The sequence below is a fragment of the Lethenteron reissneri genome, chromosome 23 (genome assembly GCF_015708825.2).
Source record: "Lethenteron reissneri isolate LAM-NWPU_2019-01 chromosome 23, ASM1570882v1, whole genome shotgun sequence".
In the NCBI taxonomy this organism is placed as follows: domain Eukaryota; kingdom Metazoa; phylum Chordata; class Hyperoartia; order Petromyzontiformes; family Petromyzontidae; genus Lethenteron; species Lethenteron reissneri.
This window is the reverse complement of record NC_083801.1, coordinates 16278325-16410378: the sequence shown is the minus strand read 5'-3', so window position 1 is coordinate 16410378 and position 132054 is coordinate 16278325. Positions and strand designations below refer to the sequence as shown.

General features: G+C 44.2%; 4 protein-coding genes across 10 annotated transcripts; all 4 read left to right on the top strand.

The window, feature by feature from the left end:
* The first annotated feature begins 42964 nt into the window (after positions 1-42964).
* On the top strand, positions 42965-52187 carry LOC133346106 (von Willebrand factor C domain-containing protein 2-like). The gene is made up of 3 exons (XM_061557510.1): positions 42965-43733; positions 48712-48841; positions 51778-52187. The coding sequence occupies exons 1-3, from the start codon at positions 43239-43241 to the stop codon at positions 51915-51917; spliced, it is 765 nt and encodes a 254-aa protein (XP_061413494.1). The 5' UTR covers positions 42965-43238; the 3' UTR covers positions 51918-52187.
* Positions 52188-66660: 14473 nt separating this feature from the next.
* On the top strand, positions 66661-71573 carry LOC133346107 (myosin light chain 3, skeletal muscle isoform-like). Its single transcript, XM_061557511.1, has 7 exons — positions 66661-66889; positions 67502-67529; positions 67956-68099; positions 70162-70335; positions 70507-70584; positions 71004-71045; positions 71399-71573. Exons 1-6 carry the CDS (start codon positions 66785-66787, stop codon positions 71030-71032), a joined length of 558 nt encoding a protein of 185 aa, XP_061413495.1. The 5' UTR covers positions 66661-66784; the 3' UTR covers positions 71033-71045; positions 71399-71573.
* Positions 71574-81895: 10322 nt separating this feature from the next.
* LOC133346103 (microtubule-associated protein tau-like) lies at positions 81896-107085 on the top strand. 7 transcript variants are annotated; one of them, XM_061557493.1, is made up of 14 exons: positions 81896-81990; positions 89120-89453; positions 92512-92592; positions 95054-95221; positions 95826-95905; positions 96414-97145; positions 97597-97753; positions 98935-98997; positions 99330-99658; positions 100640-100732; positions 102137-102218; positions 102980-103092; positions 103508-103601; positions 104442-104614. In XM_061557493.1, exons 2-13 carry the CDS (start codon positions 89147-89149, stop codon positions 103598-103600), a joined length of 2298 nt encoding a protein of 765 aa, XP_061413477.1. In that variant the 5' UTR covers positions 81896-81990; positions 89120-89146; the 3' UTR covers position 103601; positions 104442-104614. The 7 variants fall into 7 exon arrangements, with proteins under 7 accessions (XP_061413477.1, XP_061413475.1, XP_061413478.1 ...); XM_061557491.1 differs by lacking the exon at positions 103508-103601 and having other exon boundaries at positions 104442-107085; XM_061557494.1 differs by lacking the exons at positions 95054-95221; positions 103508-103601 and having other exon boundaries at positions 104442-107085.
* Positions 107086-115018: 7933 nt separating this feature from the next.
* SMARCC2 (SWI/SNF related, matrix associated, actin dependent regulator of chromatin subfamily c member 2) lies at positions 115019-129881 on the top strand. The gene is made up of 27 exons (XM_061557490.1): positions 115019-115471; positions 116970-117089; positions 117569-117654; positions 117801-117882; positions 117985-118077; positions 118243-118312; positions 118748-118817; positions 119593-119685; positions 119767-119899; positions 120090-120202; positions 120732-120853; positions 120991-121028; positions 121191-121318; positions 121480-121551; positions 121699-121812; positions 121962-122115; positions 122704-122823; positions 123068-123130; positions 123294-123561; positions 124346-124507; positions 124719-124780; positions 125813-125933; positions 126042-126199; positions 126310-126444; positions 127589-127973; positions 128376-128528; positions 129226-129881. The coding sequence occupies exons 1-27, from the start codon at positions 115325-115327 to the stop codon at positions 129300-129302; spliced, it is 3339 nt and encodes a 1112-aa protein (XP_061413474.1). The 5' UTR covers positions 115019-115324; the 3' UTR covers positions 129303-129881.
* Positions 129882-132054: the final 2173 nt, after the last annotated feature.

Below are 132054 nucleotides of genomic sequence, written 5' to 3'. Positions count from 1 at the left end.
ACGAGGACAATCACAACACACCTTTACCTTGACATTCCACGGTAAGTCGAATACACCTGAGCCTTATCAGCGAATTCAGACAGGCACTAGCAAATAACGTTGTATTGTCTGTGTACATATGTATTTTTATAGTAAAGGTGGAATGATTCACCCCCACTTACGCTCCTGCCCGTAATGCATTTTCACTATTCCATACTACGATTCAAGTAAAAATAAATATTTTTTTTCCATTGCGGTAAATTGTAGCACCTTCAGTGGTTACGGGAGCCATTTGATGCCAATATTAAAATGGATACAAAAATTAGCAAGACAAATTAATGCACAAGCGTGAATTCTTTAACGTATTTCCCCTAATAAGTGTAATAAAAGGACTCAGACACTTCTCGCTGACTCCGTGTCCTTTATTTGGGGTTCGCGTTCTCCTTCCCACACGGCACTCCTCCTGAGACTCTCTCCCTGGCAGCCCCACATCTGCCTTCGCTCCCGTAGCCTTCCACGCTCCTGCAGCTCCGCTGCAGGCTCTTGGTACAGCCCTCTGGCTGCTCCCCCAGCAGCTCCATCGCTGCTCCCTGTTCCTCCGTGCGTGGCGATCTCGCCACCTCCCAATGTCAGCCCCTTCGTGGCCTCTATGGCTATCTCGCCATTTCCTACCTCAGCCCTTCGTGGCCTCTGTGGCTATCTCGCCACTTCCTACCTCAGCCCTTCGTGGCCTCTGTGGCTATCTCGCCATCTCCAACCTCAATCCTCCACTCTCTCTTCCACCCCGCTGGCTGGCGCCGTCATGAGCCCCTCAGCCACCAGGCTGAGGCACGGCGACCACCCAACGTGTTCACCACCCTTCACTCCCCCGACTGACCCAGATAGCTTCCTGTCTCCCCGCTATAACTTCTCCCCCCCGTCACCCTGACTCCTCCCTCTCGGATCGTCATATCCGCCCCGCCCATTTACGCCCGCATTACACTACCCTCCCCCGTAGAGAAAATCCCAGCCGTCCTCGGCTGAAACAGAACAAAATAATGCGGGCGAAGGCATCACAATCAGGAGTCCCCCAGACACAACGGAGATTATAACAACAACAACACAAGCAACGAAAGGGGAGGTATCAGGAACTGGAACAGAACACCGGCCTGTCCTCCGCGCAACAACAACAAGAATAAGAATGGCACAATGAACAACAACGGCAACTGACACGCAAGAACGGCCAACGCGCACAACCCAGAAATGTGATGTTTTAGTGCGTGTCCATGTTGCAGTTCCATCCGCTCGGCTCAAGTCCAACGTCAAAGAGCAAATGGTAGAGCAGGAATGACGAACGGGCGCTCAATCGCTCCTTCAAGTCCTCGTCCAGTTAGCACACCAGGTAATACCCAGTGTGGCAGGCACTGAAGATCTGTGACGAGAAGGAGAATCCAATCCCCTGAGGCACAGCACAACAACGCACATCCACATGTCGTACACGACAGCCACCCGGCCCCAGGGTAGTGGAGATGATGTAATCCGGCCCGCTTAAAAAAAAAAACTCCCCATAATTACCCAAAATAACGCAATGGATGCCCCAGTATTTACATTTTAACAACAATATTATTTACACGTGACAACAACAACAACAAAATTTCCTGCTCTTGCCCACCAGCAGTCCTCCCTTGAGGACCAGCACAGACATCGCACGTACACAGCATGTACCCACAGTCACTGTCAGCAACCCAACAAAACGCCTAATCGCACACCCTCACGTGGAGAGAGCCACGCTCCCCAGCGGTAACGTTTAACTCGCCCTAACCCCCACCGTGGTCGTCAACCCACAGCAACATCCACTGACCATACTCTCAGCTAGTGCAATTTCGGGGATGAGCAGCAACTCGGCCATGCTCCTCCCTTACTATCCCATCAGAGATGGACACACACCAGCCTCGTATAGTCCGATGCTTTATAGCCCAGGGATGGTTCATCCCCCAGCAATGCCAGACCCCATGTACTCCCCCCACGGGGCAATGTTCTCTTATAGAGACAATAACACCCTAACCCAGATCCCGTGAGCCCCCGGCACACCAGGTTCAGTCTGCCACCGCACAACTGAACCATGACTCCCCGAGCCATATGAGCACATGGCCCATTAGTTTAAGACATACCATGGAGGTTTCGCCTCCGGGCTGTCAGGTCAGCCATCAGCCATAGGCCGATGTGACCACAACTCGTGCATCACCCAATCAACAATGGCAGGCATAACAGATGGAATATTTGCCCCACCCCGGTTTTTCCCGCGCGCTCAAAATGGCGTCCCCCTTCGCCCAGCGCGTTCGCGCAATATCTCGCGCGCACTCAAAATGGCGGCCCTTTCCGCAAAGCGCATCGTCGCCATACCCCGCGTGCGCGCAAAATGGCGGCCCAACGTGCGAACACGTGGCCAGTTTTCTCCATTCGTGCACCCCAGCTTCCCTATGCTGGGGGTCACAAAATGCATCCCCCGTCTTATTGTAACAACCCCAACAACGATAGACGCACAGCCCCAGCTTGCTGCGCGCAGCAGTCATATCGGGGAATTTTAACCAATATTTTACCAACCACATTAGTTACACAACCCAACTCGCCAAGCAACTCGTGGCTGCATGCGATCAACCGAATACGCGACGCCACTTGGCGCCAATTTACGGTCCCATTAGCATTAACCTTTGAGACACCCACAACGGCGTCATCACGCACCCTCAAAGCGCGCTCTCTCTCTCAAAAAGCGCAATTACCCATAATATACACGAAATCTCGTGTGCACAACACCCATACAACCAAATTTTTGGGTCCCCCTCTATAATATACACGCAATCTCGTGTGCACAACACCCATACAACCAAATTTTTGGGTCCCCCTCTATAATATACACGCAATCTCGTGTGCACAACAACCATACAACCAAATATTTGGGTCCCCCTCGAATTTGTTACCAATTTCCAACAGGTACGCACAATATAATAACAATCTCAATTCCAATAGTCAACCACTGCATCGCACCCCATAACCATACAGAACGGTATAACAGCACATGCAATCAGCATATCGCGATCACATGCGTACATTTAAGCACAATAGCAAGCAGATCTGCAGGCAACCAACACACCATTAATCCTGTCGTAACTTTGCAGCAACAACACAATTATTCTCTCTCTTGCAAAAATCGCATCGCACACAGCACCTCGCAGCACAATACACCAAAAATATATATATATTTTTTTCCAATTAAGCCCATCGCACAAGGTAACCCACAAATAATACAGCGCAAGATACCCGACGCTCCCAAGTTAATAATTAACTTCACCATCAAGGTAACAACTCCACGCAGCAGCGCACACACACAATTTGACACTCAGCAAATACAGCAGACTCTCCTTCCATTCTCAACACACGCACACACTTACATTGACACCAAGCAACAAGCAGATAGCGCGTTCATCGTTATTACACACATACACACAGTCCGAACCGCGCTCCGCACAATCGAGTCATAAGAGAAAACCAAAATAGCCCCCCGGCCCTCGAAAGATGAGTGAGGTGTGTGTTAAGGCCGGGTGCGTATCGTTATGACTCGCCCGGGGCTGCAGCAAGAAGAGGACGGCAGGGTGGCAACTTGAGACGCCTCGCAGAACTCGTTCGGCGACTTGACGGCTCCGTTGTCACGCACCCGAGCCAGGACGGGAAGCTCCCGCCCCAGCAGCTGCAGCATCGGCGTCTTCTCCTCGCAGCACCCCCTCGAAAAACAGCAGCTCACAGCAGGCTGCTCACCCCGCGGCACCTCCAGATGGCAGCGCAAGGCTGCCTCTCCGCCGCGATGTTGAAGATGGCGGCGTCCTCCCGCCGCGGTGAAGACAAGATGGCGGCTTCCCGCCGTTTCTCCCCTGCCACGCCCAAGATGGCGTCTTCGTGCCACGTGGCAATGGCGCTGGCAGCGCAGGAAAGGCAGAGGCCTGCGGATCACCACCGGGCCTCCCCGACGTCGTCCTCGGCGTGGTGAACTCACACAGTTGCGCCAGCACGATTTTCAAGGTCCCCATCTGCATCGCCATCTGTCTCCATCGTAAGTTGGCGTCCTCCGGCACAGACAGGTCCACCGACGCGGCGACACCTTGCTCACCCGGACCCGTACTCGTTCCAGAACGGATCTCCTCTCCCATCGCAGGCAGGTCCACCGTCTGAGGAAGGTCGTCGTCGTCGGATGATGTAGCAGATGATGGCGCAGGAATATTCTTTTTTCTTTCTCTCAGTTGTTTTGAGATGCCGTTTCACTTCTGACACCAGTGTAATAAAAGGACTCAGACACTTCTCGCTGACTCCGTGTCCTATATTTGGGGTTCGCGTTCTCCTTCCCACACGGCACTCCTCCTGAGACTCTCTCCCTGGCAGCCCCACATCTGCCTTCGCTCCCGTAGCCTTCCACGCTCCTGCAGCTCCGCTGCAGGCTCTTGGTACAGCCCTCTGGCTGCTCCCCCAGCAGCTCCATCGCTGCTCCCTGTTCCTCCGTGCGTGGCGATCTCGCCACCTCCCAATGTCAGCCCCTTCGTGGCCTCTATGGCTATCTCGCCATTTCCTACCTCAGCCCTTCGTGGCCTCTGTGGCTATCTCGCCACTTCCTACCTCAGCCCTTCGTGGCCTCTGTGGCTATCTCGCCATCTCCAACCTCAATCCTCCACTCTCTCTTCCACCCCGCTGGCTGGCGCCGTCATGAGCCCCTCAGCCACCAGGCTGAGGCACGGCGACCACCCAACGTGTTCACCACCCTTCACTCCCCCGACTGACCCAGATAGCTTCCTGTCTCCCCGCTATAACTTCTCCCCCCCGTCACCCTGACTCCTCCCTCTCGGATCGTCATATCCGCCCCGCCCATTTACGCCCGCATTACACAAGTACTAATCGGCTATAACAGTAGTAGCCAGGAAACGGTAGATTTATATTTTTGGTTCTTTCGGTAAAGTCATGTAGAAGGGAAATAATAAAATAATAAAAATGTCACTATCAAATAGTGAGAATTTTATTGTTTTATTTTTAGTTTTTTATTATTTCCCTTCTACGTGACTTTACCGAAAGAACCAAGAATATGAATCCCTGCAGTCACGAAAGCTTTAAATCGAAAAAGGAAACGGTACGTTCATAAGCCATGATGAGACCGGAGGGCTTGGTTCGAGACCGCAGGGCTTGCTTGTCTCTACTGGAGAGGGTGCCACACACATTGGCTGGCAGGGCTGTGATATCGAGGCAACTGATTTGTGTGTTCAGTATTCTGGATCATCTTCATCAGCGGTATCATGCCCGATACGGACAGATGGACAGAGGTTAATGCATATTGTCCTTCTTGTTTACCTAGGGAAGCCTCATTGAGTCTCGTGCCACCTTTTGAGGGGGAGCCTGCCAAGCTTTCACGGCAGGGGATGATGATTGCTATGTAAATGCCAATTTAATAATTTGCGAGTAATTTTGGAATTTGGCAGTTTTGGACCCTGATACCAGGAAACAATGACCCACAACTGCGAAATAATTTCAACCTTTGATAACCATTAACACTCGCTTCGTGCTTGTGGGCTTCAGAATCTAAATTAAGAAATGAAACATTGCATTGCTCATCCCCTTTATTATAACATACAACACACTGATTGAATCCAAAACTTAAACGTACTGTAAAGAAATGCCGTCTGTGTCTGGAATAATGTCCAATGTTTAACCTTTAAATGTGTACATACTGTATTATTCAATTATGTTTCTGCACAAATCCTGCCATGAGATGGCTTCCATAAGGGATTGTCAAAGCGAGATTTCTCTGGCGTTTCGTCACTTTCATTTAGGATGGGGATAACAGACGAGTCCGTGTATGTCTGCCGCTTAATAAACAAACAGCTCTAACGGGGCATAACGTTTCATTAGTATCAGAAAAGTAAGCGTCGTGAGTTTTACGCCCTCGAAGCATGCAGTGTGTCATTTTATGTGCTGGTGTCTCTGTCACTGTGTGCTCATGTTTCAGTTGAAAACCTTTACTGCCAGAACTTTAGCTGCATGCGCATTGATTGTAAGTGTTTAATCGCATGTTGGTCAAAACCAATCAAGTTTATCAGACCGCGTTGACAGCAAGATGTTAAAATCTACAGCACCGACATAAAATTCCGATTATTTTGGAGCCCCAACCATAACACATCAATTATGTTATCTTATAATAAATTAACTGGTGTCGAATTCTGATCCTCAAGGAATTTTATTAAAAAAATGGTTTAATACCAATTTATGATGTATCGACATTGATTATAATGATTTATTTTGGGGTGGTGCAGTGCTGTCATGGTTAGATCATTGTGCCATGAACCCGGCGATCTGGGTTCAATTCCCAGCCATGGCTGACATCAGTGGCAAGCATTGTCTGAACCAGTCCTAGCCTCCTCTTCACTGACCCATACAGACCAGTGTGGTGATGTACAGTCTCAAAAGCCCCATAACCAACACGCACGGTGGGAAGTCGTTCTTACAGCAGTGGATTGACAAGGAGCTGTTTGTTTATTTATTGAGGGTACAAGGCCAAAAATGCCATCAAAATGGACATTCGAGGCATTTATTTAATTTGCAGTTTATGCTTAATAGAAACAAACGTTAAATAAAAATGAGAAATATTCCACCTAATCACAGCTAACATCCAGTAAGGATACATCATGGGACTTCCTTTGCCAGTACCAAAATATGAGAATAGGTTTTCCCCTTTTTGCTGGCAACAAAACAAGTGTTAAGATGTTAAAATCCAAACTGAAACCTTTTACAAGGAATTATGTCTGCATTAACCACAAAACTTGTGGTCAGAATGCAAACAAAAAACGTACTCTGACAATATATGCATTGTCTTTGAAACGGATTAGCCTACACCAGAGAGAGCTTTCTTTTGAGCCTCGTCTCAAAACGGTGTTAGACCAGTGGACCAATCAGTTTCAAAGACAATGCATATATTATCAAAGTATGTTTTTTGTTTGCATTCTGACCACAAGTATTGTGGTTAATGCAGACATGATTCCTTGTAAAAGGTTTAATTTTGGATTTTAACATCTTAACACTTGTTTTGTTGCCAGACAAAACGGGAAAACCTATTCTCATGCAGTAAGGGCATTTGGTTGCATACTGCCAGACCTCTGTTTGCGAATTTGTTCTGCTCAGATCTGATGTTTCAATTGTTGTTTCATGTCATTTCAGGTCATTTTATGGAGATAAAAAACCTCCCTCTCTTTACCCTTTGCTGTTCCAACCTCTCCCACGCATTTCTATGGCTTAACACATTATTGCTTTGTTACACTCACAGAATGACAATTGTCTGTGCGAGCTATGATGGCGGTTTGTGGTTTCCAAGCTCAGTGATGTCATTCGTAGCCCTTGCAATAACTAAACTGGAAGACAGCAGAAATATATATACACATAAATACACACACACACACCAAAATCACACCCTATCACAGGTTCTCATTGTAATCCTGCCAACACCTAGGTGATGAAAGCCATACTTTTTCTTTTTAGTGTATTTAGTGAAATTTCATCTACGCATTCACCGAATAGATGAAGTGGCGTAATCAGCTGATTTTTGGGGAGGGAATTGTATTTTGCAATCGTGAGACCACAGAGCAATGGCGACAGTGTGGAGCAGACTTCGTCCAGCAATAAATTGATAGTTGCTGTTGCTGATTAAGTGTTTTCAGATTGTAAAGCTCAGCTTAAAAAATATTGCCAACATGTGAAAGTGTCTTTGCAAATACGTTTATTCCTAGAAGCCAATTACACTATATGCAATTTACACTTAAGGGTGTGTTTATTGTTACTATATTACATTATATTTCGGTCTTCAGCATCATCAGCATCAGCCTTGGTCAACCCAACACTGAATTAAGGCTTCGATAAGCCACCGTCATCTTCCACAATCCTGCCGTGCAACACTCCGACTGTCACATGTACACGAACCGATTTTCGCCGCTCCATCTCCATGAAATGTTCATGTAAAAAAAAAATGTAAGTCCAAAACTCTCAGTTAACATGATGCTCTGGCCACTAATGCCCGTTTCTGGTTTTACTCCATTGCTCCCAACCTTGGACATATCACAGTGTAAATAAATAACGAAGCACACATCAACAAAATGCTCAGAATGATGGTCCATGTTTATGGTTTGCTTTAATTGACTCCCCCTGCCAAAGGACCTTCGTGTGTTCCCCGCATAATGCGTTGCCAGTACCCTAAATGATGCCAGGGCACACTGCGTTTCATCCCCTCTGCATGCGGTTGTACGGGCTAATGGGGCAAGGCCGTAGTTATAATATATATTGCGGGGGACACATCCCCCCCCTCCAATATTCAAATATGCTCAAAATGCCCCCCCCCCCAATATATTGCTATAAAATAGATTTCTGTTTATATGATTGTGGTTATGGTTGTACTTTATTAATCCCTAATCTCTGCCATTACATACAATGAAACAGGAAAAGGTAAAAATGAAAAAACAGAGCAATGTAATACAATACACTATTAGACATTCTTGTAAAAAAAAAGTCCATCCTATGTGTTAGTGAATTTTTTAATATTTTAGGCAGGAAATTTCAGGAAATTAGTTTAAATTTTTTTATTTTTTTCTGGGGGGGGGGACCCCAGACCCCCTGGAAGATTTGGTCCCCCCAATATTGACTCCATGGCTACGGCCTTGTAAGGGGCACACATGCCTGGCTACCTCAACCATGTTTGCATAACTAAGCGAAGCTTTTAAGTTGTTCCATGTTATTTTTTTAAAGCACGATGCTTGAATGCATAGGACAAGGTTAGTAAGGCAGCTCTTAATTTCAATCGGGCTTGTCCGTGTCGGCGATCCGCAAAATATATTTCCGCACTTGGTACGCCACATTCAGTATACCTTTCACTATGGCTGTGACTATCAGTCAGTGAGTACACAGACTTCAAAACGTGTTCGGACAATAAGATGTTCGTCTCTACTGTAAACTATATGATGCAATACAATCTCCACCAGACTTTAAGCAATGCCGGATTAGAGATGGCATTGTGCGTCATCATGCAGCTACGCGTTTTTTTAAAATCCTTTATATTAAGTTCACTTGCTTGCTTGCTTAGGACCGTGCAAATCTTTCGGTCGTTTTTTAACCCACTTCCCGTGATCCAATCGAGCTGACATTTTCCACACAGACTCGTTGTGCGTGACAATTAATGTTCAAAAATATTATATTTAATTACCAATTGCTTAATGCTGCCATGCAATCATCTGACCCATAGGTGGCAGCCATCTCAAGCCAAAGGACGAGAGGACTCTAGCCGCCACGCATATAAAGGATTTATAGTGAAAAACTTTGTTTTTACGGGTTATACTTGTTACTGTTTCTGGTCTTTGTTTTGGGAACACGTTTATTTAAATGTTCTCACACTTTCATTGGTGTCGCGTGAAACGTTATCTGACATTTTTATGTAAGTAGAGCGATAATCACGGAGCTGATGCAGTGTTTGAAATTCACAAATGACAATTTTCCAAGCAGAATTACCGGTCGTGGTTTCCACTATGAGCATGTCCTCCCATGGACATTTTTATTTGAGTTTAGAATTCTTATTTATCCAGTTTTGCTGTTATCCTATAGCTGAACCCTTGATCATAACCTGTGACCTAGTCAACCTTCATTTGAGGAATCCATATTGAGTTCCTATATGCCGGATTGTGCACAAATCCAGCAAAATTGTCTTCTCGACCAAGCGGCCGCATGGAATATTTTCATAAGTTCACAAGGCTTGCTCAGGAAGCTGGCTTTTTGCAGCTTGTTATTATTTGTATTTAGGAAATTGCCGGGAATCCAAGCTTGTTGTGCAATGCAAGCAATGCTGATATTAAAGAAAAATTAATTGAGAGCTGTTTGAAATGCCTCCAGTGCAAGAATCATGGCGATGTTTTGTATTAGCAGGTCAGTGTCATTTGGAGCATCAGATGTGGATTGAACCCTTAAATTACCTGTCAGTTGTGGATTCTCCAGTCGCACGGGTGACGGTAGAGGTAAGCATTGGCGTAGCTCACACTTTAGACACTGAATCCATTTGAATCCTTTTTCATGGCCGAGCGGTAGCATGTTTGCCGCATGTTGCAGAGGTTATCAGTTCAACCCCTGGTTAATACCACGGGTGTGTCGACCATTAATACGTGTCGTCTACTCCACAGAGGATCGTAAAGATCCTGCGACGTTTTTTTCTCCTAAGAGAATAGGCCATGTGTGCTGGTGTCTTAGTCCATATTAATTTGTCAAATGTTATTAATAACTCACACGTTTACGCCATTGTTAAACAAACGCAGAGCAACATTTGTCCCTACTTTCCGACATGCACATATGTAGCATGGTGCTGCATACATTTTGTGTAGTACAGAGAAAGCTGTCATTTGGGGTCCCCTTGGCGAGACTGCCGCAGTGCATTGTAATGGTTGATACGAGATGCGAAGAATTGCTGAGGCATTTAAGTGCACTGTAAATGGAAATCCTTAACCTTACCGATTGCAAGGGGAAGAGTGGGCAAAGCTGTCCCCATTCCTGATGCACTCATATCTCGTCTATAATGAAGAATAAATTATCTACATCATCATCATCATTAATATCATGCACAACTCATCTCAGAGCACGTTCAAATGATTAATATTGTTATCACGCGGCAGTTGATGCAAAATCTGGGAACGCTTTGCAATTTCCTGAAAGAAAGAAAAACATTACAGCTGTTATTTATTTTCGCAACAGACGATTCCAACACTTCACATGAATCGCCAGCTTCATTCCAACTGTCAGGAATGATCCATTATAGATAAACGTCTGGAGTTTAACTATACCACGTGAAGTGGAAATGTTTCGTGACCATACCCTTACAACCCTTTGATGCGTGAAAGCTAAATATTTTAATGTTTTTTTTATTGAAATTATGCACTATAATAAAATAATAAACAAGGGCACTTTTCACTTTGGACAAATAAAAAAACACGTTTTTGTCCATCAACCCATAGGGGCCGTCCATAAATTACGTCACGCGATTTTGGACGATTTTTGACCCTCCCCCCTTTCGTCACACGGCGTCACAAAAAGTCAGACCCCCCCCCTCAAATATGACGTCACAAAGCTCTGCCCCCTCTCCCCCCAAAAAAAACATGCTTCAAATCGCTTTAAACTATTGTCATTGTAGTGCGTATTCAATGTGCCGCTGCACTCTGATGTTGTAAGAGAAAATATTGATTAAAAAGTATATTTATTTGGTAGAACGTGTTGTCTATATTTATTTAAGTTGCGCATTTTGATGTGACGTCACATTTCTCAACCCCCCCCCCCCACCGTCACACATCGTCACAAATGTCTGACCCCCCCCCCCCTAGGTGCGTGACGTTATTTATGGACGGCCCCATAGGGTTCTTCTGGACCAACGTTTTCCTGCAGCACAGACTGGTTTTGACTTTCTGAGTCTCATCAGCAGAGTCTGACCTATTGAACAAATGCTGCTTAGGTCAACATCAAGATGTCATCATGGCCAAAGCCGTCGATGCCACCACACTTCATCTACCCTCCTCAAGTTCCCACAGCTGCCCCGTAGTAGAGATGCAACATCCAAGATGTGGACTAACAGTTTCCCACCGTCTGCTCTTAGGTCTTCCCCGTTGTTTGCCAGACTCATGGAGACCATCCAGTCATCCACACCTCCGATCAGCACGGTTGGCTACGTACGGTGCGAAAGAAATTCAACACACACGTACATACATGCATCCAAGTGCCAATTTCCATAACCAGTCATCCCCCATCCTGAAAACACGTCCTACCCAACTCAGTAGTTTTTGTCTAATCGTTTCCGCGAAGGTGAATGATGTTGTTGGCAGGTGCACTCTTAGGACATCGTCGGGCCCATTTATCGCAGTGCACAAACCCTGCAGCAAAGTGGCTTTGCATTGTGGTGGCTTGTGGGTAAAGAGGCTTCCAAACTCTTGTCTGTAATATGAGAACATCCGGCTGCATTTAATAGCCTACACTCTGCTGACGAGACTCGTAACGTTGAGACCAGTCAAGTTTGAACCAAGGCTTTTGGAAAACATTGGACCAATGCGATCGGCTCAAACTTAGCATTGCGATTGATTATGGGGTTGTAGAACAGTAAGGGGTAGCGACGACATTGGGGGTGAGGCTTCATCCAGCAGTGGACAACGGCTAATAACAATCATAAAGGTTATTTACAATGACGGTGAATTAGATGGTATCTAATTTGAATGTAAAATGCCAAATCATATCGTCCTTACTCACAACATGCTTTGTTTCACCCCTTCCCCTCGATGGGTTATTTGCATTAATACCGCAACTGGGGACATTTCAGAGCAATGTCCTTGCTGCCGGTGATATCCCTGCTATGGTCCAAACGTTTCACTTACAGGGCAGGTGCGCCTCAGCGTTTTCGTGAGCATTCATAATCCTCTACCTCCCGACCACCCATTGTGTATTCACCATACACGTTCTACGTCACGCCATCCGGGATGTAATTCTGCAAATGGAAGGGACTGTATTCTTCACGTGCCCATTTTGCCACACACTCCAAGTCGCCTGGAATCCCACCGCTAAGTGCCCCGCAAACTGCCGAGTACACAGAATTGCTGCATGTCATAATCAACGTATAGTGTCCAAAATACATGGTGAAGGCACAGCCCTGTAATCGCTTGCTCACGCAACAGCCGGCGGACGGGCCTCCACTGGACCGAACGCTCAGCAGGTATTTGGCCTACTCTTTCACGCATGGGTGGAAAAACCCCGATTTTTCCAGCGGCAGGCATCGGGTTTTTTCTTTAATATAATTAAACCTGTTTAACACGTAGGCTTTCGCGACCAATGTTATTCATAATCAACGATTTTTGGGTTTAGATCGCGTTTATTTATAAATGTGTCGTAACCCTCCACCACCCGACACGGCCAATCAGTAAAAATGTGTCACGTTGACAAAGACAAATAGTTCACTGCTTTAGCCCACCGGTGTGTTGAAGCAACAACATTTACAATTTGAGTACGACGTTTCGCTGGTAATTGCAACCAGCATCATCGGGCAATTCGCCAGAATCATCGGGCAATTCGCCAGAATTGCCCGATGATGCTGGTTGCAATTACCAGCGAAACGTCGTACTCAAATTGTAAATGTTGTTGCTTCAACACACCGGTGGGCTAAAGCAGTGAACTATTTGTCTTTGTCAACGTGACACATTTTTACTGATTGGCCGTGTCGGGTGGTGGAGGGTTACGACACATTTATAAATAAACGCGATCTAAACCCAAAAATCGTTGATTATGAATAATTAAACCTGATTTCGGGGAATTAAAACCTGGTTTAATGAATACGAAAGTCTGATAGGCTTAGGCTGCTTCCTCGTCTGTGCTGCTATCGTACTCGGGGGGGGCCGTCGGGCACGGGGTAGTCGTAGAATGCGGCGGGCAGGTTGGTCTTGATGAACACGAGCTTCTTCTCCACAATCGTGGGCGCCAGTGAGTTCCTTAGCTTGGAATGGATGAAGCCCATCGTTGAAAAGTTGGCGAAGTACGGTTCTGCAATTAGAACCAATTAAACCGGATTTCTCCCAATCTCAGATGATCGGGTTTAATATAAAAAGACAATTAAACCCGATTTTAAAAACCCGACTGTGCCACCCTTGCTTTCGCGTTGACCAGATGTGTGGTGGAGAGGTGGACGCACCCACACATTAGGCCACCACACGTGACCTGCCGGGTGACTTTCTGTGGCGTACCCATATCTACTGCTGGACTGCTCGGTGGACAGAGGTGGTGCGGGGGATTTGAGAAAGTTTCCCTCGCGGGAAGATAGAATCGAGCCTGCGACCTCTGGTTTGCAAGTGCAGTGGACTAACCATTAACCAACTGCAGCTCCTCACAGCATCATAGCCGCCCCCCCCAGCCACATCCCTCATGAAACACTTTGACATTGCCGAGCCGTAGGACGATTACCGCCCGTCGCAGTTGTTGCAGAGGCTTGCGGGTTTGAGCCCGGCAGGTGCTATTAATATAAAATACGTGGCGTCTGATTTACAGTGGAGGTTAAAGATCCCGTGACGCAATTCGAAAGAGAGTGGGATCCTGTGTGACTGTAATCACCGTCCAAATGTGACCGATTTAAAATGTACCTGCTTATTACCTAATGGGTGAAATCGCATAGCAGCGACGCCCCTGACTGGCAGACCATACCCGTCTGTGCAACATCGCATCTTCGTGATAGCCTTGCGCTATAAGAAGGGCGCAATTACCGAATGTACGAAATTATTACAATTATTAAAGGTACGGTAACCTGGTAACGGAATGAGCAAACACAGTAATTACAGGACTGGTTGCTATAACAACTAACCAGTGGGAATTCACATTTCCCTAATAGCCCAATACCTGCTGTGTATTATCTGCCAACGATCAGACGTCTAAAATTATACATCTGATAAATGGCTTAGCTCTGTGGGTTGGGAGGACCTTTTTAGAAATGGAATTTCACTTAAAAATTCTGAAGTCAACCGGATCTATTCTTACGAGCAGCGAGAAGGTGTCCTAACTGCATCGGTTTTCGCGGTTGAGCTGTATAGCTCTGTGATGTGTTTTTGGGCTGTACTCTGAGTTGTTCGATATGTCTCTCCACGTGCTCGAGGAGAGCTTCTTTAGGGAACAAGGAGTGTTTCTCGAGGAGAGCTTCTTTAGTGAACAAGGAGTGTTGTCGTCACCAGCGGCAGTTACGGCTGACCCCGGTGAAAATCGGTGGGTTGCAAATTAAAATTCTGTTTGGGGTTTCGTTATTTTCATCATCCTCTCCGGGTCGATAAAATTGGTGTATCACTTTGTGGTGATGTCAACAGTGGTTGTCCTGTTTATATTCCCATCCCGACCAGAGGAATTAGGAATTTTCCTTCACTGGCTCAGGGCTGCAAATAGAAGATGAGCACGGCCTCTTCAATGCTCATTTGAGCAATAAATCAATTTGACTTTTGCGTCTTTACATTCCTTATCTTCGCGAAGACGACCATAAATTCAGCAATGGTGACGAATGGTGTTTAGCTGGGCTGCTTCACCTCTCCTGATACTTCTGCTCAGATCCTTACAGAGGCAGCCCAGGGTCTCTTTGCACAAGCGACAGTTATCACATTGGATGCACCAATCTCTACCAGTGACATGGGTACAGCAGCGCAAATACACCCACCCACCGTTTGGTTCCATGTTTCACGAAAAAAAAGTATATAATACTCATACTCTTTGTTTTTTTCGGTAAAGTCACGTAGGTAAAAAATGTAAAATAAATTAATTCACGACGTTTCGGGCGTAACACAAGCGTCCTTCTTGAGGTGGGGACAACTTAGCGAAAGCACAACTGCTCAAGTTGTCCCCACCTGAAGAAGGACGCTTGTGTTGCGCCCGAAACGTCGTGATTTAATTTATTTTAAAAAATGTACCTACGTGAATTTACCGAAAAAAACAAAGAGTATGAATCCTTGCAGTCACGAAAACTTCACATCCCAAAGTTAGGACGTTGATCTTATTTTAAAGCGAATCATTGCAAAATGATGGATTAACAACCTTTGTGAATTTATGGCAGAGGTAGTTGATGAAAGAGGCCCGCGATTTGCTTCAATTGTGTTGCATTCTATACTATATCCCGTATGTACTGTATAGGAATTGGCTGATTGGACAAATACTCTGGGTCAGTAAGAACTTGATTGAGGTCACTTGGGGTATAACCCCGAGGCCACTGGTCGTTCTGCCTTCACGTAGCGATACACGCAAGCACACATTGCTTTCGCGAAGGTTAATTACGGAGTGTGTCCTACAGAGAATCATATAAAAGCAATCACAGTGATTTTAAAATAATGCATATGCACTGAAATACATTTTCCCCCTGGCCTAATATGAATCAGCGGTGCAGAGAGGGGCACTTTTTAGCCGACAGGCCTGACAGATTGCTCAATTTCACATACTGTATTACACACTCTACAGACAGTGGGTGAATGTCATTAGTTTAAAGTATTGCGTTTAGAACAGCGCGTGAGAAAAAGCGTGCGTGACAGTCGCTTGTCAGATTGAAAAGCCCCCTTCTGGTAAAAGACTCTAATTAAACAGAAACTTTTTAAAAGGCCCGTTCTGAATTGTTCACTTCTCTGCTGCAATTATTTTTTGTGAAAATTCTAAACAGGTGCGACGTCGCTTCGTGTTTTGACCGTGAAGGGTTTTTTTCTTACTTTTTAAAAGATATTTGCAGAGAAACGCACGCATTTTACCGAGGAGTGGGAGGGGGGGCCACTTTAAATTGCCCGTGCTCCCGTTTATATAATTGCGAAGCACTTGAGGATTAAAGGGGTTGGCGCCGGCAGGGGACATCTAAAAGCTCCGCTATAACAAAAAAATAAAGGCACACCTTTCTTTTTTATATATACAAGGTGGCTAAAACACGTCGCTCTATCGTGTTATAGCAGCCCTTCTGGGAACAATCAGTGAGTTACTGTACTTCACAGCACTGACCCAAACCCATGCGGCTAATAAACCACCTTTATACCCAGAGTGAGATTGGAAGCAGAAGCATAACTAATGACGGGGCAGAGGGGACGCGGTCTTACCGCAGGTGCGAGTCACTGTGGCAACGTCAATTAAAACTAGAGGGGGGTGGGAGGAGGAGGAGGAGGAAAAAGCGTGGTGTGATGAGGTGAGGGGGTGAGACGCGGGGAAGGTCCATTCAAAGGAGTGGCTCAGATGGGCTATTGTGAGGCACGCCATTGGAAGTCGGAGGACGTTTGAAATGGAGCGATTGGAAGGGACAGATCGGTCGGGAAGTGGGGAAAGTGCCTTTGACAAAAAAAAAATATGCCATTATTGCTGATGTTAGCTTCAATTGTGAGGTCTCTGCGCACTGCTTAGCTCCGGGCAGATGTTGCTCTTTATATCACCGTTAGGGACAATGTCACCAAGAGGATGCCTCTGCTGATGGTCAAGCAAAATGCAAAAGGCCACATCTGCATGCGTGTGTGTGCGTGTGCGGAGCGGTAGTTCGATTCCCGCTCACGGCCAACATCAGTGACGATTATTTGAACCGGTCCTGAGCCTCCCCTAGGTCGACTCAGCCTCAAATGAGTACCTGGTGTGGTGCCTGAAAACATCGTCACTAGGGAGACAAAGGCGGCTGGGCGTAGTGCTGGCCACCCGTCCTTCGTGTGCCGTTCTGACCTTCATTGGTGCTCGATAACAGTACTTGCCCCAACAGTCTGGTAAAGACTCTAGGGGGATATTTGTCTTTTTGTTGTGTGTGGAACGTGACCGTGTGGAGCTGCACTCCATCACAGGAGCGGGTGGAGGAGTATTGGCCCTGATGCTCATTGTGGCTGTCACGGGTTACATTGTAATTGTGTGCTTTAGAGGAGCCAAACATATGTACATTATTAACAAAACCCCTTCAGCATGTCTTTTTTGTTGCTGTGAATAACGGTTGCAGAGCACAGACCCAGAGACCCAATTTGCATATTTAGCGAAAGGATCAGTCTGCTAGACCGAGTCCATGGCATAGGTGGGGGACTCGAGGTCACATATGAAGTGACGTTTTATTTATTTATTTTGTGAGAACAAGTGTCTCTGCTGCACATTGCACACAACTAAGGCAACGTTTTATAAACAACTGCATTGCCTTAGGATACTAATAATCATTTTATAATGCTCGCTTTTTTTTTTCTTCAAAAATAATTAACAGTTGCTAAATTGACATGAAAATGCCATTCCTGTTAGATAAATTTTCTTTTCATAGAAATGATTTGCCTTTTATTTAATCAGGTAAACCTTTCATGAGATTCAATCTTTTATAAGCAAGGCCTGGATGACTAAATGCCACCGCAGTGATAACAAATAATGTAATGACAGCTTTATTTATCATCGCTTTTAGACGCTTCTAGATTGCTATAATTTATTGAAAAGGTGGTAACTTGTAAATATATATGTCATTGCTCAAGGTGTTTATTCTTCAGTTCATTTCCTAAAGCTATGCATCATGTTTGCATTAATGTGGAGCGCTATATGGCAGGCATTGCCTACCAGAGATTTAGATTGTATTTAAGTAATTCTATCAATGTTTTTACGTCCGGGTTAGCGTCTCTTCGTTTCTGTATTGGTTACCCCTCGGTTTGACTTGCAGACCAGTTATTATATCCATTTCAGTTGATTAACGTGAAATATTTGACTTGATTGCCTTGCTTTTATTTATTTATCGACTGACTGATCTAATCGATTGATGGGAGCTCGCATTTATTAGAATGCAATCGTTTTGTCTCTGAAAATATCCACAAACCGCGTTCTCCTCCCAGACGTTTAACCAGAGAACACACACACACACACACATCTGCTTATGAAGAGGTGTAATGCTCGATCATCCGACATCAGTGCATGTTAAAACAAAATGTAGATGTGGCAAGACCCTTCGTCTTCTTAAAAGGCAAAAAGTTACATTTCACGTGGTTTAATTTCCTTTTTTCTGTTTACTTCTACCATGTGCCTCTTCTCTAGTCACATTCACTATCCTCGTGTCTTGTTTCACCACATCCTTCCATTTCCCCCTCGATGTCTCTCTCTCTCTCACCCTTCTGCCCTATGCCCATGGCTTTTCCATAGCCCTTCTATTTCAATCGTTTTGTCTCTTTTAAATACACACCTCAACTATCTCAGTCTCGCCTACCTTACCTTCTTCAGACTCTCTATCAGAATATGTATTTATACTGGAGGAATCCAATGAGCTATAAACTTTTGTTTCACAGATGTCCAGTCGTTTTCACAGACGTCACATCTGATAAGACTAACGTTTTCATTCTGCATGTGGTCATAATTGAACCTTATGGTGGGACCCCGGGGTCCCATAAGCCCCAGGCTCTCGCATAAACATTATATTATAATGTAAAAAACAAAAACTTTGCTCTTTTTCACCAATGGGTTTGAAGGATGGTGGCAAGTGTTGTCTTGTTAAACTATGCCTTTAAAACTGAAAACTACTTACCTGCAGTACCTCTATTTAAATACACTATCGAACAAAAATATTTTACACCCCTCTGTCAATCACCGTGTATCGCAGTGTGGATTTGTGAACACGCTTTGTAAACAGTACATAAAATAAGTAATATTTGAAAAAACTTTTTTTAAACACGCTTTAATGAAATGTACCGTACTAGTAATGGAAGAACTCCACGACTCCAGGAAGTGGCCCCGAAGCTTGCCATAACGTAAGGCACCGTGGTCAATTACAGCCAACGTCAGTTTACCGTGGACAATTAGACCCAAGCCGAAACATAACATGTAAAAAATAATGTTAAAATATATATTATGATAGAATATAGTATTGTCATCAGTACGACATAAGTATACCAAGTTTGCAGTCGATACCATATTGGGAAGTGGGTTAAAATTTGAGTTACAAGATTTGAGGATACAACAACGACAACAACAGACAGAGTGAGTTAAATGAAAGCGTGTAATAATAGTACGCGTTGTCAATGCGCTGTTCATATTGTAACAAGCGTTTATACCAATGTTACTCTACATAGTAGTGGGTCTCCGCTCCTCTTATCCGCATTGATACGAGTGGTATGTGGGGACTAACCGCAAAAAAACCTATCTGCACAGTTGCATACGGACAAGAGAAGTATTATAATCAAACAGGAGGTATTAACGGTGCAACGCATCTCATCTGTCAAACATCGGCAGGGAATGGGATTGTCATCGATTTATCCTGGCTGCAAACATTGGTGGGGCACAAATAATAATGAAGACAAGAGAGCAGTTTCACTGTATTATGCATCCCGTGATGACAAATAAAAGACTTAAGTCTAGTAGGCAGTTTGAGCAGCTTTGGATAAGACTTATGATCCTGCCCATACCCGAGCATGGAGTGCAGCATTCGCTTGTTCAGCTCTTCTACGCATTCGTCCTCGCTGCTGCGCTTGGACACGACATGACAACAGAATGATCCGCGCCAGGCGGGTCGCGGCGTTTATGTGCGCGCTGGGACGGAGTCGCCAAAAATACATGAATTAATTACGATTTTGACTTCCGTTGATTCGGGACCCCCGGGTTCCGCCATAAGGTTCATATTATATCCACATAAAGTAAAACATTACAAATAAAAGAGAACAGTTTTCCTTTTCGGGAATGGCACTTAAATGTTTAATTATCTCTGGTTTCAAGAGTATTATGAATAATGATCATCCTCAGTAAGAGAATCACGTTATCCTATTTGTATCCTGATTTCTATCCAGACAAATGGACAGTAGAAAGCATGATGGATGATGGTTTTAAAAGACAAATGTTTGAATTCAGCCTGGCTATGGCAACACGCAGGATCACAGTGAGAATTTAGAATGTGTACACCGGCCTGACGTCACGTGATCATGTAGTGACCCACAAACCATTAATTTGATTCTCATGCATTTCATTAATATGGCAATTATTGCCACGCGTTTTTTTTCTTTTTAACACATGTCTAAATGTGCCACACCTCCAGCATGAACCCCATTAGAGTAACGCTGCACTCCTGTAATTGCTTGCTTGATGTTTGGCCAGTGGGGAGTTCACCAAGTCATGCTGAATCAGAACGTTGTCGGAGTGATGTGGCCGCACCATATTTCAGCCTTGGTCACAGGGGGCGGTATTAAACCGGAGGCGTTTCGCACCTCATTCCGCTCCGCCTTCGGGATAGGAATCTGCGGGTGAACAAGATGAGTAGTCTTCTGTGGAGTGGTCATTGATTATGCAAAGGACAGGCAGATCATCCGTTACACCTGTACCTGATTTAGGGTTCCACAGTGGCTGGGGTTTGCGATCTGGTGAGCATTCAGTAGTCGCAGTAAATGATCCGATTGCTCAGCAAATAACACACTTCCCGTGCTGTGAAAGATGCGGCGATGAGGTTCTATTCCAAGCCTGCACTTGTCTGATGAATAATGAATGTATTTAATTTATTAATGTCACTCGCTTAGTGGAGATTTTATTCTGGATGCTAACAAATCTTCTGAATGTCATGACAAGTCTTAAGAGATGAGCTAATACTTCAAATGTACATTATCTCCCGCCATAATTTGTTGTAAGAAATATACTTCCATTTACATTTACATATGTATATTGCATCCCAAGGTCTACTTACTATTCGCCTTGTCTTTGCAAGCCATGAAATGGATAATTCACTTCAGCATATTCTCTGATACATTTTTAGTGTCCACTGGTCGTTGAAAACCATTCGTCTTTCATATTCCCCACGTGTGCAAGGCATTGCTCACACGGAATCCGAGCTCCCTCCTTTTGCAAGCCAGAGCACATGAAGGCCACGCTTCATTGACTCATCGGTTAAACAAAAAGCTGGTGCATTCATAGCTCCTTTCACCAGCGCATTACATTAATTCCGATTAAATCCCTTGGTTTTTTTTGCGTTCATGGACAACGCGAACTCCGGTGAATATGCGAAGAAAAAAAAACGTTTCTTACCATGTTATAATATCGTACTTTCTGCTCAGACATTACAATCTCTGCTCCGACATTTTTTTTCCTATTCATGTTATTTGTATTCCACGTAATCAACCGTGCACACACGCACATCGACAAGGCATTTAATGTGTAGAGGCCTATTATTTTTGTCATAACAAACTCAATCTTACGATTTTGCTGCGAGGTATCTAAAAAAATAAAACAACAACTGTTTATCTGCCATGAACACGGCGCTTCAGTGTTTGTCCCGAGTCCGGGTCACCTGGGCAAGGGCACGGGTTCCCATGGGCGATTATCAGTGCCGCGGTTGTCCGTCCGGCCGGCTTGTCATAGCCGTCGCACGAGATAATGCTGCCCGTTTCCCCAGAGCCGCTCGTCACGAACGCGTCACTCACTCTGCTCCGACACGCTCCGAACCACGTCGAATGCAGCACCATCTGAGATACAAACGCGTGCCCATCCTTTTTTTTTGGGGGGTGGTGGGGTGCAAGTGCTACCTAAGATGTCGTTAAAATCCAAATTAAAGTGGCTTCCTGAACGCATTGATGCGGCGCATTTAAGTTATTAGCTGCCCGTGAACGCTACTACGGTGCGACATGACGAGCAACCGGTGGCTCGCACGGCGGTGAATGTTTCGTGCTCCATCAATGCAACGGTGAGCATGACATCGCTGGGTAGTTTACCGATGCACTCTTAATTACCTTTATTGGCGCGCTTTGTTGGAATGTAAATAAATGTCTCGCAACTGTCTTGCCACGAGAGATTTGATCGCAATTTGCACAGTCTAGCTCTGAACGCTCCGCCAACGTTACTGGTATTGTATTTGTATTGTGTACGCACGTGAGAAATGTGCACAAGGCATTTTTAATTTACGCCCTGTAATTGTGGGATGTGAGGACATATTTTATTTACATGAGAGATGTTCAGGTTTAGTGTTAGAATGTCATAGAGTTCACGATGTCTTTGCCGATGGCAGCTTATGTAAAGTTCTTATCTGTGCTTCTGCTGTGAAGATGTTAGTATTATTATTGTGAGAGAAAAAAAAAACACACACAGGGGTTCAATTCACAATGACGATGACCTCCAGGGTCAGCATCCACACCGTGACTTCAAAAAGAAACGCGAACATAAATCAATGCGGCGCTTTCTGATTAGTATTTTTTAACAAGATGCGCAGTATTTAAATAAATGTATGCAAATCACACAGCGCACGGTACCATGTTACAATGAAACAAAAATCACGCAAGGCTCCACAACAGCAACAACATTCACGGAATTAAACGGGCCATTCTGCGGCGTGACCGTAACAGGCTCCAACATAAAGTGAATGCATTCTAGATTTGAAGCTTTCGTGACTGCAAGGATTCATACTCTTAGTTCTTTCGGTAAAGTCACGTAGGTAAAAAAATGAAATTAAAATTAATAATAAAAATAAAACAATAAAATCACGACGTTTCGGAGGCAACACAAGTCTTGATGCAGCAAATCTGGCTGTGACGGTCCCACCTGATGACGGAGACTTGTGTTGCCTCCGAAACGTCGTGATTTTATTTATTTTTTTATTAATTTTTATTTCATTGTTTACCTACGTGACTTTACCGAAAGAACTAAAAGTGAATGCAGTTGTCTGTAGCGTTACACTCCTCCACCCCAGGCCCCCAACCCGCAGTTATCATTGCCCCATCCACTTACCCTGTGAATCCTGAGTCTGACAAGTTAAGCTGGAATGAGGACACGTCAGACATGACACCAAAGAATGATGAAAAGAACCCGGGGACATTTCCGCTCACATTTCCCTCCCTGCACGCGCTCACCTATTAAATCGTATCACGCGCCGTGAAAATGACACATCGCTAATCTCGCTCGCTGATGGAGATGTTAGCCTGCCAGATGCTTTGCGTGACACTAGAATTGTTTGCTTTTAGAGTCAGATAGACATCGTTCAAATGTGCGTGTTATAAAGCAACATTTTCATGAGGCAAATCATGGCAAGGAAGGTTACAGAGTCACCAAATGTTCTGTGGCGTTGTCAGTCGAAATGTTGATTGCCTTTTTTCCTTCGGTCCGTATAAATGTGAAATTGTTCATGTAGAGAATACCAACTTCGCTATCGCTGTGAATATTATCTGCTTGTTTTTGTGCCGTTTATCAGCCTTACTGTAACTTCCCACTGCCTAAATTTCGATTTAAAGCTTTCGTGACTGCAGGGATTCATCTTATTGGTTCTTTCGGTAAAGTCACGTAGAAGGGAAGTAATAAAATAATAAAAATAAAACATTATGTTTTATTTTTATTATTTTATTACTTCCCACTGCCTGGCCCATTTTTTCCCATTCCTTTCTTTCGTTGGCTGCTCCTGTCCAGTAGTGACCTCTGAACTCTGTGACGTTGTTTCGCTGCTGCTATCTCTTCCACTGTCTTGTGCTGCTTCTTTTGCGTATGCATGTTGAACTTCTTTCGCACCATACGTAACTAACCGTGCTAATGAGAGCTGCGGGGGAAAGCCAACAAACTCCACACAAATAGCATTTCTAAAGAAATGAGTTTTCAATCTAGATTTAAAAGTGCATAGACTTATCTGCCTCCACTCAAAAGCTGATGTTTCCTCTCTCATATCTCGTTAGCTGTTCTCACGACGTGTGTCCTCCCCAATTGCTTTGCTTTAACCCCTGGTTCTCTGCCTATTTCTTTATTATTAGCGTGCCCCACTGCTCCACCCCAGTTTTGCATTGTACATATATACATATGTCTACATGTGACATCATCACCAATGTGCTTGAAGAAGAACGTTCATAATCACTCTCTAGGCCTCCATCCGACAGTGAATCGATCATGGCTTATGCTGCTTTGATGATGATGATGATTGACGACATCTCCAGTCGACACTGCTTCTGATGCACTGCTAAACGTGAGAATTTATGCCGCCGCTGTTTGTGACCGCGCAGGCAGCGATGGAGGCCGCGATGTGATCTTCGTGTCTGGCGCGCCGTTGAATAAAGCAGCCGTCGCGGGTAACGAACGGGACGAGGATGGGAGACTGTCCGTGAACGAAGCGGTGCCTGTGAGTGACAGCTGAGGAATCCATTCTCCGCCGCTCCTTTGCCCGATGGCCTCAATCAGTCTCAACACGCAGGCTCGCTCCCTCGCTCACGGCAGCCCACAATGCCCCCTGCGTGCCTGTTTACACATCGCGCGTCACGGGATTTTGGTCTCCGTGTCTTTCGTTCGCTAATGTTGAGACGACACGACCGGGTTGAATTCGAGCAAACGCCAGTGTCCCCGTGCTCAAGCGAGAGTCGAATACTTATTGGTGCTCCTCTCTCTCTTAGTGACGCTGTGTCGATGATCGAACGTCCACGTTTTGGTGGCAGTGACCACTTCTCTCCATAGGACAAAACACTGTTGACCTTTGCACAAAGCAGCACTCATTTCAGCAACCCTAGAGGCACAAGCAGTAGGTTGAATCCTGACGTTCAAACTCACAAGACCTTTAATGTTGCTAGTTAAGCACGCTGCTGCAACACCATTCGACCACATGATAATCTCAACGTGGGCTATTAATGAAGACACAATGCTGAAATCGAGAGCGTGGTTTTGTTTATCCCTTATTTCCTTTACAACCCGCCTTTGGGTGCCACGGTGGCGAGATGTTAACTACCTCGCCTGGTCCACAGGATGTCGTGGGTTTTATCCCGACCCTGATACCTGTATATTGGGAATTTCCATGCCCTCCAGGTCTTACGGTTTAGTCCGCATGATAAGCGACTTTGATGAGCTATAATTTGTGGCCAGGTCGCTTCTGAAAAAGAGCTATGTAGGTCAGTGGGGCCTTCCCTTGTAAAATAAAAAATATATATTCATAATTTAGTTTATAGTTTATAATGTGTAAATGTAAATGCAATAATAGATATAAATATTATAAAATTGTCTCATTTTTTTAACAAGACACCAAATACATATCAGATGATTAAAGGCTTTGAGGATGAAGGATGTCGTTTTCCCGCCGCTTTCAACCCGTGTCTTTTTTTTTCAAGCGACACCATCTCCCGCGTGTGGCTGCTGTTTGGTTAAATTAATGATTTAAATTATCCTCGCTCGTAAGGCAATTCCTTCATCCAAGAATCCCGCGTGACACGACCGGTGCTGTAATACGGTGCAGAGACCTGGGCACACTAAGGAAGCGAGAAGAAAGAAAGGCACTTGCAAAGTCAGAGATGATCATGCTACAATGATGTTGGGAAAATCTCGGGAGGAAACGAGATGGAATTAAGAAGTGAGAGCCTCGGCAGTGGTTAATACTATTCTTGAGAAGGTAAGGGACGAGGAGATAATTCGATGGTTGGGGTGTGCGTTGAGAAGAGACAAAGACGACAATTAAAGGCCGACGGAGATGTCACTGGTGCAGATCAGCACGAGACGAGACTGAGGGTGCGATGGGAGGAAGCGGCGGAACGAGCTATGAGGCTAGTGGATGTGATTAAAGAAGAAGGCACATAAAACGCAGATGACAAATACCAGAGCAGCCGAGCCCGACTTAGAAGTAGAACGGCGCGAATACCATCTCCTGGGAAGTCATCAGAGCTAGAGTGTCCTGCATAGGTAAAACATAAAACAACGACCATGGATACGACGAACAGTGGCAGTGGAAGGAAATAAAAAAATTTTAGAGTGCCATGGCCTTAGCCAATGCCCCGCTGTGGACCGCAGTGAAGGTGCTCAGTGGTTGTTTTCAAACTTGCTGTGAGTCTCTCATCGGCGGCGGTGATAACGCCTCGTGACGCGAACAATGAGCGAACGAGCACCTGCACCCACGTGGTCCGTGGTTGCAGGTGCTCGTTTACTTGCAGGTGCTTCTTCTTGGATCTTTCGGTAAAGTCACGTAGAAGGGAAATAATAAAATAATAAAAATATTACATAATAAAATACAATTCTCACGACGTTTCGGCCACAACGCAAGCAGCCGTCCTCAGGTGAAGAACAGGTCTGTCGGAAAGACAAGCACATGCAATTTCGATTTAAAGCTTTCGTGACTGCAGGGATTCATCGAAGGGAAATAATAAAAAGATGCTGTATTTCCAACAGACCTGTTCTTCACCTGCAGACGGCTGCTTGCGTTGTGGCCGAAACGTCGTGATAATTGTATTTTATTATATTTAACTTTTATTATTTTATTATTTCCCTTCTACGTGACTTTACCGAAAAAACCCAGAATATGAATCCCTGCAGTCACGAAAGCTTTACATCGAAATTGCAGGTGCTTGTTTATTTGAGACATTTTGCATTCCACGCGGAATCAATTAGTTGAAAAATGATTTCGCAATAATTTAACCTGATGACAGTTTAGCAGGCAAACCAAGACTCTGGGGGTCAACAGGCGCCGTTTGTACCTACCCGCACGCTTACTCTTGGTAATTAAGCCTTACTTGGTGACCTTTAAAAAAAAAAGCACTTGCCGTGTGAAGGCTGTGATTCGCTTTGTTAAAATGCTGCCCTTGAGGTTTTGACAGGGCTAAAAATCGAGAGCTGTGTGTCTCATTATAAGTTTTACAGTCCTCTGCGCAAAAACATGTTACTCCTCGACAGCCTTTCGCGTGGTGAAGCGATGCCAGGCATCATGACTTCAATGGTCCCTGTCACTTGCATTCTGCCTCACACATCACCGGCGCTGCTCATTTCTTCTTGAGTTCCAATGGCGAATTTACCTGAGTATCACACGTATAACAATTGCACGTGTGTCAAAAACATTCTCAAACGACGAGAGTTGATGTCTTAGATACAATACACAAAGTCGACAGTCCACGATTTGCCCCTTTCAGTCTGCTGGGGTTCTATTTTGTTCCGTGCAGTAGTTCAGCGAGCCGTAGCTCCAGTGGTACGGATGGGAGAGCCTCAGGCCCTGGAGAAAGCGGTTGCCAAGGCACTCGGTCAGCATGAACGCCAGGAACGTCAGCGAAAGTGACGGATGAGGTAGAAGGAGAGCACGGCTCTCCGCTGTAGCTCCAACGAGTGCAGGGTCCTGCTGCAGGAAGCTGTGATGATGGCGGAGAAACTCGTGTCACTGCAGAAGCGCGTCGCTTTATCCAGGGCCATAATAAGTGATATTTTTTTTTACTTTTTTTTAAACACGCTTTTATGAAATGTACTAGTAATGGTAGAACTCCACGACTCCAGGAAGTGGCCCCGAAGCTTGCCATAACGTAAGGGACCGTGGCCAATTACAGGCAACGTGAGTTGAGCGTGGACAATTAGACCCAAGCCGAAACATAACATTAAAAAGATTGTTTAAAAATATGTATTTTTTATGATAGAATATAGTATTGTCATCAGTATGACATAAGTATACCAAGTTTGCAGTCGATACCACATTGGGAATTGAGTTAAAATTGAGTTACAAGATTTGAGGATACAACGACAACAGACAGTGAGTTAAAGAAAGCGTGTAAAAACGGGGAACAAGTGGCAGCACCCACTGTGGGTTTAAGACAACGAAAACAGTTGATGCACACCCTTTGGTTATCTCGGTAAAGTCACGTAGGTAGAAATAAAATAAAACAAATCACGACGTTTCGATCGCAACACAAGCAATCTTCGTCAGGCGGAACAACCACAGCAAAAAAATGGTGAAGTAGGCGAGAGAGCTGCCGTGGCAAGAGGTTATATAGGTAAGAAAGGGGGGAGGGGCAAGGGGGGATAGAGAGAGGGGGGTGTGGGGTAGGGGGGGCTGCGTGAGCGCTCGGGGATGCACGTCAGAGGAGAGTTTATGGGCTTGAAACCTGGAGTCATCCGATGAGCGCCAAATCTTCACGAAGGGGATTTGGATCGAGGGCATGTAAAGTTATTCCCGTTTAACATGGCGATGTTTAATATCACATCGTTGTACTTTTTTGTGGTTCAGATATGTATGTGCAGCATAACTCATAATTTTTCATCGGTGTCAGTGTAAACAATCTATGCCCGAGATATATACGGAAATGAGTATATGTTAGGAGTAAGTCCAAGAGACACGTTATCGAATTAAATTAATAAATGCGGAAACGAACAGGTGACCACCGATGCTTATTGTTAAAGGACACTAAAGGAAGTGGAAATTGAACAAGATCAATTATTCGATCAACGAGACCGAGAAAAGGGGAAACAAAGGCACAGGAAGACAGTGGAAGAGGTGACAACTGCGATGCGAATTCACAGAGTTCGGATGCCACTGCTAAGCAGGAGCAATTAATAAATAAGTATAACCCGTAAAAACAAAGTTTTTCACTATAAATCCTTTATATGCGTGGCGGCTAGAGTCCTCTCGTCCTCTGGCTTGAGATGGCTGCCACCTATGGGTCAGATGATTGCATTGCACCATTAAGCAATTGGTAATTAAATATAATATTTTTGTCCTAAAATTAGTAAAATTTTGGGAAAATTTTTTCACGAACATTAATTGTCACGCACAACGAGTCTGTGTGGAAAATGTCAGCTCGATTGGATCACGGGAAGTGGGTTAAAAAACGACCGAAAGATTTGCACGGTCCTAAGCAAGCAAGCGAACTTAATATAAAGGATTTAAAAATAAGGAATGGAAGAATATCAAGAGGCCTTTGCCGGCAGTGTGAGGTTATAGGCTGTCAACAACAGAATAATAATCCGCAGTGCATCACGTGACGACATTGGCTCTGTGTGTTTGGCCGGGGCTGCCAGATTTGGTGATTCTGTTGCACAACTCAGTATTATGAAGGTTTAGTAAAAAAATGCGATGAAGAAAAAAAATCAGGTTTAAAAAAAATGTGATCTTTTTTTGTGGCTCCACTCTAAACAAAATTGGATGCATTTTGGCTGTCCTTGCCAGAGGTTCAGTTGTTACATGGCCGCCTAAAAATCTGGCAGCCTTTGTGATCGGGAACTACTGACTGGGTGAGTGCACATTGACCTTCTAGAACAACCCTGATGATAGCTGCGAAGACACAACTTAGTGTGTCAGCGAGTAAACGCATGTTTGGAAGGACCTTTTAAGCCTGAGAGGAGCAATTGTCTGCTTGGCATATGCCCAAAGGTTTCTCGATAACATTTTAGAACGCATTTTAATTATCGTTTCGAATGCACGTTAACAATGGAGTTTGGTGAACATTTCAATGCAGGAACCATCTGAAAAAGAGTCTTGAGATTTAGTGAGAATCTCCTGGATAAATGATTGACAATACTGTATCATTATCAGCCAGAGTGTGCATGTGTGTGTGCTCGAGTGCATCCCTTGAACATTTTATTTAACTCAGTGAGGCATTCCTGGGCATATAATTGTTATGATTAATATTCTAACTACATTTGCATTATTATACATGTGTGTATGCACATGTGAGTGTGTATGTGTGAGGAATAGAATACAAATAATATTTTTTTTATGAATAAATAAATGGTTCTTCTTTTTGGGCGACTGACTTTCATCGTGATTTCCTTATGAAGGCCCGTTTGTTTTGCCGAGTTTTTATTTAATAGTTGAAGTATTTAATTTACATGGTATTAAGCACATCTATGACGAATCTGCAATTTCTTTTAGACCGTATACATATTCTGGTGGAGGGGGGTGAGGAGGGGGGAGTTCGATTCCCAGCCACAGCGAATTTCAGTGGTGGGCAAAATCTGAACCCGGTCTTTGGCCTCCCCTTTACCCAGCCGCACTGACCGGTGTGGCCAGGAATGGTCAGACAACCCCCAAGACACACACGGCGTGGTAAGGCCTTCATCGAGCAGTGGAATGACAAAGGGCCATACGCTGTTAACATTATTACATACATTTTCTCCTGTTTGAACAATGTACATTTCGCTAATGTCACAAAAAAAGTTTTAAGATAATAGTTATTATAGTTTGACATTCACGTGTGATGACCGATCTCAGAATATGAAATAGGCACCAAAAAGGTGCAGGATCTCATTTGTTCCTCAAAAGCCTCCTACAGCGAGCCGTTCAATTATACCAGAACAAAGTTAATTTGTGCCGTTATAAATATGCATGAGATAGTCATTGATTCCTTCAAAAGGAGCGGTTTATAATAAATGCACATTGCCTGGAGAAGCATCTTGTCTGAAAAAAAAATACGCGCGCTTTGATGTCTGTGGCAAAGGCAGCTTGATCACCTGTCCTCTGGAAATGAGGTCCTTTGCGCCTTCACGAATAAAGACTGTGTGTGTGTGACACACGTGCCTACGGTCCGTCTTCATTGTGTCGTGGGTTTGTTCAGCATTCAGCTGTAATGGTCAATTCAGTCGGGTAAAAATGTATTCCATTAAACCTCCTTTCAATCACACCGAGGCTTTGTTTCCACGTTTTTGTAGCGCAACTCAAATCTACAGCAGTGTAGATTGTAAATGCAGCCTTGGTGCTTGGTTCTTAATGGTAGTTCCTTTCATTACCTATTTACGAAATATTAAAATGTTTAGTCCTGAACAATGCTCGCTTGTGTAGGCTCGGTATATTCACGCACGAATGCTCTTGAGTAGTTTTATGCTCATCACAATATATAAGTGTCCAATTTGAAATGATGATAATAATAATACTGTCACTTCAATATTGGACTTCAAGTCTGATTGTTTTCTTTTATTGACGTGCGTACACAATTTGAGTCGGGCGACATCGGTACGTAACAATCGAATTAACTTTCATGTGACACATGAACTAACTGTTGGGGCTAGTGCTGTTGGCATCGTTCTCTACAACGAAAATTGTATACGTTGTGGTATATGTTATGTCGTTGTGTGTCGAACTTGGGCCCAAAGCCTATAAGCTTTGGGCAATTTTGCCTCCCATTTGGTTTATTTTGTCTTACGATCTAACCCAAAATACACCAATTATGAATCATTATATTGATCGTGAAAGTTATACGCATGAAATCCAGGCATACCACCAGCATTGGTTCAAGCATGTCTGACCCTGCTAATGAGACACTGAATGTCACACTCATTCCAGAATTTGCTTGAATTTAATCAATGCTGCTCATGGGATGCATCTCACAGAAGGACGCACCACCGAGGAGTTGTGTAAATTATACTAAATGTTTCATATGGAGTTTGACTTCTATATTGGGGGGGTGGGGGCAGGAGTTCGTTTTGTCCCTCACATTAGGAATCGCGGTGCATAATTAATTCACTAATTTACGTTTAATCTTAATTGTAAACTATTTCAAATAAATTACTAAAGGTGCCCAGTTTATGGGTGCATGCCCCCCCCCCTCCCCCCGTGCCCCAACTCCCCTCCTATGGGACAGATAGTTATGGGAAGGTGGCAATATTTAGTTTCACGTGACCGTTTAATCAGTGCATCTTTTGAGATTACTTATTACAAAGTCTGCTAAGAAGTGTTTTCCCGGTTGCATGTGCGGGTGATCTCTGCATTCTTGCTAAAAAAAAACTGTGGGGAATAAAAAAAAGAAACGCATTTTACGAGCCCTTCAAATGACCTTTCCCCCATTCTTCAAATCACCTCACATGACGCAATGCTGATCGTGTCGTTTGTGCCAAACGCACGCAACAGCATGCCGTGTTTTTTCCGAGTCAAACGAGTCACATCACCATCTATGCCCGTGCACGCACAGAACCACGTGCAAAAGGACAAATGCAACTGGCTGTTGGGGCTAGTGTTGCTAGCGGGCACTCATGAATACAGTGTACGAGAGGGAGTGGGGGTGTTGTGTAATCATCATCATGCCCGGGTCACCTTTGTCTTCCCAGTCCGGATGTTTACACACTGCACAAGATACTCGTGTAAGGCTGAGTCGACCTAGGGGAGGAAAATAACCGGCTAGGATATCACTCACCACTGATGTAAGCAATGTCCGGGGATCAAACCTCCATTCATCACATTCGTCGCACAGTAAGTTGACCATTGTGCTACGAATCCCACGAAACAAAAACAAAGATTCCCCATATAGCATTTGATAGACTACTAGGGCAAGTGCTGTTATCGTGCCCCTATGAAGGCACGCCCGGCCGCCTTTGTCTCCCCAGTGGTGATGCTTACACATCGCACCAGGTACTCGTTTGAGGCTGAGTCGACCTAGGGGAGGCCCAGGACCAGTTCAAATAATCGTAACTGGTGTTGACCGCGAGCGGGAATCGAACTCAGGTTGCCGGGTTTGTAGCGCAGCGTGCTAACCGCTACACTTCCGCTCCCTCCCACACATACAGAGGCACAGACAGCCTCTGCACGAATTTATATAGTGCCTTTTCGTAGCGGAAAATGGATTAAATTCTGGAGTGAAAGCCCTGGGGCATTTCCACATGGCCTGAACCTTGATTAAATCGATCCTGACACACTGTGGTCTTCTTGCCTTTGGCAAAGCACTCGGAGATGCTTTTCACATTGCCCAGTGTCCAAGGGAGCTTACATATTGGCTGAAACAACAACATAAAATGCAGTACAGTATGCGGGGAAATAATACCACAAACGAGGATAATTGCTCTGATTTGTATCTCCCCGTGCATTTATGTGGCTTTTGGTTCATTTTCAGCAATCTTATAATGGAAAAATATTTAACTGATCCGTTGAGATAAAATACAGCGCAGGGGCAATCTTGAGTCAGCTGTCTTCTGCATCAGTGGGTGGATTTTTGTTTTATTATAGAACGCTGCACATTAAAATGTGTGTAATTTCTCCAACTTTGGGTTTGAAAACTATTTATATAAGTATATATTTTAATATGCATTCAACGAGTAAACATAAACGATTGCTACTACTGCACATTGCATGTCAACCGGAGCCATTAAGTCAAAATGAATCAAGCCATTTGGTGTCTGGATACAGACAAATGCTCATGCATATGACTGTAATAAATTGCATTGACCACAAGATTATCAAATTTTATGGATTTAACTTTACATTTCTAAAGCTTGCTGACATTTATTGGTACTGAATGTGTCAAAATTATAAAATAGTCAGGACCTGGCACTTAGCAAGCCGTGGCTGGTTTTGGCACTGTTTAAAGTTTAAAGTCACTCCAGCTCAGTCCCAACTGACACTGAAAAACACACTCAATGCGCTGGCAGTTTTAAAACCTCCAGCCATCACTGCTCACCCAGTGTCCAGATATCAGCTGATATGTGAGATGGGACGATGAAATCAGTTTGCGTGCACGTGCTCGGTGGATGATTATATCGCAGCACCATGAGAGATGGTGGAGGATTGTGGAGGCCTTCTCCCAGCATTGACTATGGCTGATGATGATGTGAAATGTGAAATAAAACATCAAGCGCACTGGCGTGGTAGAGTTCACAAATAATGAGAATAAACAAACCGCACTCGGAATGTACGTTCTGAAATATGCAAATGAAAAGTTATGTCTGCACATTTCTACATCAAAATTATTCCATGTAATTTGCAACCGATTCATTTGCCATATTATCGAGTACATTTCCAACAAGTTACATGAAAAATATTTTTTTAACAGTTGGTATTCATATAAATAGCAAAACAACTCAATAAATTGGTCAATAACACTGCTTGAATTTTTTAAATATAGAATAGGCAACGTTTCAGGCAATGGTCCTTCTTCACAGAACTTAGAGAGGCCAGATAACTTGGGTGCTGATGCATATTATCCCTTGCAAAATAAATCTGTGATCTCCATAATTCTGCACAATAATACATTTCTCATAAAGTGAACACTTTATCTGAACACCTTATCTTCTAACATGTCATCTTAAGCTTTTAACATGCCATCTATTTCGATTGTTAGAGTACTGTGCATGCCATGGAAAGGTGCAAATGAGTAATACAAAGCATAATCCAAATCCACCCTTGGAGTAAGAGGCAATGGGTGGGTCACATACGTAGGGAAGGCAGACCGTGTGTAACCATAGCAGCGGCATTTCCCTTTCCTTGCCCAATAATATTTTTTGCCCCTACAATTTTACGTAGACAAGGGTTCACAATGTACCTCTATAACTAAAGCAGGTGGTATTCAAAGGAATGATGGTCGGCAGTCAATAATAACAATAATGGAGTGGCAGCAAGGGAAGAGAATGCGTATGAGAGAATGTACACCTAGGAGATGGAGTGAGGAAATCAGCTCGTGTTCAAGTACTATCTGGATTGGTTACATCGCATAAACATGATAGGTGGTGGTGGTGGCTTGGGGTGGCCTTCACTCAGCAGTGGATTTACGACGGCTGATGGTGATGATGAAATACAGCAGCGTAATAATACACAATGTTGTTGTTGTTTTGCTACACTTTCAGGTCTTTCCCTGGCTTGCTTATAATTAGTGCCGCATCGAGGCGAAACGCCATGTGTGTCAGTAAACGGCAGAACGAATCACGTTTGAATGTGTGTTTTAAATCCATAAGACACAATCCGGATTTTCTAAAATCTAAACACAATAGCGCGAACACACAGTGCTTGTAGGCTTTGTACGGCACGCGATCTCAGCTTATTGTCCACGGGAATGTCCCCGCGATTCAGTAATCCTGGGAATACTTTGCAGTTTATGTGATAACTAAAACTGAAGAACATTATTTTACAGAAAGTGCTTATATCAGTCTCACGTTATTTTGAAATCCAAGTTTCTCCCATTTCGATTATTTAATGAGCCGTTGTTCTCGCTCGTGTCAAATCCACGTGAATCAAGAGAGTTATTTGTGGTGCTGAAAAATCTTTTTAGTGCCCTCCGTAATCCGTCTGCTAAGTCCGAACCAGTGAAGAACCCAAATCCGGAGATTAATTTTATCATGGAATATTTTCCTCGAACACCAAAGCTCAGCCCTGGGACAGCCCCAGATCAAATAAATCTCTGCATTTAGGACAATGGAACGAATAACAGAATAAACGAGACGGTACAAACAAGAACCGCTCCGGATGAAATAAAGCCTTGCTCGAAACTAATGCTGCTCTGTGCCAAAGCTATAGAGCAAGAGCTATGGGGAAAATAGTCTAAAAGCGGCAACCACAATGTTATTGTACATCAGCTGTAAAATCTCTTGCACAACTCACTGGTACAAGTGTGCAGCTGCTAAATCTGCAATTTCACAACGCCAATGTGCATGGAAATGGAAATTGCCCGTCGGCTCGCGGGACACTCTTCACAGATACCATGCCTTCCCGTGCCCACATTTTCCGCCTTGTGCTGCCATGCATGATCCCCACGGGGACACTGTGAGCTTGATTGGGACTCTTGGCAGACAGAACTACATATGTCTGTGTGTGTATGTGTCTGCGGTAGTGTAGTGGTTAGCGCACTGTGCTACGAAACCAACGACCGAGTTCAATTCCCGCTCCCGGCCAATACCAGTGACGATTATCTGAACCTGTCCTGGTCCTTCCCTAGGTCGACTGAGCCTCAAATGAATATCTGGTGCGGTGTGTAATATTGTCGCCACTGGGGAGACAAAAGTGGTCAGGCGTGGTGCTGGCCACCCACCACCTCGTGTACCGTGCCGGCCTTCATAGGTGCTCGCTAACAGCACTTGCCCCAACAGCCATTTGAGGCTATACGGGGGTGGGGAGGGGGTCTTTGTCTTTGTACATGTGTCTGCGGCTATGTGAGGAGCGATAGCATGATGGTTAGCGTGCTGCACTACCGACTAGTTTGATCCCTACTTATGGTTACTCTGAGTAAAAAATATACCATGGGCCTCCCCTAGGTCAACTTGGCCTTAAATTTTAAAAAAATGCGACATGTTAAATATAATATGGATTTAATTTGTCTGTTAAATGTAGGAGAGGGACAGTTGAACAGGGATTGTGTTTACAGAGAATGTAAAGGAAAACAATAGCACTACAAATGCTCCACCGTTTGGCCCCGGCAGAACGAATCGACCTCTGGATCGCAACGTCTGACCGCAAAAGGAAGGGAAGTGAAGATTGGGCAAGAGTACGGGTGCTTTCAGTTGATCTGTGAACTAGGAGTGAAATTTGAAGGAGCGGGAGTCTAAAAAAAACACGACAGAAGCCACGTGGAGGAAAGTGGCATTGGGGTCACGCAGCTTGGCGGGAGCCAATGGGGAGGCTTCAGAGGGCAGATGATCATTTGCTCTGGCACGCATGCTCGCTAACAAGGGTCTTCTGGTTCATCTGTCAATAGAGCTAAAGCCAAGCTTTTAAAATGCACGCGACGACGCACGGTTCCAGAGCTAACTCTGTCTGGGCTGATGCAAATTGAGAATACACAAGTCACCATATACTCTATACGCGCGATTACTAAAAATATATATAAATATATATATAATACATAGGTTTGATGAAACAAAGTAGTTCTACTCTTTGGTTCTTTCGTTAAAGTCACGTAGAAAGATAATTAATTAAATAATAACATACGACGTTTCGATTGCAACACAAGCAATCATCATCAGGAACAAGTGAAAGGGAAAACAAGAAGAACATAATCAACCAGGTAGGGTGTTGACTGTTATGTTAACCGACTCTCTGTGTTGTATTGCATAATATTTCTAAGTTTACTAGGTTTGTTTTCTATTTCATTTGTACCTGATGATGATTGCTTGTGTTGCAATCGAAACGTCGTATGCATTTTTTTATTTATTTTCTTTCTACGTCACTTTACCGAAATAACCAAAGAGTAATTCCTGCAGTTACGAAAGCTCCAAATCAAAGTAGTTCTTCTTACGTGTCCGTAGTTAATTTGTGTTTCGATGAATTACCTGCCAAAAACAAATCTGGCCATGTCTCATACCCCCAGAAAGGGCGTCTCGCACCCCCAGGGGGTGCAGCGTGCACCCCAGGTTAAGAATAACCACTGCTCTGCAGTATTAGACAAAGTTTTGCTGACTGACTGGTCTCCTGGCTGGAGGTGGTATGGACGGACGGGCGTCTCGGCCAAGTCCAGATGACGTACTGGATGCTCGTATAATACAAAATCAACATTTGCAAACGGACAGTTCCATCAGTGGGATGTGGCGGTTATGGAATAGATTCTCATCCCTTCAATTACACGGAGTGAATTCAGTCCATAGACTGCATTGTTGTTTATATACAGTGTACAAAGCCCTCCTAATTGTATTTATTCCCCGGAGGTACGGTTAACTAAAGCAGGACAAATGTATGCAGTCAACAAACCGTGTAACATTTACACTCGCACAGATCCAAGCCCCCTCGAGTGGCCGTGTGGAGTGCTGGGCAAATGCTCATAGGGAGCATTTTTAAAGGCCGACACTACACACTGGGGTATAGCGATGGCTGCATCATATCCATCAGCCTTTGTCTCCCCAGTGCTGATGTACACACTCATTTAAGGGTGAGTAAACCCAAGGAAAGCCCAGATAACACTTGCCACTGATGTTGTCTATGTCCTGGAATTTAACCCAAATAAACGGGTTTCGTAGCACTGCGCCACCGCTCTCAGCAAAATAGACACACACACACCACTATACACACGTCCAGACGCATAGAGAAGCAGGCTCAATATAACGTGATGTACTGTGCAGTGGAAGGGAAGATTTCCCCTGGAGACAACAACAACAACATGGAGAAAGACACGGAGAAGTAAACATGCGGACAACAACAGCGGCCATCTGCCACTATGTGTCAGGTCAGTCAACGCATCGCTCGTGCCAGGCTAGGTGCACGTTGAGGCCACGTAAACTGTGAAAGGGTCGTTGACAGGCGGTCCACGGGACAGACCCCAAGTGCTATGGGTTAATATGTAGGCGTACACAGAAACCCGCATATACAGAGAGACACGGTGAGGGACGTACAGAAGAGGTACACGGAAATAAATGCGGTACACTTACACGGAAAATAAGAATAGAAAAAGGAAACATATTTTGGGGGGCTAAAGCAGTAGTGGAGGGGGGGGGCTCTGTGTCTCGTGTAATCAGAGGCTCCTCTGTTTCGCTTCCTTGCCGTGATCTCGCCGATGCAACAGGGGGTAGCGTAATCAACTTCGAAGCTTGAGACATTTTTATTATTATGTGTTGTGCTCTACTCCCCTGAGTCCCTCCAGCATCTCACAGGGGTGGCGGTGTATGAGCCATGGTGCAATGGAGCATTATTCATTCGTTCAACAGAAGAGTCTTAACCTGAGCAACACGCAAATCTGAGCTGGCAGCTCGCGCGCACTTATTCCTGTACTCGCAGTATAGAACTAATCTAAGCTATTTCTGTATTTTACCAGGTAAGGACCACTGAGCTGTATAGCAGCTCCTTTTCCAGAAGCGACCTGGCCACAAATGATAGCTCAACAAAGTGGCTTATCATGTGGAAATGTATTGCAGCCAAATACTCTAAACGTATGTTTCTAAATGTGGAGGGGGGGGGGGGGAAACCGGAGGGGAGAAGAATCCACACGAACACGGGGAGAGAGACACGCAAACTCTAAATATATAGCAGGCGTCAGGGTTGGGATTGAACCCACGACCTCTTGCATACCAGACGAGGTATTTAACATCTCGCCACTGATCCGCACCGACTCCATCTCACACAGCCTGCGCGCAATTCCCGATACGCGATCTTACGTGCAACTCATCGCATTCAATTCATCTCGTGCAATTCATCGCGTGCAATTCATCTCGTGCACATACTGACCCGCTACGCACACGTGGCACATGCGTGGTGGAGGCGGCGCTGCGCCTTTGCGATAATAAAGGTAAAGGTGCAGCCTGAAATGTATTTTTCACGCTACTGCTGACTGAAGGCCATCTACTGGAGGGAGCCCCATTTGAGGGTACTTGGGCTACAGTCCCACGTTGGCTCGATGCCTTGAAAGTGGTGGCAGCGCCCACAGCTTTCACACAACCTCACGCGACGAGCTGTCGATCAACTAAGCTAACTGTGGCGTATCCATTCATACTGCTGTGTGGACAGAAGTGGGGCGGGCGGTGGGGGGCTGAGTGAAATTCAGAAACGATTGTCTACACTATTGCACGATTTTTTTTTTAAACCGGCGAACCTCTAGATATTGCATCCCAGTGTGACGAGCGTGCTAAACACTTCACCGCGAGTCAGCTTATCCTCGCACGCGGCGCTTTGAGCACGAATTTGGCACGACCTTTGATGGAGCCCGGATCCGCGTGTGCTTAATTCGATGTCTTTCCCCCCCACCCAACTCTCTGCCAGCCCCATCTCATTGAAGCGCGGTGACAAATCTCCCCTGGCAGCGCAAGTGCCACGACGAGCCACGTGGAGGCGTCTGTCCCGGTATCCATCTGCCGCGCATGCGTCGTCTGGGAGATGTTTCATTGAAGAGGGCCTTCTGTCTGGGAACACAACGCCGTTCTCCTGCGCTTGAATCGCGTATTACTTTGCAATAAATGGGCATTGAGCCATCGCGAAATATTTTTTTAATACATTTTTCTAGGTTTTTTTCTTTCGTGCTGCTGTACGGATCGGGACAAAAAAACAACAACCGCACACGAATATCTACCAGGCCCATGGACCCACGGCGAAATAATTGTAATAAATTAGAATTAATTAAATCGAAGCCCTCTTTGCTACGTTAGCTCAAGGATGAGCTTCATGGCAGCATATTTCTCTCCAGATTGTGTCTTTTTTGTTTGTTAAATCACGGTTGGTGAACCACACGCCCGATAGATAAAACGCCAAGCGGCTAACGACGAACAGCAATGTTAAAATTGGGGGGGGGGGGAGGGGGGGAAGAGACGACGAGAGGGAATTTACAAAAGTCGAGCGGTAGCGAAGGGAGAAGCAGAAATGCAAAAGTGTTGTGACCTGCCCAGTGGTGGTGGTTGAACTAAGCACGAGTGAGACGAAACAAGTCAGCCTGGTAGATCGAGACCTAAACACGGGTGATGGGATCAATCTAAAGGAGCGGTGGGGAACCATTTCCTTACCGAGGGTCGAATAGAATTTTCGAATGCATTTGGTGAACCATACGTCAACAACCACCCGAGCGTTATCTAGTCAACTTGAGATACATTACAATGGTGCTTGTGTGTCTGAGTGATTCGTTATGCGGGGAGCGGTGGTGTAGCGGTTAGTGTGCTGCACCACGAACCCGGCCACCCGAGTTCGATTCCCGCTCACGGCCAACACGAGTGACGATTATCTGAGATCGGTCCTGGACCTCCCCTAGGTTGACTCAGCCTCAAATAAGTACCTGGTGCGGTGTGTAAAACATCACCACTGGGGAGACGAAGGGTGCCAGGCGTGGTGTTGGCCAGCCACCCTCTCGTGAGCCGTGCCGGCCTTCATACGTGCTCGCTAACAGCTCTTGCCCCAAAAGTATGTTTAACGCTATACGGGGGGATCTTTGTTTTGGTGGTTCGTCATGAATTGCGATCAGAATGTAATGGTAATCTGAGATAACGATGCAGCTTTAATGCGCACGTCGACCGAGTATCAAAGAGGGCCTTGCAGTGACACGAGTGACTGGGCGGGGCTGGAATTAAAAGCCAGTGTTCGTTGTTGTTCTTGTTGCCAGGTGAAAACAATCCACTCTCTTGTTACCTGATTAGTGCGGCCGAGAAGATAACCAGTGGCGGAGAGATTTTGTTTGCGGCCTCTTTCGAAGCGATGAGGCTTCGTGTTGTCGCGGGCCTGTAAGGCTGGCCCACATCAGATTTAAAGTGTCGCCCATGATGTGCAAGTTTATATTTCGGCTCATCACATTTTAACGCAGTAAAATCAGAGGGAAAATAAACTCGTTGAAGAGAGGGGGGGGGGGACCAACATTAAAAGTCTAATGTTTTTTACTGTAGCCAACAACCTCAACCGGCGTTGCTTTGTAGTGCTCGTCAGCAAGCTGCCAATGCGATGAATGTTAACATGACCAACAACAAAAACGAGGCACTTACCTTCGCCCTGTGCTAGCAAAACGTGCGAACAACAACAACAGCAAAAAACGTGCTTGCCCGTTCCTGAACTTGATGAGCAGCAAGTCAGTGCGAATAAGAACGGCATTTGCGTCATCGTCGGCATACGCGTGCGCGCACACGAACTGTTACACACAGACAAAACAAAGACAAAGATCCCCCCCCCGTATAGCCTTAACAGACTGTTGGGGCAAGTGCTGTTAGCGAAGGGGGGTGGGTGGCCAGCACCACGCCCGGCCGTCTTTGTCTCCCTAGTGACGATGTTTACACATTGCCCCAGGTACTCGTTTGAGACTGAGCCGACCGAGGGGAGACCCAGGACCGGTTCAGATAATCGTCGTTACACACAGACGCACACACACAGACTATGCTATCAATCAAGGGAGTTTGCGTTGCTGTCTTAACCATCGCTCACACGTCACACAGACTCACGCATTTGCATCCCTCGAAGAAGACAAAGATCCCGCTTGCCCCAACAGACCTTTGGGCAGGTGTTGTTTAGCTAGCACCTATTGAGGCTGGCACGGTACACTAGGGAGTGGGTGGCAAGGACCACGTCTGTCTGTCTTTGTCTCCCCAGTTCTGGTGTTTGCACACTGCACTAGGTACTAATGTTAGGCCAAGTCTACGTAGAAAGGGCCCAACAGCAGTAGAAAATATTCGCCACAATTGTAGTCGTGAGCGAGAATCGAGCTCGGGTCACCGCTCCAACCACGACAACTACCACTCCCCACATCTCGCACGCAGGGTGATCGCGCACACGTGTGCTCTCTTTCACGCACACGTGTGCACCGCGCGCCCGTTCACGCCATGCCCGTGCGCTTATCTGCACACGGACACACAGCGGATTGCCTTTGACAGTTCTTTTTACGAGTTTACGCGACGCAGCCTTTACTGCTTAGGGAGCAGCGTAAATCCCGAGTTTGATTCACGCAGAGGTCTAACCGGGCGGAGAAGGAGGAGGTTGGCTGCGGAGTAAAAATGTAGCCAACCGAGCCCCCCACCCCTACCTTGCGACAACCGCAGCACTAAAGGCGCAACGCATCGATTCAACGAGACGGGCATAATTATTTATTACAAATCAATACGCGAAGCCACGCGCCAAGAAATGGAATCACTCACACTATGGGTCACGGAAGCGCCGTGCAAACTCAGCGCGCCCTGCTCACACCGACAGCACCCACAGGGGCCAGAGACACGTGCGAAGACGCTAATTGCTGTACCCGTCCTGTGCATCGTGTTGTACTCTGCGATCACCATCGAATACTGAATGGAGGGCCAGTGAGAATGGGAAGAGTGTGATTGTTGTAATTTCATTGATATGCATGCCGCAGTGTTGTTGTTGTTCTATTTTCTGAAGCAGGCAGTAAGCCGAAACGTCGACATGTTTTTCGAGTTAAGAGCGTAACCAAATGCGGCTGAATGCTAATCTGAAAGGGACCTCACCTGGTTAAATAAAATCTCTCAATCCACGAACGTGTAGCTGGATTTTCATGACTCCAATGTGAATTTACAGGTCACGCTAGAAATGGCACATTTTGGTTTTTCCTCTCTCAAAGTGCGTCCGTGCGCGTTGTCGGCGCAGGGGCGGGAGGCTGCGTTGCGGGAGTTGTTGGGGGGGGGCGGCAGTGACTGTGTCACCCCCGTCTCGCTCGCTCCGCATTTCAAGTTCGCACACGCACGGTCCGCGCTCACTCCGGCTCCTGACGCCGACGCGCGGTCACGGGACGTGGTGGTGGTGGTGGCGGTGTAGCGATGCACGAGGTGGGTTATAAAGCCGCTTAACATGCGACTCGAACGCACGACTCCGACTCTCCGAGAGCGGCTCCGCATTTCGTAGCGGCTCTCTGCATCGCCACCGTAAATTCGTTTGGGTGCCCCCGCTGCGTCAGCTCGGGCGCGTAAATCACACTGCGTTGTCGAGAGCTACATTTTTACGCAATTCCCTCGCCGGCGTCTCAGCCATGAGGGCGCTACCACGTCTATCTCGCGGGCAAGCGCTCGTCCTCGCGCTAATCTACTTGGAGCCCCTCTTGATCCACCCTCTCGGCGCGGGTCCGCTCTCCCCGGGGCCGCGGAGCCTCGGCGCTCCGGACGTCACTCGGTTCGGAGCCGCCGCGGGTCTCGGCTCCCGAGGCCACGCGGCGCCTAGCCCAGCCTCCCTGCAGGAGACGACGTCGCCCGGCGCCTACGAGGGCGAGCCCGACCGCCGGATGCAGCGGGGTTGCGAAGACGCGACGGGGCGCGTTTACCGGCTCGGAGAGCGCTTCTTCCCGGGGCACGCGTCGTGCCCGTGCGTGTGCGCCGAGGACGGGCCCGTGTGCGCGCCCCCCGACTGCCCGCGCCTGCACCCCAAGTGCGTGCGCGTCGAGTCGGACGGTTGCTGCCAGCAGTGCAAGCAGATGCGCAGCGGCTGCGAGTTCAAGGGCGCCAAGTACGGGTCGCTGCAGGAGTTCAAGGTAACGTGCTGGGGGCGCCTTTTAATTGGCCGCTCTTTGGCGTTGGCGACGGGAAAATTCGGCGTGAAGGGCGCAGTCGGTGCAACTGCGCCTAGACCTATGGGGCAGGAGGGTCCCCAGCCGATTAGCACGGTTTGGCTACGTACGGTGCGAAAGAAGTTCAATATACATACAAACCCACGCGGCCGAGGAGCTCCCATTTCATTCACTGCTCCACTGCCCGCGGAAATCACTTTCAGCTACTGGGCGGGAGGCTAGAGATGCGCGAGTCTAACGCAGGCAATCTGGACCCGGCTCCTCGGGTTCCATTCCCGGCCACGGCTAAGATCGATCAATGGCGAGCGATGCCTGAACCGGTTATGGGCGACAACTGACTGTAAATGATTTTTAATTTGTGAATAACAATTTTGTTAGAGATGCATTACTCGAATACAGGCACTGCATTACTGGTTTATTAACTCGATAGGAAGAGAAGATGAAAACTCACTAACATCGTCATTAATTCTGCTCATAAGAGAACACATGGTAGACCGACGTTTCGGGCAATACCCCTGTGTTGTTTTCTGCAAACGTGTGCACCACTGCTAACACAGGCCAGCATGTGTTTGTTTACCTTATTAGGTTTACCTAAAACTCAGCGAATTGAATTAACAGTCAATGCTGGACGAAATGCTGTCCACGTCGTGTTGGTCATGAGAGTTGTGTGATCATAACCTCGCCACGCTGCTCATGGCACGTATAACGTCTCGGAATTTCGACCAAGATAGCGGCTGATATTCAATGAGAAATTAAGCCCTGCGCGAATGTAAACGCGTGCCCATACCCATTTGGAAGTTACGTAATACCTCATGGGTCGGCGGCGAGTGATGTATTCATATATAATCGCTGTTTTCGAGAGCTTTATTGCGTGTGCATCCGAGAAGAATTACAGATTTCTCTAAACTCTTTCGCCAGGGTTAAACCATTACCACCAAGGTAATGTAATCCCCTCGAGGCGTTCATGGATGGAGTATCAAGCCCCCACCCGCCCCCCCCGCTGGTTAATATCGCTCAGGCGTGCACATGGAATTCTATCAGATTTCTCCACCAGCGCATCATTTAGTGCGCACCTACCCACGCACCAGACAGAGCACATGCTGCTTACACAGGCAACATGACATATTTTTCGACAAACGTGAACACTGCTTAGGTTTTCGCGATTGTTCTCTGTAGCTCTCCAATGTGTTTTTGGGTTCTTATTATTATTATCATAATTCCTTCGGTAAAGTCACGTAGATAGAAAATAAAAATATATTTTTTTAAAAATTCATAATTGTATTTCATTTTTATTTTCTATATACGTGACTTTACCGAAAGAACCATTCCTGCAGTCACGAAAGTTTTAAGTGAAAATTAATCATAATTCCCTTTATTTACCCGGGAAAGCCTCGCTGAATATAAAACACTTTTTTTCTCATCAGGATGATCCTGACACATTGGGATATTTTCATAGCCTGCTGTAGTTTCGTAGTAGGGTGCCAAGTCGCTACACTTTTCCCAATTTTTCGGGTAAATTTCAAATTCTGCGCAATTGTACCGCGCGCTATTCGGCAATAATGGTACAGCGTTCCGCTCCATGTGCTGGGAACCGACATTAAATTCAGTAACCTGAAGATGCTCCCATCGCGTGGATTGAAATGTCGGACTTCACGCCGGACAACGCTCGGTACAACCCGAAAACGTTTCAGAGAGCCACACGTAAAATAGTTCCCTTACGGCGGTCGTAGACATAAATCATTACGTACCGGGCGAACTTCACTCGGGTTCTGAGGCTTGTGTGTGTGGTGGGTTAAACTTGGGGGCATTCCCACCCCTTCCAAGACGCGTGGAAGAATCGACCGCATGCCCTCTGGAGGAAATATCTAAGAGCGCACTCTAAATGGCAGGGTTGCACCTTTTAATCCGCATTAGAATGTTTGGCCGAGTCAGGTTTATTCTCTGAAGGTTTTGCTTTGTGTGGGAGGAGACCGTAGTACTTTGAGAAAACCCACCAAGCAAGCAATGCGTGGGGATCACACTCGAACGTCCGTGCGGAAGGATTCACGAACCCACTTGCTGTCCTTACATCTCGTGGTCACGTTGCAGCCCGTCAGATGTTGGGCATTTACACACCTGTACAATCCACAATCTTATTTCTCCAAACCAGTGGATCACGGGTGTGCACCCGGCTTCAAGACGCTCTTTCGTGAACGAGTCTCCAAGTCCCAATGCAACATTTCCACGTGCAAAGAAGAAATGTGCGTAATGTGGAATATGTTTTATAATAATCATAAATAGTAAATTGTATGCTTAGGCTTTCATAATTGGTTTCATTTGGGTTTGCTCGTGTCAAAATATGTGTTGTAAAACGTGGATAAAATATCTTCTTGGTTCTTTCGGTAAAGTCACGTAGAAGGGAAGTAATAAAATAATAAAAATAAAACATAATAAAACAATTCTCACGACGTTTCGGCCACAACGCAAGCAGCCGTCCTCAGGTGAAAACCAGGTCCGTCGAGGCGACAGAGTCTGAATGAAACAGCACACGAGCTTGGAGCATATATATAAGCTGGGCGCATTGACAAAGCCCAGCTTATATATATGCTCCAAGCTCGTGTGCTGTTTCATTCAGACTCTGTCGCCTCGACGGACCTGGTTTTCACCTGAGGACGGCTGCTTGCGTTGTGGCCGAAACGTCGTGAGAATTGTTTTATTATGTTTTATTTTTATTATTTTATTACTTCCCTTCTACGTGACTTTACCGAAAGAACCAAGAAGATGAATCCCTGCAGTCACGAAAGCTTTAAAGTGGATAAAATATGCCAAATATATTCCTGCTTCAGCAGACTGGTGTGTTGGAGACTAATCTCTTTTTGCTGGAGATGACATCCAGTATCGTCAGGTTGTTAGCATTATCTGAGCTCGTGTCAATCCACCTCGTGTCAATTATGGGGAGTTGTTTAACCATACTTCGCCGCGCTGGTCAGTATGTATGTTTATTCTTTTGCACCATACGTAATTAATCGTGATAATTGGAGGAGCGGGGGATGGACAACAAACTTGACACAAAAAACAGTTCTCAAGAATTGAGTTTTCAATCTCGATTCCAAAGTGCACAGTTCCAGTGACTTCCTAATTTCGGAAGGAAGAGCCTTCCAGACGGCTGCAGAAGCACATCTGAAAGCGCGATGCATTGTCCATCTTTGTTCGATAGCTAGCCAAAAGCCGCTGCTGCAAGGATCACCGGAGTTTGCGTGATGGTTTATGCTCCTTGACGAGATGAGCAAGGTATTATGGTTCATTTGTGAAAAGCACTATGTGTGTAATGAGTGGCAAGCACAGTGCAGGACTTGTTCAGATATCACCCGCCACTCATATTAGCCGTGGCACCGGGTTCATAGCGCAAGTGCGCGAACCACTGCGTCGCCGATTCTCCCACCAGAGCAATTTATTAAAACTGAGCTAAAACGATAACCCCAGCTCAGACAGATCAGTGGCCTCCTGGAAATATCACTTCCCTCGTGCGTGCGACTCTGCCCCGTGTAATCATATTGAAGCCGCATCGCTCACGCACGCACGGTTTGTTCCAGCACAAAGAGGCAACATCTGTTCACACATAACGCAAAGGACGCGGTGCACTGAACGAACGAAAGGAATGTCCTAGGTGTGATGAATGCAAAAACGATATTCCGTTCCCCACTACCTTAACCGGGTACTTGCACGCTGCACGTGGGGTTTAATGGTAAGTTGGCCGGACTTGCAATCCAGGGGTCACCGGTTCCGTTCGACCTCCTGGCGTGGAGGTGAAAACAAAGGAGGGGGGGGGGGAGGCTCTTAAATTCGACAGCCTCTATCCACCCAGAAAAGGATAGACCTCAAGTAGTCGATTGGTAGGTCGCGTGCGGTGGGGTAAAATGTGGATACTTACACCTCTTCCATTGCATCTGGTCAGCGTGCAAGATTAGGCCAAAATAGAGATCTCTCTCTCTCTCTAAGGGAAGCTCTTCCACCAGCAGTGGTGTAAGCAAGCAGTTGCAGGGCTGCACCCTTTTACCGGACTGCTCAGCCGCGTTACCCCTCACATACGCACTGACTCCCCCCCCCCCCTCTCAGTGAGTGAATGTCATTTGTCTCTCTGTGTTTTTTTGTTTTTTTGCCAACTCCGTCGTTTTCATCTCCCGAAGTCGGAGCTCCGCACGCCATGAGCGTGCGGTTACCCGCGGGTAACGCGACTTCAAATCTCCGTGATGACAGCCCTGGGCATAACCCTGGGCTCGAGAGGCTGATGCCACGATCCATCACTTCACCCTGAGATCGAGCTCGGTCGCAATTCCTACTTCATCCCGCACGTCCCTCTTGGCCCTCTCCGGCACAACCCGCAAATCCGTCTCGATCATCCGGTCCACCTATCTCCCGTTCCAATCCTCGCTCTGCAACACGCTTCTTGCGTAACACTGCTGTCACTTTCTTGTCACTTTTCCGTCCACCTCCCAACTCTCCCGTCCTTACTACGTCTTCCATTTTCCTACCCTTCTCATCCCTCCCATCCCTCTCAATCCCATCTCTCCCATCCCTGCCGTCCACCTCACTCACATCCCTCTCTTTCATTTCCAACGCACACTCGTTCTTCTTAAGTGCTCCCATCCTCATCCGGTCACCTCCAATCACTCTCATTCTTCTCATCCATCCCGTCTCGCCCATCCCACCCATTCTCTTCTCATCCACTTAACATCTCTGTCGTCCCTCCCATACATCCCATCCTCGGCACTTCTCTCCTCCCCCAATCCATTTCATTCATCTCATCCCTCCCATCCATTTACCGCCCGACTCACATCCCTGCCATATTTCCCGTACCCATCCAACCCTTTTTTATTTTTAATCCTCCCCGTCCCTCGCTTTCCTCACGTCTCAATCCCTTCCTCATGCCCTTCCTTCCACTTCCCACCCCCGCCCACGGCAGCTGTCCCCGTGCGAGCGGTGCCGCTGCGAGGCAGACGGGGAGGTGACGTGCGTGGTCTCGGACTGCCCGCTGCCCGAGTGCGTGGACCCCGTCTATGAGCCCAAGCAGTGCTGTCCCGTCTGCAAACACGGTGCGTACCGCCTTCGCCGTTCTGAGCCCCTTCCCGCTTCGTCGGGCAGGTCGGTTCTCAGCCCGTGTCCCGATGTTGTGCTCACTCTGTGCTGTCGGTGTCGTTCACGGGAAGCGGCCTCCGTTCGGAAATCCTCGCAGAGCGAGAACGACGCACGAGCCCACGTGCTCAAGAACAGCCCGTGGAATGTTATATGACAGAACGACTTTTTAGAACCCATACTCTTTGGTTCTTTCGGTGACTTTACCGAAAGAACCAAAGAGTATGGATTCCTGCAGTAACGAAAGCTTCAAATCAAGATTTTTAGAACCCCTTAAAGTGACCTTTCTATCTGCACACTGGGGGAGACGGGGCCGGGGGGCACTGTCAAAGCAGGAATTGAGCGAAATTAAGTGAAACCTGAAATTAAATGTGATGTTTTTTGTGCAGCCATTTCTGCAGGCATTGGTGACTGAGCTGAGACGATCAGCCTACTTCACTTGATAACTCGATGTCATCATAAATTAGAAGCCAGGGTGTCAGCGGTGCCGTTGCCATATCTGTGACCTCTGAACCACCTATTGGAGTTCCCAGATGCCAGAGGGACCATTAATCATCATTGTCATTGTGTGTAACCCTCATCATTGGGCAGTGCTCATCTGTGTTGGCAATCTTGAGCCAGTGGTGGATTTTCCGCATTTTCTGTGCCAGAGAATAATTAATATAACAGCCGCTCGTTCCATTTTAATGGGACTCCTCTGAAATGAAGCCCACAAAGCGAACACGGCGAGCCTTAGCGTGTCCGACGAGAGCTTGAAGCTGCTTCAAGTAGAACATCGCAGGCAGGCGCCCCCATTGTATATTGGACGGGTTAAAGGTGTGAAAGCTGACGTCAGTAGTGCCATAATGAGGCGTTTGAACTCAACGATAAAGCCTACTTAGGGGCCGTCCATAAATGACGTCACGCACCTAGGGGGGAGGGAGGCAAGACATTTGTGACGATGTGTGACGAGGGGGGGAGGCGGGGGTTAAGAAATGTGACGTCACATCAAAATGCCCAACTTTAAATAAATATAGACAACAGGTTCTACTTAATTAAATAGACGTTTTAATAAATGTTTTCTCCGACAACATCAGAGTGCAGAGTCACATTAAATACGCACTACAATGACAATAATTTAAAGTGATTTGAAGCATGTTTCATTTTCAAAATGGAAATATGGTTTGGGGGGGGGGGGCAGAGCTTTGTGACGTCATATTTGAGGGGGGTCTGACTGTTTGTGACGTCGTGTGACGAGGGGGAGAGGGGGGTCAAAAATCGGCCAAAATCGCATGACGTCGTTTATGGACGGCCCCATATTTATTAGCCAATTTTCAAATTCGTGTCGGACAGCCCGGGACACGCCGTCTATGCGAGTTATGTATCTTCAAGGAAAAAAATGTGAGGGGGAGAGGGGGTTACTCTGGTTTGATGTCTGCAAGGAGCCCTCTGGGTGAGGAGGTGAGCATGTCCGAAACGCTTTCCTTCCCCTCACTCAGCGGGCTTCCTTGCTCATCCCCCCCACCACCAACTCCACCGTGCTCTTCAAAAAATTCGTCATCTGCTTAAGGGTCGTGGGTCCTCCACCCGCCCCCCGCCCCCCCGTAATGGGCCCCCACAAATAACGACCCCCAGCAACCCACCGAATCCCTCCGGCGCTGCCCCGCAGTGAGTGGACGCGTGTGGATATCTAATTTGGGTTTAATTGGTCCAAAAATGGGATACACGGCGCAGCATTGTGAGCGATACCGTGCGCCCCGAGTAGCGTAGCGGTTAGCGCGCTGCGCTAGGAATCCAGCGAACCACGGAAATGCACCGCTTGCAAAAGGGCGCATTCACTTTCGATTCCCGCTCACGGCCGATATCGGTGACGATTTTCTCAACCGGGTTCTGGTCCTGGTCAAGGCACTTTGGCGGGAGGGGTGTGTAAACATCGCCACTGGGGAAACAAAGGCGGTCGGGCGTGGTGCTGGCCACCCACCCGTTCCGACCTTCACGAGTGTTCGCTTATCCAAGGGAGATCTTGGTCAACACAGACGCAGCGATGAACGCCGCACAGCATTCCAATGCTGGAACCAAACAGCGGAGGAAACACCGAAAAAATCAAGCGTTGAAAATTTCAACGTCAAAACGGCATCATCGATATTGTATAATAGCACGAAGAAAAAGGGACAGCGAAAACCCAACGGGTGTATGAAATATAGTCACGTGTATGACAGTAAAGGTCAGTACACATTATTTTAAATAGTTATGGCCTTTATCCGGGAAAGCTCCAACTGAGACAATCTTGCAGGCGGACCTTGCTGCATTTGACATTTTTGACCAATTCAACGGATTCGTGTTTTTGGCGGAAAGTTGCACACGACGGTGTAACACTCAAAGCTTTGCGCTGATGGATTCAGTAATCCAATGCGGTACTATCAGCTCCTGGCCACCTCACAATCCAAGCCCTACAACAATATCTCGTATCAACCACGCAGTCTCTTATCCGATTACTTACCAGGCTCCAATCAGCTTAGCTTCCAAGATCTGAAGATGTAGGCAGCATTCAAGGGGATTTGCAAGGACAACAACGCTTCCAAACTGTGCAAAGTGTTTAAGCGTTCGGTGGTGGTGGGGGGGGGGGGGTCTATAACACCCCTAATTAGCCAAGTAGGTAAACAAACCAAAACAAAGAAGCATTACTTGCAAATGCTCTACTCTGTAAAAAAAAATACATTCTGCCCTTACAGTGACCCGTCGCTTTCCACACTGCTAATTAAATACTTCTCAAGGCAAAACGCATACAGTGTTGGAAAGTATTAACGTAATTAATTATATTTAAAATCAAGTTGTCAACGATTAGCATAACTCATTTGTCCCCCGTCCTCTCTCCTCCTCCTCCCCTCTCTCTAAAATACGCGCAAACCGCACGCAGGACCAAACTGCCTGGCCGGCTCGAACGTCATCCCCGCGGGTCGAGAGGTCAAACTGGACGAATGCACCACCTGCAACTGCAACTTCGACGGCGACTGGTACAATACGGACCGCCAAGCCACCTGCATCCATGACTGCTGACGAGCGTTGCTGGGTGGTTCGGCGGTGGGTGCAAGGGGTGGTCATCATTTCCTCCCGTGTGGATGGACTCCACGTCCGTCCCAGAGCCGTCGCTAGACATTTCGGTAGCTGCGGCACCAGCACCGCCACAGCCGCAAAAAAAAGTGTTGAGCCACCAAGCCGCCGCTGCTCGCTTCGCTCTCCGACGATTCGGCTACGCAAACATGCGGCGCCAGCCCCCCCCCCGCACGCCCCACTCCAGAAGGCCACCCCACCCGTCTCCCTCCCTCCCCCCAAAAAGCCACCCTTTCCCCTCCCTTCCTACTGCAGCACTGCGTCCATGCTTCATCCATCCCCGCCCCTCCACTCTCCGCTCATCCGTGATGGCAGGAGGCCAACGCAAAAGCGTCACGCGGAGACACATCCCTGTCGTGAAAAAAGCGCTTCATAGCTCATCGTAATTCCTCCAGTCTAGATAAAGATTCCGATTCTGGCATTCGGATGAGGGCGATAGAGAGACAGGAGAAGCATTCCACGCACATGTTGATTATTATTTGTTAGACATTCTATTGCAGTGTTGTGGAGCTGACAACTCAAGCTATAACATCAGCCAGCGTAACCGTGTAAGCGACCAATAAATTTGGATTTTATATGGTTTATGTAGCCCTGGCTTGATGAGTCAGAGCGGCCGCTTGACACTGGCTGGCATGTTCGTAAAAGCGCAAATATTCCCGACTGTGGGGGCGGGCACAAATGCCGGCGTGAGTAGGTTAAATGTTGAGTTTTATAAGGGCACCACGGGGTGACCAGCCCCTCCCCACCCAGCCCCACCCCTCCCCACCCAGCACCTCCCCACCCTCCCCACCCAGCTCCTCCCCACCCAGCTCCTCCCCACCCTCCCCTCTCCACCCAGCCCCACCCCTCCCATTTTTGGATGCACGACGGACGGACACAATAATCCCCTGTGGGCTGGTGGAACCAGGAGGTTCCTACCAGTATAAGGTACTAACGACCACTAGATTTCAAGGTGCAACAATCCATAGTCATGCTATATTATTGAACCTCACATTCTTATCATTGTATGAGGACATGATAAGTATCATGGGAACAAAATAAGGTAACATGGATGTGGCGTGCCAACATAATTCACTGAACAGCGGTCTGGACTATCGTCCACTCCATCACAATGTCATGAATTGTGACTATGTATTTAGAATTGGGATATCTAATTATTGAAGTTGTCAATTACTGTAACGATTATTGCTTTGATCACTCGACTAATCTGATAACACAACAATATAGTTAGTTAGGAAAAATAATTAACGCTGTTCGCATGTGTGCCGCTGGACGGGAGGTAATATTTGGGCCTTGGTGGCGTCATTGGCATCATCGGCCACGTTGTCACACTGGGCGTGGCTTTCTGGGGATGTGTGGTCGGCCGAGATTTTTAAAGGTGTCCGAGTACAATAATCAATTACCAAGAGTGATCGATAATAATATATATCGTTTGATTACCGGACTATTCGCCCCACCTCGAATTAATTCAATAGCCAGCTATTGTGTAACATCGTGGTGCATGTAGCGGGCACTAGTGGCTAGAGGGTCCTCACGTGAACCCAGTAAACACTAAATTAGGAACTGAAAAAAACATCGATCGGTGCACACGCGACTTCAACCACGCATGTATCGCGAGAATGCATACCATCGATGTGAATCGATTACATTAAGCACTACAGCCCCTGTGAAATAACCTACGCGAATGCTTCCACGCAGTCGTTTGTGATCCTCAGGCGCAAGAGGCGGCAGCAGTGGCGTCGCTATCGAGGAGTGTGCAGGCGGTGCAACTGCACAATGGCCCGCAGGCCTGAGGGGCTCAGGCACCGGGCTACGAAATGAAGGGGGAGATTTTTGGACTCGGGAATTTGGGGTGTTGGGTGCGTAAATAATTCATGGGACCAGGCAGCGCCCAGTTCAACCGCGCGGCGCCACAAGCAGTGCGTGTATCCATTCAATTGTCGGGCTGCGCGCACAGCATGCGCATAACAATTCCAATACGGTACGGGTATCATTTTTCCCTAAAAGCAGTGGTGGATACGGGGAAGTTGAGGGCCACAGAGCTCAAGCCAAACCACCACCCCGTGACACCAATTCGAGGCTGCCAGCGAGCTGCGAGCGCTCGGAAACATTTAACTTTTGGGATTGCATTACTGGAGTGGCAAATTAAGCCCCCCCCCCCTCTCTCTTATCCCGAATGACGGGAAGCACCGCACCAAAGCACTTACGAGGGCATTGGCATGGGTGAAACGTCGTGGCAGGGAGGTCTCATCGGGCGGGGGAGAAGAGGGGACAGGTGTCATCGTCCAGGCACCTCTCCACCGACCTCGCTTCTTAAAAGGCACGTGTGCGTGTGTGTTTGTGTGTGCAACTCTTCGATGGGGTTTTAGAGGCTCTACCCGCGTGTTTTTTTTCTTTCCGGCGGCACGATCTCCGACGTTTCGCTCCAAGTGCCGTGAGCTTCAGCTGCCACAGCGGCGAGTGCACATAAATGTTTAATGGGCTTAAGCTTCCCGGCACGTGGAGCGAAACGTCGGACGTCATGCCGAGCAGCACGTGGCGGAACCAAAAAACACATCGGAGAGGGACACGGGACAACCGCCAGAGCCTAAATGTGTTTGTCCGTGCCCTTTGCTCACACGTGGACACGTGAATGATGCCCCTTTACATCCGTGACCCACTCCTGGTTGCAGTTCCCCGTAGTGCTACTCAAGAGCAAGATTGATTTTCAGTAACTTCTCAATCCACTGCTGGATGAGGGCCTCCCCGAACCGTGTCGTTGTTCGTACTTCACCACGCTGGTCGATGCGGATTGGTGAAGGGGAGATTGTCAGGATCGCTAGCTGCTGACTTCTCATGTTGGCCGTGAAAAGGATTCGAACTCATGTCGCCGGGTCCATAGCACAGTGCATTAGTCACTCACCACACTCACGCATTTCGTTAAGTCGGAATACTCGCCGGTCGATCTCGACTAACACGTCTCGTTGTCTTAATGCACCGAGCACTGCTGAGGAGACTCAAGAAAGTCGAAACCGGCCCCGCGGGTTTCCCGTTGAAACAAATGTAACTGGAAAGCATTGCCTGAAAACCCCGACGGCCGATACATTAGATTAGCTTGTTTTAAGTTACACGTGCTTGTTGGCTTTTTGAAGGGTCTGGTGCTGTAAGGTTATATCAGCCCCTTCGTGTTTGCCAGCCACCGATCCAGCGTGCGTTGAAGGGGTTCTTCGTCGACCAAGCAGTGCCGGATTATTCGAGTAGCACAAGTAGCTACATATGTAGTAGCTACGGGCCCCGCACTTTCAAGGGCCCGCGCTGAATGCTTTCAAGCTATCAATTCCGGTTCAGTGATTCTGCACTTGCTCTATTACTATAGTACTATACTGCAGTGACGTGCGGTGAGGTCATTGGCTGGGGTGGCACTGGCTAGTGTCAGATTCACACACTGAGGGGGGCGTGTTAGAGGCCATCGAGCCTAAATATCTTTATACGCCTACGTGAAATAAGTTATCTGGAGTATGGAAGGCGAGGACATGAAATGAAGGGGTCTACAAACATTACATTGGTGACATACTGAGATAGTAACAGGCACGGGCTTATTGCCCGCGCTCCATCCAGTTACTGACGGGTTGCGCAATCAGAGGGGAGGCTGAGCTCGTCGCTGCCTCACCTCTCGTCTCTTCCTGTATTTGCAGCGAAGCTCCGCAAATTTAGAGATTTTGAGTATTAAAATGATTTGAATCGTATAGAAATGACATTTATAACACAGATCAGTGGAACAATCTTAATATTTATTTTATTTGATTATTCTTTTTTTTACTTTTCGTAACAGATATTTTCATTGAAGTATGATGGATGAGGCTCTGCCTCCCCTGCCTCCCCTGACCACACGTCCCTGCTATACTGCCTTCAACTTTGATGAAGACTGGGTGTTTAAGGTTACCGATTTGTCGTATTATCTGGCTGTACAGCAAATGAAAAAATACAATTACTTTAATATGCAAGTGAAAAATTTGTGTTTTAATAGTTACGTGGTTTTCTTTTTTTATTTAGGGCCCCTTTATAACATATGCTACAGGCCTCGCACTAGTGTAATCCGGCACTGCGACCAAGGGAAATATTTCTCCGTGTAGTGCATAAGAAGGGGGTCAAAGGGGACCCTTTTCTTTCTGTGGAACGGCGCTCGCAGGGAGACCTTTCAAAAGGTTAATCTTTAGGAAATCGTGCATAGTGGCCTATGACATCCCCCTATAGGCCCATTCTGGTTTTTTTATTATAAGCACATTATCATGAGCAAAGTTGGGCATCTCAATGAGCTCGCCTCGATAATTAAACGCGCTAATGACAGCCGACCTTCTTTGAAGGCAATAGCTCGGATTTCTGTAAAGATTGCGCTTGGCGAAAGCAGCACCCTTAAGAGAGAAGTATTGCATTGGTAGTGGTGCCTAAGGTATAAATAACAAACACACAAAAAAACCTCGGCACATTCGTCGATAAACACTTCCCTGAAAGGAATACGTATATAATAAGCGACGTTTCAGTCAATGGGCCTTCTAAATCTTTCTGATATCAAGAAAGACCATTGCACGGGATATCGCTTATTATATTTGTGTGTAGCGCATTGCGCTACGAAACCAGATACCCGAGTTCGATTCCTACTTGCGGCGAGCACCAGGGATGATTATCTGAACCGGTCCTGAGCCTCCCCTAAGTCGGCTCAGCCTCAACTGAGTACCTGGTGCGGCCGAGCGTGGTGCTGGGCACCTACTCGTGGTCTGTGCCGGCCTCAATAGGTATTCGCTAACAGCACTTGCCCCAATAGTCTGTCAAGCCTTTACGGGAGATATTTTTCCTTGTTTTATATATTTCGTTTGTTAGGGCGATTATAATTGAGTTGTTGTCTTGAGAGAGCGCACGTGAATGCTGTAATGAGATTTACCACGTGTCATTCTGGTGAGCACCACCTTTGTTATACGGTGCGGAAAGTCGAGTCCCTAAATCATCGTAAATAAAGAGAGCGCGCCGTGCGTCATCTTTACGAAGATGCCTCGGGTGCCCCGTGTTACGTTAATATTTTTTTGTTAGTTGTACCTCTCTCTACAATTATAGATTCAAATGACGTTGCTCCCAGCAGGCGTGGAGGAGTAGACGAAAATACCCGATAGCGTAGCTCTCTCGATGTGGAGGCCCATATCCACCGCCAGTAGAGTGACCAAGCGATTTCAGGGTTGCGCCTTTGTCTTTATGGGTATAAAAGGATTTCAAAAGAGGACTCTCGCACGTGAATAGAAACACAGAAAACAAGACGCGGTTGCGTGTATTCGTCGGTGAGGAATGCATTGACTTGTTGTGCACGTCCTCAGTCACCGTTCGTTCTGTCATTTATTTCGTAATGCAAGTCAAAAGGGGCGGCATTCACATCGCTTGCCGATAAACACTACGGCAAACATACAAAACAGGGTGGTTCCGCGCGTGACAATGAGCTCGTCTTGGGGGTAGTTGTTGGGGTTGAGCATTGCTCAGATATCAAACAGCAAATAGTCGAGAATCCTGTTCTGTGTCTCCACGTGTAAATAAAAATATGTTTTAGTCCCTCGCCCTATTCGCTTTCCAGACAAATCATAGTCATCAGCATTTGTTTTAAGCAAGCACAACTCTGGGCCAATTTCGACATTCTGGGTCTCATCAGCAGAATCACACTTCTTGCTGGGTTACCAGACGTTATTGGCAAGAGGACTCCATCTAAACGATGGGGCAAACAATAATACAACGTTATATACACGCACTATGCGTTGTTGTGGAGCACTGTGGGCAAAACAAAAGAGGTATACCCACATTCTGTGTCTATACGTCAAAATAAAGAATATGTTTAGTCCATCAGTTTATTGGCTTTTCAGACTAAATATTACCCGGCTTGTGTGAATGTTTGTTTGTCAGCCCTTGACAGGCACCAAAGCCGCATTAGCCCCATACGGGAATCGATCAATGCTGTAATAATTTCAGATTAGTGGCATTGTGTGACATTTAAATTGAACATCTGGAATACTACGACTACTATAGAAAGCGCGAATTGCCGCATTCTAAATGAATGTGATCGACTGAAAAGCACCGACTTATTTCTAGATCGGAGAATCAGCGTCGCCGTGGTTAGGGCTCTGTGCGATCATCCCGGTGACCTAAGTTCGATTCCTTCCCAGCCACGGCTAATATCAGAAGCGAGTGATGGCTGAACCAATCACCACATATCCCCTTCTTCAGCAACCCGCACCGGCCAGCAGGGTGAAGTATGGTCAAATAACCCCCAAGACTCCATGATCGGCGTGGGAAACCCATCATCCATCAGTGGATTAACAGAGGCCAGTGCTTTACACAGATACACCGCGGATGGCCAATCGGGATTTGTTGGCAATTTTTACGATAGAGTAAAGACGACTCTTATGGACATGTGTTTAAACGCGTGTTTATTTCCCATTTGTAAGTACAACAAATGCTTTAATATGAGCAGAAGTGACTATTGAAAAGCACAGCTGCAGGTGAGGACCTATTCCTCACCGGTTCCAACATTCCCACTGCACGTGGGACACTGGTTAGCGCGCTTGGCTGCGTACGGTGCGAAAGAAGTTCAACATGTGTACATATACAGTACATACATCACGACGGCAGTGGTCCACGTTACGGGCGTTAACATTTCCTTGCCGCGTCGTGGATTGCTTCCCATTGCCGTAAAGAGGAGCCGCGTGTGTTAGAGTAGAGAATACTGCACACCATACACGGAGGTCATTTGCATCATTCAGATCGTTAAGGAATGCAAGTATGGGGGCTTGGGCAGGAGAACGTCGCTGGAAGAAGAGATGCTGGACAGATGTGAAAAAGAGCTTCATAGCTCATCGGATTTAATTAAATATTGTGATTCTGACCACCAACGGGGGCGATGGGCAAGAACAACGACGGAGTGGCAGGCAATGAATGGATCGCGTCCGTAGGAGATGGAGCGAGTCAATGGCCTCCTGTGGCGGTGCTCGGCGGAGTTTTACATCACAGGAGCGTGCGAGGTGGCGGCGGAGGCGGGTTCGGGAGTGCTCACGTCAGCAGTAGATTCACCGTGGCTGATAGTGATGATGATGATGATGGTGGCGATGATGATGGTGGTGATGATGATGATGACGGTGGATTGTGAGCGAACGCTTGCTATGTGTAGCGACAGTCCGACATTCCTGCACCGGGCTAGGTTTGCCCCGTGGCTTAGGGGCCGTCCATAAATGACGTCACGCACTTAGGGGGGGGAGGTTAGACATTTGTGACGATGTGTGACGATGGGGGGGGGGGGGGTGAGAAATGTGACGTCACATCAAAATGCGCAACTTTAAATAAATATAGACAACACGTTCTACTTAATTAAAAATACTTTTAATGTTTTCTCCTACAACATCAGATTGCAGCGCCACATTAAATACGCACTACAATGACAAGAGTTTAAAGTGTTTTGAAGCACGTTTAATATTTGGGGGGGGGGCAGAGCTTTGTGACGTCATATTGAGGGGAGGGTCTGACTTTTTGTGACGCCGTGTGACGAAGGGGGGGGGGGGGTCAAAAATCATCCAAAATCACGTGACGTCATTTACGGACGGCCCCTTAAGTCTAAGCGCTGGCCAGTGTGGCTATGTACAAACATACGCCGCTGTAGTACATACTGCCGTATGCTCCGGCCGATGAGACGCAGCCCCTTTGTATTCTAAAGCAAGAGATGGGGGTGCGTATTATAACCTGCAAGGAGGCGCGTGCGTGCGCGTGACCAGATCCGTATGACTTTCTTGGCATCGGGCACGAGTCTTTTGGACGCGTCTCTTAATATACGGAGGGTCGTCTCATCATCTGGCATTCCCCGAGTGAACCGAAACGAGTGCACGCGTGCACTGCCGACGCCACGTGGACAACTACTGCACTAAATGTGATGCACAACATTGATTCGCCTGCAACAAAATATAACTCGTAGTGTCACATTACACGGTACTTTCAAACGGCATAGGAACCGCTGTATATAGAGGCATAGAAGATGTGCGTTATCTATAAAGTATATACCTACATTATATTGTACATTACACATGTAGGCTTTATTATGTTTAGCCAACGTGAACAGTGGTGTACGTATTCTTTTTTCCAATAAAGTCTATCCCACTCTTATAAATGGCTTATGTGATATGTAAGTGCATCTACCGAGCGCTTTGTGGCCGGTTCAAAACCGTGCAGGGTCCAGCTGTACAGGTGAGCAGGTGTACAGGTGTAGAAGAGTACATGTGTATAGCAGTGGCTGGGGAGGCAATGGCTCGTGCCAGAGCCAGATTCACACACTGAGGGGGGCGTGGTCTCGCTTAGGGGGCGTGTCCTCACTGAGGGGGGCGTGTTAGACACGTCCCCCTTCAGTGAGGCAGATGTGATAGCTGTCTCCCCTGGTGCTTTTTCATTGCAGTTTCATGACGAGACCAGCGAGCCCAAATATCTTTATACACATACGTGAAATTAGTTACCTGGAGTATGGAAGGCAAGGACATGAAGTGGTCTACAAACATTACATTGGTGACATACTGAGATAGTAACAGGCACGGGCTTATTGCCCGCGCTCCATCCAGTTACTGAGGGGTTGCGCAATCAGAGGGGAGGCTGGGCTCGTCGCTGCCTCACCTCTCGTCTCTTCCTGTATTTGCAGCAGAGCTCCGCAAATTTGGCGATTTTTACTATAAAAATGGTTGGAATCCTACAGAAATGACATTTATAACACAGATCACTGAAAAAATCTAAATATTTATTTTATTTTATTATTCTTCTTTTTTACTTTTCGTCAGCTATTTTCATTGGAGTATGACAAGTGAGGCTCTGCCTCCCCCTGCCTCCCCTGACCGCACGTCCCTGGTGTATAGGTGTGCAGTATATACCTTAATTATATTGAGCCAACGTGAACAGTGGTGCAGGTGAACATGTGTTCAAGTGAGTAGGTCCGCAGGTGTTCATGTGAACAGGTGTTCAAGTTAGTAGGTCCGCAGGTGAGCAGGTGTACATGTGTTCATGTAAACAGGCGTTCAAGTGAGTAGGTGTGCAGGTCAGTAGGCGTACAGGTGTGCAGGTGAACAGGTGTTCAAGTGAGTAGGTGTGCAGGTCAGTAGGTGTACAGGTGAACAGGTGTTCAAGTGAGTAGGTGTGCAGGTCAGTAGGTGTACAGGTGTGCAGGTGAACAGGTGTTCAAGTGAGTAGGTGTGCAGGTCAATAGGTGTACAGGTGTGCATGTGAACAGGTGAGGAGGCGTACATGTGTGCATGTGGGTGGACACTCCTTGGCTGGTACTACTGCTCGCGGTTTTGCTCAATAGTTATATGATCTATGAAAAATGAAGAATATGTTTTACCCTTTCTGGCAATAAAACAGGTGTTAAGATGTTCAAACACCAAATAAAAACCTTCTGCAAAGATTCATGTCTGCATTAACCACACGTACTTGTGGTGAACATGCAAACAAGCATGCTCTGATAATATATGCATTGTCTTTGAAACTGATTGGCCTACACCAGAGACAGCCTTCTTTAGGGCCTAGTCTCACCATTGTCAGACCAGAGAACGCCAAAAGCCGAACAGTACAATGACAATGCCACTATCAGTGCATTCATATCTGGAGGTGAGCAGCTACAAAATTGGACCTTTTTGCCAGTAAAATTCTATTCAACAAAACAGCAAAGCGAAAGTTACATTAAATGCCTTATACCAGTACATTATTTGCCAATGTTCTTTTTTAACGGGCCGTAGGCACAGCCGAACTGCACAATCAACCACTGCAACAAAACAGCTCAGAATATGTCGAAATATTCAACAAATAATTTGGTGATGCTCCCTTGGCAGTGGTGCACAAAGAAGCACAACTAACAACACTAAACTGAGGACAGTCGTCAATAATACTGCCATAAAATGAATACTGTGTATATAATTGGCGAGCTTTCAGGAAATGGCCCTTCTTAATAGCGCAACGTTTTTCGTGTCGGAGATGGATGGGTTTCTCGTCTGAAACCCGCTTGCGATTCCCGCATTAGAAAAAAAAACCGCCCAGGTGTGTGCGTATACGACCAAAATCACACGTGATGCGCCTGATCTCGTAAGCTAAGGGGCCGTCCATAAATGACGTCACGCTCCTGGGGGGGGGGGGGGTCAGACATTTGTGACGACGTGTGACGAGGGGGGGGGGGGGGAGTTTGAGAAATGTCAAAATGCGCAACTTTAAATATAGACAACACGTTCTCCTTAATTAAGTAGACTTTTTAATAAATATTTTCTCCTACAACATCAGAGTGCAGCGCCACATTAAATACGCACTACAAGGACAATCGTTTAAAGCGATTTAAAGCATGTTTTATTTTCAAAATGGAAATATGGTTTTGGGGGGGGGGTCTGACTTTTTATGACGCCGTGTGACGAGGGGGGGGGGTCAAAAATCGTCCAAAATCGCGTGACGTCATTTATGGACAGGCCCTAAGCCGGCTTTTTGGCCTGGATAGTGCTTGGATAGGCGACTACCAGCACACAGCACGGAGAGAGAGGCCAGAGAGACAGGCAACATACTTCTCTGGCGCAATTCACTTCACCTCTCTGGCTGTGAAGAAGGGCCGTTGCCCGAAACGTCGCCTATTATACGTGTTCATTTTTAAGGCATTATTATTGGCCAATGTATTGAGTTTATTTTGTTACCTGTGCTTGTGCACCATTGACAGTACTATCAGCAAACGAGTTGTTTCTCGTAAAAGGCCAACGTTAACAGCTGCAACCCTGCAATTGCTTGCTCACTCCACTGCTGGCGAAATAGCTTCCACTATACTCTTTGGTTTTTCGGTAAAGTCACGTAGGTAAAAAAATTAAAGAAATTAAAAATGAAAACAACTAAATTAAATCACGACGTTTCTGAAGCAACACAAGCACCCGTCATCAGGTGTGACCGCTCCAGCAAAATTACTAATTTAGTTATTTTCATTTTTAATTTATTAGATTTTTTTACCTACGTGACTTTACCGAAAAAAACAAAGAGTATGGGATCCCTGCAGTCACGAAAACTTCAAATATAGCTTCCACTAGTCTAGAGAGCGCCTCTACAAGGTATTTTGTCCTCTTCCTCCATGCTGGCCAGACGAAATGGATGGGGTGGGAGTGACCACATGTCACCGCGTCACACGCAGCCTGCCCATCGTCTAACCGGCGCAACCATTACTATCGCTGGGTGTATATCGAGACCGGAGTGTTGAAGAACCTCTCCCCATTGTTTCAACTGCCGTGCTGCAAGGTCGAACCGAAGACCTCTGGATTGCAAGTCCAGTTTGCTAATGATTACACCACTCTGGCAGCGTCATATGGACAATGTATAATAAACTAACAAAAAAATAAAAGCTGGCCTGCTTCGTTACTCTTAACACCCGTCAGCTGGCCAAAGCCAGTTACCGTACACAGTTTCCAGGGGAATCATTAAACAGTAGGTCGCGATGAAACTCATCGGGGGCTTTTCATTGAATGGTAAATATAACATTTGACTTTTTCTGCTACATTTCTTGCGCGGAAACAAGGCACCACGGGGCCAGGAGTGGAAGGGGCAATAACGAAGTGACTGATGATAACGATGATGGATTATACATAACACTGCAGAGATTGTTTTCACGGAGTTTCCTACAATGATATTTTAAATTCTCCTCGATCAATATTGTGGCGCACTCTAATGGAAATATTTTATCCATTACAAACCTATTACTTGTAATTAGGTGGCATATTAATTAAGGCTTTGTCAACACACACACGTTAATGTCCGTGTTGTTAAATGTGCAGGGAGCAGGGTCCTTATGATAATGAAAGCAACGAAATGTTCTCTCATTTGCTGAAATTGGAACTCTGTCAAATTAATTGCGTGCAGATACGTGACACACAAACGAAAGCTCACCACATTCGGCAACAGCAATGTAGCAGCGCCTTGTAACAAATACCAGATACATGGGCTGAGGTTTTTATGTAATGATCCTTCTTCACAGCAAACATATGAATGTTATTCGTTATGACAAATGTAGTATATATATACTCTCCATACAGGGTGGTAGAGCCGTGGCTCTGTGGTTTACGCAATGCGCTATAATCCCAACGACCTAAGTTGTATTCCCGGTCATGGCTGACGTCAGTGGTGAGTAATGTCTAAAGTTGTCCCGACTTCTGCCTATCACCAACAAGCACTGCCCAGCGTGGTGAAGTATGGCCAAATTAAACCTATGCGGTCTGTAAATTTTAATGTCGTTTTTACGCATGCAAACATTATACATACAGTCTAATACACAAATATCTAAACGGTATTTACACGCATTATTAAGGATGAAACGTTTAAGAAAGTAACAATTTATTGAACCGACATTGTCTTATGGATATGACTATATATGAGTAAACCTTTGCACAAACACAATAAAACAAGAACTTCGTTATGTCCATCGCAATCAACCTAAGCATCAATAACTCTTCATGGAGAGCTCCGGCAGAGGCCCTGAACACTTGTAGAACACATTTGTATGCAGACACCGTGTACCATTCAGCACACCACAGGGTTTCCAATTGGGTTATGTGTTATACATTAATACGTGCTATAAACATCAATAGAACACGTGAAAACTAGATCTCCCTGAACAACATAATTCGCCAAAGACTATATGCCCATTTACCCATTCCTAGTTTTTTCAAACACATTTTAGAGGCCACTTATATAAGTAAAGTAAAACAATATATCTCTAATTGGAAACCCAGCGAACTTGTGTCTAAGAGAAACCGAAGGCCACACTCGCGAGCAATTTCCACTTCCAGCAGGCGTTGGTAGCACGGCTCCTTCATAACGCGCCGAGTTTGCTCCCCGCGCTATCTTCAGCGCTGTCGCATCCCCACGGCTCAGAGCTGGGCTCCTCTGGGGCGGCTCTGGTCAGACCGCGCTCCATGGCCTAACATGGCCAGCTCTGCCGTTGTTGCTGTTGCTGCATGCTGTGGTTGGTGCTGCAACTGCAGTGGCACTCGTTTCTGCAAACCTGGCCGCCTGTCCAGGCGCTGACAGACACGAGGACTAGCTCTGCCCTCCGAGCCACAGCCTTTATTAGGGTTTTGGCATTGGCCCTGATTTGACCATGGATGTTAAAACACTGGCTGGTGCTGGCCTGAAATTTGGGAAAGTGCATGGATGTTGTATTTATTTATTTTTTAAGTTTTGTGTTTGGTTAAGAATAAAGCATGTATATTAATGATGGTTAAACTAAACATTAGCGATGTCAATGTTTGCATATTCGTAATATATTTTTAATAGTCACTCCTGTTATTAAATTGTAATTTGTCTGGAATATGGTACATTATTAGTACCACACAAAGATTGGGGCCTTAGAAGCAACCTGAAGTTTGCCTATTGAGAGGGGCAGTGTGCCAATAATACTATTAAGTTTTCAACTTGCTTGTAAAAAAAACTGTTCAGGGTAATTACCTCTCAGCCTTTTTGCTTCAGTGAGAATCTGCCAGCCTGGAGAAATCAGAGCTCACACTGGAACAAACTTCACAACCTGGCACACACTGAAACTATCACAATCACATTGCTGCAAATGTGTTTTTCCAACAGTTATATAAAATCCATTTGTCAAGTCACTGTTAACATTAGCTTTGGGTGAGAGGGCAAAGACCACAATCTCCAGATTCGAGCTGACCTCTGTAGATGAAATACAGTGTAAAGACAGGCCAAGCAATCTGACTCAATGTCACGAATACTTGGAGTTCCCTGATAATGTTGTCGAGAGCGCATGCCGCACTAGACTGCCAGTGCAGCGCACAATGTAAATGCAACAATAACAATAGCTAAACGGCATTGTTAGGTCACATTAATTAGACAAAGCGCAAAGCGTATGTGCGGCATTGGCGGTGGTGGAGCAGTTGAGCTGTCGGCACGCCGTCTCGAGAGAGCGTATTTCGGGCAGCGGCACGATGAACGCGTGGTGTCAGATTATTCCCTTGCGATACTCAAGGTTCGCAATTGCTTACGGGTTAATATGCTTACACAGCTGCTGCTGTAAGCTTGACTAATATGGTTACTTTAACAAAATCATGACAAAGTTTTATAATAAAATCTTGCATTTTTATTAAATGTTTAGTTTACAGTACCAATATTTTCGCTGTTTCTTCATCCAGAAATGCATTTATTTTCCACTTTTTGATCGCTGTTTCCAAACGAATGGACAGGGAAATTAATATAATTCTTAGCTCTCCGATCTGTTTTTGGTTGTTTTTGCATGTTGCTCGTCATCATGTCTAACGTTTCGCTCCATGTGCTGGGTTCTTCGTGTAAGATGTGGGGCACAACGTTGAACAGCGTGACAAAAAAGTACACAGTACCACCCGAAAACACAACATATATATACACACATACAGCAATCCAGCAAAACTCTACTTTTTTAATGTTAACCATTGCTTAGGCTGTGCCACTCAATCTGCAAGACATCCAGCAACATTCATAGCTGGACCTGCTGATAGAGCCCCACATGGTGATCTAGTCATGAATTACAAGATGCCCCACCCACACCTGTCCCTGTGTTGGGCCCTCGAGCTCACAGAGCGAACCTCCTGCCCAAATTGGCAGCATGTCCCTGGTGGCTGTGGGAGCTGAGGTCGCCTTTCTCTATAAAGCGTCGCTCTGAGCGCCAAGTGTACACTTCCAGGACACCGGCAACTGCTCGACGTGAACGTAGCGCGGAAGTGGTGCAGTGGTCGACAGACAGAGCGTGAATCAACCCGTAGAGCTCCCACAGCTGAAGCAGAATGCCTCCTAAGTTTACGAAGAAGGAGCCAGCGAAGAAAGAGGCGGCACTACCTGTCGAGCCGGAAAAGCCAAAGGAGCCTGTGTTTGATGCCAAGGCTGTCAAGGTGCGTTCGCTGAGCAGAATGGGCATGCGTCGAATGTGTCATGTTCTGCTCCTTTTGTCTGTGTTTATAAATCAATTTACTAATGCACCTTGCGAGCTGTGTACGTTGCAAACCGTGTTACGTGCGCAGTTTCTGCAAAAGCGCTGCCCTTCAGATGGGTTTTGATTAAATATGCTTTTTGTGTCTGCGAGCGTTCGGTGTGATGTCCAAAAACAATCTTACTAAGATCATTGCGCATCAACCAAACAATAACAGTTGGCAGTTTTTAAAAGACAAAGTTGAACTTTTTTACTATCAATGTGGAGCTCTCTTTTATAGCCATTGTGTGAGTCAATACGTTAAGTAAATTAAGGCAATGTAGCATGAACACATTTATTTCACAAGCCATAGTTTATACAACCAAAGCGTGCCTCAAAGTGTACTCACGCAGATTGCTACAGACAGCAACGCTATATACTACTTGCGTACAACCTTTTTACGTGTGCATATGTTCCTGGAAATGTGTGTTTTGTATTTACATAAATATGTAAGTAAAAAACACTACATGATTAAAAATAATTCCTCGTAATTCGCAAAACACAAGTATGTGATTATTTATTTCTCTTTTAACAGGTTACTTTCACGAAAGAACAAATTAATCGTAAGTACGGTGTTTGAAATTGTGATAATTATGATTCGACATAATTTTATTATATATGCTGAGATTTTAAAATACTTTCCTCGTCATGGCAGACATGAACGAATGTGGAATATATAAACAAAATGGCTGACCTGCAGAGCTTTTTTTGGAGAAGACATTCTTTGGTGGAAAGGGCCCAAGGGACAACCTTGAAATATCCCCACATAACCATACAAGCTCATTGAGAAAACACCCTGACACGCGGTGAAATATGGCAAGGAAGTCTAATGCCATACTAATGCATGATGACAGCTGATGGTGGCATTTACCAGCAAAGCCATCACTCATTTGTGATTCAAGTTTATATCCAATGTGAATCAACGTCACGGCAATCTATGTAAATGCATAATGGTGATAAATGTTCTGGTGCCGTTCTATTATTTTCAGAGTTCAGTGGCACATTCGTCCTCTTCGACAAGGCTGGTGATATGAAGGTCCCACTAAACATGGTGGGCGACGTCATCCGTGCCCTTAAGTTTAACCCCACCAACCTTTCAGTCAGCATCGTCCAAGGGAAGCTCAAGCCTGAAGGTGTGTTCCCAGTGTGTCCGAATTTGCTTCGTGTCCTTGTCTTCTGTGAAAGAGCAAGACCACCCAAAGATCCCAGAAAAAATATGAGGTGTATACAGAGAAACAGCCACACTCTGAAAGTTGGGAGTATCTTATTTTCAAATGGTCTACGGTTGTTATTGGGCAGATAACAGATAGGATCAACAAAATTTGCCTCACACTTTATCATATATTACAGGAGTTCTTATATATTATAATTATATTAAATAAAAGCAGCGGATGGCTTATCGATACTGAACATACTGTGCATGTGCTACTGTGTATTTAAAGGTCCCGTCATCGGATAGATCACTAAATGTATCACCTTATTCAATGGCGGAGCCGGGATTTTTAGGTAGGAGGGGCAACCCCTCCAGCAATGAAAAATAATAGGAGTTGTTAGTAAGTAAAGACTTGTCCCTTGCTTTTTATCCGACGTGTGTGCGGCGATGGCGCAGCCATCGTTCGAGGGTCGAATTCGAACCGCGTTGTGTGATCGGCATCGCGCTCGCTGAAGGTGAATGCCTTCAGGGAAGTCGTGTACTGTATCCGCAACTGCGCACAATTCTGTGAGTAACTTATAACTGCTTTGCCGTTACTTATTGCCAATTATATACACAGTGACAGTGGGGGTCGCAAAATGCCGATTTATTACTAATAAACCCCAATGATCCGATCGAAAGTAGGGATTTCGATCGCATCATTGGGGGGGCACGTGCCACCACCCCCCCCCCCCCCACTGGCTCTGCCAGTGGCCTTATTGAAGGGATATAAATGCGTAATAAAAAAATACCATTATTTTTTTCCAAAATGTTGTGGGTGTCTCTAAGCCACAATTTTAAAGATGTTGGTGGTGTCCAGACGCCCACGACACCCACACAAGCTGGGCCACCTGGGGGTAGGTGCACCTTCAATTCAGATAATTTTACAAAATTGCCTGGTGAGACTTCCCTCTGAATTCTCAGTTCGGCTCACTGCGGGCCCTCTGAATGCATGTGTGTGTGTAAATCGGTGGTGTTGTACCCCTCATATCGCCCTTAAATGTTAGCAACAGTGCCCCCCTGTGGCAATTGTTATCCATGGACAATAGTAGTTATATAACCCCTTACCACAGCATCTCTCCCATTTCAGCAAAAGTTTTCATGCTGTAGTTTTCACACCTGACGATGATTGCTTGTGTTGCAATCGAAACATCGTGATTTAATTTATTTTATATTTTATACGTGACTTTACCGAAATAACCAAAGAGTATAGTGTGAGCGTCTTTTAGACCGGTGGTTCACCAACCTTTCTAGACCTTTAATAAAAAAATATATATATTGCAGACCACCAAGGAGCAATAGCTTTATTTCCAATTAAAATTTCACGAAAATTATTAAGTTACTTTTGATTGACTCACCTAAAACATAAATTGTTGTGAGAAAAATTAGTTACTGCAACAGTGCTGCAGACCACTTCCCATCCACCTGGTGATCGGAAGACCACAGGTTGGGAACCACTGGTCTAGATTATCAAGCAAATAATGAGTTTCCACTTTGACAGTTAAGGAAGCTGCTTCGTGGTTCTTGTTTCCATAACACCGAGCGTACAATGGCAACAGCTGTTGAGTGTGCATCTTAAACGTGACAAATTGGCTTTGAATTATTCTTTGGTTCTTTCGGTAAAGTCACGTATAAAGAAGAAATAATAAATTAAATAATAGCATACGACGTTTCGATTGCAACACAAGCAATCATCATCAGGTATAATGAAATAGCGACATAAAATCTAACCAGAAAAAATTATAGACAGACATATAAGCAGACAGATATCACCAAGACACACAGAGAGAGCTCTGTACCTGTGTTGCTTTATCGAAAGAACCAACGAATAATTCCTGCAGTCACGAAAGCTCCAAAGTTAAGATTGGCTTTGAATGTTGATGCAGTTTCATGCATTTTTTTCTACAAATGAATTTGTAATAACAATACTGTCTACACCACCTTCCCTTCCCTTGCACCCTGACACCCACACCATGAAAATCTTCCACCCCATTGACCCACAGAAATGGAGGGCAAACTGGTGGACTTTGATCAGTTTCTGGTGATGCTTCAGTTCATTGTCAACCTCAAAGAGGAGGGAACCGTCGAGGACTTTAAGGAGGGTCTGAAGCTCTTCGACAAGGAGGGAAATGGTACAGTGCTGGCCCCTGAGGTGCGCCAGTTCCTCGTGACTCTCGGTGGGTAGACCATTTCAGTCCCTTGACAGTGCACACTTTGAAATGTGTGATGTCCTCAACAAAGGTGTTAAAACATGAAGTAATCTATTGACTTAAACAGCAGCAGCTTTACAGCCACTGTTGTGTGTTACGTTCCATTATTCACTTTCGCTCTGTTATTGATATGTACAGGAGAGAAGATGCCGCTGGAAGATGTGGATTTCCTCCTCGCTGGCCTGGAAGATGCAGAAGGATATATGAAAATCGATGGTATGACTTCATTTTGTAATTCAGTACGATAGTTTGTGAAGACCCAATTCTGGAAATATTATAGTTGCCAATACCAGCACAAGATTTTAATGAAGTAATGTATATGTATTGCAACGTTATCATTTACAACCTTTTGTCAATCCACTGCTGGGTGATAGCTTCCCATGATGTTTGAGTTACGTGGGTTATTTGACCATAACTAACCGTTAATGTAAAATGTCATAGCCAATTGTTACAAAATTCATATATTTAATGTATATACAAATCTGCATACAAATTGCAATATTAACAAGTATGCAAACCTTGCACAAATGTTAATTTATCAAAATATATTTTATTACCATTGCAACCGGGAATACTGATTTTTTTTGTGTGTGTATGCTGTGTAAACATTAATAATTTGTATTTTCTGTGAACAGAATTCATCACAAGAGTCATGGCTGGTTAAATTGATTTTTGCGGTAAGTGTAAATTTGAGGATACGTTGAAAAAACATTTTTAAAAATGTCAAAAAATAATTACGTCAAAAAATTATGATATGTCATTATCCATCCACTGCTGGATGGAAGTCTCCCCAAGCAATCATTTCTCATGGACTCACGAAGCAACAATCCATCGAGCTCCTGCATATGAGCCGATTTCATTGCTCCATCTCCTCGGTAGACGGACTATAAAGCATGTGTTTTGTCTAAGCTAGCTAAGATTATTATTTTGCTTGTGTACTTTAATCTATGTGTACATGCATTGAATGTAAGTAAGATTCGTTTTTGTTCACTCTGTCCATTGCATTAATTGTCGCATTTTCATTTTGCAGGCTCTCGGGAAAAAAATTTTGATCAACAATGTCTTACGAAGGACAAAGAAAACAATTAAAGAACAATCCAAGCTTTTACATCTGCTAATGTATTGTCCAATGTACAGATTATTTAAGCCACATTGAGTCAATCATAAAAAAGGGATTTTAATGAATAAACCAATACACACCGTGACATGTCCAGGGACTGGTTTCTTGAATGTTAAATCTTACCTGTGTAACAAATGAAATTGGAATTATGTGAATCTCCTGGCACAAATGCAACAGCACGTTTACATATTCATTTTGTTCGGGTTGTGATTGACAATTTCCTATGAAATAAACAAACATAATCGGGTTTGTGGAGAATATTGAGAAATATGGTGCTGTATTGTATTTGTTTTACACTACTTCGTACAAACTAATTACACAACCACACATACAACATATATGTGCATCGAGTAGATAGTAGGTAAACTTTTCCTTCATTTGGGGATTGAATTATTGTAGTTTTTAGATTTACATGTAAATGTAATTACCAATATAGAACTGGATACTGTACCATATTATGTTGAACTTATTTCGCACCGTATGTAGCCAACCGTGATAATCGGAGGTGCGGGGGAAGGACAACAAACTAAACACAAAAAGCTATTTTGAAAAAAATCTTTCAATTTCGAGAAATTCGTTTTCAAGAGAGTAAAGGTCAGAATGGGAATGAAACAACATGCACTCTATTTTACCAACGGCAAACCTTTAGGAATGCAAACCAATCCCTCCCTCCAGACTCACAGAAACCCGAATCATCCCACCAATCGTATAGCTACGATCGGGGCTTAATTTCTCACTCCATATTTTCAAAAACACTGCTAGGGGCACGTGTGAGTACGTGCGGCACTGCCCCATCCGATTAGCACGGTTGGCTACATACGGTGCGAAATAAATTCAACATACATACGTGTGGCACTGCAGTGAAAAACACCACGGCAGCTAATCGATATAGCATATCGGTTATACTGGAAGGAACCTCCTGGTTACACCAGCCCACAGGGTATTATTGTGTCCGTCCGTCCGTCGTGCAGGGAGGGGCTGGGTGGGGAGGGGCTGGGTGGGGAGGGTGGGGTGGGGCTGGGTGGGGAGGGTGGGGTGGGGCTGGGTGGGGAGGGGCTGGTCACCCCGTGGTGCCCTTATAAAACTCAACGTTTAACCTACTCACGCCGGCTTGTGCCCGCCCTCACAGTCGGGCATATTTGCGGAATACACCACGCCGCCGTTGACCCTGGCCATTGACCGAGCAACCCAAAAAGTTTTTTTTTATATTACTTGTTAAATGGAGGCCACGGACTGCGCCACGGAGCTTCTAGCGGTTAACAAGGTACCGTATTTACCGGGTAATACTGCGCGCTACCTTTACCCTACCGGGCAATTCTTCCGAGCTACCTTTTCCCTACCCTTTACCTTACCCCTTACCTTACCCCTTGGCATGTCGACACCTTTACCTTTACCCTTTTACCCGGTAAAAAGGGTAAATTACCTTACCTTGCCGAGGCCTACTTTGAATTAAAAAAATATGTGGTTATTTCGGTAAAGTCATGTAGATAGAAAAATAGTAATAAAAACAAAGTGAATACAAATTTTAATTATAAGAATGTAATACAAATAAAAAAAACATTAATGTAGACTGTAGCCTGGTTCTTAATCGGAGTGAGTGTACTGGCAGTCTATAATGTAGACTGTAGCCCGGTTATTAAGTTTGTTGAGTGTACTAGCAGTCTATAGTGTAGACTGTAGTAATGGTTATTACGCTGGGTGAGTGTACTGGCAGTCTATAATGTAGACTGTAGCCTGGTTCCTAACCTCGGTGAATGTACTGGCAGTCAATAATGTAGCCTGGTTTTTAAGCTTGGTGAGTGTATTGGCATTTTTATCTAGGTGACTTTACCGAAAGAACCAAAGAATATGAATTCCTGCAGTCAGGAAATTTTTAAGTAAAAAAAATACTTGAATCAACCCCTTGTGTCGATTTTATAGTGTAAGTAAAGTAACGTAACTTTACCACTTTTTTGTTACACTTTGGAAAAAAAAAATTTCAAAGCAAATTTTAGGTGAGGCACCACCCCAATACCGCCCCCCCCCCCAATACAGACCAGACGCTATTGTGCAAAGAAATGTACACGTATAGCAACATCACAAGAATGAAACAATAATCGTGATTACGTTGGACCCAGGATGAGGGACTCTCTCCTGCTTACACCAGAAATGTCCCAAAGTTAGGATTGCCCAGAGTTAGGGGCTCCACTGTGGCGAGATGTTAACTACCTTGATGAGTTCGGCAGTCACGAATAGCATAAAGATGAGAGCTCTCCATGTACGTATAGTGTTACTAGATGGATATGGCAACAGGGGAACATTGATTGAGCCCTGATCAGGACTAAACAGGTCTAAAATTGTGTTTTTGTTCTACTGCTGTCTGTTGGCACTGTCACATTTTCACAATTCTTTTAGTTGGTGGTCCAAACAACAAAATGGCCACACTAGTGGTCTCGATACGGTTCAGACATTTTGTACATGCAAGGCACATCTTTGTGTGTTGTTAAATATAGTGTTACAATGTTTAAGCGCCAAGGTAGCTGTGAATAAAGAGAAGTTGCCATCTAGCGTTGAACGGTGATAATGCACGCATAGAAAATGCAGTCAATGGTGATTCAATACGGTAAGGCTTTGCCCATATAACATGTCATGTGCAGCAACGCTATTCACTCTCTTGTCATTCATACGTATTTGGTACGCAGTTGACCACCTGTCACTAAATCTAGAGCAATGTTGCAGCACGACACTCTATGAGGTGTATGCATCAGCATCACTTTCCACTATCTACTATTCCATTAAGGTATCCATCCCCATGTTGTCACAACAAACTATTTTAAAAGTACGTGGACAGCATTTTGTACACAATTAAGTGCTAAAAGGCAACACGTTAAAACAGACACCGTACATTCTGATGTGTGTGTGGTTAAATTTCGATTTAAAGCGTTCGTGACTGCAGGGATTCATCTTCTTGGTTCTTTGGGTAAAGTCACGTAGAAGGGAAGTAATAAAATAATAAAAATAAAACATAATACGTGACTTTACCGAAAGAACCAAGAAGATGTGTGTGGTGAGTGCAGTCCTGCTTGGAACGTGTGGAATGTGTTTGATTCCCAGCATTGCTCGCTATAGGTTTCACAGTGGACATTGCGTGACTACCTCGTACCCGCATACAGTGCATAATTCCAATGCCACACTCACAATTTCCTGTACCCGCACAGCCAGTTGTAGATAGGGATAATGACTTAGTGCGCTTGAAGCTGCTCAGAGGATTATCTTTGTTAATGTACAATCATGCGCTGCACGCAATGAAAGCAGCTTCATGTCCAACTGAGGTTGTGTCGCAATTTTTAATCGTAAGAACAACTTGATAATCTTCTTGGTTATTTCGGTAAAGTCACGTAGAAGGGAAATAATAAAAATTAAAACGTAATAAAATATTTTATTATTTCCCTTCTACGTGACTTTACCGAAAGAACCAAGAAGATGAATCCCTGCAGTCACGAAAGCTTTAAATCGAAACTTGAAAATCGTTGAGGTGGCACAGTATGTTAAAATGTATTATTGCTCCTCTTACTATAACCAAGCTGTGACATTTCATCTTCACACCATGACAAAAACAACGATGTGCTCCTGCATTTGAATGAATGCACAAATAAGCCGAAGGCAATCAAATGCAGGCAGGTGACTCATTTAACCAGACAGTGTCACAAGTCGAGATTAAACCGACAGCCAGGGTTTAAGCAGCAGTGAACCACACACGATTTGTGTATTATTATTATATGTATGCGGCTGTGCATGATTTTATGCTTTACTTATAACTGCACTGGCTTATTTTCTCGCTGAAAATATTTGAGGTTACTGATATAGACTGGAGTAGCTGGCATGTAACTAGTAGCCGCATGGATAGTGAGAGGAATACCGGTTGTGATGTGCCATTGGGGTCATATTTTCTGACTCGCTGACACAGCTAGACCCGACTGACATTAAGTCTTTATCTGGACATACAGTATTGCTATTATATTCTTGCCGTGGTTTTCACACCTGATGATGATTGCTTGTGTTGCAATCGAAACGTCGTGAGAATTTAATTGTTTTATTATTATTATTCTATTATTTCCCTTCTACGTGACTTTACCGAAAGAACCAATAATATGAATCCCTGCAGTCACGAAAGCTTTAAATCGAAAAATAAGTATTGCTATCATTCGCAATCAACTAAATGTTTTCTCGATCGTGAGTAGACTGGAATAGGTGGCATGTGATTAGTAGTCACACCAATAGTGAGGTCCCGAGTGTGGGAATATTTTCAGGATCACTGACCTAGACAGACTCGGCTGAAATTAATCTCTGATCTGGACATACCGTATTACCATCCTGTAAAATAAACGCAATGCTTTTATCCCCTGGAAATAAACTTCCTGAACTCGTAATGCCTATGTACAGCTGCCAAAACTACCATGACTTCTCATTTCTGTATTTCGACCTCAGAACCACGGCCATCAGGGTCTGCTCTGCACTTTGTTTCTGCTGATAAACATGTCCGTGGAGAGTCTCCAACTTGGCATTATGGAGATGTGGCAAATTCAAATATCACATTCCTGCGGAGGGAGCTGGTAGGAACGTTGGGTTGCTCGGTCAATGGCCAGGGTCAACGGCGGCGTAGTGTATTCCGCAAATATGCCCGACTGTGAGGGCGGGCACAAGCCGGCGTGAGTAGGTTAAACGTTGAGTTTTATAAGGGCACCACGGGGTGACCAGCCCCTCCCCACCCGGCCCCACCCCTCCCACCCCCCACCCAGCCCCACCCTCCCCTCCCCTCCCCACCCAGCCCCTCCCCACCCAGCCCCTTCCTGCACGACGGACACAATAATCCCCTGTGGGCTGGTGTAACCAGGAGGTTCCTACCAGTATCACCTCGTATGATATTGCACTCCAAAAGACCCAGGTCCCTGATTTAGTATTTTTTTAACAATTATTTTTTAAAGGATTATGCACTTTTTCCTTTTTAACACGTAGGCTTTTTCCTTTACCAAAAATATCTTTCATTTTCCCTAAATGTTATCCTGATTGTGTTATCGGCGTCATGCCAAGATTCTCAGTATCCTTTTGGATATCTCGCAGAGCAGTGTAACCCTTCGTGTTAGAGAACGGCCCGTAGAAACAGATAACACAGAGCTACTTCTGACACCCCTTCAAGTGACTTCTGGTCCCCACAGTCGAGGGCGACACCATCCCGACTATCCTGAATATGTTCCCACTTGTTTCTGCGACCCAGTCACCTCAACGTTTGTCGCACAGCAGTCAAACCAACATATTTGTTCTCGGAGCTGGAATTTAGTCATGTTAAATGTAGAACCAAATTTTACGTAATGGGTGTTTTGTGCACTCGTTTGTGACCAGGTTAAGGCGATCAACTCACTACATTTGAAACCCCTCGTTAATCAAGGGCAGCAGCCTGTATTCAAAACCATGGATCTCTGCGGTGCCCAGCTCAAGGTTCTTTACCTCTGAGCCAACCTTTTTCAAATGTATCTTAAATACATTTGAAAATAAATTCGCCGTTCTAAAATGTCTGCCCAAGGACAGGACAGTGAGGCTTCCCATTTTCTAAACTGTGATCGTTCTTGTTTTTGTTGTCGTGCGGGATAGGAGAGAGGTTGTTTGCCCTTGAGACCACCGCACGTGTGAGTGAGTAAATTCGCCCGAAGTGTAACAAGCAGGCGCAGCTGCGTCCACATTGTCTCTGCGCAAATGGTGTGCACAGCACATGATGCTGGATGTGGTTAACGTCAAAACACATCTTCGTGCCATTAGCCTCTGCAGTCCTTAACGACCATCATCAATAAGAGGGCAGGTAATGAGCCCAGTTATGTCCTCATCCATTGTGTTGACCTCTTTGATTGTGCCTTTTACGTTGTCGGTGGACATGTAAAGAATATATCCTGAATGCATGTATTAATTACCGCATAGTTATTCGCTTACGATACCGATATATTGCATTAATGAATGTAACGAATGGAACGCATCCGAGAAATCAATTCGTGTGAAGGTGCAAGGATGATTTTTGCAGGATCGTGAGAGGTAACGACGGCTTGGGGAGGCCTCCATCCAGCAGTGGATGGACCATAGCTGATGTTAATTATGCATGCAAAGGTTATTTACTATTATATTTAACCAAATATATGTGTGTAACGCGCGTGACGTCACTCCACGTCGACCAGCCCCCCTCATTAATAATCATTATAAGGTGACGCCCTCCAAATGGACACCCCCCCCTCTATTAATATTAATTAGCGGGTGACGTCACTCCACATGGGGGGGGGGCGAGGCGCCTCCTCCCCCCTCCTCGGCGTCAACTGACAACCCTCACTACAAAGGCAGAACCCTCACGTCACGTGCTCTCCGTAACGCTGTTGAGACATCAAAGTAAAAAGACGTCATGATGAACAAGGGATTGTAACCTTAAAATGCAATAGGTCTGTGTCACCACGGTCTTACAAATTGCACACGAATTGATGCAATGAATATCACGTCGCGGTCTGCTTTTCGCTTGTAAGTTTCAGATTTACTGCAATACACCCGTCCTTGGACGAGCAAAAGGCGAGATAGCAATATAATTGTCCTTTGCAAAGGGAACCTTGTGCTGTATTATAATAATTGATGGACAATGTTGCTTTTTAAACACAAATCAAATAGAATAGTATTCCTACTATACGAGACATGAAACAATGAGACATCTGCATGGTAACAATTAACCTTTGAGCTCCCAGAAAAAGATAAATGTTTTCCATTTTCACAATTATGAATGAGGGGCCGTCCATAAATGATGTCACGCGATTTTGGACGATTTTTGACCCCCCTTCGTCACACGGCGTCACAAAAAGTCAGACCCCCCCTCAAATATGACGTCACAAAGCTCTGCCCCCCTCCCCAAATAAAACATGCTTTAAATCGCTTGAAACTATTGTCATTATATTGCGTATTTAATGTGGCGCTGCACTCTGATGTTGTAGGACAAAACGTTTATTAAAAAGTCTATTTAATTAAGTAGAACGTGTTGTCTATATTTAAAGTTGCGCATTTTGATGTGACGTCACATTTCTCACCCCCCCCCCCCCTTCGTCACACATCGTCATAAATGTCTGACCCCTCCTCCCCCAGGTGCGTGACGTCATTTATGGACGGCCCCTGAGATCACACGTGGTTCGGCTGAGTCATATTGACACTCATCAGAGTTAAAGCCAAAATTTCGATTTAAAGCTTTCGTGACTGCAGGGATTCATCTTCTTGGTTCTTTCGTTAAAGTCACGTAGACTCTGTCTCCTCGACAGACCTGTTCTCCACCTGAGGACGGCTACTTGCGTTGTGATAATTATTTTATTATGGGTTTTTTATTATTTTATTATTTCCATTCTACGTGACTTTACCGAAAGAACCAAAGAGTTAAAGTCGTCAATTAACCTATTTGCCAAAGTGTGCGGATGTAAGGGTCACGCTTGGACTTTATACTTACTCGAGAGATTATTATTCATGTGCATATAATATAATTGACCAAACACTGAACATCACAGAGCTCGACTCGGGTAGTTTAGCACCCAAGCAATATGTATTTATTGATTACCGTAGATCAGGGGTCGGCAACCTACGGCTCCGGTGCCGCATGCGGCTCTTTACGGGCTGCTTCTTGACGATGAGTACGTATGTACTCAGATGCATTGCGGCTCTTGAAATACTGAATTTTGTACCGAATTGGAAAGAAATGGCTCTTCTTGTTATTTTGGTTGCCGACCCCTGCCGTAGATGCAGACTTGCCCCGCCCCCTTTTCCTACATGCCCCCCCCCCACTTCCCTCAAGCCCCGCCCCCCACTAACGCCCCGCCCCTTGACGGTCCCTGCAATCTCCCAGACCAGTCGTTCTCAACCTTCACTGCAGCCTTTACAACCCCTTTTGGTTCTCAATCGTAAAAAAATATGCATAATGTTAATCAATACATCGGAGGTTTCATGAAACAAAGTAGTTGTACTTACGTGCCCGTGCCTAATTTGTGTTTTCGATTATTACCTTTTTAAACAAAATCTGGCCACGTCTCGCACCCCCCAGAAAGGGCATCTCGCACCCCCCAGGGGTGGCATGCACCCCAGGTTAAGACGAACCACTGCTCAAGACAGCCCACACCTTCCTTTACTTAACTCACAATAGCAACTCAGGACCCACCATTCGCCACCAAGTGACGGTGACGTCACCACCGCGCCTGTGCCAGGCCAGGTGCACCGCTTTGAGGCCACGTGAAGTGTCGAAGGCTCACTGACAGTGCGGTGGGGGGGGGGGGGGGGTCAACTGGACCAGACCCAGGTGCAGTGACGTGCGGTGAGGTCAATGGCTGGGGAGGCACTGGCTAGTGTCAGAGCCAGATTCACACACTGAGGGGGGCGTGGCCTCACTAAGGGGGCGTGTTAGACACGTCCCCCTCAGTGAGGCAGATGTGATAGCTGCCTCCCCTGGTGCTTTTTCATTGCAGTTTCATGATGAGACCAGCGAGCCTAAATATCTTTATACACATACGTGAAATTAGTTACCTGGAGTATGGAAGGCAAGGACATGAAGGGGTCTACAAACATTACATTGGTGACATACTGAGATAGTAACAGGCACGCGCTTATTGCCCGCGCTCCATCCAGTTACTGAGGGGTTGCGCAATCAGAGGGGAGGCTGAGCCCGTCGCTGCCTCACCTCTCGTCTCTTCCTGTATTTGCAGCGGAGCTCCACAGATTTGGCGATTTTGACTATAAAAATGATTGGAATCGTATAGAAATGACATTTATAACACAGATCAGTGGAAAAATCTTAATATTTTTTTTAGTAACAGCTATTTTCATTGGAGTATGGCAGGTGAGGCTCTGCCTCCCCTGTCTCCCCTGACCGCACGTCCCTGCCCAGGGGCCACCATGGGTTGACTTGACTGAGATGACTGGCGCCAAGCTGTTGCCTCCATTCCTGTGCCAACCTCGCTGTATTTTATCCGCCCGGCGCTCCGCTCGATTGTTGTGAGCGTCGCTCCTTTGCCCTCCGTTGTTGTTTAGAGGGGCGAGTGCTTCCAACTGCCCAGAATGCATTTTTTTGGGTTAGATCGCGTAAATATAAATGCGTCATTAAACCGGACACCACCAGACACCACCCGACACCATCCGACACAGTCAATTAGTAAGGTTTGTCACTAGTTCAGCACACCGATGTGTTGGAGAGTAAACCCCACATGCCACCTACTCCAGTCTACCAATAACCTGAAACATTTACAGAGTTGTGGAGAAATCTTTCTGTTGTTGGAGAAATCCTCCCGCTTCGGGAACATTTATATTCATGCGATCTGACCCTCCCCAAAAAAAGTCTATATTACTTATGGATATTGGTCGCGTAAGCCTACCGCGTGTTAAACTGCTTCCACAGGACCAGTTAAGCAGCGGTCCCTTCACTACGCTAACGCCAATACCAATATCCGCCATTCGCCGGATATTAGCCTGTGCCAGGCTAGGTGCCCAATTTGAGGCCACGTGAAGTGTCGAAGGCTCGCTGCTCGCAGGAGGTCACGGGATAGACCCAGCAGGTGCCATGGGTTGGCTGACTGAGATGACCGGTCTTTGCACCACCAGCTGTATCCCCCCTACTGTGCCAAATTGCCGTATTTTAACCGCCCGGCGCTCCGCTCGTTGTTGTGAGCGTCGCCCACCACACCCCCTTCACCCCCCCCCCCACTCGTATACCCCTTCCTCCTACCCAATTCGCCCATTCCCCTTCCCTCCCCCATCCCCCCCATCCCCCCTACATCATCCCCCATTCCCCCCTCCCCCATTCTCCCCCTCGTCCCCGATTCCACCCCTCCCCTATCCCCCCTCCCCCCTATTCCCCCCTCGCCTTCCCCCCTACCCAATTCCCCCATTTCCCGTCCCTCCCCCATTTCCCCCATCCCCCCTACATTATCCCCCCCTCCCCCATTCCTCCCCTCCCCCATTCCCCCCTCCTCCCCCATCCCCCCCATCCCCCCTACATCATTCCCCCCTACATCATCCCCCCCTCCCCCATTCCTCCCCTCCCCCATCCCCCCTCCTCCCCCATCCCCCCCATCCCCCGACATCACCCCCCCCCTCCCCCATTCCCCCCCTCCCCCATTCCCCCCCTCCCCCATTCTCCCCCTCGTCCCTGATTCACCCCCCCCCCCATTCCCCCTACATCATCCCCCATTCCCCCCCTCCCTCATTCCCCCCTCCTCCCTCATTCCCCCCATCCTCCCCCATCCCCCCCATCCCCCCTACATCATCCCCCATTCCCCCCCTCCCCCATTCCCCCCCTCCCCCATTCCCCCCCTCCCCCGATTCTCACCCCTCGTCCCCGATGCCACCCCTCCCCTATTCCCCTTCCCCCCTACCCAAGCCCCCCCCCCCCTCCCCGGGTCACGTGAGCGCGGCGCGAGGCTGCGACTCCCCCTCGCGCACTTTGCGAGGCAAAGCGGTGGCGGCGGCGGCAGCAGGTGCGTTGGAGCGCGGTTAATTTATTTTACAATATTAAGTTTGTTTTATTATTTCGGATAAAGGCACGTGCAACCGTATCGCTGAGCAACGTTTGCAGCTATCGCGTTGAGTTGTTTGCTGGGTGTTTTTTGTTGTTGGGTTTTTGTGTAATTTGCGTGTCGACGTTTAATGATCGCCTCACGTTGGATTTTGCAGTAATTTAGACGAAGCCTCAATAGCAATTGAATTTCATAGCGCGCTTAAGTCGTTGCTTCGTCCCCATTGGGTGGGGTTGCATCACGTGAGGGGCTGCGAGCCAATGGGAGGCACGTATGGAGGTGCGGGTTGCCTATGCGCTCTAGGGAATGTTAGGGCGGTGCCTGGGAGGTGCGTCTCTATGGAGCGCTTTTTTGTAGCGGTTATAATTTGTACAACTCAATTTACGGGCTTTTGTTTGCACCGATGGGTAACCCAACAAATGTCGTAAAATTATGCACACAATGTACGCCGAGTTTGACGAGCTTCGTGTGAATTTGCATTTGCGATTGTTCCTAAATGGGTCTTGGCTGGTTAAATGCAGAGGGCGCATTGGGCAAGAGGCATTCGTGTACAAATACACTAATTTATTCGAGTTAAATAAAATAAAATTAAGACAAATTGCATGTTTAGAATACATTTGAGCATCGATGTGCTGTCGTAGCATTTTAAATTGAGCATGGATATATATATGGACGTTTCTTATAATGTTTGTTTATTCAGGAATCCTGAGTTTTAACAACATTTTTTAATATTTGGCCATTTTTCACGCTCAAGAGTGGATAGAAAGGCGATTCTCCGTGAAAAGATTCACAACCCACTTGCTGTACTGCCGCATACCGAGCTGCGAAGCCCAGTGGGTTTGGGTGTTTGAACATATTGGTGTCATCTGTCAGCCCGTGTCCCCAAAGTGCCCGATGGCAGATGTCAGTCACGGTACATTCGGGATAAGCTTTTTATGGATACCCAAGATGGCAAGTAAAGTAACGATAAAATAATATATATTGGCGGTTATGGAGACTTACCGGTAGAAACGACCGTTTGTATACTTAAATGGTGAATGATCTCAATGATCAAATTATGATGGAATGGTGGTGCAGTGGTTAGCGCACTGCGCAATCTGTGCCATTCACCCGGCGACCTTTGAACCCGAATTCGATTCCCGGCCAAGGATGATCAAAGTGGTGTTTCCCCCTCATATTCGTGGGTTTTCACCGGGCTTTGTTACAACGGAACTAGCCAATACAGGGCCTTCCTGAGAAGGTCTTGAGACTGAGTTGAGGCATTCCTGAGTAGATGATGGCAATTGTTATACAGTCCACTTATTACTGTGTTGTCATTTTTTTGAGAATTGGTTTATGGTAATATGTTGTGTTACATAACGGTACGTGTGATTAAACATGTATATTGGACTATTTTAGTGTCACGTATCACGCCTTCAATTACTAGGTATTAATTGGATAACCATGACGCAGCTTATTTTGTTTTTGCGGGTATATCATACTGTAGTTAATGCAACATACCCGATGCACACCACTGTTCCATGATTGAGAGGGTTCCATTGTGACTCCCTTTGTGAGCAACTAATGTCATAAATGTCTTGGCATTGCACTTTATTCAATTTCATTGCGGGGACACGTGCTTTTTTGTTTTGCAATTTGCAGATTAAATTCCATTTTCTATAATGAATAATTTGTCTCAAACCACTCAGCTTGAGCTATCCTGTGCTCTCTTCTTGATTGTTGTCTTATCTATTATAGATCAGGTCTTGCTTCTATCTAGATGAGGCACTGATGTCCACTTAGCCTCACACTTTAAGTCTAAGTTGTTGTCCCCATATACTGCTTAATTCACAATCCATTTCCTTCCTGTACATGCACAGTCTCACTTGCTTATCTAGATTAATGTACTTGCAGAGTTTTAAATGCCGATTATTTTCAGGTCCGTGAGATGACGCAACAATTATACTGGTAGGAACCTCCTGGTTATACCAGCCCACAGGGGATTATTGTATCCGTCCGTCCGTCGTGCATCCAAAAACGGGAGGGGTTTTGGGCTGAGGGGAGAGTGGGGAGGGGCTGGGTGGGGAGGGGAGGGTGGGGAGGGGCTGGGTGGAGGGGGGCTGGGTGGGGGGTGGGAGGGGTGGGGCTGGGTGGGGAGGGGCAGGTCACCCCGTGGTGCCCTTATAAAAACTCAACGTTTAACCTACTCACGCCGGCTTGTGCCCGCCCTCACAGTCGGGCATATTTACGGAATACACCACGCCGCCATTGACCTTGGCCATTGACCGAGCAACCCAACGTTCCTACCAGCTCCCTCCGCAGGAATGTGTTTTTTCTTGTAGTGCCCCATCATCCTGGATTGCCATTACTTCAGATTTGTATTTGCTCACGATCTTTTTGCTTATATTTGTGGTGTGAATATGGGTGCTGTCACCGATTTGCACATCCAGTATATTCCCCGTTGTAGATTAGCTTCACGTGATTAATATTTTATTCAGATTTAATATTGTGCATTCTATGCCATTGTGTATTGACTATGAAAGCGTTTTGGCATATCTTAATGTCTAAAGTGATTCAGCCATAACATTTGCTAAGGAACTACATTATTGCCATTAATATTAAATTGGCTCACTAAATGTTATCTATATAATAACCTACTTTTGTTTATGCTTTGCCAAGATGTACATTCTCTTAAATAAGTGGTATTTATGTTTTAAAGTATACGCATAGCCTTGTTACATAATGAAACACCGGATTACACACCAATGAATATATAAGGTTAGATTCGAGACATAAATTGTGTTAAGCCGGCTAAAGAGGTATGTTGTTACATCGCCATTTGTTAATCAATTTGGCTTTAACCGGCAGGTTTTAAAAATGGTTTCATTTATAAACAGAATTGTTGCTTGTTATATAAGGTGGATTTATCTTTGTTCACATGGCAGGAGTGAAGGTCATTGAAAAAAATGTGTTTCAAAATATTAGTTTTCCTAATTGGACAGCTATACAATTCCTGTGCAAGTCTTCATTATAACCCAGACTGAAACATCTCTGAACTAATTATATTGAGGAAATGTATTTGGATCTGTTTGGGTATAATTGCTCATTAATGGATTTGTTGAAACCGTCAGGGAAAAACATTTGGAACACCAATGTAGTATCTGAAAACCACCTTCAAATTGCCATCTTGCTATGAATATGCAATGATAAAAACGGACTTTAATTGTTTTTCTTTTTTAGACAGTTTTTATCCACACTGAAACATCCAGTCACAACATAACTGGTGTCTGCAAGATGAGTCTTGCAATGGTCTCATCAGCAAAATGACAGCCTATGTAAAGCTTAAAGTGTAGCTCTGCAACTGCTTGCTGACCACTTCTGGTGGAAGGGCCTCCACTAGCTGGAGCTCAATATCCCCTCTACAGGGCATTTGGATTACTGTTCCACCCTAGCTAGACATCTTGGGAAAAGGTGGAGGTACCCACAATTTATCCCACCACACACGACCAGGCAATCTACCAACTGTGGTACATTTAAGAAATGTGCCCATGGTTTCTACTGCCCCACCAGGAGATAGAATAAAACTGGCAACCTTGTAAGCCCTATGTGCTAATTTGTTACACCACAGCAGCATTTTGATCATATGGTGTATACTTCGTGAATTACTGTACAGCTGTTGATAACCATATTTTATGTGGACAACTGTGACAGATTTTCTCCTAAATTCAACTTTCATGTATTTTGCTTAACACCTAATAGAGTAATAATTTGGTAATAATTCCAAGCAGTGCTAACATGCGCATCAGTTTTGTTTGCTGTGCATAATCGAGTTATGTCCTTCCTGGAGTAAAATGTTGACTATGTGTAAGATTGTCTGCCTTACTGTATCTGTGCACGTTTGTGCGGGACGACAGTTTACCGCAAAAAATGGGAAGCTGCTATCAACAACACAAGAGGCAGAGTGAGGTGTACACGTGCATAATAACGTTTTTATTTCACACCTTTACGCGTATTTTCACGTGGAATTATTACATTACTGTATAACAGGTAAAACAAGCCCACTGGACAAGTCTACACAACTCGTGTCATTTGTTTTGTTCATGAAAAAGGCATTTCCCATTAGTTTCCAGCATATTTTCTGTTGCCTGTTCATGTGTTGTGTACATGTCTCAAACGTTTATATTCTAATGCTGTAAAAATGAAGTAAATCCATCTTGTTTTGCATATTGTTAGTGCAATCAGGTCTAACACAGAAAGGACCTAATAGAGTGAATAAAATGTAAAGGCAGTGAACTAAACCCGGAATATTTGAATCCTACATAATAACACGACTTGATTATTAAATTACACTAAGTGCAGACCATGTCTGTTTTTTTCCTTTGCATTAGAGCAGTATGAAATGTCCCACTAATTGTATATGCATTTCCTATATGGGAAGTGGTTAATTTTATCAGGGGCAACCTGCTTCACGAATGCCCATATCTAAATCTCCATGCTGTGCCTTATAACGTCATTTTGTATGGACTATATGCAGTCTATATTCTGAAAATGCCATATTTCAGGTCATAGTTTTGAAACCTCCATTTTACAAAGTCCCACAGTTCTAGCCTTTTGTGCAACTCAGACCCGCTTTCGTAATTTTATTACTTGAAGTTATAAGTATTTATGTCTTTATTTGATAACTGCTGTAAAATGTATTTAAACACTCTTAACACATTTGATTTGGGAATATATGTTCATGTTGTGCAGCTTATCTACGCATAAACAGAGCATGGGACTTAAGATTAGACTTAAGATTGTAGAGTGTACTTTTGAAGTGACGTTTATTTAAGAAATGTCCAAAATAAAATACAGTAAAGTATTGCGCACAAATGTCACGCTGAAGTTCAGGTAAATATAATGAGCTGGGGGTGCAACATAATACAAAGCAAAGTGTGAAACTTTACTTGATGCATTGTCTATCATGGTATTTTGTTACATTTAACACTCATCACAATGTCATTAATATATTCGCCCTATAGTAACTTTGGTACAGTGCATTCAAGAAAAAGTCACTTCATGTTTGATAACACACCCCCGTACAAATATCTGTCGGATCAGTCCTGAATCAAGACAAGTAGGCATTGCATGAAGTCGTCGGATTGGTTGTTAATAGATTTTAACAAGTGCAAGTATTGATGCACCACTTTACTTGAATGTTGTGTGTAGTTTAAGATGGCAACACTAAGCTGTGCCATTTATAAGCTGTAGCCACATTACATCTACGAATTGTGCTATGAGAACATGAATTTTTACTAAGTAAAATACATTGGGTTATGGAATGTCATTTTCAGCTTCATTTATTTGGTATAGCCCTGTGAGCAATTCAGCTCTTGAATCGGGTGCAACCGCAGGGATCAATGCCACTAACATTGTATAACACATTCCTGCGGAGGGAGCTGGTAGGAACGTTGGGTTGCTCGGTCAATGGGCAGGGTCAACGGCGGCGTGGTGTATTCCGCAAATATGGCCGACTGTGAGGGCGGGCACAAGCCGGCGTGAGTAGGTTAAACGTTGAGTTTTATCAGGGCACCACGGGGTGACCAGCCCCACCCCTCCCACCCCCACCCAGCCCCTCCCCACCCTCCCCTCTCCACCCAGCCCCACCCCTCCCATTTTTAGATGCAGGACGGACAGACAAAATAATCCCCTGTGGGCTGGTGTAACCAGGAGGTTCCTACCAGTATAACATTTATATAATATTTAGTCATGAATCTATCGTATAGATATTGAAGAGATCCAGGAAGTGGATATATATTCATGTCAGTACTGTAAAAGGTAAAGGTGGAGCCCTGCAATTGCTTGCTCATTCCACTGTAGGGAGTGGTCGAGAACCCCACTCGGGGGAATTGTGACCTATTCTTCCATGCTCGCCAGACTTTTTAAATCAATGGTAGTACCCCCACTTTACCCTACTACATGTAACCTTGCAGATCGACTCTTAGTTCCGTGGTTGTACAAAATGTATGTGATTTTAAAGAAAAAAAATTTGAATACACTTTACATTTCATTTAGTTTAATTGTACGCATATTTCATTAATATATTTTGTCACAATGTTATCAGCAAATACAGGTTCATAATAAAGTTTAGGTATATGTTTAAGAAGTCAGATGATAAAATATGCTGGAGTTGAATGGTGGGTGCAGATTTACAGTTCGGAGAACAATTGACCCGAAGGGCCCATGCATAGATAAGCATGAACTGTCATTGTGTCTGACCGACATTTAACAGTTTCTTTCCAACATCTACAGGAAGAGCATTCAAATACAGTATATATATTTTTTTAAACACTAATTTTAATAGCTTCAATTAAAGAGAAAAGATTTAGAAATGCCCTTGAGGAAATCTAAAGTGGAAAACGCCCCTCATAAAGCCAACATTACCTTTATGCCTTTAGTTGATTTAGCAATCTAATGTAATTGATAGTTTCCCTTATCTGTAAAAAATACATCCATGTCAGTAAATTATGTTTAACACAGCTGCACCAATCTACTAAGTCTCTTAATTGTAAGAGAGATTAAGATAACAATGGCCTGCCTATTACTATGCAGCCTACTTACTGTTGCCAGCCTTTCTGGGATATTTGGCTGCCCTTGCAGATGGTGGAGCTGATTGATCCTCAATGTGAGAGGTTGATAAATCTACCATACATACAGCGGACAGAGCTCCCATGAGAAAATGTTTTAGGCTAATTGAGTCGCTGCATTAGTTATAACGAAAAGCACAGGTTAAAAGAGTTCATCGCTGTTGCATATTTTCCATCCACTATGTTGTATATGCCACTTACATTGATATCATTTAAGTGAATTGCTTTTCAACTAAATTAATCACATCTTGTAAAACTTTAGGTATACTTCTATTACATTTTCATATTCTAGTTACAGTAGTTTTAATGTGGGCCCACAAATAAGTTGCTTATTTATTGTGTATCATTTATTTGTGTTTTTAAGTTATCCACATTAAACCTGTATATTTTTGGAATAAAGACTGCCATTGTATTTTTGTACTTTATCCAAATGATGTTAAACTATATGCTCCTTTTTTAACCAGATCTTTTTGTTTTGGCTTCAGTAGGCAGAGCAGAAATCATTCGGTGACATGGCTGAAGACGAAGACTGGCAGCAGCTGCAGCACATGCATCAGCAACCCATGGACAGCAGCCCAGGAGCCTCACCACTGGGGCTTGCACCAGAGGGAGGCATTCTTCTGTCGCCACACAATGTCTCTGGAGCCAAGGAGCACGCTGTTGGCACACCTGAAGCACAAGAGAACAAGTCCATGCCAGAGACAAAGAAGAGTCCCGTCCATGAAAATGGGCACAGCTTACCAAATGTTAAACAAAATGGGGTTGAGGGAAGCCTATCTTCAGTTAACGCAGTAACTCCATTAAAAATGGAGAACCAAGGTTTGTGCAGCGTTGGTCAGATAATTTCTTGGTCCTGGTTTGCTGCATATGTTACTCGTTAAGCATTGCATCATATAATTGCTGTTGTTATTTGTTATAGCTGGTAGTTATTAAACGTCTACAAAAATTACATTGATCATGGGGAGGCTGTTAAATGTGTACGGCCACAATATTTGATTTACACAAAATAAATTACACCTACACACAGCGCTGCACATTGATGCTAACAGGGATTCTATCAGGCAACAGATAATTGCGTTTGATAACTACAGTAGGCTTGGCCTTCATTTTGCAGTACTGTAAATGATTTGATTTGACTCAAGCGAAGCATCAATTTTTACTTCACATAACAGAAATAACCTAATTCATATTATTTATAATGTAAAATTATGCACTTTCTATTGTTGGGTAATACAGCACTTACGTGCACTTCGTTGACTGTTTAAATGCTTTTGTTTGTATTGAGTCATGATTTGATTGGACCACAGGTTTTATGCGGTAGATGTGTTCCAAAAAAGGGGTACACAAAGCACAATCCCACGAGGAGGGCCTACAGTATGCACACACTGTTGTCCCACGTCCTACCGCAGAGCTTATGAGTGAATTCAAACCGCATAGAGCGATTTAACACGTAGGCTTTCGCGACCAATATTATTCATAATATAGGTTTTTGGGTCAGATCGCGTTATTTATAAATGTGTCGTTATCCTCCACCACCCGACACGGCCAAACAGTAAAAAATGTCACGTTTTCAAAGGACAAATTAATTGACTTATTTAGCCCCACCGGTGTGCTGAAGAGAGAATCAACAGCATTTTAAAATTTCAACAGTGCGGCCTGGAAGCGTATTATCAAATAAATACAATTACAATTCCTTATAAGGGAAACAAATACCAATGAATAACAATTGAATGATTACCAATCTATATAATTACAATACCCTCCCCCTCCTTGCCTCGAATCACTGCACCAGATTGAATTGAATTAAATGATGACATCACCCTGATGCTGCTCTATTTAAGACCGGAAGCAACAGGAGAGCACCATTCTTGCCCGATGAAGTTGATTGTTATCAGCGAAACGTCGTACTACTCAAATTTTAAAATGCTGTTGATTCTCTCTTCAGCACACCAGTGGGCTAAAGAAGTGAATTATTTTGTCCTTTGAAAACGTGACACATTTTTTACTGTTTGGCCGTGTCGGGTGGTGGAGGGTTACGACACATTTATAAATAACGTGATCTGACCCAAAAACCTATATTACGCATAGAGCAAATTTTCCATGTGTATGCGAAATCGCACAGAACAAACTCGCATAATGCGAGGAAAAACTACTCCTATAGACACCCATATGTTCCCATAGAGACCTATAGGTTTACACAGATATCCACAAATTTACAGACTCAGATTTACAAAGCTAGGGAAACCTGTATTCCGTTAATTTACTATATATTAACATGTTATCAAACTCAGATTTGTATATGGCCTATTGTAAATACAAAATATATGTTCTGTACAAGTCCAGATATTTCTAAGTTTAAGGAGCTTTTATCATGTAAAATGTACAGTTCTGTCAATCCACTGCTGGATGAAGGCTTCTCCAGGCCGTGTCAGTCATGCATGCTGTGTTGTTTGACCATGCTTCACATATGTACGGGTAGGTGAAGGTTCAGATACATTTCGCCATTGATGTTAGCCGTGGCATGAAATTTTACTTGGGTTTTCAGGGTTCGTAATGCAGTGAGTGAACCATTACATCATTTCTCCATCCTTTTATCAGTCCATTTACACAACATTACATGCATACTGAGAATAAAATGTAGCTGGTAAAAGCTTATATTTTTTAAAGGTACACAATGCACAAAAAAGGTTTTTTTGTGCAAATTGTTAAAATATAGGGCAGTCGTTGCATGCATACTGTACTTTTGCTCAGAGTGACCTCCTTGAGGCTGCAGCTGACGTGAGCGTGCATTCATTACCGGCTCCCTTGCTGCTCTGCCAAGCGCTCCAGTTTGCTGGGGAGGCTGCTTTATTCTACAGTGGAGCTGCTGTTGCCATAGCAATGTGTTAAAACCCAGAGAGCTTGTAGACAGATCACGTGGGCCCACCCTGAACCAGACTGACCTCACTCGACATTACGGCTGTCTGCAAACCCCATTGGTGTGACCATCCTGCTGGGTTTTTTTTTTATGGAATTGGCTTCATGGGTCCCTAGTGTGCAGGCTTTGTGCTTCTCGGTTTGTGTCAAGCTGTGGTGCTGACTGGAGTTTTTTTCAAAATTGAGGCACATGACACATCAACCTAGTTTATGTAGAGTATCATGTTGGTACGTGTGAATTATAGGCCACCTGCTTCTTATACATTGCAAATAATCTGTAGTTGATTTATTCATGTAGACAACTCAATTACATTTTATTAGTACGACGATCATAAAAAATATAATGATTTAACTGTTGCATTTGGTAATTCTGCACATCAGCAAAATGCTGATTGTATGAATTAGGTCAGTGATGCCATCTCTGAATAAAATAATTCAGCCATTTTATTTTTATGCGCTACTTTCAATTTACATTTATTATTCATTTCACTGTTTCTTTTCCTCCAGTTACATCCAGTTTTAACCTGTAAAATAGTATTTTTTTTATTACGTTTTTACTCTTGCACAATTTTTTTAATCTGATCCAAAGAGTCACGTATAAAATGTCAATGAAAGATCCACCCATCATCGATGGCTAATAATACAACCTGGTAGTTTGACATTCATTGTGCCGATTTGATTACTCCAAAATGGAGATTAACTCCAAACATGACATGACAAGATATCCTGCAAATATTTATGTTTTATTCCTACAGACTTAACATTAAGCCGACTACGTGGAATTATATGCCTGCTACGTTTATTGTGTGACGATTGGAGAATGCTGTAGTGGCATTTTATATAAAATAGTCCAGTGGATGGATCCACGCCGGGGTGAAGCAGCAGCACCACCTCGGCTGTATTGTTCCGCAGATAAATTGGGGACGCTCACCATTTTTTTCTCTTTTTGTTTCCCACCCAGCCACGACAGTGCCGGTCCACCTGCCACCATCACCACCACTGTCTCCTCCCCTGAACCTCCCAGCTGCCGGGCAGATAGATGGTAAGCAAGGGCTGGACTGTTGATTTTTGTTCGGCTGCAGAATTATATAGGTCCTACATTTTATTTGTATCTCTTATATGCTGATTTCTTAAATTGTAGTTAATATAATATTTTTTGCATAAAACGCATGTATTATTTGTGTGCTTTCTAGCAATGCATTTCTAAAAAAGGATTTTTACTCAAACGTGAAAGCAATATTCAGCCATGTTTATTTGTTTCCTGTAAGGTTGCATGTAATAAGAGGAATTGCATAATTTTTTGCAACATTGATAATTTCACTGCAAAATATATAAATGTGGCTTTTAAATGTGTATTTCAATGCAACCACATTGTCAATCCCTTAATTGTGATAACCACATGGTGAATTTTGCTGAAGACAAGATATCAATGCATGGTATGCCCATTGTGCAAAAGGGCGTGTGCCTTTTTTCGTATTGATGATCCACACTCTAGATCGGCAATATAATTTTGATCTAATGTTTGGTCAAGATCAAACTAATATCATTTTTTTAAATCATTTATTTGCTAACGTGAGTCGAGATGTTTGTGAAATGAACTGCATGCTGGTGTGTTATTTTTTATATGTATACTCCACTATGGCCTTTTCACCTCTTGAGATGAAGAATGACATAACAGTATCAGCCAGTATTGGAATCACCTGCCTGCAAATATATCATACATACACACAAATAAATAGGTTTACCTTTCACATTAAATTATCAGAAAGTGTGATGGATGTTAAGTTGGGGACTATGTTGTCATTTCATTTTGCAATTGTTACCACTCAAGCAGTCTTTAATATTTAGTTTGACCTCAATCTCATTTACCCTCGAATATAAATCACCCACTTATTTCAGATGTTATATTAGCAAGGTTGATCCTCTACAGGAATCTGGATCGAACTGCAGTTTCCTCAAGACATGTGAACCTTATGGCGGTACCCCGGGGTGCCATAGTATCCCGGTTCTCGCATAATGTCCGTGATGCAATCATTTGTAGTCTGTTGATGGTCGGCGATGCGGTAATCGATGCATCTCGACGAGCTGTACACGATGCACTATTAATAGTATAATTTTTCGATAACGGATTTTTTATGCTAACATTTGGCGTTTCAAAATCGCCGAGTAGCACTCATTTTGGATTGATTGGTACCCCAGTCGCGGAGTTAAGTTCACCCCTGGAAAGAATAGTGTCCCAGAAATAAAATATTAAATTGCCTTGGCCATTTTGTATTATTTGGTACCCCGGGGTACCGCCATAAGGATCATATATAGTGTATTTACCAAGTTAATTAAGTTTTATGCAGGTATTGTATGCTTCCTATTTCAGTCAATTTGTGTGCTTATTAAAAGTCGAATGTTTACCATCACTCTTTGGTTCTTTCGGTAAGTCACGTAGGTAGAAAAAATAATAGATCACGACGTTTCGATCGCCACACGAGCAATCGTCTTCAGGTGGGAGAGAGAAACAGGCTGCTGAAATAAGTCCTTATATATAGATTTTTCTACCTACGTGACTTTACCAAAAGAACCAAAGAGTATGAATTCCTGCAGTCACGAAAGCTTCAAATCAAGATTGTTTACCATTGGTTTATATTTTAACGTTGAAAACCTTGACCTCACTCTTGCACATGCGTTGACTTGTGTGTGTAGCAATTAAATACTGCTAAATTAACTTTTCAGCACACATGCACCAGCTTAAACCCATCTTTCAATGCTCTCACTTGGAAGCATACAGGACGTGGCCAAGAAAATTAAGCATTTGTCTTAGCTAAAAATTACATCCTGAAAACCCTGGCATTTATGTCGGATTGTGGCATTGCTTCTTTACTGTTTTTCTAATCTTAGATCTAACATTTCTAAAAATATTTTCTAACATGTTTACTTGTACAGTCATTAGATAGGTTCTATGCAAGTGTGTTTTTTTCTCATCAGAACTTCCTCATTATCAAGTAATATGGTGATTAAATCTTGGCACATTCATGTTCCTTATTTTTATTCACGAGTTTAAACGATGACCGTATATGGCATCCATATGTATAAATGTAGAGACGTTGGAGGTCAGTGTGCAAATTTAAAATGTAGGTAAAATCCAACCTGGTGTTTGGCTTAGCCAAGATTGTTTCTGAAAAAAAACTATAACGTCAAAACATATAGAAAGCTCACCATATTTAATTCAAGAATGATGCCTTTTCATTAATAATGTATTTTCAGCATCTTTTCGTGTTATCAGCATCATCAGCCATTGTCTCCACTGCTGAATAAAGACCTCTGCATGCCATTGCTGTCCCTTGCGCTGCCATAGTTTGCATTGCCATGTTTTTTTTCTCCCAAATACGGTAATGCACGAAGGTGCTGGTATGTGCGTTGCATATTAATTGACTAAGATTTAATTTTAATGCATTGTGGGTGTTTGCACTGTCACGTGGTCCTCATGCTCCACCACTCGTGTGCCCATGTAGACGTGTCTGTCAGCAGCCCAAGCACTGAGCTAGGTGTGCAACAGAGCCCAGAAGAACACATAGAGGCGGTTCTTTTGGAGACTGTTGAGGCAGGACAGCCACTTAAGGAAGCTGAGCTCTTGGGGGAAGTGGAGAGTCCTGAACAGCTGTCCCATGTGTGGCAAGAAGGTGTGTCCTTTTGAAATATACCAGTCATGCTCTCTGCAGCAAAGGGACTTTGTTTTTAAAATTTTATCGTTTTTATTTTGAGGTATCTTCGATTAAAATTGCCCGGGCAAGCTTTCTATTGAATGTTTTCATTCCATATGTGCAACCACCGCATTGTATGTGGTGGTTTAATTTGTTTCCTTTCACTGTGTACTCATTTTATACTTGACCATTGTTTTGTGCATTCTCGTAAGCTCATTGTGATTCCTAAATGTTGGTGTTTTTTTTCCTATGACCCTTTTATGATGTTCATCAGACACATTTGCCACTAGCTCATCCATAAAGCAGAAGAAGAAAAGGAGCTGCAAGATAAAGTAGAAAGTGTGCAGGTTTTTCCCACTCATATAGCAGCAGAGCACGCTGTCGAGGCCTACACCAAGGATGATGCAGGGAGCCCTGAAGATCCATCGCCGCTAGAAAAAGGTCTGAGGTGCTTGCTGATATCGTCAGATTAATGGATCCGTTGTTTAAATTTACTTGATATATTCGTCAATAAATCCTCACGTATGTTCCTCAAGTGTATAATGAAAAAAAACGTTTAAAAATGCATTGTTGTTCCCCACAGAGAGCAGAGCTCAAAGTGAAGTGGTTTCTAAAGATGCATCCATTGAGGAGACAGCCTTGAGTTGTTCCGAAACAGAGAAGGTATAACATCAATATCTGCACTTGTAGAAAGCATTATCAATATATTCATTTATTATTAAGGCAGGGCTTCTTTAGCCACATCCAATGGTTCATGCTAACTGATGATAAACTGCCCACCACCAATCCGTTTCTATTTACATATACATTTTTAAAGTTTGAAAATCATATTCAGTGCAAATCATACTATTTTATGCACATATTACAACACATTACTTGATAATGTCCACATAATATAGATGTATATTTAACAAAAAATTCAGCCGTTAATATTTCCAGATGCTGCACATTGCATATCGGGTAAAGGCTCATTCACAACTTGTTATGGAAAACGTAAAATTAAAGCCCACATCTCGTGTTGTTTTATTTTATGTACAATGTTTAGTTTACTTTGAATAGTATTAGTTTAAATTATATTTTTTGCTGTTAATTTAATTTTTGTATTTTGTTGCTTTAATGACAGTGATTACTTTCATTTTTTGCATGTTTTTTGGTTTACTTTCCTGTCAAGACAACAGTAGCAACGACCTCTGCTCCTCTTGCAAGTATAGATTTAGTCAAACCAAGAAAGTATCTCAAAGGTTCTTTAGCATCAAACAAAACATCCAGAAATTGCTCCACCTTATTTTATTCAGCAAAATTGCCAATTACCCAGTTGGACAGTAAATCTTCTCACACATTAGCAAGTTCAAAAGTCTCAGAAACACCCACCAGTAGTAAAACACTGATCCCCAGTTCAAGAGATAAGACATCTACAAGGCCACGATTCTCAGCAAATGTTGCATCCACTAAAACTCCAGCAAAAACATTGGATTCAACTGAAAATGTAGAGCCGACTATATCTCTTATGAAAAATACTCCCAGTGTTACACCTGATAGACAAAAGTTGGGACCTTCAAAAACTAATTCTAACAAAAGTAGGCCAAAACAAGTGTTTGAATCGGCAGAGTCCGTGATAAAAACCACTGAAAAGCATGAGTCGATAGGTAGTACACCTGGAAAAGTGCCCCTTAATAAACCTGCAGATGTGAAAAATATTTCAAGCTACAAATCGAAAGTATTTACTGCAACTCATCTAGCGAGCCAATCTGAAAGGACTAGACCCGGCACTGCACCTGAATTTAGAAGAGATTTAGGTGCAAGTCCTAGAGCTGCCACCTTTTCTAAACTTTCAACCACTTTCACAAGAAATACATCTGTAGCCATTAGACCTACATCTGCCAGCATCAAAGTTCACACTAAGGTAAGGAAAAAAAGCTGAAATCACATTAAATATTGCTAAAACCAAGGCATGGGCCACCACATTATTAATAGGAACATTTGTGACAAAGTGACTACACATAATTTGTATTATCCTCTTGAGTACAGAGTTTGTGAAAAAGGAGTTTTTAGTATTAATGCTCTTTTTACGATTTGGGTACATATGATACGGATATCATTTTTACATTTATATGTTTAACTTTTTATTCTATTTAGAAACCAATCATGGATGAAAATGCATACTATTATACTACAGTTATTAGTCTTGAGCAGCAGTTGCAATTTTTAAACATGTTATGAATACATTTTATGAGTTTTTAGAAAAATGTTAGAAATTATGTTTTGTCTTTTTATCATTAACAAATATACATGAGACTCTACCACGTGTATTTTAATAAAGAACTTGTTTTAATATAAAACTAATATGTGGACAGGTTGTAGACCTCAAAAGCCCACAGAAGAGTCCAGCTACGTGTCCAGACCCATCTGCTGCCAAGCCATCCTCATCCCCACCCAGTGCTGTGAAACCAAAGACCGAACCAGCTGAACTCAAGTCCAAGGCTCCCAGTTCTGGCATCCCAAAAAGAACTGGTGGGTTATGTGGAGAAGTGAATATCTGGATTTCGGTACACCTCCAGTCTTATTCTACACTTGTCGACTGGACATCTGTACAAAAATAGCTTTATAACTCATCGGATTCCTCAAGTATAAATAAATATTCTGATTCTGTATATTGATTGTTCAAAGTGATGTTTCCTCGTTAATAAGGAAGGGAATGATAAGTGCATGTAAAATACCACGAGGTATTTTACATGCACTTATCATATAGATGATATTTTACTGACATTTTAGCGTCTGCAATTTTATTTTGGTTTGTATAGAGATACTGTATTTTAACTGTTTTAAAATATAACAAACACCACAGTATTACATTGGTAAAGGTGACAGCTTGTTTGATTGTGGCCTATAATCTTGATTGCTGTCCTATAAAAAGAAAATAATTGATATTTGAAAACAAGTAGGTTTGTTGATCATTAAATAATTTGTAGAGAATATAAATAACGTGAAGTCAACAGTGTATAGCTCTTTTCATATTTTTTTACGGAAACTAAATTTAGAATGAGTACATAAGCTATTTGCTCTGCCTTTAAATGTCAATTTTTTTTAAAATATCCGTTTTTTGCCTAATTAAAGAAATATAATTAAATGCAAGTCTTAATATGGTGGTCACCCACCGTAGCCATGTGACCACTACAGTCCACTGGAATGAATAGGGTGGGGAAGGAAGGTTAAGTGCAGTGGATAGGAGTTGCAAATAACAAAAACCTCCTGTCACAAACTCATGGTGATGGAGAGGTGCGACAGAGGGAGATACACAGAGATAGAGGGAGACGAGTAGAAAACGAGTGGTACAGTGAAACACAGGGACCGAAACGGCAAGCTAGGATGGAGAGACAGACAGGGTGATGGAGACTCAAGGGAGTGAAAGAAGGACGGAGCCTGGGATGGGTACAGACAGATCAAAACACAATAGGGAGAGACAGAGAAAGTGGGAGGGAGACGGGCACAAGTAAGAGTGAGAGGCAGATGCTTGTCCGTTTATTGAAAAAAATTGGAATTGGTACCTTAGACACCTTATAGATTGAGCCAATGCCAATCCTGCTGGTCATCCTAATACATTTAGTGTCTTTATTATTTTGCAAATTACATGGTATTTAATGTTACAGTGATTTTTTAAAAGACTTATAATGTACCTGTATATCTCAAAACAGATCCCAAGCTGGCTGACCAGAAGAAACTCGATTCTATACAGCAGAGGTCCCCGAATGCTACAGGTGAATAACCAGTCGCATCTCATAGTTTTGAAGAACAAAAACTAAAATTTTATGCACGGACATTTTTTTTGGAACTTTAGTTCCCTTTACCTGTTTATATAAATATTAGTTTGATTTGTTACTGTGGAGAAGTGATACACTGTAAGATAATATTTAGCAAATTATAAATGTTTGTAGCTCACTGATGTGGTTTCAGGTTGTACCACGTGTTGTTTGACTGTCTGATAATTTGCTCTGTGTGCTGGGAGCTTGATTTCCAAAAAATAAATCTGAGAGCTGTATGGTACAACTGTGAAAACCTACATTGTATAAATGCTTGTCTTGGCCAACAGGGGCTATGTCTGTTCGAGCCAAACCTACGTTCAACAGAGACAAAGAGGAGAAGAAGGATAAGGGGAGTGGCATCACTACACCCACCACACCAGGGACCCCAAAAACAGGGGGCACCCCTGGCAGCCGCTCACGGGGTTCGGGCACACAGCCTGCTACACACCGCGTTGGCGAGAAGCGCATGGTGGCTCTTGTACGCACACCGCCTAAGTCACCGGGGTCCTCGCGACAGACGCGCCCCATCACTACCGCCCCTATGCCTGACCTGAAGAACATCAAATCCAAGATCTGTTCCACCGACAACATGAAACATCAGCCCAAAGGAGGCAAGGTGTGTCATTCTCTGTTGCTGGTGTAACAAGTGTTTGAATTGATCATGTGATGCTTCATAAATGTGCTCATTATTCACCATACATGAGGTTCTTCTGAAGACTTTAACATGTTTTGGAAAGCTGCTCTTGGTATTTTAAAATATGGCTCCATAGATGTGTTTTGCCATGTACCTTTTTTTCTGATAGCATGTTTGGGAACGAATGATTTAAAATACCACACCACTACAGAACTTTTTTTGCACATTCAGAGACGAGAAAAACCCATAGCAGAATAATAGTGCAGGCCAGAAAACGAGTTTCAAACAACACACAGGGATGTGTGAAAAGTACAACACCTCTGTGCATATGTAAAACTATCTGCAATTCCTGAAGAAATGTATTCTGGTCCTCTTGTCTCAGGTCACCTTAAAAAGAAATGTGAGAAAATGTGAGCGATTGACAGGCAGGAGTGATATGGAGGTGTAAAATTGTGGACTGGTTTCTTTATTATTAGGACTCGTCAGCATGGTATAGTCACATGCTCGCCAATGCAAATTCTGCATTTGACACCATATATGTGTTTTTTTATATTTGGTTGGAGTGTATGTGTGATTTACACCGTATTTGTGGTTTCCAGAGGCAGTGAACATTGGTGACTATAATATACTGATGAGTCTTACTGATCCATGATTTCCATATCTCTATCTCTGTTGCCTGTCAGTAAAATTTGTGCAATTTTTTTTTAATAGTGCCTTACGACAAGAGGACTACAATACACCTCAAGAAATACTGATGGTGTTTGCATATGCGCACACAGGCTGTGTAATTTACACCTATTTGTGTTTTTGAAACATCAAGAGACAATGGTTACAGTAATTTCAGCTTTGGAGTTTCTGTTTTTGTACAGTTGTATTACCTACGTGGGTGATGTTAGCATTTCTATAAAGGCATGAACACAGAAGCCCACTCCGAGGTATGCCGCAATTTGTTTAACTTTTCAGGTCAAGATTGAGAACAAGCCTTTGGACGTCACTCATGTTGTGTCAAAATGTGGCTCCAAGGACAAGATCAAACACGCCCCTGGTGGTGGGAATGTATGTGCCTCTGTTGTCAGTCCTGGCATTACGTGCCTATGTGACGTGAAAAGTGGCTTATTATTACTTAAAGAATTATAAGACGTCAGTTTTACTGTTGCTTAATGTTGTGTCGTGGTCATCATTTGCAGAAACATTTCCCCAGTGTCACCCTTGCCAGTTCAACAGTGGCACTCAAGATACCAAGTTGTTTATTCCTGAGGCCATAGCACCAGCCCCTAAAGAGGGGAGACACAGGCACAAGTGCTGTGGCGTATGCAGCATTATATCCGGCAAAAGTATTCGTGGTTCAAATCATCGCTGTTTGGTGGAAAATTTCAGATGCCCGGCTATTGCTAATTCACTAAACCACACGCTTCTGACTTGCTTAGGTGGTATTTGTAGTGATTGGCACCATAGGTGCTTTTTCACGCTGCGGTGGTTGTGTTTTAGGCCAATTGTTGGAAAGTTGAAGCCAGAATGTTAAGATTTGGTGTGAAATGGCAGATGGCAACGTTTGGAAGGACAGTTGTGAAGACGGCTCTCCACCCACTCCTAGATGAGAGCTCTGGACAGGTTCTACTGTTTCGCCAAATTGACGAGGGTGGCAGTGATACGGAGGGGAAAATAGTTTTTTGCATCACTTAAAATGTCAAAACTCATTTATCACACTTGTTGCTGCCATCTTTGCATCCCACCCACCTCCCTGGAGAGATATCTGGGGTGTGGTTGCTTCTCCAATCATCTTGGGGAAAATGGGAAACGGTATAATTCCTCCAAGTGACGCCTATTTGTGACCATTCCCTATCTGGCTGGAAAGGGATTTGCTGGTTTCAAATGACCAAGTCATACGCACATCAAGGTCGGGAGGTAGAGGACTGCACAAACTGGGACGATACAGTGCAGAAGTGTAAATTGGAAAGTTACCGAAATTAAAACATTGTCTGGGAGTCCATCTGCGTTCTGTTAGCGATGGTGGCAGTGACGTGTGGGAAATTCGTTTTCACAACATTACTGAGAGAAATACTACGTATATCATTTGATAGTTAATCAATTACATCTGTATTCTAGTAATGCATATAATTACCAAAATGTATGCTCTGCTGGTAATACATATGGTTTACCATTTATATATTTGTAAATGTGTTTGGACTGCCATTGTATTGTCCTTTAAACTAACACCTGTCCCAACTAACATTTCTGTATTGAATAACGCACATTTTGCTTGTAAAAGCATTTAAGATACTATGCTCTGATTAAAATGATTTTCTGTATTATACTGCAAGTCCATGAATGTACTGTAGTGTGGTATTGCAGATATTGCTGTATGTGTTAGAATTTCTGTGTTATTCAAAGTATTCATGTTTATGTGTATTATTTGATTGTTTTTCTTAAACCTGAATGTATTCTTTGTTTAAACTTTAGGTCCAGATTGTCAGCAAGAAAATTGACTTAAGTCATGTGACATCCAAATGTGGCTCAAAGGATAATCTTAAGCATAAACCTGGTGAGTGCTGGAGATATTACATCTTATCATCTGTAAGTTCAAATACATTTGTCAAGTAACATTTACCTAGAAATTAATTATTGGCTAAAATATGTTTCAATCATTTAGATAAATGTATTTTACAGTTTTCAGAATTGGTTTTATTCCTGTGCTATGGAATAAATTAGATATAACTTTGTATGAAATGTAAATTAAATTAAATTAACTTGATTTCTTGAAACACACCTGAAACCAAGGTGTGAATAAAGTAATTGTCATAAAACTTTAAATTGATGTATTTGTCTCTTGTAAATTTAATGGGTCAAAGTGGAAAATTACAGAATATATTAAATTATTCCTTATGTCCTGTGACTGAGCAATACATCAATCAAGCTTGAACTTTTGTTCACAGAGATGGTTCTGCTGTGATTGTAGTCACATAGTGACCAGTGTTTCAAAATACTACTGACTTCATATAGTTTTCTGGCTACAGGTAGATATGTAGTCCTAGCCTTTGTTCAGAGAAGCTTTCAAAGATAACGTTGCTTTGATCAGTACAAGGCAAGAACATATCTGAGTGGATATAACTTAATTTTTACATTAATTTCCTCCACAGGATTATCTTTTGGCAGTTATGATGCAGCTATTTTACGCAGTGTGATGTTTCATTTTGTGTCGACACTAAGCGTTTGTGCTCCAATTTATGAGGACATTGGTGTCATTTCTATTCCGTGAATTAGGCAATTTGAAACGGGTTATAAGAAGGCTCATTCTTTTTGCAGGTGGCGGTCACATTTCTATTGAGAACCACAAGCTGGAATTCAAGGACAAGGCCCAGTCGAAAGTTGGCTCCATGGACAATGTGGATCACATGCCTGGTGGGGGCGTTGTGAAGGTAGGACAGCTCCCTTAGCTGACCAGGATGTTTTTACTTACAAATTAGTTTTTTTTTATCTAAAAAATTTGCATATATACTTTGCTTAATTTCTGATTAAAGTTGTGTACGTATTACAAAGCAAATTTTCTGTGGTTATACATAAAAAAACTAATATGGGAGAATTCCAAATTGAATGGTGGACCATCATCTGAAAAAAGGAAATTTTTTTCAAATTTTTTTTAAATCATACCCTCATCAAACTTGAATATGGAAATTATTTTATATAAACGTGAGCTTTTCTTTTTTCGATTGTTTTCACTTAAAAATTCGTCTTGTACGTTTCATTTAGCTTTCAATTTTCATGTCCATTTTTGTTGTGTTTTTACCATGCTATTGTTTCATCTTTTGCAAAATAACGTTTTTATTTTATAAGGATATGAAAGATGAAGAGTTAACAGTAGTTGAAACAATCATTGTTCACTCCACATATTCCGAGGATGCTGAGGCAGAGCAGAGTCACACATAATGTAAGTATTAGAAAAATATATTTAGAAAATGCTTATTTTATTATTAAAATAGTAGGGGTTGTTCGGGGGCGCCTGTGGCGGCGCCTGTGGCGCCCCCTCACAACCATTTACATCCTTCGACCAGGAAAGTCACAAAAAATTGCACACGAACGACACATTCACGCAAGCACCCGATGCTCCGTTTTGAAGTTTTAAAATGAAACGTCTTTGAATTGTATTATGTTTTGAATTAGATCATTTTATTTCTTCATTAAAAGCTTAAACATTTTACATCTGGAAGACTTAATTGAAAAGGACATTTCGTGTTCATTTTCTCTCGTCGTCAAGTAGATGGCCGTGCTGGGGGTTCGGTTCGATGCAGACTTTCACCTGTTTGGGACTGCGGGATTGAGATAAGGCAACATATAGAGCTGGCCGTGCGAGAAGACCGCCGTTTGCAGATCGATTCCAACGTAATCGAACGTCTGTCCCTGCACCTCCATCGTTCATGCAGGGGGCGCGTAGGTTTGCAGCGCCCCCTGCATGAAAACGACGGAAAGTGCAGCGTTCATCACAGATAGATAAAGTTATGCGCTTATATTAGAGTATACTCAATAATGTCATTGCATTGAGAAACCTGGTAAAAAAAACTTCAACCAGCTTTACAAATACATTATCTTTTCTATCATGAAAATGTGCACCAGCTCGTAAAACAGAGTGGTGACTCACTTTGCAAGAAAATAATAGGAACACTTCCATTATATGTTTTATCAATCCATTCATAAACCATTTCATTTCTCCAGTTCATTTCATGTGGCACGTTTCTCCTTGCCTCCGTAATATGAAGCGTCATCCTTGCAGATTGAAAGCCACAAACTGAAATTCCGCGAGAGTGCCCGAGCGCGAACGGACCATGGTGCCGAGATTATAACTGTGTCGGCAAACGACTCGATGGGCGGCTCCCCACAACGTCGCCACTCCAACGCCTCTTCCACCGGCAGTATAAACATGGTGGAGCCACAGCTGGAGACACTGGCTGACGACGTCACAGCTGCCCTTGCCAAGCAGGGACTGTGATCTGTTCCACAGCAACACGAGTATTTACACTTGCACGCACACACCATCACACATTCATGCAAACCCATACAGCAAGGGAAGTCTATTGGAATAGTATTGAGCCGCATAGCAAGTGCTATAAGTAGTCAACGCGTGTTGAAATATTTACACGTCACAACTTCCAGTGCTGATGGGTAATACAATGTAAGTGTATTTATTTGCACCATTTTGCAGCCTGCTTACATGTGCGCATTGACAATGAACTGGTTGCAGCGTTGTGCCTATTGGCCACATTCTTCTCAATGCTGCAGACAACACCAATCGCGCAGCTTAGCACAGTAGTTGGATGTGGCTGCTTTATCTTCACAGGGTGTGATGCTTGCTGGCATCTGTCTGGCCCATGTAAACAGGTCTTTCGATATTCGCAAATAACATGGTTGAGAAGGTTGTGTGTATACATTTAATTTATAGCATGACAATATGGTTATGTGAAGGCATGGTTACCCTATGATATTCAAGTGCATTAAGAGCCGTTCTGACATGACACGCCCTGTGCACTAATGCACTATCACAAAGTATATTGCTCTGATGTTCACTTACATGCCATTTTTGTTTGCATATTGTAATATCATGCATACCATTGGCTGCAGATCGCTTACAGGGATGCATTACTTGGGCTGTGGGTATTCACACAAATATGGTAGAAAACGTGTGCAGCATGTTTTATTCGGAGGTGGAATGGCATCCTTTCATTGCTGCTATTTTATAAGTTTTGAAACATGATGACAATTGAAACAGGTATGGGAAAGCAACATTATAGGTTGCAGACATACGCTTAAAGTACGTGTGAAATTTAAATGCATTGTATTGGGTGCAGAACAATACCACCGAAAAAGTGTTATCTACCGGTGGAAAAACGTTCATTTATAATAACCTTTTAACTTATTAGCTGAGGCAGTATACTATCCAGTAGGTAAGCAAACATGAACCGTGTTAGTAGATGTTAATATTTCGTTGACGCTTACACGTCAGCAAATCAGTTGAAAATTAGTTTTAAAAGGGTAGTTGCCAATTTCACGTATTATAGTATGAGCGAAATGTAGCCATGTGTCTACAGTGATGAATTTATAGCTGATAAATCGTTGTTGCCATCTTTAAATGAAGGAAAAATCTGATGTCCTGCATGTTTGTAGTAGTTTGTGGCTTTTTACTGTTAGATTGGTATGGCTGTAGCTGAGTGGGGTTAACATTTTGTGCGTCATGTCATTTGTGGTGCTGTTGTGTAACTTGCCGTCAAAAACTGCACCTAACAAGCCACATTGAACAATCCTATTTGTAGTTATTACACATAATCACTTCATTCTAAACATGATGCAGTTTAGCATGGAACAACTATAATATTTGACTGATCTTGAGTGCCGGCTCCGTGATTAGCCTATATTGATTGTGTGGTGTAGGTTTGCAGGCATTCTCAACCATAGTTCTGTAGTCCTTTAAACAGCGAGATGGAATACGCATATATTCACACGTAGTTTTTTTCGTTTGCCATACTTTTTTTAATCAAATGAAGAATGACGAGCATAATAGTACGATGTATATTGTTTTGTTGAAATGTCATATTTGGCCATTGTATGAGCTCTTATTTCCGTTTAATGTAATTCATGGAATATGTACACTGGAAACTTACATGTCGATCGGTGGACATTGTATGATTTACGAAAGCGCAGTATGAAACATTCTGTGCTGAAATACAATGGTACGACCCCACTGGTAGACATGTTGAAATGAATTGCAGAAAATTTGCACAACCAAGTTATCCAAACTATTTAAAAACGCCAAGAGGGGTGATGGGATGTGGGTGCAGGGTGCGTGATTTGGGATTGTAGTAACGTCTCTGCTTTTCCACCATAATTTGTCACATGAAGGCATCCAGTCTGGAGAAAAAGAAAATTGTCTGGAAACAAGGTTTACAAAGTATATAACGTATACACAAGCAAAAGTCAATTTAACACTGCATTTGCCTGATTATGCTTTCACTTCAGTAAGCACACTGCGGGCAACTTCTCAAACCTTGCAACCGAAGCAAATGCCACAGGTTTTGTAAATTCCAGAATGTTTTTAGTAACAGACAATAAAGGGTGGAATATATTGTGAAGTAATACAAGGTGGAAAAATGGAGTTCATGTACCACATTAGGCTACAGTTTGCTCGGCGAACAGCTGCTCTACGCGAGTATGTTAAGGGAAAACGGCGATTGGAGTCGAGGACGGTTCTAACCCTTCCCAGGAAATGTGAAGAAACCGAAGTGCTTACTGTGAATTTGATTATCTGCGTGCACAGTGACTATGTGGCTTTCCCCTTTTGCCGTGTGATTTTATCCCAGTTATTTGCACTTGTTTTAATTAGTGTGGCTTTGTGTGTTTTGAAATAAAGCTGTTCCTCCACCTCACGCTGTTGTGGTGTGGTGTACAGCGTCACATCTGGTCTTACACGTGCGATGCAGATGTACATGTAAAAGCACGTTTGTTAATCCATTGCTGGATCAGCGCTTCTCCACGGGTTATTTGACCATACTTCACCACCTTGGTTAGTGCTGATGGTTGAAGATGGAATATAGAACAATCGATTTTAGTGTTTGCATTGCCCACGGCCTACAATATGTGCATAACGGTTTTCCATTAAATCAAATCTTGGCTCAAGCCTGCTTAGATTTATAGGTCTGATGGGAACGGGCGTATTCCGAGTGATTTGGTATTAAGCTCACATGGCATTCGCTATGCTGTTGAACTGATAGATATATAGTTAAGACATTTGAAATGTCATGCCAATGTAGATGCATGGGTTATTCTGTGATTACAATTGTGGCGAAGTATTCAAAAGTTGCAGAGGATTTGTGTTTGCTTTTCCACAGGTGTACTTAGTCAAATGTTAAGTTGCGTCTTACTTTGCATGCGATTAATATTGAAATGCTAAGACAGCAATGAGCAAACCAAAACGCTCAACCCGTTCAGATAATGGGAACAGTTAACACGCTCTTCCCCCTAGTGTTAATTTTTGAGTACTCGTGCCAGACTGCGTTGTGGATCTTTGCGTGTACCACGTGACAATGTTATCTTTTTTACTGCGGTGCTTTTCAACGTGGTTGACCATACTTCACTACGTTGGTCATTGCGGGTTGTCCGGATTCATGGCTTTTATTAAAAAAGAATCGGGCCATCAATAGCTAAACTAAAATAAGGTGTTACCTCGTGCCACGGTTGAATCTTGTGCTTAAAACTGCGACAAATCGCAAATGAAATACTCAAGGACACCAGTAAAGCCGTACTGCGTAGAAGTCATAGTAATATTTAGATCTTTGTCATTCTTGATTTGAAGCTTTCGTGACTGCAGGAACCCATACTCTGGTTCTTTCGATAAAGTCACGTAGGTAGAAAAAGTAATAGATCACGACGTTTCGATCGCCACACAAGCAAACGTCTCTCACCTGAAGACGATTTGTCATTCCCCTTTTGGATGAAGGCCATCACGCCGTTGACCATACTTTACCACATTGGACAGCTCTCCATAGGAGAAGTGCGCCACCCACTGACATTAAAGTCGTGAAACACCTTGTGCCATCCTGCTTGCAATACATTTGAACACAAGCTTTTTTATAAGTTGTCAACCTTCCTGAAAAACTAAATTCCAATGGGTTTGTTTTGTCCGAATTCGTCCTTCGAACTTAACCAAAGAACACAACATCACTGTGTGCTCCAGTACTGTATATCGACAACACAAATGGATGTGTCTATACATTGACCTCTAGACTGACTTTTGGCTGCTCTGGCAAGCAGGTTTTTTTTTAAACAAAGCCCTCTATAGATTAGCTGCCGAACCAGACCCCAGTGTGCGCAGCCCCTTGAGCGTTTCGAGCGCAAACCCATCCAGTCTATAAATTATTCAGCGGCGCTCGGAGCATCTCGGTACAACCACAGCGTGAGCGCATGACAAACGAATCCTAAATCGAGAGGGGCCAAGCCACGCGTTTTCGCGCACTGTTCGTGATGAGAAACCTGCGCGCGTGGTACGAACTGAATTGTCCTCGCCGCCACCACCACCACTGGCATGTGCGTACAACCACGAGATTATTTTTTTTCAGTTTCAGCCAGTGTAGCATCCCGCAGGGCAAAGCCCTCCCCCCTCCCCACCGTTGGAATGCTTGGAACCCGAAGCTCCCCACCTCCACCACCTCCTCCTCCTCTTCGGCCTCCAGTCCCCGTCCCCTCCTCTGCCCTCCCCCCTCCTCTCCCGTTCAACCCAGCACCCGCTTGACCTCGCCCGAAGGAGAGCTTCGCATATATGCACCGTGCCCGGCGTGTGCCCCCCCCCCCACCCCTTACCGGACATTCCCACTCCAATCGCCAACCACCACGAGGGAGCTGCTGCTTGACCCATTGCCTCTTCTGCTTCTGGTCGCGCACGGAGTGTGGCCAGGGGCCAGGGATTCGTCCAAGCTCCTGATTCCTGTGAGCACGGGTTGAGGGAGAATCGACTGCTGCTGCTTCTGTGCCACTTGTGCTGTTGCTGGATTGTGTTTTCGCTCGTCCGTTTGCTCACGCCACTCGATATCACCCTGGCTTGCTGGTTGGTGTATTGTGAATTCTGCTGCATCAGCCTTCAGTGCTCGCGCGTGCCCTATCCCTCCCTGCTGGCGGTGCTGCTGCTGCTGCTGATGCGAGTGCTGCTACTGCGGCCAGCGATTCTTGCTGACGCAGCGAGTCTTGCTGAAGCCAGGAGTATAATGAAGGCGCTAAGGTGGTTGAAGGGTTGCTGCTGAGGTCGGTGAACTGCCCTTAATAGACAGCCAGCAACGGTGTGTATTTTAAGCCATTGTTCTCTGGGGGTGGGTTCGGAATGCAGGAGTGGACCTGAAGCCACGGTTTGTTTTGCTTGCGTTTTATTGCTGATGGTGGTGCCTACTTCTGAAAATGAAGTGTCCACTTACATCAGCGGGATGTGATACAGAAAGCCGGTGTTTAATCTCTCGCTCGCTTGTCGCTGCCAGCGTTGTTTGCTGGTGAACCGAGCGCAGTGACGCTAAAAGCCAGCCGCTCTCTCTCTCTCTGCCCTTCCATCTATCTCACCTTGCATCTCTCTCCAACGCTCGCTATTATTATTGTTGGTGCCAATTTCCATTTGTGCTGCTGGTGCCTTGTACAGTCCGGCGCGTGTTGTGTAAGTGGCTAGCTGCCCAGCTGGCTGGCTGCCCAGCTGGCTGGCCAAGTGGCCGGAGGGGGTGGTGGTGGTGGTCGGAGTGGCTGATGCGTGCGCGGCTGAGTTGCAGCCTGGATGGATGGGGGGATGGAATGACGATTTGGACGGCTGGCTCCCATGGCTTAGTGACTGGCTTTATGTCGTGCATACAGTGAGTAATCTTTACAACCAGGTAAGTGATAGTTGATGACTGCTGGGTGCCTCTTTTTCAACTGAGATCTGACCGGATCTCGTTTGGATGGATATATTTGGCTGTCTGTGAATGTGTACGCTGACTGAGTTTATTCATCTTTGCTGTCTTTGTCTACCTGCCGATGTGTGTATGCGTGGGATTATTTGTATGTCATCCGTCAATGGATATGTGCACATATATGTGTCCGTTTATATTTATATGCCTAGGTCGGGGTATGTAAACAACACGTATGTGCAAACACAATTTAGATTTTAGGTTTTCTACAGCCTTGATTACAATTCCAACTTACTTCAAGTATCACTGTGTGTGTGTGACTTTGTCACCAGTTGTTGCTTACGTTGGCCGACGTCCACCCACGCCGTCTCGAAAGGCCACAAAGGCATAGAACGAATTTGTGGAATAGGAATGTAACAAGATTGTAAATGTTATCAAACATTGCCGCTTGCTGCCGCTGTGCAATCTGCTGCTGCACAATCCCTCGACTGCTGCTATACAAACCACCTAGTCGTCTGTGATCTACATCAAGCAATTTGTAATTTATCCTGAACTGTGGGCATGAAATCTGTACTCAGTGGTAACATTTACCGTCAGTTTACATTCCCATTCCTGTCGTTTTCCTTTTGTAGTCGATGGAGACCGGGACAGCGACTTTAATAACTGGCGACAAAGTTGACAGTTTAATAAAGTTGGAATATTAACACGTACATCTTGTATGCACTGTCAGTGTATCTCTATGAATATGCACACAGTGTGCAAATGTCTTTGCATATATGCATCATACATATACAATTTATAGATATGCCACTGATTTCGAATGGCATTGGTCTCAACAGGTGATTGAATCTTGTGTAAGCGATGACTTTATATCTTTATCGAGTTAAAAGGTTTAATACGGCTTGGAAATAAAAGTATAGGTTTATCCGTTTTCGATACCCCACAGATTTATAATAATCATCTTCCTTCGTTGAAGGTTTTAAACAAACTATATACCGTCTGTATTGTTAGAGTGCGGGAGGTGAATGCTAAAATACTTAATACGTGTTTTGGGATTTGGAGAGAGACATGTAGGGGCTTGATTAAAATGTTGATTTCTCTGTAAGCTCTATTACAGTATTTTAGTGGTTCACCTGGTATATACATTCCTTTTAATAATCCACTGCTAGTTGAAAGTTGCTTCCCCCCCCCAACCCACGTCGTTCGACCATACTTCACCACGTGATGTATATATACATACACGTGTGTATGTCGTCATGTCGAGCATATGCATCATGTATGTAATACGTGGTCCTTTACATGGCTTGATCCGTACACTGTTGGACAAGACTGCACCCACACTTTCTGGGACATGGCTGTTGTAGTGTGGCCATACTTCCCCACATATAACGCATATAGAAAGGCACATGGTCATGTACAGCATATGTATCATAATGTATGTAGTAGGAGGAGTAATCATAGTGTGCATTTCTCTACATGCCTTTATCCACCCACTGGGCCTTATCTAGCTTGTCTGTCGCTTTGGACATCCCCTTCTCCTTGTAGCAGTGAATTCGACTTTCAAAAGCCCGTTTAAATGTAGAGCTTCGTTTAATGTTGGGGTTATCCTCCATCGAGATTTCCATAAATACTTAAACATTTGAACGCCTTTCACTTTTCATTGTTTAAGGGGTGTTGCTGGATTTCAACACAATCCGTTTCTTCCACTGCTCTTTGTTGAACCGAGTCATTGTTAGTTAGATAAGTCTTCGCCATGGTACTCGAGCAACTTCGTCAAAACCAATTTGTTTGGCCAGCCCAACAAATTCACGTGGAATTTATGGCACTGTCTTTACAAACCTCCCCCACCACTCCAACTCGTTGACACACTCAGGCCAGATTTACTTTCACACACCACTCATGTTTACCGAGTGGTATGTTGCCACGACACCCTAAATTCTCGATAGAACGATAGAACTTCCTGATATTGTAGTCACACCAAAACTCCCTGATTGTTGGCTTATTTTCACCGTTTTAGTAATCAGCTGGCCCTTGGTCGTGGCAATTACACATCGGTTCATCTTTGGATGCAATAACGACGTCGTGATTCATGGCAAAAAAAGCCACCAACACGTACATTTCAGCCACATCGTCTAGGTTCACATGATGTCTAGGTGCATTAGCTCGGATTAGCAGTGCTTTGTGGTTTAGGTTGTTTCTGGCACAGTTAGGTAATCCTTCACAAAAAGGGCAAAACTACGATGCGAACCGATCCTGGAACAGAGCCATCGTCACACGAGCTGTTTTATTTGCTCGCCAAATGGCAGTGAGATTATTCTTGCAATAGCCACTCGGAAAGGGCCCTGGGGATTCTCTGCATGGTAGGCATCTACCCCTCGGCGTTGCCACCAAGCAGAACAGTCAGCCGATCATTAAGCAGCTTTGAACCATGAAACGTAGACTTTATCGAAAAAAACAAGAAGATGAATCCCTGCAGTCACGAAAGCTTTAAATCGAAATCTGTATTTTATTCTTTGCAGATGTAAACCGGTTTCGTCAATCTGGATGTGAAGTTTTTCGTGACTGCAGGGATCCATACTCTTTGTTTCTTTCGGTAAAGTCACGTAGGTATAAAATAAAATGAATTAAATCACGACGTTTCGGGCGCAACAGAAGCGTCCGTCATCAGGTGGGACAAAAAAACAATAGCCCACTTCAGCAATTGTTTGTTGCTGTGGTTGTCCCACCTGATGACGGACGCTTGTGTTGCGCCCGAAACGTCGTGATTTAATTTATTTTATTTTATACCTACGTGACTTTACCGAAAGAACCAAAGAGTACGGTTTCGTCAATATTGAACACTTGCTGGGGAGAGTAGCCCACCTTGTGCCATGATAGATTTAAATTGTGGCGGGCACTGTATTGCTCTGTCGCCTCCAAAGTCAGCAATTGGCAGCCTCGCCAGTCATGTTTTAGGTCATGCAGGTTGGAACGACGCTTAAACCGTTCAAACAAACCACGGCTTGCTGAAAAAGCTGAGATAGTTGAACCCTCACCATACTCTTTAAGTCCTGAAATATCAATTTGGCGTTTTCTTGTATCGCCACCAAACGCACGATCTGGACGCTGAACAAACTCTCCATATTGTCCATCACCTCGTCTGCTGCCTCTCGTCATATTCTAGCAGCACTCAACGGGGTCACACTTCGGGCACCTCCTCCTATTGTACGAGCCTCAGCACACGCATTGTTCTCACATTCGCAGCAGCTAAGCCAAGTGCATAGCCGGTATCCAGGGCGCGTTTTCCCGCATCAAACCGCGTGAACACATCCGTTATCGCCTCTAAATTAATGAGAGGCTGGGGGTGGTTGTTTCCCCTAACCTCCTTCAATGGAGAGGCAACACACAACACATATCGTCACTTTGCTCGTCGTCTTTTCACTCACGTTCTTCTGTTTTTTCCTGGATTTTTATGTTGTGCGTAGTAACTTTAAGATGTTTTCTTGTTCATGTGTTTTGTTTGTTGCGGTTGCACCCGATTCAAGAGCCGCATGGCTCACAGGGCTATACCTAATAAATAAACTGAAACTAAACTGAAACGGGTAAATTGTATCCGGTAAATCACCCAACGTTTCGAAATGACGTTGGAGTGAATAAAAATCGTATTCCTTTGCATTATTTGTTGGCGACGTTGCAACAGAGAAACAACGTAATTAGGATCAGGGTCAGTATATCAGAATATTGATTTATACTGGAGGAATACCATACCGTGTCAACCCATACGGTTTACCGGCATTCTTGTACAGGGAAATTTTCAGGTCCATACGGTCAACATCCGTTTCAATACGAATAAACAAAATGTATTTGTCTATTTGTTTGTGTTTCTGCCTTGTGATGGGACTTTGTGAGACGAACGTTGAGATGTATAAGGGGCACAGGGTGACCAATAAGGTCTGCATTGGTCTGTATAAAGTCAGGCCACTGATCAAGGGGTTTGACAGGTATGTAGTGGTGAGTGTACTAGTGGTGATTGTCTATTTCTTTGTTTCTCCTTTGTGATGGGACTTTGTGGGATGCACGTTGAGATGTATAAGGGATACGGGGTGACCAATAAGGTCTGAAATGGTCTGTAATAAGTCAAGCCACTGATCAAGGGGGTTTGACAAGTATGCAGTGGTGAGTGTAGTAGTGATGATTGTCTATTTGTTTGTTACTCCCTTGTGATGGGACTTTGTGGGATGAATGTTGAGATGTATAAGGGGTACGGGTGACCAATAAGGTCTGCATTGGTCTGTAATAATTCAGGCCACTGATCAAGGGGTTGACAGGTATGTAGTGATTCTAGCTTTGAAGCTTTCGTGACTGCAACGATTCATACTCTTAGGTTTTTTCGGTAAAGTCACGTAGATAAAAATATAAATAAATAATAAACATATTAGAAATAATAATAGAAATAAAATAATAAATCACGACGTTTCGGAGGCAACACAAGCTTCCTTCATCAGGTGTAAAAAGGCACAGCAAAATAACTGTACGTCGTGATTTATTATTTTATTTCTATTATTATTTCTAATATTTTTTATTATTAAAATTTTTATTTTTACCTACGTGACTTTACCGAAAAAAAAACTAAGAGTAGGTATTTAGTGGTGAGTGTACTAGTGGAGAGTGTCTATTTGTTTGTCTTTCGGCCTTGTGATGGGACTTTGTGGGATGAATGTTGAGATGTATAAGGGCTACAGGCTGACCAATGAGGTCCGAATTGGTCTGGAATCAGTCCGGGCACTGAACAAGGGGTTTAACAGGCATGCAAATCCGATGAGCTTTAAAGATCTTCCCCTCCCCACAGCTATCCATGAGTCATATTTATATTACCCCCCCCGCTCCCTCCCCACAGGATCATCATCATCATTATTATTACTACAACTACTACAAACACCACGAATTAAATCGCGCCATAAATATTAAATCGCGACATAAAAAAAAACCTGGTATTCATAATCAACGTTTTTGGGTTTAGATCGCGTTATTTATAAATGTGTCGTAACCCTCCACCACCAGACACGGCCAATCAGTAAAAATGTGTCACGTTGACATAGACAAATAGTTCACTGCTTTAGCCCACCGGTGTGTTGAAGCCACAACATTGTGTTAAAAAAAACCTGGTGTTCGTGTTATAGTTGTGGTGGTGGTAATAATAATAATAATTAGGGGCAACAGGCAGCAGGCGGCGCGGCGGGCACCTACGCGGGCAGCGCCGCGGGCAGCTATGAGGGTCCTCGGCGCGGCGAGACGCGCGGACAACATGGCGGCGCGCAAGAAGGACGGCGGTCCCAACGTGAAGTTCCTCGAGTCGACGGACACCGTGGCGCAGTTCGACAACGTGCGCCAGTGGCTGGGCAAGCACTACAAGAAGGTGAGACGCTGGGAGGGCTAGAGAGGAGGCGGCGGTGTGGGACCGAGACATGGCTACGGGACGAGGTGAACACCCACCCCCCACCACCCCCCACCACCATCCCACACAAGCCGCTGTGGTGCTGAGCGAAGCCTGCGCAAGGCCGCCCATTGTTCTCTATCGAGACGGTCGCGTTCATTTGGTTCGACTGGTTGTTGTTGATGTGCTCCGGTGTTGCGTTTAAGTGGGGCGGCGGGGAGTTTGAGGCGAGCGGCGAGAGGTTCGATGACGGCGGGGGATGCGTTGGTGCAGCTTTGTGAGCTCTGGGTGGTTGTGGGGATAAACGCGCGGGATCGAGTGGATGTGGTCTGTCTGGGTCGGGTTGTTACGCGTTTCGCCTGTCTCCCCCCCCCCCCATCGTTTGTGGCTGTGTTTTTAGGATTTGCTTTGGTTAATTGTATTGTTCGGTCAACTTTTTTTGTGACGTTCTGCTCGTGTTATTATTGGCTTTGTTGTGTTCAAGTTATGTCCGTCAGGAACAAAAGCGGCGGTGGATGCTCGCTCTTTATCCGATGTATTGTTTTCATTTCGTTGTGTTTTTATTATTATCAATAATTTTTCTATGTAAATATGCAGTATCTTTTCATTGTGCAGTAGTGGTGTTTATGCCTTGTGGCTGCAATATAACAAGCGAATGTGTGTGGAAGTTAAGCGACGGGAACAGTCTTTTCTGCTGTTGGATATTATATAAATCTAAGTCGAGGTCGACACTGGCCCTTTAATCATCTCTGGGTTGAGTACAATATAATCACCAGTTGGTAAAGATAATGTCAATATCGGCTGTGCTATGGAGAGGCATTCATAGGAACTGAAAAGGTCCCCACGTCTGTTGTTAGTATGTGGACACTTTCACTGGCAAACACACTACACTGTATTTGCAGTATTAACAATGTTGTATATTCCAGTGTTTTAATTCCTGTTTAAAACTGTTTATCATGTACTGTATATATTGCGCAGGGCGGTAATAGATATAATACAGGGCAGTGATATATCTGTAAACACATGACAGGCCGCTTAATTTTAACCTTTTTTTACTGTGACATTAAATTGTTTATCTAATTTGCCTTGTACATAACGGTTTGGAGTTACATGTTTGAGTTCAAGCTCGGTAAGTGTCTTCCGATATCTTCTCATCAATTTTCCCCAATATTGTTTGAGCTTCTTGAGACCACCTTCATACAGATGCTTTATAGATTAATATTGGAACTCTTATTTCTATCTAATTAGGTTCTAAAGTGAAAAATGTATATATCCAAAAACAGGTTCAGGGAAAGGACACTATGGGAAAGGCTGGTTAAGCTCATCCATTAAATGCGATCACTAAATTATTGAAAGATTTTCACTGTCCGTTTACGCACAAAAAACTTACTTTTACTTGTATGATTTCTGGGATTGGTATTGTACAGTCACTTTTGGGACAACATTGTACTGGATTGGTGGTGTGTGGTTCTGTGTGCAGTACATCCAGGCAGAGCCTCCCACCAACAAATCCCTCGCTGGCCTGGTGATTCAGCTGCTGCAGTTCCAAGAGGAAGTTATGGGAAAGCATGTCAGCAATCCCCCTCTCACTCGGATTCCGGTGAGTGTTGCATCTACCGTGCCCTTTAATACTTATCAAGATACAAGGATGCCACTTACAAGTAGTCTGACCAGAATTGTTAGCAGAGTCACAAGCAAATATAAATTAAGCATAGACATTACAATGTTCATGCATGAACTCCATCAAACACATCTATTACTATCTCACAAGTGAAATGTGCAGTTTAATGTACAGTAGTATGAATTAGATACCTATTACATTATCTTACTGCAATAGATAGATGATGGCCTTCCCATGCCATGGTGGTCATGGGGGCTACTGACCATAGTTCACCATGTTGGTCAGTGTAGGTTGATAAAAAGGGAGCCCAAGACTAATTTAGATATCAATTGCCAATGATGTTAGCTCGGCTAGGATCAATCTTCGGTCACTGTAGTATGCTGACTAACACCACCGCTATTTACAAACTTTACATTTTAAGTAGTTTTGAGGATATTGGTTTGTGCTTTTTCTTGCAGATGAAGTGTTTCATGGATTTCAAAGCTGGAGGGTCTCTGTGTCAAATCTTGGCCGCTGTGTACAAATTTAAAAGTGACCAGGGATGGTAAGTACAATTGATATATTTACAAATTACAGTAAGGGACCTCATGGTTGGGTTGGTTTGGATACATTTTATAAGGAATTGCTTATGTTATGAAAGTTTGGTCTTGTGGTAAATTAATTTGCAAATTTGTTTACGTTTTTGTGCAGGAGGCGGTTTGATTTTCAAAATCCATCTCGCATGGACCGCAATGTAGAGATGTTCATGACCATCGAAAAACTGCTTGTACAGGTTTGTGTTTTTTACCCAACTGTTTTCACAACACAGTTTGAACACTATAATATCTGTTTCTGATTTGTGGTTGATAACTTTTTTTCATCTCTTACCTTACAGAATAATTGCTTGTCTAGGCCAAATATCTACCTCCATCCTGATATTGATCACAAGCTGGCTAGCAAACTGAAGGATATAGTGAAACGACACCAGGTATGTTTCATGTATACATCATCCTTAACATTCATTCAGATGTTGACTTTTTATTGTCGAAATATTTACCAAGTAAATTGTAGTTTTTTTGTAGATGATAGATGATGCACAACTTTTGTTTGAGTAAGTTGCTGAAGTCGGGTGTCGATGTGTACCTTGCCACAGGGATCGCTAACGGATGACAAATCAAATGCTTCCCACGTGGTCTTTCCTCTTCCAGCCAACCACGATGAAGGTATACAATTATGAAATTTGCAAAAGCATGTTTATTTTCATAGTTTTACTTGTGCATGCTATTCCCTTCATGGTGGGAAATATCTGGTACATCTTCTTGGTTCTTTCGGTAAAGTCACGTAGAATGGAAATAATAAAATAATTAAAATGAAACATAAAATAATTCTCACGACGTTTTGGCCACAACGCAAGCAGCCGTCCTCAGGTGAAGACCAGGTCTGTCAGAAAGACAGACGGCTGCTTGCGTTGTGGCCGAAACGTCGTGAGAATTATTTTATAATGTTTTATTTTTATTATTTTATTATTTCCATTCTACGTGACTTTACCGAAATAACCAAGAAGATGAATCCCTGCAGTCACGAAAGCTTTAAATCGAAATTTATCTGGTACATCTTATCAAAAGCATTATGATCACTTGAATGCCTTTATCTTGCAGACGAGTGGGTGCGACCTGTAATGAAAAAGGATCGCCAAATGCTCCTGCACTGGGGCTTCTATCCTGACAGGTAATTCAGACTGTTTTTACATTTGTAAACAGGTGCTTGCAGTTTCATACCCATTCATTAAAATGTTAAGAGTGCATGACTTTGCTGAAATGCTGAAACATAAAGCATGGTAATGCATGCGTATCATCCACCTACCATTGTTCTGGATGAAGTGCAGGGTAGATCATATTGATTTGTGAAACTTTCAAACCTGCGGGAATATCAGGCCACAGGATGGCAGTACAGTATGCGGATTTTTGAATCCATCTGCATTGGTTTCCTCCCAAACACTAAATATTCCTTAAAATGGAAGCAGAAATGTATCAAGAAGTTGATGAATAATATCTCTGCACTTTCAGTACAGATATTTTGTAAATCGGAATGGCTTTTCCCATTCATTGAAGAGTAAAAAATTATGGAAGTGTTTCGGACAGTCATTCGACCTCCTAACCTAAAAATATACATGTATCACTTTTCACAATACAAAATAATAAAGAACAAATATAAAAACTATTGAATAATAATTAGTTAAAACAAAAATAACCTTTTCAGGGAACTCACAAAAAAAGATCTGCATGTCGGGATACCGTGACACTGTTGCGGATAGATGATGTAGCCTCCTAGGTGGTTCTTGTTTGATGTCATGGTGCATTTCCATGTGAAATTTCGTGAACGCAGAAATTCGATTTCGTTAATCGAAACGTGTCCATCATTTGTCAATTTTGTTCACGTGAAATTTTGTAAACTAAACGTTCGTAAATCGAGAGTTAACTTGCACATGTATTTTTTTTCACAGCTATGACACATGGCTGATGGCTAATGAGGTTGACGCTGAAGTAGAGGACATGCCCCCACGGAATGGACCCTGGAAGGTGGGAAAATGTTCTCTGTTAGGGGCAATGGTTCCTAAATACGTAAAAAAAAATATTTGAGATGGTTATTAACGCTGTTTTGTGTTGCTAACTTCCAGGTGCACTGTCAAATGGATCTTGGACACAGACACGTTTAATGAGTGGATGAATGAGGAGGATTACGAAGTGGATGACTCTAGGAATACTGTCAGTACCAGGAAAAAAATTTCTGCCAAGACTCTTGGTGATGAGGTGAGGTCTAGATGATAATTAACATGCTTCATAGTATTATAAGAAGAAACCTACCAATAAATATAAAATTGTGTATCTTTTATGGTGACATTGTTAAAACGTGCATAATATTTAATTCTATTTGAAGACTAGTTTTGCCCTTTGGATTAATTCAATAGAGAATAACGGTTGTATTTTGTTTGTCTCTCAGGCCAACAGCCCTGAGTCGGACCGGAGGGAGAGAAGAGGCAGCAGCATGAAAAAGCGCAAACGCTCGCCATCTCCACCACCTGTAGACACCAAGAAAAAGAACATCAAGAAAGGGTTTGTCTACCCAGCATGCTTTTCATCTTTCATTTTCCTGGTGCTGTGCAATATTTTAAAGTTGCATACATTTCTGCTGATAAAATCGGCATTATTAACGCTTTCCAATATGGATTGAAAGCTCTGAAGTATCAGCTGTATCTATCTATCCCATAACATGCTCACAACAATCTTGTAAAGATCTGATGTAAATATAATAAAGTTGTATTGCTGCTAAGGACTTAGCCTTTAGAAAAAGGCCAATAGATCACAGGGTTGCCCAAAACTTTGCAATTAAAGAGCAGTGAAAAATGGTTATTCCTTTCCAGCCAAGGCAATGACATCACACGCCACTGGCCACGCCTCCCTTCCAGTTCATGTCATTACATGTGACGGCATCTTGTGCAGCGTGGAAGATAATATTCTTATTGCTCGTTAAAGGATTCTGAGGATAAATGCATGTTTCAGAGCATTAAAGAATCTATGCAATGCATGATTTTTCTTGTTTGATGTTGCTTTGCTTGTTTTGCGTTTTTTCCCTGCCGTATAGGCCGGCTACTCCATCAGGTAAGAAGAGGGGTCAGCGGGAGGAAGACCAAGAGGACTCGAGTCGTGATGGGGACAACTCGTCGCAGGCAGCAAGTGTGGAAGAGAACAAGCCTCCCAAGACTGGTGAGAGATCACTCTGAAGAGCATGTTTAGAGAGCAACATATCCTGGCTTTCTGGTATTTATTACGTGCACAAATAGCATTAATTTCCCTGCTGCTAACCATAATTGGCTACATGTATTGCTTGTTTTCGTTTGCAGAAGAACAGACTGATAAAACAGTGGAGTCTATAACCAAGGTAAGGTGTACACTTTAATTGAACTATACTTTCGCAATGGTTCATTTGTAAATAGCCATGGCCATTTTCATTACAATATGTAATATTTGTCTAATCTCTGTAATTTTTTAGACTGTTGATACAAACAATTTCTGATGTTGTGGCTGTAATGGTTGTGTGAAGGAGGGCGAGACTGTTGTGGGACCCAAGCCTGATCAGGCAAAGAACCCCGACCAGTTGGAGGACAACGTAACTGACCAGATGCACCACATTGTTGTGCCCAGCTACGCTGCCTGGTTCGACTACAACAGGTGATCCAGCGAAACTGCGGACACAAACCTTATAATGTGGGGCATGAAACGCAGTTACACAAATGTAGCTTGCCCATTACGTGCCATTTATATGCCCTCTAGTACAGATGTTGATTGCAAATGTATCTCATTACATGGCTCTGTTTTTCACGTTCCTTCAGCATTCATGCTATCGAACGACGTGCCCTACCCGAGTTCTTCAATGGGAAAAACAAGTCCAAAACTCCAGAAGTGTAAGCGGCAATTCACAAATTGTTTTACGCGTGATGTAAATGTGCTTATTTTTTACATTCATTGGATGAAACTTTAATGAGTAATATGTACGAGCGAGTCAAGCGGAGGTCCCTTATTGAATGACTTTACTTGTGGTGTGTGGACAGGTACCTGGCATACCGTAACTTCATGATCGACACGTATCGGCTGAATCCCCAAGAGTACTTGACCAGCACCGCCTGCCGTCGCAACCTTGCTGGGGACGTCTGTGCTATCATGAGGTGAGTATCACAAGTGAGCACACATCTATATAAACCTAAATTATGCTCATTAGTTAGAAATTTAAATAACCTTTGTAGAATCATGTAAAATTTCCCGTATGGTTTAATCTTGAATGTCTATTCTTTATTTTGTGGGTTTTAAATTGCAGAGCCCATGCATTCCTCGAGCAATGGGGCCTCATAAACTACCAGGTGGACACTGATAGCCGACCAGCAGCCATGGGACCACCACCGACTTCTCACTTCCACGTGCTGGTGGACACCCCCTCCGGCCTGGTGCCCCTCCAACCAAAAACCACTCCGGTACGCACTGTGTAGGGAGTAGAGCGAAACACCACAAACACCGCGACCTGAGTTCGATTCCCAGCCACAGCCAGTATATCAGTGGCGAGTGTTATCTGAACCGGTCCTGTCCCCTCCCCCCACCTCACTGACCAGCGTGGTGAAGTATTTTCAAACAGCCTCCATGACCGACATGGTGGTGGGTGGCCTTCATCCAGTAGTGGATTCATAAATTAATGTTGCCCCCATTTTTCAGCTCCAAAATGGTGAAACAACATGCTTCTAATTACAAATGTTCATTCTGTTATACTTTTTTTGCAAAGGCAGTGGATGTAATGACTGCTTTGGTTTCACATGAAGCATTGCTTTTCATTTTTACAGTTTTTTTGTCATAATGATACTAAGCTTTATAGTAAATCCATCATTGGAATGCATTATTTGAAATCTTAATGTCTGAATTTTGTAATAATATCTATTGGGATTGGAACAAAGTTCACTTAAAACATCTGCTCACCTGTCTGTCTCGAGGGTAGCATTTCTTAACTTAGTCTACTTGAATACTTCAGATGGTACTGTACTCACTTGTATCGGTGTCTGGTGGGTTGTTAGGTGGCGTCCGTGCAACCCACCCCAAACAACTCGGACAAAGCGAAGGAGAAGACGGGAGAACTACAAAACTTTGGACTGCGGTCAGACATGTATGCCAAAAAGGATGGCACATCTGCTAAGGTAACAAGCACAAGGGTTGGCTGTGTTACAGCTGCCACCAGGGTAATGTGAAACTGATTCTGGGCTACCTATTTAACCAGGGAACTATGAGATGTTGCTACAATATTGGATAATAAGAAAATGTTGTGAATGTACGACTGCTAACTTTGCCTAAAACAAATACTTGTACGCTTGTAAGGTACAGTGAATTTGAACAGTTTCAATTGTTTCTAACTGTTGTGTTTTGTGTTTACATTTTTGGCAGTCAAAGATAGCTGGTTCTGGTGCCAGAGACTGGACTGACCAGGAAACTCTATTGTTACTTGAAGTGAGTAAAATGTGTCCAAAAGTTGTATTGTACTTAAAATGTATAGCTTCATAAATAATGCCTCATTTGCTCGTCCTTTTCACAATAACATGACGCCATATTGGAGCTGCATCTGCTTTGGGGCCTTTCATCATCGGCGTTTTTCGGCGTGTTTCTGCGGCAGGGCCTGGAGATGTTCAAGGATGACTGGAACAAAGTGTCGGAGCACGTGGGCAGCCGCACGCAGGACGAGTGCATTCTGCACTTCCTGCGGCTGCCCATCGAGGACCCTTACCTGGAGGAGGGTGTGGGCTCTCTGAGCTCGTTAGGACCACTCGCTTACCAGCCCGTTCCGTTCAGCCAGGTTGGCAACCCCGTCATGAGCACTGTGGCATTCCTCGCGTCCGTCGTGGACCCACGCGTCGCCACCGCCGCAGCGAAGGCCGCCCTGGGTAAGTTGGGTCCGCTGGGAAGGCTGGGTCACAGAGGGGGGGGCTTAAATGTTTGGCAGTTGGACAGAAACTTGGAAAATATAAATGAAGTTTTTTTGTTGTTGATATTAGAGGTATTTCTGTACAGGTTTTGTCCATGACGCAGTGTAGAAGGCCGTTGTATATGGAAAGCTAGAACCACTATGGTGAGAAGTGTTGTGGAAGATCAAGTCAACAGGCACATTTTTTATAGTCTAGCGGAGTGTGCGACACAGTTAAGTTTGTGCAAAAACGTTGATTAAAAAGACTTTAAAATAAACTATTGTGTTAAATGTTTAGATATGTCTATTTTTTACATTTTGTTATATCACTAGCCAAAACAGATGATAATTACATTTATGCCATGGAAATGCCATCTCCTTTTAAGTATTTTTTGCCCCTCCCCATGGGATAATTCCTGGGAAAACACTTATTGTGCTGCTGATATGCTGGAGGAATTGAGATATGGACCACGCAGCTTTGCGGTCAGCGGTCAAATGGCCTGGAACTGACTGTCGCTACATGTTCGACACTCTTTCCAGACATCTAATGAGTTCAGTAGAAAGTACAAGAGAGAAGTGTTTAATAGAGCTTTCAATATGAATATTGCGCACTCGTGATCACCTAGGTTTATAAGAGTTGCGCGTTTATAAATGTACTTACTGTGGCGCTTATGTCAATTGATTGCCCAGCATGAGCGTCATGGCAAGTGTGCATAAAGGGGAACGTTTGGCTTACCTGGTGCACTTGATTGGGTGCTTTGCAGATGAGTTCCAGAAGATGAAGGAGGAGGTGCCCTCGGCCCTGGTGGAGACGCACGTGAAGAAAGTGGAGGAGGCAGCAAAGTCGTCCGGCAAGGCCGACCCCTCGTTCGGGTTGGAGAGCAGTGGCATAGCGGGCACGGCACCCGAGCAGCAGGAGAAGATTGGTACGCGTGTTACTGCGTGCGTGCTGGAGGAAGCCAAACGGGGTTTTTAACTTTAACTTACGCATTTCACACGATTGATAGTATGGCATTTGTAAAGGATGTCTTTGTTTTGTTTACCTCCCTGTTTTGTAATCTTCATGATTATGAGATAGACATTTGGTTGTCGTGTGCGAAGGTTAGAGACTTATTATTCCCCGTTGTGTGCGTGCAGAGGAGCCCACCGAGGAGCCTAAAGCTGACAGCCAGATAAGTGATGAAAAGAAAGATGATAAGGTGAGATTGGGATGTCGATTAAATGCATCTGTTAATCATGCTGGTTGGTGGTGCAATCCAGCTTTGTAATGTGAGACAAGGTGTCGGATGTTTAACACCAAGTTAAAGTGACAAAATACATCATTTTATTATTGACCTTATTTCGTTTTGATAGCTATAGAATTGGCCTTTCGGTTCATATTAGAGTGTTAAAGCTAAATGTTATAATTACAGCACTTTCTAGGTTTAAATGTATTGTAACCTTAAGCAGAAAGTGAACTGTAATCTTTGGTTCTTTCAGTAAAGTCACGAAGATAGTCGTGGGTTTTTTGTATTTATTTTGGATTTTTATTTTGTATCTATGTGACTTTGCCTTAAACAACCAAAGAATATGAATTCCTGCAGTCACGAAAGTTTTAAGTTAAAAAGAAAGTAAACTGGTCTCGAGAAGTTTATGGTTTACTTGAGCAGCTTGCATATTTAATGATTTTTTGCTTCCGAACTTTCCATATTTTTAGTTAATATTGCAAATTGTCAAAAGCGGAGTATATGTAAGGTTAATTTAAAATTGTAAAATAATCCGTATTACCACATCCCGTTGGGTTTAAGCGGGCTGGGAGCGCACCAAATTACTTTATCATCATTATACCCACTGACAAATATTTAAGCGTTTAAAATGCTGGATAAATGTTACCATTTTTGAATCCTTTATATTAAGTTCACTTGCTTGCTTGCTTACGACCGTGCAAATCTTTTGGTCGTTTTTTAACCCACTTCCCGTGATCCAATCGAGCTGACATTTTGCACACAGACTCGTTGTGCGTGACAATTTATTTTCGTGAAAATTTTTTTTCCAAAATTTTACACTTTTTAGGACAAAAATTTATATTTAATTACCAATTGCTTAATGGTGGCAGGCAATCATCTGACCCATAGGTTGCATCCATCTCAAGCCAGAGGACGAGAGGACTCTAGCCGCCACGCATATAAAGGATTTATAGTGAAAAACTTTGTTTTTACGGGTTAATTTTTTAATGTCAATCTCCTGTACAGGAGGAAAAGGCAGCAGAGGGTGCTGAGGAAGGTCCTAAGGAAAAGGCAGCGGAGGGGGAGAAGAAAGCGGAGGATGGTGTCATGGAGTGGGAAAACCAGAACAAGGAGGACAAGAGCAAAGGTGGGCGAGAGAGCGCGGTAGTTCTGGGGTTTTTTCAGGTTGCCCAGTTTTGTCCCTATACTTGTCGCGGGACAAGTGTCATAACTAACTCATGCAATTGCTCCACAGAAAGTGAAAAGGATGCAGAAGAGAAAGAGAATGAGACTGCCATTGAGAAGGAGAAGGCTGAGAATGGAGAAAAGAAGAAAATGGAGCGCGATATCGGAGAAGGAAACCTTGCCACTGCTGCTGCTTCTGCACTCGCATCGGCTGCTGTTAAAGCCAAGGCACGGTTTAATTGTTTACACTTCTCCCGTGATTCTATTGGCATAAACACATACCTACATGCTGTGCGCGCCTCTCAGCTCGGTGCTCATGCATGCTTGTTCATTTGCAGCATCTAGCAGCTGTGGAAGAGCGGAAGATAAAGTCACTGGTGGCTCTGCTGGTGGAGACGCAAATGAAGAAACTTGAAATCAAGTTGAGGCACTTTGAAGAGCTTGAAAGCATTATGGATCGCGAGAGAGAAGCGGTGAGCAAAACACACAAAGCCATCTTTTTGTAGTCTGCTTGAAACACCGTGGTAACTCCCTTACTACAATATTAACATTTTAAGCACATTATTGATTTCGAATTGCCCTGTAAATTTTGTAGGAGGAATCTCTAGTCTATAAAATACATAAAAAGCAGTTCAATAGTACTTTTTTTGTTATGTTTCTGATCTACACAGAAGTATTTTATCTGCTACCCTTATGCCTCTCCTAGACTGCTGACATCATATACAAATCAACCTTCTAAATCTGCTTTAGATGTGCAAAATCCTATCTTTCAATCCATCTTGCACTTTCTTACAAACTATTTCACTCATCACTGTTATCTGTACTTGATGACCGGTTATCACCCACTTTCAACTCGGGAGGGAGACGCATTGGGCCAAGTGCAGCTTTAATGCATACACATAACTTGGTCTCTTTAAAGTATGTTTATACAAGAACGAAACCCTCAATCTATATTGCATTGTACCTAGAACAAAGAAATCACATGGTTATTATGAATTATCTGTTAATGCCTCATGCACCTGGAATCCCATTACCTCAAAAATGCCCTTGGTTAACTCTAGTATCTAAATCATTATTTGATACCCATGCTGTCAAATCTGTATAACTTTACTTGCAAATGTATTTGACAAACATCTTTGTCTGTTTACATACTTGTGCAAGAATCACCCTAATTCCATTTTATTCTAGAATTTGTTGTGTTCGTTACTGGGTATTTATTTGACTACATTTTGATATACATTTGTGTGCGGATTTAGATTAGTCTTTAACAGTTTTTGCGCTTCATTTCTATTTGGTTATTTTTGCTCTGTTTTGTTTGCTTCTTTGTTGTACTTTGTCTTTATCCTTTTGGTGAGCCAGATCACTCGTTAGTTCTCAGCTGGTTAAACAAAATAAACTTAACTTGAAAAGCATTTTAAGTCAACTGGGATATTAGGATAGTTGTCCGCAGTTGACAGAAGTTCACCTAGTAATTAGAGTGTATGGCTACACACATTGTAAGCCTCTTGATTGACAAATTTGAACAAAAGGTGTTCGAGTCGACGCGATTCGCACGAGTGCCCGTAACACCGCTGTTGACGAGCATCTGCTAAAAACACTTTATTTCACTGATGGCAGCTGGAGTACCAGCGGCAGCAGCTCCTGGCCGACAGGCAGGCCTTCCACATGGAGCAGCTCAAGTATGCGGAGATGAGGGCCCGGCAGCATCACTTCCAGCAGATGCAGCATCAGCACCACCTCCCTCCGCCAGGCCCTGTAGCCGCCGCCCCACCGCAACCCATCCACCCGCCCCACGTGCAGCAGCCTTCGCTGAGCAACCCTCCCAGCACGTCCAGTGCACAGCCTAGCCCGACCGTGCAGCCTGCCAACGCCAACGCTGCCGGAATCGTGCCAGCGGCACCGAGTGGGACTGGGGTCCTTGATGCCCAGCCGCAGCCTTCAGGAGCTCAGCAGCAAAATCTGCCACAGTCTGCAATAGCCCAATCGTCAACACCTGCACAAGGTAAATATTTATGGGCTGTGTTGTTCTACTTGCGGGCATTGAGTTGCCAAACGTCCATGCGAAAGCTGCCCATCTTGTAATGGTTATCGCACTGGACTGACAATCCAGTGGTCATTGATTCAACCTCCCGGCACGACGGTTGAAACAGTGGGCAAGTTTCCTAAATCGTGCCCCACCTTGTCCATCTCGCATTTTTAATGGGTACACATTCAATGAGCACATTGCGTGTGGGTTGGGTAGAGTGCGGGTATTGCCATTACTTTCAAAATATTGTGTTGTAGTGTAGTTTTTTTTATTGTGTTCGTTACTGTATTGTGCAAGTCTCTTGGACCAACAAGTTTCAACAAAGGTTCCCTGTGAGGCTTTGGTGCAGACAACGGATCGCGCCACTTTCATTCACAGCTGCTGCAGTAGAGCAGCAGTCATCGGCGGGAGCAGCCAGCTCCAGTGGTGCAGGATCACCGTCCAATGGAGCTGTGTCCACAGGGAGCCAGAATCCAGCCATGGGCCCCTCTGCTCAAGACGGCACCCCTACGGAGAGCAGCCCAGCACCAGGTACACGCCTACATTGGTCATTTGTCGTCAATGCAGGTACCAAGGCTTGCCACGGAGAGTGATGGTCGTGAATCTTTTTTGTTCTTGAGCGCATGCGTATGTGCTGCTGTGTGAGTTTGTGGGTATGTGTGATACGTATGAATATATGGATGTATATGCCTTTTGTGTATGAGTGTGTATATGTGTATGTTTGCACATTACTTGTATCTATTTTAGGTTCAGTTTAATCCAGCCATGAGCTGGCCAAATATTTAGTTGGAACGGTACAATCAATAATGCCCTGGTGCAGAAATCTTTTGGTTTATACCGGGGATAGACTGTTACAGTTTATATTATGATCTATCTCATTAGTTTGTATGCATAACTGCACGAAGTTGCTAATTGTTATCATCATGATATTTATCATGATGTTGGTGATCTCCGCCTACTTGAACTGCTCCATGTGGAATATTTGCCTGTCAGCCAGGAGCTGCTGGTACTCCAGCTACCATTGGTGGAACCACAACAGTTTTCCCTCACCCCCACATGGCACATACATCCCTCTATTTTAATACAAATATTTATACCATAATGTTTGTAATAATAGTTTATAGTTCTGATGCGTTGTAGTCTGTCATGTTGGTCTACGGATGTGTGACATGTGGAGTGTTGCGCAAAAGATGATGAAGACATTACAGGTAATTATTTTTGTTTTCAGTAGAGCAAGGAAATCCAGCTCCAAGTGAGGATGTGGCTACTCCACCAGCTGCTGCAGCGGCACCAGCACCGCAGTGACGTCACAAGCTCCCCCCTCCCTCTAGAGTTACTGGCTACTTATAGCTGTTGTGGGTTGGATGTTGTATTTTTTAGCTTGGTCTACACATTACCCACAATTCCTTCAAGATAATGTAAACTGGGTGCTTTATAACACACAGGCCATTAAAGCCCAGATTTCTACGGTTCCACGTTGGTTGCTTACCTTGATTCGGTGATGTATATAACCTTTCATATTCTGGTACCTCATAGCCTTAGTGAGTTTGTCAGCCATTGATATAGTGTGAGGTCCTTGCCTGCTTGATTATATATAAAGTAGTTGCCATAGACTTTAAATATTTTTCCCCGTCTGTAAAGTTAAAACATACTTGTTGATTTGAAGTTGTCAGATATTTGATACCAAGCATTAGTTATTTACAAATGTTTAAATTTCATTGTTTTTGGTACATTGAATATTTTGTTAAACGTCAGATGTAAAAACTGATGTATTAAACTGCTTGACATTTCGTTTAGTACATTCAGTATGTGGTGAATCGTGTTCTATTACATTTGAGTTTGCTGTAATGATGCACTCATTAATAAATGTTTGCTTGACTTTTAGGGGTCCTGTTTATGCTTGTAATTTTGTATGTCAATAATTATAAAACATTCATGGCTCGAATACAGGATAATAGAGTGATTATAGGTGACTGACAAATGATCGTTTTCATCTGCAGCCAGTTATTGTTGTTGCCAATGGTAATCACTTAATCTACACCCTTCATCTATCATCATCAGCCATCATAGTTTGTCAACATTAGTCACTGTCTCATCTCCATTATTTTGCAATGTCATTTAGGCATCTTGACAGGTGCCTCATCGTGGGGTTTTTTTCCGCAATGGAAAAGTTAAATTCCATTCCAGTGTTCCTGATGCACAAGGGAAAATGAGTTTCCACCAAACTTAATTTTTCAGCTACAGAAGTTAAATGAAGCACCGTGCGGTGTTTTTTCACCGAATTATGGACAAGATGCATCCTCCCGTTGGGAATGTGTCTTTGTTGTGGCTTCATCCACAGATGCCTTTGAATAATTGGAATTTTACAGATTTATCCCTGTGACCGCTACTCATTCCAACCACAACTGATACTCTTTAACTAAAAAACAAATCTCAGTATTTTCAAAATAAAAATGTTGAAGTTATGCAGAGTTAGATGCACGCATCAAATGATCTATATTATCGTATTGACTGCTGCAGTCCAGTGATTGTATCCAAGTAAAGCACCCTCATTGGAAGCTCCCTTCAAGAGTTTTGTATAGCCAAGCCGTCTCAAATGAGAACTCGGCACTTCATCGCGCATTGCCCATAAACGTCTTATATATTTTCCTTTTGAAGGCAGTGCTCTTTATGAATGTGAAATGTTATTTTTTATACCACTACTTTTACTGGTAGGAACCTCCTGGTTACACCAGCCCACAGGGGATTATTGTGTCTGTCGTGCAGGGAGGGGCTGGGTGGAGAGGGGCTGGGTGGGGAGGTGGGTTGGGGAGGGGTGGGGCTGGGTGGGGAGGGGCTGGTCACCCCGTGGTGCCCTTATAAAACTCAACGTTTAACCTACTCACGCCGGCTTGTACCCGCCCTCAGTCGGGCATATTTGTGGAATACACCACGCCGCCGTTGACCCTGGCCATTGACCGAGCAACCCAACGTTCCTACCAGCTCCCTCCGCAGGAATGTGTTAACGCAGTTATCACCGCAGTACAGGGTGGTTCTCCTAAGTTGTCTCGAGTAAAGTATGTGCACCAGGGTAGACACTCACGAATGGCCTCTTTCTGCACATCTGCAAGTGTCAAGTCTGCTTGGCATAATTCCAAGATGGGAGCGACGAGGGTGGTGGTGGTGACATGGAGAGGAAATTATTTGAGTGCAAAAAAAACTGACTTTCTCTCCCATGATGAACCTCCTGCTTGGGAGCTCTCACCATAAAATGGGAATTACTGTCGGCAGGCTGCAGCACAATGCTCTCAAGTAAATCCTCCGAGGTCTAATGGAAACTAAAATTACCTGAGCACTTCCAGTTAACTGAATGGTATTTTTCAACGCTAGTCAAACAGGCCTAACGTGTCTCGATTTTAAAGTCCGAGCACCTTGCAGGCTCATCCCCTGCGCAATCGAGGCGAGCTCAGCAGTGGAGGGGGCGGTCTCAGAACCGGCCCTAGACCTTTGGGGGCCCTAAGCAAAATTTGGTTGGACGCCCCTTTGATGTATGATTTTTTTCACCCACTAGCTAGCAGTGACTCTAGGGGGCCCTCTGCTGGCCACGGGGCCCTTTGCAATTGCAAGGGTCGCTTAGTGGCTGGGCCGGCTCTGGGGGGTCTCATCGTTTAGCGTGGACGAGTCGTCCTGAAGTACAGGGTGGTCTTGAAGCAGAACTCGTCCCATCTTATGACCCTCATGCTCTGCTTGGTTCATGCTAAAAGAGCTTTTGTCACTTGACTTCCTATGATCTTTATGCATGTCGGGGCCATTGTGAACCTTTGTTTTCCATGTGCTCATGCACACGTATTGGTGTGGCGAGCAGCCTGATAAAACAGGAGCAAAGGGGCTTCTTGGAAGCTATCCTGTGATGGCTCTGATAGTCAAGTCCTATATAATCTTGCGAGATTTGCTTTTGGTGAAGAACTTTAGAAATTCTGTTTTAATATTTCTGGCTGTTCGGCGTTTTGAGTCTGTGCTAAGGGGCCGTCCATAAATGACGTCACGCGATTTTGGACGATTTTTAACCCCCCCCTAA

What these genes read in the sequence shown, in the direction of transcription:
- LOC133346107 (XM_061557511.1), top strand. Translation starts at nt 66,785, where the DNA reads ATGCCTCCTAAGTTTACGAAGAAGGAGCCAGCGAAGAAAGAGGCGGCA. An exon ending in CCAGTTCCTCGTGACTCTCG is followed by an intron (nt 70,336 to 70,506) that starts GTGGGTAGACCA and finishes TGATATGTACAG; the next exon opens with GAGAGAAGATGCCGCTGGAA. An exon ending in AGGATATATGAAAATCGATG is followed by an intron (nt 70,585 to 71,003) that starts GTATGACTTCAT and finishes TTCTGTGAACAG; the next exon opens with AATTCATCACAAGAGTCATG.
- SMARCC2 (XM_061557490.1), top strand. Translation starts at nt 115,325, where the DNA reads ATGAGGGTCCTCGGCGCGGCGAGACGCGCGGACAACATGGCGGCGCGC. An exon ending in TCGAAAAACTGCTTGTACAG is followed by an intron (nt 117,883 to 117,984) that starts GTTTGTGTTTTT and finishes CTTACCTTACAG; the next exon opens with AATAATTGCTTGTCTAGGCC. An exon ending in AGGATGGCACATCTGCTAAG is followed by an intron (nt 122,824 to 123,067) that starts GTAACAAGCACA and finishes CATTTTTGGCAG; the next exon opens with TCAAAGATAGCTGGTTCTGG.
- LOC133346106 (XM_061557510.1), top strand. Translation starts at nt 43,239, where the DNA reads ATGAGGGCGCTACCACGTCTATCTCGCGGGCAAGCGCTCGTCCTCGCG. An exon ending in GGTCGCTGCAGGAGTTCAAG is followed by an intron (nt 43,734 to 48,711) that starts GTAACGTGCTGG and finishes CGCCCACGGCAG; the next exon opens with CTGTCCCCGTGCGAGCGGTG. An exon ending in CTGTCCCGTCTGCAAACACG is followed by an intron (nt 48,842 to 51,777) that starts GTGCGTACCGCC and finishes AACCGCACGCAG; the next exon opens with GACCAAACTGCCTGGCCGGC.
- LOC133346103 (XM_061557491.1), top strand. Translation starts at nt 89,147, where the DNA reads ATGGCTGAAGACGAAGACTGGCAGCAGCTGCAGCACATGCATCAGCAA. An exon ending in GAGGTCCCCGAATGCTACAG is followed by an intron (nt 98,998 to 99,329) that starts GTGAATAACCAG and finishes CTTGGCCAACAG; the next exon opens with GGGCTATGTCTGTTCGAGCC. An exon ending in ACGCCCCTGGTGGTGGGAAT is followed by an intron (nt 100,733 to 102,136) that starts GTATGTGCCTCT and finishes TTTAAACTTTAG; the next exon opens with GTCCAGATTGTCAGCAAGAA.